The sequence below is a fragment of the Pollicipes pollicipes genome, unplaced genomic scaffold (genome assembly GCF_011947565.3).
Source record: "Pollicipes pollicipes isolate AB1234 unplaced genomic scaffold, Ppol_2.1 Scaffold_6686;HRSCAF=7923_pilon_pilon_pilon, whole genome shotgun sequence".
In the NCBI taxonomy this organism is placed as follows: Eukaryota; Metazoa; Arthropoda; class Thecostraca; order Pollicipedomorpha; family Pollicipedidae; genus Pollicipes; species Pollicipes pollicipes.
In genome coordinates, this window is record NW_023596921.1 from 47,025,750 (window position 1) to 47,168,838 (window position 143,089).

The 143,089-nt window shown below is 51.2% G+C and overlaps 6 protein-coding genes, 1 long non-coding RNA gene and 1 pseudogene across 10 annotated transcripts in view; 2 read left to right on the forward strand and 6 right to left on the reverse strand.

Annotated features, from left to right (window-relative positions):
- Positions 1-3,931: 3,931 nt before the first annotated feature.
- Positions 3,932-5,095, forward strand: LOC119107918 (WAP four-disulfide core domain protein 2). Its single transcript, XM_037231509.1, has one exon. It carries the CDS (start codon positions 4,216-4,218, stop codon positions 4,705-4,707), a length of 492 nt encoding a protein of 163 aa, XP_037087404.1. The 5' UTR covers positions 3,932-4,215; the 3' UTR covers positions 4,708-5,095.
- Positions 5,096-15,399: 10,304 nt separating this feature from the next.
- On the forward strand, positions 15,400-38,011 carry LOC119108659 (synaptotagmin-5). Of its 4 annotated transcripts, none has more exons than XM_037232278.1 (10): positions 15,400-15,678; positions 19,078-19,218; positions 19,588-19,703; positions 20,865-20,990; positions 25,025-25,225; positions 26,612-26,764; positions 27,255-27,375; positions 27,559-27,762; positions 37,067-37,275; positions 37,486-38,011. In XM_037232278.1, exons 1-9 carry the CDS (start codon positions 15,489-15,491, stop codon positions 37,243-37,245), a joined length of 1,431 nt encoding a protein of 476 aa, XP_037088173.1. In that variant the 5' UTR covers positions 15,400-15,488; the 3' UTR covers positions 37,246-37,275; positions 37,486-38,011. The 4 variants fall into 4 exon arrangements, with proteins under 4 accessions (XP_037088173.1, XP_037088172.1, XP_037088171.1 ...); XM_037232277.1 differs by having other exon boundaries at positions 37,067-37,253; positions 37,422-38,011; XM_037232276.1 differs by having other exon boundaries at positions 37,067-38,011.
- Positions 38,012-39,408: 1,397 nt separating this feature from the next.
- LOC119108443 (transient receptor potential channel pyrexia-like) lies at positions 39,409-54,598 on the reverse strand (annotated as a pseudogene).
- Positions 54,599-56,281: 1,683 nt separating this feature from the next.
- On the reverse strand, positions 56,282-59,819 carry LOC119108492 (protein C1orf194). Its single transcript, XM_037232066.1, has 3 exons — positions 59,514-59,819; positions 57,222-57,448; positions 56,282-56,798 (listed from the first exon to the last, which is right to left on the reverse strand). Exons 1-3 carry the CDS (start codon positions 59,517-59,519, stop codon positions 56,609-56,611), a joined length of 423 nt encoding a protein of 140 aa, XP_037087961.1. The 5' UTR covers positions 59,520-59,819; the 3' UTR covers positions 56,282-56,608.
- Positions 59,820-101,552: 41,733 nt separating this feature from the next.
- LOC119108445 (WAS/WASL-interacting protein family member 3) lies at positions 101,553-104,163 on the reverse strand. The gene is made up of 3 exons (XM_037232015.1): positions 103,900-104,163; positions 101,774-102,617; positions 101,553-101,565 (listed from the first exon to the last, which is right to left on the reverse strand). Exons 2-3 carry the CDS (start codon positions 102,469-102,471, stop codon positions 101,553-101,555), a joined length of 711 nt encoding a protein of 236 aa, XP_037087910.1. The 5' UTR covers positions 102,472-102,617; positions 103,900-104,163.
- Positions 104,164-104,232: 69 nt separating this feature from the next.
- Positions 104,233-113,549, reverse strand: LOC119108446 (inactive histone-lysine N-methyltransferase 2E). The gene is made up of 11 exons (XM_037232016.1): positions 113,365-113,549; positions 112,817-113,111; positions 112,667-112,705; positions 111,588-112,243; positions 109,668-109,986; positions 109,197-109,393; positions 108,609-108,846; positions 108,004-108,289; positions 105,493-105,625; positions 104,660-105,297; positions 104,233-104,237 (listed from the first exon to the last, which is right to left on the reverse strand). Exons 1-11 carry the CDS (start codon positions 113,475-113,477, stop codon positions 104,233-104,235), a joined length of 2,919 nt encoding a protein of 972 aa, XP_037087911.1. The 5' UTR covers positions 113,478-113,549.
- Positions 113,550-113,669: 120 nt separating this feature from the next.
- LOC119107159 (uncharacterized) lies at positions 113,670-120,280 on the reverse strand. The gene is made up of 3 exons (XR_005095214.1): positions 120,165-120,280; positions 114,712-114,934; positions 113,670-113,853 (listed from the first exon to the last, which is right to left on the reverse strand). It is a non-coding gene; the product is annotated as an uncharacterized LOC119107159 (long non-coding RNA).
- Positions 120,281-133,625: 13,345 nt separating this feature from the next.
- Positions 133,626-143,089, reverse strand: part of LOC119107558 (rho guanine nucleotide exchange factor osg-1) — a 120,622-nt gene continuing 111,158 nt past the window's right edge. Inside the window, exons 17-24 of the mRNA XM_037231044.1 lie at positions 142,108-142,230; positions 140,882-140,986; positions 139,184-139,452; positions 138,348-138,490; positions 136,900-137,074; positions 135,450-135,620; positions 134,697-134,827; positions 133,626-134,394 (exon numbers count right to left, since the gene is read on the reverse strand). Coding sequence (XP_037086939.1) covers positions 134,272-134,394; positions 134,697-134,827; positions 135,450-135,620; positions 136,900-137,074; positions 138,348-138,490; positions 139,184-139,452; positions 140,882-140,986; positions 142,108-142,230 — 1,240 coding nt within the window. The 3' untranslated portion in view covers positions 133,626-134,271. The remainder of the gene's footprint in view (positions 134,395-134,696; positions 134,828-135,449; positions 135,621-136,899; positions 137,075-138,347; positions 138,491-139,183; positions 139,453-140,881; positions 140,987-142,107; positions 142,231-143,089) is intronic.

Consider the following 143,089-nt stretch of genomic DNA (forward strand, 5'->3'; position numbering starts at 1 on the left):
ATTCGCCACTTAGACGTTTCTGACACATCGGGACAGGTTGTTGGATTTGGGCCCAAGCCGGGATTACCACTTCCTCCAAGTGCGCGCGCGTGTGTGTGTGTGTGGGGGGGGGGGGGGGTCTGTGGTAGGGAGCGTGCGCTGCTCGGCGCGGCTGGCCGGCTGCGGCTGGTGTTCCGCCTCGCCGGCTGTCGCTATCATGCCTTCTTACAAGAGCAAAATTTGTGATGAGGAGCCCATTGATCAGCATACGGGCCACATGATGTTACGCACACGACTCGGCACGTTATGACTCCGGTACACAAGACATCAACACACACGTGTAAGCCACACTGCTGGGATGAAGCTGGTGCCCGGTGTATTGGCGGGATGGCTGGTCCGGTCACACATCATAAACAGCTGTTTCCCCATATATAATTGGGCGCCCTTAACCATGGGATCCCACTTTCACCGTATGGCTGGCGGTAATATTTAAAGGAGGCAAAAACGGAACCAGGTGAATTAAAAAGCTAAACGTCCTGAATTCCATGGTACGCTTGAACTGGCAGGGATCCCACTCAACCGGCCAATTACATATGTAAGGGTCCACTGGATATCAATCCTGAGAGCCCTCTCGTCCTGAACCAATCCACACCGACTTCGTGCATCCGGCGCCCCACCACACTCACTCCAGGCACACACATCAGGCGCCCCACCACACTCACTCCAAGCACACACATCCGCTGGCGCCCCACCACACTCACTCCAAGCACACGCATCCGGCGCCCCACCACACTCACTCCAAGCACACACATCCGGCGCCCCACCACACTCACTCCGAGCACACACATCCGCTAGCGCCCACGCCACCCCACCCACTCTTGACTCGCACATGATTAGCCCTCTCCCCTTTGCAAGGGAAGGGGGCTAACCATGCGCAATTAGCTACGAGGCCCTTCTTGTAAGCGTCGATGGCGAGATCTCTATCGCGCCTGAGTTTGAGTTTTGAGTGAGTTTTGCAATGAGTTTTGTTTGATGTTGAGTTTTGAGTTTTGCAATCCACCACCGCACGGCGCGCTCCTCGGAGGCCTGAGGGTGGACAGCGCGCTTGATTGGGCGATGGAGCCCCTCAGCAGACAGCGAGTCCCCGGCATGACCTGCGTTACACCTTATAGTCCGTACGGCCGGCGCGCTCCGGAGACTCGGCGTGATCGGTCTGTCCGACGACCCGGTCCCTTGTCGCCCCTCCCACCGGTGTCGATGGCGGGATCTCTATCCGTGCCGAACATCCCGTCATCGAGAGCTCATAAGGCCCGGCGTGTACCACGTCGGTAGAGAACGGGCAGTGTCCTAGCCTCTCCCGAGGCGTTGTACACTAACGGATTAATACAGTTATCGCCATGCATGACCTTGCATACCGGACAGTCCGAACTGGTCATTGGTCACACTATGATCTGCGCCTCTAAATGCCGTCATGCCTGAGGTCAAGTGGGAGACAACGAAGCGAGTCGACCGCCCTCTGACCCAAAAATAAATGAAGCCGTGCCTTCGTGTTGCGCCATCCATCGAACGTTTATCTGTGTAAGAGTGAGACTGCCGTCGTCTGGCTCCTGGCTCGTGACTATGGTCGAGTGCTACGTAAATTACGGCAAGACTAAGACAACGTTCGGCTGTTCTCATCAACGGCCTTGGGAATCGTCTGGCTCATCTGTGGCCCGCGGTCATTGACCACTTTAACGCCAAACATCTGACCTTGCCGTGACTTCATTATCGCTTTAGCGCTAATCAATTAAATCGCAGCCCACCTATGTTTACAATTATTCACACGTAGCCACATCATTCACACATCAGCATTTTGCGGGACTTCTTTCTCACGCGTTACATATCGCCTCTCCCCGTGCTTAATTAAAGGACCACAGGGTCGCCTCGTTTCTCGTCCCGAGGCACAGTGCCGGGCCGGGAGGGCCGCATGGTCAGTGCACCCCCTCACGCTCCTCAATTACGCAGGAGGAAAGGGGCTGTCGTGGCTCGCGCCCTTCCGGTGGGAAGGGTCATTCATGATAACTTCGGCCATGTTTTTTGAACCCACCTTGAAATGTAACTCAGAACATAAATTGAGATCTATTTTGAGCTTAGAACAAACATGCTGTCTTGCGGGAGGACTCGTCTTTTGGAGGAATATTACGCAGCTTGCGATGATTTGGCATCGCCAGGTACTTGGACCAAAACAATATATATCATATGACACCCCGAGCGAGCAATGCCTTGAAGTACGCACATACGAATACAAGTGGGCTTCTACTCCTGCTTTTCTACAAATAAATGTAATTGTGGTGAAAGCCTGCCGTTGGCAGACATTGTAGAGTCCAGCAATGGTATTGCGGGGTCATGCTGACCAGGGATGGCGCAGCGAGGAGCACACAGGGCACGAGCATGCTTCTCCTCCACCTAATCTTTTGGATATCTTTTTTGCCAACTAAAAGTATGCAGATACACGTGGGTTACCAATACTCAGATCAAGGAGGCCCCGCTAAATGAGCCAGTGTTAAGGAGACCCCTTTGTGTTGAGGATGTCCCTTTGCTGGCTTGGGAGGCGCGGTCACCGACTGTGAGGCCCCTGTTCTGGTTTAGAAGACACCCTCTATATTTAGCAGCGCCCATCTCTGAAACAGGAGGCCGCTTTCAGGCGCCAGCTGGCTGCAGATCTGGATGACAATGCTTTGCTTGGGGTAGTGAAGCCAGTTGGGTAGATTTGAAGGCCACCTTCGTGATTCGTGCTCATGCCGTTTTGGATTAAGAGGTCCTATGCAATAGAAGGCTCTTTTCTGGAGCAGGAGTCTCTGTTTTAGGTAAGCGAGACCCTTTGTTAGACAATAAACAGGCCCCCATTCAAAACTTTTTGCCTATCAACATTGGTTTATTTGACAAGGATACACGTAACAGCTTGATGAGGGGCACATGCTCTCGGTGCCCTTCCCCCTTGAATAAGACACTGCGCAGGAAGCCCCCAGTAAGGAGGTCTCCCTGTGTACAGGAAGGCCCTGGAAAATCCTGCCCCCCCTCGTCCCCCCCCTAACTCAAAAGTTGCGGCGCCGTCTCTGGTGGCGACTTCGCTTCTTGAATAAGTGAAGAATAATAACTTCTTTAATAATTGAATAAGAATAATAGCTTCATGAATAAATGAAATAAGTGAAGACTTCCCTTCCCCCTTAAATAGGACACTGCGCAGGAAGCCCCCAGTAAGGAGGTCTCCTTGTGTACAGGAAGGCCCTGGAAAATCCTGCCCCCCGTCCCCCCCGTCCCCCCCGTCCCCCCCGTCCCCCCCCCTAACTCAAAGGTCACGGCGCCGTCTCTGGTGGCGACTTCTTCCCTCTCGGAAGCTCGCTACTTTGCTGACATTTCGGAAATGAAGGCCTTCCTGAAAATAAATTGGGCAAATTCTGTCTTCAAATTAAATAAAAAATGAGCTTCGGTTTGTTATAAGGTTAGGGTGCATGGCAAGCTTTCCTTTTGACTTAATCTCTGCGAATAGTAGCCGTTTCGATACGTTGGTAGGGATCTCACAGCGCACGGGAGCTGTCTATGTCAGTTAAAACAGCATATGACGGTGAAACTATTCCCGCACGGGGCCTGATGCGTGGCCGAGCTCGGCCGCAGGCCACCTCAAGACTCGCTGCTTGACCCACCACACTGCAAGCCAGCCAAGACTCTATGGCGGCGTGCGACGCCCGATTCGAACGGACGTAAGGTGCGCTGCATTTGTCGCGGCCACGTCCAGGCACGAACGTCCGGCGCTGGGCGCGAGGACGACAAGGTCGCGACGGTCGAGCCGACACGCCGTGCCACACGCTCATTGTGCAAACAATGCCTCGTGGCTGCCGGGGAGTGGATGGCGGCGTCACGTCCGGCCGCGCTGTTTAAAACGGCCGCCCCCGCCGCGGTGGGAGCAGTGGAGCTCCCTGGCGCGGTCGACACCACAGTCCACCGCCGCACACATGATGCCGACCGTCGGCGGCTGGCGGCACGCTCTGCTGGTCGTGCTGTGCGCGGTGGTCGTTTCGACGGAAGACCAGGTGGCGTCGCCGGCGGCGGAGGCCGGCGCGCGACAGCTGGAGCCGGACGCGGAGGGAGTCGCCGACGGCGGCGACACGGACGCCCGCTTCCTCTTCAAGGTGAACAGGCGTCGCTACAACCGACGCTACCCCGGCAACAACTACAACGGCTACGACTACAACTACAATGGCCACGACTACTCGTACCAGTGCCAAACCTGCGGCTATGGCGCGGTGGACTACACGACCGCTACGCCGCTGCTGCCAGCGCGGCTACTCCAACTGCTGCTTTGAGTCCGGCGGCGGTGAAGTGAAGCCCGGCTCGTGCCCGTACAGCGTGTGGGACGCCATCAGTTCGTCCTACTGTCGATCCGACTGCACCAGCGACACTGACTGTTACGGCACGCAGAAATGCTGCAGCCAGGGCTGCTCGCGCACCTGCCGGTACCCGGACACCGGATCCGGATCGGGTTACGAGAAGCCGGGTTCCTGTCCGTACTACGGGTCAAGAGGCGGCCGCAGCTACCCGTCCTATCCATACTACTCCGGCAGCGGCTCGACCATCGGTGGCAGCTACTGCCGACGCGACTGCTACCAGGACTCCGAGTGTCCCGGCAGCCAGAAATGCTGCGAGATCAACTGCTCATCCACCTGCGTCGCACCCCAGCGCTACTACTGAAGCAAGACGCGGGCTCCCGATGCACACTTCCCCCGGCTTGAACTTTCGCGGCTGCGCAAGGTCGCCCGCAGAGCCCCTGGTCGGGCCGAAACGCCATTACGGGGAATGACGTATTCCGATGTGTTTTGCTGCTCATGCCGCTGCGCACCAGGCGAAACTCTGTGTCTGAGAAGGAATTCGCAGGGGTTGCATCAATTGCGCAAAGTTTCGATTTGGAAGTGTATCACATGACGCCGCAACAAATGAACAGCCAACAGCATCGTGACATGGTTGTATTGTACTTTGTCAATAAATGTCAGAGCTATCAGTTAGGCGGAAAAATGTCCATAATATGCGGCATATTTTATGTTATTTAAACTGGACATCAAATGTGTTACAATAAACTAGCAAAACCATAATGTTGTCATGAGGTTGAAGTTGTTATACTGACGATAATCGGCCTTCACTCTCCGTGGGGATGCTGGTTAAGCGACCGCAGCAGACAATCATTGGCTACATTGACAAAACTCGGCTTTTAAGCTGTGTTCACGGTCACGAGTAGCAGGGTTGGCGACGCTGTTGATCCTTCATTTTTTATTGCTTTCTAGTTGTGCGGGCTGGGGGTTCCCATCACTTTCCGAATGTGAGAGAATGTTCCGCACAGCCTCAAGCGAGACCCCAATTTGTCGAACTCATGTACACGTGTCTTGGCAAAGCTAGTAAGAGTACTCAATCCCACATAAGACGCTAGGCGCATCTGGCACGAATACTTTTGCGCTGTGGGTGTAGCAGACCGCGCACATTACGCATAAATGGTGGAAATAGAAAGCCATCACGCTGTAAATGCCACAGCCGGCGCTCGCCACCCAGGCTGCCCACCGTCGTTTCGACGCTTCTCGGCTAGTGTTCCAAAGGTGTGGGGCATTATCGGTCTCAGCCAGGATCATGGCGACCACATCGGTGGCTGCCCTGCCCCAGTGCTGGGTTGACACCGTGATGCGGAATTTGGTCCTCCGATATATGCTCTGGGAAATAACAAACCCAAATTTCGCAAAGGAAAAAAAATCAAAAACGGTTTCTTTTCATGTACGTCTCTGACATAAGAAACAAGAAGTTTACTGAAGTGAAGCTCCGAAAAGCTCGTTGTACTTTTATGGTAAAAAGGGACACAAACTCCTGATTTACGACAACTGTGACTCTAAGTGCGTCGTCGCCCAGGTAATGCTGATAGGTTTATCTCATGCACGGCATTGTTTGTAACAAAAGTCACTTATCGCATGGTGCTAAATGGGCCGCGGGTCAGACTTATGAATGCCTCACGCAGCAAGGACAAACAACGCTAGCTGGAGATAATCTTTCTGGGCGCATCTCGTACGGGTGAACTGAAATTGGTTTCCTGTTAAAGTTGACAAAGGATGTCAAATGACAATGAAAGGAAAAGTTAAGATCGATCACCTATGGCAATGTCTGTACTTTACGACTGGACCTTCCATCCTGGGCCTGGATCTGGATCTCATTATCAAACCAATGGTCCCAATTCAGCAATGCTACAACCATTTCTTCGCTGCAACCCGATTTTCAAAATTTACGTACGCCATCTGACTCCGCCACTTCAAGTGTATTGATGCTGACTTGGTCATATAACAATGGCCTATTGGTAAAGCAAATTATTCTTGTTAAAATTTTGCAAGACTTTAAACGCGATATTTCTGTTTGTGTTCCATTATAGCCGGACACTGGCAGATTGGTGGGATGCAACTCCACGGGCGATAGAGCCCTCCACGCTGTGGCGTCGCCATGGTGTATGCCGCGGTGTAGTCACCGTATGCTCAAATAAGTTCCCTAAATGGGGGAAGTTTTAGAAAGCCGGAGTAAACCATTGTATATCTGACGTTTCATTCTGATTTTGTCCGTCAAAGGCAGATCCGTGCGCCTTTCCCTCCCGCAACCTGAACATGGTATTGACGCTATGAAGTCAGCAGGCTCACGGAAACATTTGGGCCTAGCGGCATTTTCTGCTACCCATGGTATAATGCAGTCCCAACAGTTTTTGTTTGTTAGAGGACTCGGATTCATTTCCTGTTAAAATTAATTAAATCATTGGGTTCCAAAAATCACTGCCCGTTCATGTTTCAGCCTTTTTGGCGCAGTATCATCGGTCCAGATCACAGGTCCAGTGTTGCAATAAAATGCGGAAAAGTAATACAGGAAAAATTGCTGGAACGAATTTTGAATCAGAGTGCGTGCTGGATATAGCTTATTGGTTGTGTGAAGGCATCGGGACATTCTTGGTTTCCTGACTCCCGCTGTTGGTGCGCTTTGCGGGATGCCGCCACTCATTTTCGATAAGGCGCATCTATGACGTCACCGAGTCATCCTGTGCCCTCTCCCCACCCGAGAGCAATACTTATGTCAAAAGCCCATTGGTCAGTCTGCGAGTCGGAAGATGATCAGCTACGACTGCGACACGCAGGGACTCCAGTGCGCTCGACATCAGCACACAGCGTGAGCCGCAGAGCTGGAATGAAAAGGGTGGCCGGCTAATGGGCGGGATGGTGGGAGCAGTAGCACCATGTACGGCTGTCTCCCCGCTTGTGAACCCCTAAAAGAATAATTATATAGTTCGGGCCCTTGAACCGCCCCTGTGCGTGCCATATACTCGACAGTTACCCAATGCGTGAAAAAGGTGCTTAGGAAGCCAGACTATTTCAGTGATCCGCTCAGATGGCTTTTTCCACCAGCGAAACACCCGAAAGCGGAATCGAACCCCCCCCCCCCCCGCCCGAGTAGGTTAAATCAAAGATAAGCACACGGGCGGGCACCTTCGTTTCGAACGGTTTGTACTGTAAGTTCTTGGCGGGCACTTGCCGCCTGTCGCTACGAATCGATTTTCAGCCACACGTTTTGATTGGCGATCGAGTCGGGTCTCAATGTCGACCTGAAGCCTGTCGGGCAAACATTGTGGGTTTCGACGGAAGCGTGCGGTAAGCCGAGACCAGCGCGCGAGTCAGACCAGCGGCCGCATACTGATGTGACGGGAAAGCCAGCAGGAAGCCAAGGAACCGGTGAGCATGCCTTCCCAGACGCTCTGCGAAGGACGCCCGGGTGTTGTATGGCGAATTTGGTCTCTTTGTCTTGCATTTGACCGGCCATATCTGCTGGTTGAGCCGACTATTGCGATTTGTTGATGGATGTCAACTGGCAGTTTGTCCTACGCCCAAAAGTGGGGTTTATTAAAACAACTGAAACTAATGGAATGCGGCTTTCAGGATGCATGTATGTTTCAAATTAAATGGAGAAATGTAGACTAATGGTTGCATTTCGACATCCCTACACATTGGTCCGTACCAATGTGCACAAATCCCTAAACACTCAGGCGTCTTTCACGCATGAGAAAAAGGGAGTGGTGTGTCATCAAGTTAAGGAAGCTGCTGTACCTTTTTAGTATGTAGAAGGTACCTGGCATGATTGTAGACATTGTAATAAGAATACATGATCAACTGCTTGCCGCTGATCATATTTTAAACACTAAAAACAAGCTACAATGTACGACGAGGTTTCGGTCCCAAACAGTCTACGAATAATAACCTTCATTCCCCTCTCCTATAAACACATTTTCAAATTCACGCAAACACACACTCGTCTTAGCATCGTTTGCCAGTATCGTTCGGAAGGTAACATGTCGTACCAAACGTCTTTCGAAATTATATCACATCGCAAGGTTCCCTGTGCATTGAAACCAGTCCGAATGTTAATTAATAGAATGGCAAAGGCCTGCCACTCGGTCCTAACTACCGGGCGCCACAAAATTATGCCGCGATGGTAACAAAACCGAATGCAGACTCTACCCAACAAAATAAGCCAAGGACCAGGAACAAGTCATGGGCAAGTTTGGGCAAGTCATGTGTTCAGGGTTGGATTCCAATTTCTGGTATGGATTGCTTCATTACTTTGGTCTCGGCGCAATCGCGACTTGTTGAAAGAAGCTCGATTTGAAAGGCATGTGTTTAATTTATAATTTTTGCTGTTGACAAGTCACTGCAAGCCATGCTCACCCTAGAGCCTGTTAAGTCTGCGTACGTGGACGTCTCCATGATGTTAATTCAATCGATACCAAAAGTGGACTTCTGCTCTCGCCTACGTAAAACTCGATTCACTCTCTCGTTTCGCAAAGTCTATGTGTGATTTTTGTACACGAGTTCTGTTAAGAAAATCCCCAGAAAACCACAGCCACGGGTATGGTAGCGTTGACAGGCCAATGGACGGGGCGGTTTTGTGAAGACAACCCATGAAGCTTTGCTTCAGGGTGTGCCGCAGACCATATACTCTTGACAAAGACCTGAGAGGTGCCTTAGCCCTCCTGATTGTTCTGTTTACCCGCCGAACTATCATAACGTAGGCATATGGCAGGTGCATGCGCACCAGCTGGTTCAGCTTGTGGGGGTGTTGTAGAGGCATGTTTGGCAGTACTGGTGGTGTGATTAAGTTCTCTGAATGGCCATTTTTGTTGAATATTCCGTCATGCATCTGAGACTGTGGTGAACGGCCGGCTTGTCTTACGACTGTATGTGTCATCTGTGAATGAAGGACAGCTCTTGCTCATGGACTGCGCTGGGGAACAATGAGAGCCACCATTGGCTTGAAGAAAAGCCCAGAAATGTGCTGTCACGAGGGGTTTTTGAGCGAACTGGACCACCCGAAGGGTGCACAGTGATCAACGTATCAACAAATGAGATACGGTCTGCTCCATACGTCCGTTCCATGGTCATTCATGTGGCAGGAATGGGTGAATTTATCAAATTCAGCACATGTGTTAGCTTGTCTAAGGCATGCGCCCATACTCAAAAACTATCATCAATATACTGAACGTATAAGTTCCTGTTTGGCATCCAACTACCTGCATAATAAGCCTAGCCAAGACCTCCCGGCTGCTTGTCGACATTGCCCAAAACCACAAGAAAAAGATAGCTTACATCTTAACATATCTGATCGCAAACCAACGCCACCTCTCTCAAAAGAGTCTACGGGTGGTGGTGGACCAATTCCTACCATGGGGGGAATAGCACATTTCCAAAGTGACCATAACATGCAGTTGCGCCATTCTCTTTTTGTACCATTTTTGTTCTTCTTCTCTTTTTTCCTTTCCTATTCCCTCCTTGTGACACCACTTCACCCCCGAAGGCCATAGCACTCTTGCCCAAAGCAACGTCCTTCCACGTGTTCTGTACTGCATCTGCATCGGCTCTGCTTCACGCGCTGCCACGCGTGGACGGAAGGGACGCGACGGTGGACGGAAGGTGACCTGACGCCGGCCTGCGCACCGGAACTCTAAAGATCCAAAGCTAAACCCCAAGCTTCTGGAGCTCACCGGTGTACTCAAACGCCTCGAATTTGGCGTTGTGCTCCTAGCTGAGACGTGGCTGCGACCCACCACACCCAGCCGACTTCCGGTGTTCCTCGGATGCTCGATCAGCCGGATTGACCGCCCCGACGGGCGAGGCTGCGGCGGCGTCGCTGTCATGACAAAAAACAGCATCAAGTCGAGTGTACTGCGGTTGCCGGCATCTCAGATCCAGGGCAGTCAGCTGGAGTCGCAGTGGCGATGCTGAAGCTCGAGCTGCCCACAAGAGGACGTCACGGACCTGGAGACCTAGCTGCAGCGCGTGCTGATCGACCAGCCGGGAACCACGATCGTCATCTGTGGTGATCTGAACTGCGATTTGCAGCACCGCCGTAGTGATGTGATCCAGCGAGCCGGTGGATGTGACCGTACCGACTGCCTCCACTGTTTCTCTTTTAAACGTGTGCATTGCTTAAAACCTGCCATGACACCGTACGCAAGCGCAGCTTCCGTCATTTCAGCCCGCATGAGGTCAGAGGTGTACTAGAAAATGTCCCGAAACCTCCAGTGAAGCCTACTGTTATTTTATTCTGCTGCCTGAAACGCAATGCCATCGTTTCTTTTACCATGATCTTCAGCGTGTTGATTGAGGGGTAAGTGTTTTTACTGCCTCGGCCGTAAATGATCAGTGGAACGCATTTTTAATACGCTTTTTACACCTTGGTGACGTGTGTGCCCGCTCAAAAAACCGACCATTCGTAACTCCACTGCCCCTCCCATCTCCGCCGCCACTCGTAGTGTTATGGCCCGCCTGGCGGGGGGCCATATAACCTATACAATTCTTGTAAACAGATCATTTCAATTCAACTGAATACTTCTAATGCCTTACATTGCACAAACACTGAAGCATCTTAGATTTAACTGAATGTTGAGAGCACTTTGAAATGCAAAAACTGAAAACGCGGGTCGATCAACATCCATCAGTCTTCTCTGCCAACATGATAGCGAATTGCCAGATCCATTCCTGTTCAAGTTGCATGCCCTGCTTTTTGTGAATAAGCACGAGAATGTGTTTTGTATTCATTGAAACACATAAAACTGACACTTCATCACGTCAATAAAGCCTATTTGCACGCGCTTTTGGAGGCGGTAGACTTATGCATCGCGGCTGGTTTATTTTTATTTAAAACTGATAATAATCACGTCTGTTGTTTCTTATCTCGCAACATGGCGCATAAAATATGTTGTTTTCGTGGCAGGTTTCATTTTATCTTTTTTCCTCGAAATGGGCCATACTACATTGGAAAGGTGATGTACGGGCTGTACTTTGTCAATCTGTAGAAACAGAAGAGCGTAAACTACTTTGTTGTCCAAAAATGTCTTTGGTTCGCAAAAGTCATGGTATAATGGTCACCATAGCCGTTGTCCGGGAAGGAAAAATTGTAAACCTTTTAGGTGGGCCCAAACTTTGACGACTTCGTAAAAATTGATGCAGCCTCCCGGACTCCACCGCAACTTTTCGTGACGCTGCGATGCGACCGTGTGCGGAGGTGAGGAACTTAGTGTCGTCTTTGGCAGCACCCTGTTCTGGTATTCACACGTGTCCCAGCTCATCCGCTGGTGTGTGCGCGTCCTGGTAGGGCTGTTCCACGCACAGCACTGCCTCTCGGATAGCATCATCAAAACTGTAATGGCGGCGTTGGTGCTCACACGGGTCAGATACTGTCTCACGGCTCATGGCAATGGCACACACACAAACGTTGGTAAAATAAAGAGCATCCTTAAATTTGTCGCCAAAGAGTTTTTTGGCGACGTAAGGTTGACCACGTGTCTGCCGCTAATTTGTCATTAGCGGCAGACACGTGGTCAAGGTAGTTACCCGTCCCAAACAAATACACAAATCTCATGTGTCTGACCGGCGTGAGACACTTTGATGGATGCTGCTTCGACATATGACAGAACTCCGAGTGGTTTTCCTAAATCATAACGGGATGCTTCACGTCGAGCCTGATGTGCTGAGACACTTTTGTGTTAACACGCGCTCGGGTGGGGGTCAAATTGACCCCCCCGAAGGTTTTTCCAAAATGGTTCCCGAACGGCGCGGCGTAGCCGCGCCAAATTTTGCATAGATGTGGACAAGCGAATAAAGAATCGTCTGACATCAAAAATTTAGATGTACCTTGTAAGGTCGCTGACCTATGGCAAGTCAAAGTCAGACCGTGGTTTCAGCGAAGGCAATTTCTAGGGAATCCTTCAATTTGATCCAACAACAGAGTGTTACACGAAGCCATACATTTCTGAGATGCTTTCTTAGGCAACACAACAGTTGAATCAGCAAACTAAATTGACCTGAGGTCAGGCATGAAGGTCACACCAAGGTCAAAACCAACCTGTTTTGTTACTATAGGGCTTGCTGTATGGGATGGTTTCTGGTGCTCATTTCAAATTTACTGATAGCAGGAACCGTATTATGCATCATCCATGTACTTCTTAGAGGTCAGAATAGGTCATTGACCTAAAATGACTCAGGTCAACATTTTGCTTTGGGAACATGCTGCCTAGCGTGATCTTTGTCGCTTGGTCAAATGCAAAACTCAAAGCAATCTTGTATGATTTTGGTCGCCTTGACCTTCAAAAGGTCAATCAAGGTCACTGACCTTAAATGAGCATGTGACCTTTCGCTTTTAAACGGTCATCTAGGTTCTGGGGCACTTTAAAGACCAACCTGTAACTTGACCTTGTTTGACCTTTTTTGACCCGAAGGTCGACCCAGGAACCTGAAACTTTACCTAAGTGAGTTCACGTACAGGTCAACACATCCTGTAAATTTGGTGTCACTAGCTTTCTTAGTTCCCGAGATCTTAGGGGGTCAAATTGACCCCCCCAACCGAGCGAAGGGTATCCAGCCGGCCAGCCGGGCGCGTGTTAAGCCGGACGCACGTGTGCGTCCCACTCGGTAGAATAAGCTCTTACACCTGCCTAGGCAGAGATGGGGCCGTAGGAGCCGTTTCGGGTACCACGCGCCAGGACCGCATAATGCACTGGCAGCCGGCATCACACAGTTGACACGGCAGCGTTTTGCTCACGCGGTGAGGGCGCATCTGTTGGGCGCTAATGCTACTGGCAGCTGGCGAACGAGTGTCTGACTGTGTGCTATCTGTTTAGTGTCTGTATGCTTCCATTTCCTGTACTTTTGACAAGGGACTGTAATAGCCACCCGTACAGTCACCACCGAGACGACTTTCAACTTTCGCAGGCATGTTGAGGCCACTAGTTCCCTGCCTGTCTATGCTGCGCCGCGTGTTTTCTTTTCTTGTCGCCTTATGATGGGCTTCCTGCCGCCTGTCATTACTGACTATGGAACGCTCAATTTATTAAGAAGGCTCGATAGTTCTGGACACGATCTTATCATGCGGTGTATAATTGCTTTTATGGCTGCTTTCGACGCATCCCACCAGTGCCGTGTTTTCCGCGGAGCATTATTCTACCTTTGTGCCATATCCTGTGGTTGGAATGGAATGTCATGCAGGATGTAATAGTGGTTTCTTGGCAAATCAGCCCTAAGTCAGGCACAACCATGGGTTTCGCTGAAGCGTGCGTGACACTTGCCACACGACATCCCAAACTGGTGCCGATACTTTTTTCGATTCTCTCCTCAGTATATCTGTGCCTGTTGCGTGTACGTCGCCGTCTGGTCGAGATCCGAGCCCGGTTATGACCCGTGACTGGCGGTACTGACGCAGTTTGTTAGTTTTGCGTTTTACACATGAAACGAATAAGGACACTGCACGTGTCCCATATGTCATACTGCCCGCACAGGTGTGGTAAATCAGTACAATCGGTTCATGCAACGTTCGGAAATATAGGTCAGCACGACGCCGGCGTGCACGAGGTGATTACATATCAACAATTGCCAGACGTTGTGCTGGCGCCGGCGTTCCATCTCCTGCAGCATTTTTTACGCATTTCGCGCTAGCTCACGTTTGATGTTGGGTGTAAAATGGGATAGTGTCGATCGGCGTTCCAAGACCGGGTGAACTTCCGTGGCACATTCATTCCTTTCATCATAAGTGTTTTTGCAATAGAGAAAATGATAGGGCACGGAAGTGGAAAATGTGACAAGCTCTTGGGTAGATGGACACTATGCCGCATTGATGCACACAGCATGTGCTTCAGTTTATTTTGTTCTTAAGAAAGCATGCGTTTGGCATGCACCACAAACGTGACGAACAGCAAGGGATTAGGGGCTTAAGATAAGTGGCGAGAAATGATGAGGACATTAAAACACCATTTAACGTGACAAGTTGCTAGTCCTTAACCTCGATGTGACCGCGTGGAATCGTAGTCAACAAAGCATGAGAATCACAGCTGCAGACGTAAACACGCTAACCGATATTGCTTGAATGTATTTCTTGAGACGAATTATTTATATTCCTTGAGGCCTTGCTTCCTGTTGAGCCCAGCTGTGGTTCACAAAAACACACAGCTACCCACCTGTCACATCGGGCAGCCCGTTATCAGTACCCACTGACTGCTGGCGCTCCGGGTGGTTAATGTATTTGCAAACATGGGGGTGCTTAAGCATGCAGTGGCCGCTTAATGAGGGCGGAGGGTCTGAAGGACATCAGTCGGCGATGATCGCCCCGTGGGTATGGGTGACAGCGCGGAGCGCCCAGCGCTGGACGGGTGACACCTGAGGTGAGCGATCAAGCTCAGGTTAGCCCTGTAGCCTAACCTGTGGTGGGACATCGAGAGCTTGCGAGAACTGCGATTTTCTAGATACATAGTCTCCGAGGTACTAGGATTGGTCGGGTGTATGTAATAAATGGCACTCGCACGGGGTGACCCGACCAAATGCCGGCTCGTAGTTTGTCGAACGCCTTCTGACGAGTGTTTCTGGGATATTTGTGCTATGATTTCAGCTTCCGATTGTTTCCAAATATGCGAAGGCTGCTTGTGGCATTCAAATGCCCGCCGATCCGAATATTCGGATAAACATTGAATTAAAGGAATCCGAACTCCTAGTTTTATTACGCACTGCACCATTCGACATTGTACAACCAAGCCAGCAAGCCAGCAATCAAGCAGCGGGGGAGAGTTTGCCCTTCAAGATTAATCTTTTAGCCCACATTTAGTAGGAGCAAGGGCTGAGCGCGGGTATGTCGGCTGGTAAGTTATGATACCGTTCCCGGCATTTATCTGCGCTGCTGTGCGCCCGTTCCGTCCTGTACAGTCAGTCGTCGGCGCGGTGGCGCAGCGCGATGCTCGACTGTACACCACAGGTGGTCCGGTCGCAGGGCCACAGCTGGCGGCGGGCGCGGCCGCGGCGACGGTGACGGCTAGCGCGGCGGCCTGCTGCATCCCGGCGTCAGCGGCGCGTCACGTCTGACCCGGGCCGGCCGACCTGACAGAGCCCGGCCGGATCGGAGCTGGCGGGCCGGCATGGGGCTTAGCTGCCGGGATGACCAGTAGCGCTGCGGCCGGCCCCTCGGCGCTGCCCGAGGCGTACCAGAGCGACTTCATCTCGCAGCTGACGGCCGAGGAGAAACTGCTCATCATCGTGGGCAGTGCCGGCGCCGTGCTGCTGCTCGTGTTGCTGGTTGTCTGCCTGGTGGGCGAGGTGTGCCCGCTCCACGGCCTCATCTACAAAGGTCCGTACTAGATACTGCATTCCTGTGGCATCAATCTCCTTAGATCATTTCTTTCTTCTTGCTCATGTACTTTTAGCGTATGGACAGCGCTGAGTTTGTCTTGAAGGGAGTATTCCACCTTTAGCTGGTTTTGAACTGAAATAACCATCTTTGAGGACCACTCGGTGCAGTTCATAGCCTTACCATTCTCAAGGCCTAAACCAATCTAGTTTCTGAACTACACACACGCAAAGGTGTGCAAACTGTTTCGTGCAGGCTATTTCAAGGTCAACCAGACATCCATGACGCTACAATAATGTTATTCAAATTCTGTCATTCCATTAGCCATGCGGCGATCAAGGCCAAGCAAATATCATTGTCGGGTCGTTCATATCTGGCGTTCGTGAGCCTGATTTTCAGATATAACAGCCGCCAACTGGTTTTCAGCCAATGATGTGCAGGGCACGATCACGCAATCAAACAATGATGCATTGAAGAACAAATTTACGAACAGAGAGAGAAAGAGAAAGTTTATCGTCTAGAGCAGTCTTTTCCATGCAAAAATATACTTGTAGGTCTAATTATGCCCATTCCATCGTATCTGATGCTTGCTTTAATATCTTCAAATGTGGACCATTCCCTTTAAAGGGAGCATCTCACCTTTTTTGTACTTTTCATTGTTTGCTGCATCAGACGCCTACAATTTGATCCGTAATACCAGTTTTCTCGAAATCCTTCTGGAAAGGTCAGAATTTTTATTTGAAGTAGCAGCCTATGTAGAAGAAATCTGAGTTGACTTTCTGTTCACAACGACTAAAGTGATACGTGACATTTGCCTTATTTTTCCATCGTGTGTTTTTCATATTGTTTGCAACTCACGAAAGTGCTAAAATACTGTGTAATATGTAGATTTTACGAAAGCTTGGAACACTGTTTATACAAAAACATGCGAACATGAAGCTACTATCTCATGAATTCAACGAAACAATATGGCTTCAATATGGCTTCGATTTCTCCCTCATGGCATTTATGACAGGGTCTCTTTTCGAGGCGTATTTTGGATTTGGGAATACGCACATCATATTACCTATTAGATGCAGAGGCTCAAACTTCAGCCAACATGTTCCTCGGTGATGGGCCCTTGCCCGCTGGGCCAATCACAAACGCTCTTTTATTTGTACTATTGGAGGTGCGTATGGTGTTTGTCATGACGGTGGTTGTCGCGACTGCAGGGAAGAAGTATAGTGCTGTTACAAACCGTTGACAACGTATGTTGGACTAAAAATGCTAAAATCGATATCCTTATCATGTCTTAACGGTGCTGTAGTAGCACTAACCAATGCTATTATGAGACGCGCCTAGCACTGTTTCACTAGCGTATGCTTTTGAAATATGCCCCAAAGGTGACATATTCCCTACAAAGGGAATGCTACACATTGGAAGAAGGTGAAGCAAACATCAGGTGTAATCAAATAAGCTCATTTGTAACTATTGGGATACTTTGAATTTGAAAAGCCCAAAATGATAAACCCCAATATGCCCCAGAAATGGGACATTCCCTATAAAGAGAATACTCCGCATTGAAAGATAATGAAGCGAGTATCAGCTGTGATGAAATAAGCTCAATTGAAACTACTGGGACACTGAAGTGGAAAAGCCTGCTCTAGAAAACAGAATCTGTTTTAATTAAACATGCTTCTCAATACGTCTTTGTTTTATTACGTCATCGTACCGTGCACAACACCAGTTGAAGATCAATTGACGGCCGTGATATCTGGAAGTCATGCTCACGGACCTCAGGTATGAACGACTCGACGATTCTATTTTTCCCAGCCTTGATTGCCGCATGGGTAATGGAGTGACAGGATTTGAATGGTGTTATTAGGGTGTCATGGATGCCTTTGTGACCTTAAAACAATCTTCACGTTTCACGAATAAGTCTGCACATTTTCGCGGGCGTTTACCTCAGAAACTAGACAGGTTTCGGTCTTACGGCCAGGGCTGTGAACTGCACCGAATGATCTGCGAGATTTAAATTTTAGTTCAAAACCCCACGCAAATGTGAAACACTCTCTTTAACCCTCACGGGGGTTCAATGCTGATAGGGGGGGGGGGGGGGTTCAATGCAACCTCCCTCCTAATTTTTTAGAGGATACCTCTCCGGTATATTGTGCAACCGCGCCGAAATTCTCAGCAGCCTATGGGGGCATCCATTGCGCGTGTCGTGATACCACAAACCTGTTCCGAACTCCTCTGGCTTCGGAGTAGCGGTGGTTTTTTAGGAACACTCCACGGCGATGCACGGCCTTAGCGGCTGTCGGGTGGCAGCCGACGATACCGCGCTACGTGCCTGGCGGACCGATATAAATATGCACCGTTGCACTAAGAAATGAACGAGGAACACGATTGGTTTGTGTCGCCTCGAGGCATGACCTCGTATGCATGGTGCTATGAAGCTGAATGTGTGATCTTCTGGAAAATCTTACCTCCGACCTGGCATCGTGGAGTCAGTTAGTGACCTAACAACGTACAAACTAGAACCAATTGTGATATATTTTTTAGACAAATTCACTGATTTTTCGCCAAGCTCTATCTCATTACTTTGGCAACACAAGGGGGTCACACCGACACCCTGTCAATCCGTGTTATAAAAAACGACGAATCAGGGCGAGTGCTTTGAAAAAATTAAGAAAAGCTTATACATGATAGACAATCACCCGAGTGTAGCATTGAGGTGTCCAGCCTCCCTTCCCTTTCCCTGTTACGACTCGGGCACGCTCCATCTAAACCCCTATACTGGCGCGTGCTGTATAGCACGTGACTGTGCGTGCTTTGGCGTGTGCGCATCAGCTGTGCGTGTGCCTTGTTGCCTGCCCGCACGCCACATTTCATACGGTTCATGCTATAGTCTGTCCACACCCGGGGGCATCAGTCTGTTCGTTCTCGACCATAACACAGCTGACTTGAGTTGTACCACGGATTATGGACCCCGAGTTTGATCACTGCCCTGACTGGCTAGGGTTACTTTTATGCCCGGAGGTTTAGGCCATAGGCTAGTATCTCGCCCACTGATCCTCGCCCACCCTGTGCTTCCGATAGAAGCTGTCTTTGACCTCACTTCAGGTCCCAGGTCCATGTCCAGTAGGTCCCCTGACTCCGCTTCAGGTCCCAGGTCCAGGGTCCAGCAGGTCCCCTGACCTCACTTCAGGTCCCAGGTCCATGTCCAGCAGGTCCCCCCTGACCCCACTTCAGGTCCCAGGTCCGGGTCTAACATGTCCTCTGACCCCACTTTAGGCCCAGGTCCAGGTCCAACAGGTCCCCTGACCTCACTTCAGGTCCCAGGTCCATGTCCAGCAGGTCCCAGCAGGCAACCACGCACACTGCCCAGTTCTAAGCAGCACATTGTGTCGCCCATCTCAGTGAGGGTTCGTGCCGCCCCAGATGCCGGTACCCATGGGAACAGGAGCGGTTCGCAACGATCGTCGCAGATTCTGGGCCACGCCAGCAGGAGCCAGTCCCGGGATGATCTGGATACTCCCCGGCCGCTGAAGAAACGCCCAGGTAACGGCGCAGCGCTCTGACACGCGCGGTCTGGGGGTTCGGGCCGATTCTGTTGGAGCTGCGCGTCTTGACGAGGCACTCGGCTTTCTCGCAAATTGTCCTGGAACGCATTCGCTGATACTTTTTTTCTTAAGGTGCCGCGGCGCCACGACAGCTTGATGCATGCCGTTTTTAGCAGTTAAAGGACGTTGGGCACGCATTTGCATTTTGTTGGTGCCAGACTCAAGCCAAATTTAATCGCTCTCGTGTTTCTGGGCTTTTTCTGGAGTGCGTAAGTCCCCCTTTTCGAAACGCCTTACTTGGTGCATCATTGTGTACTCCAGATAAAAGTCTGAGTTAAACCTGCTCGGAGTCGCGGAATGGTTTCAGAGAGGACTGGACTGCTGGATGGCATCAGCCTTTACTCTAGGGGGCGTGACTCGACCTACTCTTCAATGTCCGACAGCGGACGTCATTCTCCCACGTCCACTCGGAGCTCACGAAAGGTTAGTGCCGTTTTGTTTTCGAAGCTTGGGGAAGAGCAAAGCGGATTCTATGGTATTTACATCAGCGGCATAAAAAGATCTAGGATCGAAACCTGCCATGTTCTTATGTTTTGTGGAATTTTGTGGGCAGTTCCAAGCAATACGCTTCCTACCTAGGGCATCAGAGTGCTTGGAGCTCTGTTGATGCCTCCGTTCTGCAAGGTGGGCTAGCGAACTAGTCTGGGTTTATTATTTCAGCCACTGTTAGATCATTGCTGTGGTTTACAAGAAGAAGATGTAGTGATAAATGAAACAATTAAGCTTCAAAGGCATCATGAAATCGTACGTCACATACGCAAACACGCACACGTACATGCACGCGCAAGCATGCACATATTAAACAGATAAAAAGCATTCACTTTTGTTCTCTAGAGTAGTCTTTTCCATTTGTAAGCACACCAAGAGTTATAAGTAAGCTTATTTTATCACATCTGATACTTACTTCAATACCTTCAACCGTAGAACATTCCCATTAACGGCATATACTTACGACAACAACCGGCGGACAATACTAACACAGTCATGTGATGATTGAAGACGCCTCTAAAAATTTCGAAGGCTCATTCATCAATAAATTCACCCAGCGCTGAACAAAACAGTCAAATTCCTGCACAGCTCTTGGCATTATAAGGTTCTTGGTGGTAGCTACTGTTGATGTGATGTGGCTACGCACCTCTGTATCGTTTATTCCATCGCGGATCTTTTTGACGCACATTCCAGAAACTATACTTCATAGACACAGAACATTCGCACTCTCCACATAGAAATAGGTTATAAGGAAACAGATGCCCGACCGTTGTTTTGAAAACTGAAGGCTTATCACTTGTATCAGTTAATTGTCTCCGAAGATGGGGCAAGGCTCAACACGTTAAAGCATGCGATATCGACAAATGTATGAGTGGTTTATTACGAGCAATTTTCACCTTAACGGTACTGAAAAGGCCCGAAACCTTGAGCGCTGCACCAAAAATTTGTTTTAAGCGGAGTCTAGGGTCATTTTCAATCGAACATGCATTAGGAATATTCAAAATCGTTCGCTTTCACCTATCCGATGTTTCACTAATCGGCACTGTAAATTGTATGCACTGACCTGACCTGACCTGTGCTTCTTTTTTGTTTCAGGGCTCCCAGTTGTCGTTGCCTACCGAAGCCATTCTCGGCTCGTCTAAGTTGGGGCAGTTGACTTTCTCCTTGCAATACCAAACGAATGGGGAGAGGCAGATTGGAAAACTCCAAATTAATGTGCAGGTGAGAGGTTGTTGCCATGTAGGCACAATGTTTATTGCCTTCACGTCGAGTCGAGGTCGAAGCGTGTGCAGTCGAGTGACGTTATTACCTAAACTGACCGTCAGCGGTTCACGGTGTCACGGCTGTGATTTCAGATCCACGTTGACAAGACCATGATCCTCGTGTGCTTGTTTTGGTGTAAATGTGGTCAATTGCGTCCAGCCAAGGCTTGAGTGGTGATGATAGTGTGTTGAAAACGCGCTGTAGCTCAGGACAGGCCTGTTGCAAACTCGTGTACTTCAAGTATCTGGAGGTTCGAGTCCCTGATGAGGTTCACAAGTTCGGGGCCTGTCACATAAGCAATATCATCTACCTTCAAAGCAACTGAGCAATGCACTTTACAGCCGAGATATGCATGAAAACAACACGCGATATGCAGCGAATTGTAATGCCCACAGAACATTTTAACAAACGTAAACTACAACTAAGCTACGTGTGCGTGTGACTGAGTTACGGAACTACGTGCACACTAGAGATGCAACTTTTCAGCCGACCAGCCCACAACATCTGACCCGGCAATAGTCCGCAGACTTTTGGCTAGGTTGTGGGGCAGACTTTAAGGGCTCCTGCCGAATACAAAAATAGAGTGAGCGAAATAAGGTATTTATTACAAGCGTTTAAGTTTTCAATCGTTCCAAAATCAGCGTCTTCTGACACAATCAAGACAAGTATGGAAATCATGTTTAGCTTGTTGAAGGCCAGGTCTTAGTGACTGAAAACCTGCGGAATGTGGTGTGCACGGATGACAAAGCAGCGAAACAGTGTGCACAAATTGAACAATTTGATGTAAATATCTCATAAAAATAGACAATAATGACGTTAATTTTGACAGCTTGGCATGATTTTATTAAGAATGTAGTCATGTGGGCCATTTATATAAACGCAGTCATGCTGGCTGTTCAGGACTGCTGACTAACAGGGCTTCTGCTGACAGCACTGTTGGCTGACCGCACTGCTGACTGTTCAGGACTGCTAACTAACAGGGCTGCTGCTGAGAGCATTGCTGGCTGACGGCACTGCTCACCGTTCAAGACTGCTGATTGACAGGAGTGCTGACTGTTCAGGACTGCTGACTGACAAGACTGCTTCTGACAGAAATGCTGGCTGACGGCAGTGCTGACTGTTCAGGTCTGCTGACTAGCACGAGTGCTGACTGTTCAGGACTGCTAGCTGACAAGGCTGCTGCTGACAGCACTGCTGGCTGACGGCACTGCTCACTGTTCAGGAGTGCTGACTGACAGGGCTGCTGCTGACAGCACTGCTGGCTGACATGACTGCTGAATGACAGGAGTGCTGACTGACACACCTGTGGTGTGTGACTTTGCTTTTTATTGCAAATATGTGGATTATCCGGGTGATAATTTCACCTGCCAGGCACTCACTTCAACGCTGTATGCAATGATCTTCAACTAACAGTAAAGCTTTATTTGTTGTGATGCTGGTATGGGGGGACATGCAGTTTGAGTTGCCTGCTGTGTGCGACTTTCTTACGGTGTGGAAGCAGAAATGTGCTAGCTTTCCTGTGTGAGAATTTCAGCTATGAGCCGCTCAATTCTAAGCTTTGATCTTTAATATAACTTATAATGTATTTCGATCTATATATATTATATACCTAGATATATACTACTGTATATGATATATTTAATATATATGCCTAGATAATAACTACAAATATATATTTACATTTATTTTACATTATATATATGTATATATATACTAATAATATATATATATATATATATATATATATACTTCAACTTATATATACTTCAAAGATCATTGAGATCATTTGCGATCAGAAAATCATTGCATACAGCGTTGAAGTGTGCCTGGCAGGTGAAATTATCATGCATATATAAAACTATATACATATAAGCAAATAATCTATAACTAGCAGTTGAGCTCTGTTAGTTGCGTTAGTGGTATCAGGGCATGCTGGTTGTTTGATTTGCCTGTGGTTTGCGACTTTTGATGAATGTGAAAGCAAAAAATATGTGGGTTATCCTGTGTGATTTGCATGACTTTAAGGCTGTGAACCATGAATCAGGGTCTTGTACTTATAAAAGTCAATTACAACCGGCTTACAACGTTCATTGTTTTCAAAAGAACCGATGAGACCTAATTAACAGATCTGTGCTCTGCTTAAGAACCAGATGGAGCTAGAATCTAAGCTTGGGCTTTCTCGAAGGAACTAGTGGGAACCACGATCCACGATCTTGGTCTGTTGAAAGATCCAACAAGAACCAGAAATAGTATTTTGTCTTATCGAAAGAACCACCAGGAACCATGAAACAGGGCATTGCTTTGCCGAAGGAGCCAGTGAGAAGAGGAACCAAAGCTGGGGATCAGGTACGCGTCTGGCTGATAACAGTGTATTCTTGACACGCATTCAAATTCTGTGGGATATACAAGAGTGTGTTATTTGTGCTCGGGGAGTATAATTAGCTGAGAAGACTTTCCACGACTTGCAAAAAACTTTGCTCTTTGCCATTTATAAGCTCTTTTTCAGTGCAAAGCCATGAGTTAATGCAAGCATTTTTACAATACCTAGCCGTTTGTTTACTGAGGTGCGGTACAATAGTCAAGTGGATGGTACACTTTAATGAGGATCTTTTTTCCAAGTTTCACCTTACTCCTTCTCATCTGTAATTGGGAACCGACATCTCAGTGTTCGAAGCAGCTAATTTGATACCAAAGAAATTTCATAGTCCAGGTCTTTTACCACTGCTCTTTAATCAGTAAAACTCGTATTGGGCAAACAGCATTGTACGGGCGATGCCAGTGGTGTTATATGTGTCATACAAGATGTTGCATGTGCTAATATCACTGATGTGTGTGACCATGTGTGACACATTAAATATGTCTAAAATAAAGAACCTGCACAAAAATCTAGATTTCATTAACTCAATTCTTGCGGGTTGAAACTGGGTCAACGTTATTACACGGCGGGCTTTTGAGGGCGAGCTCTCTACCTGGCCGAGGCAACCGGCTGTGGGCTGATATTTTGGAGAAGTTGCGTTTGTAGTACGCCCCCTCTCCCCCTTCCCCTCACAAGCACGGAAGGATGAACGGACGAACGAACGGACGTACACACGCAAGCAAGCACGCCCGCACGCATAGTTTCTTATCGGTTGCTGGTTTTCCAGTCGGCTGCTAGCCAACCTGACACTGGTTGTTATGTGGATAGCGGATTTTGTGATCAGCCGGTAGCTAGTGACTTTTGAGTGGTCCCATTTAAAAAAAATAGGAATGACAAATGTATCTGCTATCTATTTGAACGTACTGAAGTAAAATGAATGCACTCTGACATTTAGAAACAAGCCGATTTCACTAGATTTGTTTAGCCTTTACACTGCCAGACCTTGAACGATTTTCCGAGGTCTTGCCAGACGCGAGCGCAGTAAGGAGTGACGTGCCTGGGTAGCATTACGAACTCGGCCAAATTCTAAGTTTTTTTTTGTAATATGCCGGACTGAAATGATAACGGTCATCAGGCCTTCGTTGTATAAATAATTTTTTTCCGCCGTTTTTAGTGTTTTCCCCAACCTTATTCTTTTCAACGTTTCATCTAGCGACAGTCTGATTGATTTAGAGCCTGAGCGTTCCTCTCTTAATCGTATGTAATAGAGTACATCTTCACAAGTGCTATAGAAAATTAATTTAGCGGCTGCGTGAATTAGCAGTCTTGGCCAAATGGCCAACATAGCAGTAGTCTTGGCCAAATGGCCAATATAGCGGCTGCATGAATCAGCAGCCTCGGTCAAATGGCCAACATAATTCATTCACGCGTTCCATTTCCACTCTTTGGATCCGTGCGCTCACTTTTTTCCAACAAATCTCCAGGCCGCTCACGGGCGTCTGACCGGATCAGCTGTGGCTAAGCCACCAACAATAGAATGCGTTCAATGGCAATTGCATGCGATAACATATAACGCTCTTGCACTAATGGAATTCAACTTCAATAACCAGCCAAATAAAATTGCTCCCATTCCCAGGATGCAAGCGACTTGCCATCACGAGACTACGTGGGCACGTGTGACCCGTTTGTGCGCGTGACGCTTCTGCGAGAGAAGCGGTCTCTGCGCGGTGCCCGCTGCACGGTGGTCTGCGAGTTCCTCACCCGCACCCACCGGCACGCCAAGAATCCCAGCTTCAAGCAGGCGTTTGGGGCGGAGATCGTGAAGACAGAACTGAAGGCAAGATCTCCTTTGGTGTGACCTGGAGGGTGCCCGTTACACGTCGGTCCTCATACACCCTCCGTGACCGTCGGTATTGCTTTTGCCAAACCGTGGCTTTGAACGCACTGGAAAAAGAACGATGTAGGCCTATGAGTTCGATGACGTTGGTGCCGAAGTAGCGATGCGCATTAACATTGTATAATAGGCAACGGCGCAAGTAGTCACAAACATAAAGATTTCTAAATACGGGACTAGTGTTCACTGATGTGAAAATCACCTTAAAGACCACTTGGAATTGGGTCACGTTTTCATAAGAGCCCGTTTACCTTCCCAAATTAATTTTACCATCTCCATGATAGGGGCGGGGAAGTTGTCATATTGAGCTTCACTTTGAAGCGTATGTATCCTCTCGCAGTGCACATGATACATCTGCCATGGCCGATCCACGGACCGTGCACCATATGCATACGCTTCCCTGGTCTGCACGAGCCAGGCCAATCAATCTTATCCAAAACTGCCTTTTCGCGCTGCCTTCCATGAACGAGGAACGATGCTTCTTCCGGTGAGCATATCGAAGGGAATTCGCCACATTTGTGCTGCCGAATCTGGGTTGAATGGAATCTGGACTGAATATAGGCTCTCTACCGTTACATGATGAAAGTTTCCTGACGACAAAGAGGCCGAAATCTGAAGCTTTGTATTTTGTGGTAAGATTTGACTACATCCTAGCGAAATTAAGATAGCCTTGTGTGTCGCCAAAAATATAAAGCAAGATCTCACCTAACTTTGTGTACGCACACAATGATACTAATGTTAATACTAATACTAACACCAATATCAACACACTAAAACTATACGCTACTAATAGTGACTAATAACAACACTACTACTACTACTAGTACTACTACTATTACTACTACTACTAATGCTACTACTACTAAGAACAATGACCATCCTCATCAGCATAATCACCATCAGCATCATCATTATCACGTAACTTAGGCAATTTCTTAGACCCACCATTGCCTTCGGCGCTGTTAGTACCGCCCTTCCTTTAGCGTATTTCACGTTGTGTTAGGTACCGAATGCAACGGCGTGGCATCACCGGATGCTACAATGTTTGACTCACGCCGCGGCGATTGCTTTAGCGCTGAGCCTACCGCGCCCACGCTCGAGAAATGGTTCTCAACTTTTACACACACTCATTTGGGGTTGTGGGAAAACTTTTTCAAAAGCTGTACCTTGCACTTCACAAAAGTTCTCGCCCTGCCCTGTCGTGTATTTAAGGTGATCATAACGTGCTTGCAGTTCGGCACAATGGCGTGCTTAGGCTGACATTGCCCTGCTTTCCTAAGAGCAGGGCCGTCCCTTGAAGCTGATCGCGCCGTGCTCGTCGGTTGGCAGGACTGTGTGCTGAAGCTGACCGTATACGATGAGGACCGCTACGGCAGTCCGACTGAGATCGGCTCTGTGACGCAGCCACTGCGCGCCCTGAAGAAGCTGCTCACCTCAGAGGCCGTCCAGCTCATATCGGAGTCTATAAGGCCCAGCAGCAAGGTTTGGTCCACACACACAGAAACCTGAGAAACGATTAATACTTGTTTTCATCTTTGAACGTGGAGTACTTGAGCAAACTGTAAACGTGAGCGTGCTATCGCCGTCCAATAGATACAGGCCTCTCGTGTTGGTGCTCACTCATATACATCAATGGGATACGCACTTAATTTATTCTTCTTGTACCTCCCAGATACTGTGAGGGCTTCTGATCATGATTAGCCTCCTTTGCATGTACAATTTGTTTATTTTTCTAACATAAACGATGCATGCATATTGTTCTTATCTAGGCTAACAGCTCATCGGGAGTTGTACGTTCTGACTGGCAAGATCATATGTTGATGTGTGCAGCACAAAACCATGGACCGTGGTTTACAATGCGCAATGTCGATTCAAAACATGACAGGCTTCTTGCGATCTCTGCTCCGAGGTGAGATGGCGATCATGAAATGCATCCGAGTATCTTAACACGTGCCACGCCTTCCATTCACAGACGTACGGAGAACTGCTGTTCGGCCTCAGCTACTTGCCCACCGCACAGCGTCTGACACTAACCCTAGCGCGCGCCACGAATCTAGTGACGTCACGTGTCACCGAGGATGACCAGCAGTTCTGTACGTACGCCAGCTCCTCACTACGCACCTTGCCCCGCGCTGATGATGACTGGGCACAGCGGCGCCGGAGAACAGTGTCAGCCTGAGGGCTCTGTCACGCGATGAGTTCAGCCTCAGCAATCTTCCTGGTCCCGAAGTAGCCCACTCGCTGACGGCTCTGAGCTGCGACGTTCCTCCCGGCAGGCCCGTACGTTAGGGCGTTTCTACTGAGCGGGTCGGGTCGCGTCATCAAGAAGAAAAAGACGACGGCACAGCAAGGCAGCGCGGCGCCCATCTTCGACGAGACGGTCGTGTTCGACCTGCCGTTCACCCAGCTGGAGGCGGTGACCCTGCTCGTCTGCCTTTTCCACCGGCCAGCGGACTCAACATTGACCAGCAGCGGCTCAGGTACGCCACCACTCGCCAGGCTGCATCCCGCCAACTTTCATGTGTGACAGAGGAACGCTTCCTGTCGTACGCGTGTGCCTGACCAGTTTAGCAGCGTATTGCACCTCTCTGAGTAGGTGTTTTCCACTAAAATGTACTTTTTCATAGCTGACCTCATGGTTCATGAATGGACAACTAAAATAGCATTATGAGCACAAAGGTATCCTGAGTTATCAATCCTCAACAAACCAGCAGGTGCCGGAACCCGGCATTGACATGGGGGGGGGGAGGGGGGGGGGACAAATCTGCCCCCTGTCCAATATTTGCGATAATTCAAATAAGCCTTCAGATATCCCTGCTAAATGTTTAGTAGCTGTTAACTGATAACTTCTACGTCTTGTGACAAAATAACAATTATGAGATAATGATAGATCAAGCGCGAGTGACGTCGGAGTGACGTCATGATTGCCGATGTCTTAGAAAAGATTGATAAAAAGTGCGCTCAAAATTGTTTCGGCCTGATGCTCAATAAATGAACACATGAACGAGATGCCCTAAATAGGACTATGAAGGATACCCGTACCAAGTTTTAAGCAATTATATGCAACAATGGCCGAGGTATGTCTTGAAATGTATCGCAGTGCATGCTGCCCGTGCGCAGGTGGGCCCGGGGCCCGCGATGGCGGACGGCGGGGCTTCAGGCCTGCCGCCGTGGCGGGGCGTCGCAAGCCTTTTGTCAGCTTTCTCAGGCAGACCGACGACCACGTGACTGGTGGCGGGGCTGGAAGGTATCAAGTTGCGCTGCCAGCAAAACTGAGCCGATGAAAGCAACGCTAAAGTTCGATCCAGCCGCTGATTTACCACCTGGGCTATTCATTCACCGATTGACCTAAGCCTTAGACGGTTTATGAACAAGTAATGGCTCTTGTTCTCGTGTCTGATATCCGCAATTGTGGCTAAGCTCTCCTACTTTGCGTTTAGATGTTTCAAATATGACGGAAACAAACAGATCAAGATCGACATATGGAAGTTTCAGCTCGGAGTTGCACGGCTCGTGCAAACAGGGGTGAAAAAGTTTCTGATTTACTAGATATAATCGGTGACAAAAACTGGCATCTTTGAGAACGAATTGATGACAAGATTGCGGAAAATAAAAACAAATTTCAGCAGACAAGAACATATTACAACAGATTATCCCAGCTCAGCGAAACTCAAAGTTTAGTATTGGCCTGTACTCGCTTACGCTTGCAGCGTGAGCACACGTCGAAACGTTGACGTTTCGCTGTAGGAACAAGTTGAGCCACAAAATGCTGCCAAACATAGAAGCTTTGATTAAAACAGTTTTGGCAGGCGACAGAAACATACCACAAACTACACTATATCAGTGCTGACGTAACAGATCAGTGGTGACACAATGCTTTCCCAGATCTTTCAGATCGTCCCAGATCAGTGCTTTTCACATATTTTCAAGCCAAGATTCACTCCACATACTAAACAGCATAAGATACAAAATACCTATGCTTATTACTAGTCATAAGCACCATGGCTGGCAACAGCGTGTTACGACGAACGTGATCAGTTTGCTACGCAGCGTTTTGAAGCGTCATGCCATTTGAGACAGGTGGGACTGATTGCTCGCCACACGGTAATGCGTTGGGTTCAGTGCAAGGCTGTTGGCTGCTATTGGTTGTGTTCATGTCGTAAGAAGCTGACTGCCAAGAAGGACGTAGCTAATTGTCAGCTTTTAAGACAATCACGTTAAAAAGACTTGTCGATCTAGGATTGCTGTTTGCGGACACCTGAGCTATAGCTTCATAGGTAAACGGAGCTCGTTGGAGGGACACATGTTAAGGATTCATCCGGGGCTTCCTGCTATTGAGAGGAACAGCGGCTTTGAGGTAAGAGGCCGAGCATCGCTGGTGTGGGCCTCTCACACTGCCCTTTGCACCTCAGACTCAGACAGCGTGCTGATCAGTGGACAGGCGTGACATAAAACGCTTTTAGTTGTCATCATATTGCATATAAAGCTAAATGAAGTTGCTAGAGGCATGTTCAAAAATGCCGCTTGCACCTTTTGATGCCAAAATTGTATGGGTTTTGCTCTAAATAATTGGAACATGTTAGGAAGTGTGAGTTCTGCATCGTTAATGATTACACAAAGATCATAACGGTCGCTAAGGCTTTCAGCTGATTGTACGATGACGTCACAAAAGCAGGGGGATATTGTTCCAGGTGCTTATAAAACCATGTTATCGGCAAGTGTAGGGCCACAGGATGCAATTTTGAAAAATGGGTAGGGGTAAGGATGAAAGGGGAAGGGGAAGAGGGTGCAGGAGGAAAACTGGCTGAGCCTGCATCCGAAATGCAATTAAAGCAGTTTTCTCCCTATATTTGACGGGGTTTTTCGCAGCTGGCAGCAGGGGTGTAGTTCTTCAAAACTGTTTTTTGTTTGGGGCTGAAACCCCAAATTATGATAAATTAAAAATAATGGACAGAAATTATAACTAAAATAGGAAACTACACCACTAGTTAGGAGGCATAATCACGCCCCCCCCCCCCCACCAACTGAATAGGAAATTACACGCCTTTAGGCTGGTTATATTGAGTATGCCTTTATCTGATAACTTTGTTAGGTTAGTCTCAACCTTCATTCAGCCTCTGATGGCCAGTAAATGAAACTTTAGTGCAGATGAACTCCCGGAACGAAAATATTTGATGGTTATGCCACATTGCATTTAATTTGTCTTCACTTTTTTGTGGTTTATTACATTTAGAGATGTATTGCAACAGTTTCCGAAAAATTTGACCCGGAGTGGCAACTTATACGGTTCCAAATTTCGTCGGTGACAGAAAAGGCACTCTTTCGCCCCTGCGTGCAAATGATAATGAAATGCGTTGTGGGAGCGGTGAATATTCCAAAGTAACATTTTATGGTTTGACCATGACCTGTGACTATAATACACCGTTAAACTTAAAATTGACGAGTGTTCTGAGATCGCACGCCGCGGTGCTATCGATTGCGACTTGAAGTTTTAAATTTGGACCGGCCGTTCTTGAGATAGGGAGGAGGTCAAATCTGTCCCCCTTCGGCCAGTGGTGTGCTTCTGAGCAGCCCGGTCGATGCCGGGTTAAGCGACGTTGTAAGGCAAACATAGTTTATTTTGATAGTACCCGACGTTTTAAGCTATGCTTATGATCACGACTCGTGATCACATGCTGTGCTGAGAAAAAGTGTAGAACAGTGTTGAAAAAAAGCGTAGGCTCATCATATGTGAGGGTTAGTCTAGGTGAAAACGTGTGATATTTATATGACACATGAAATTAATTTGCCATTTTGATAGTCATATTTCTCACGAGATTATCTATAGCGTAAATAACAACAAAGATCTGCCGGCGGTGCCATGTTTCTAAAGCATATGGTGAAGACATGTTCGTCTTTACAGTTCTGAGACGCTATCGACCTTGTAGGTCTGTGGGTACAATCTCGGTCATCCGGGTCAAACTCGGCGCTGACCAGCGTGACGTGGTGCGCGTGACAATTACAACCGTGCCCCATTCATTACCAGGAGAAACGCGAAGCTCGCATATCCGCCACAAACGGCCAAATTGCGGGTGGAAATTGGGCTTGTATCTTGACAACTGGGGTTACAGCAAAACAAAATCATCACCTGTATACTTGGCAAAGAACGGGCAATCGCACGGGCGAAAGCTGTGGTCCGAATGCGTGCTGTGGCTCACTTGCGCTCGCGTAAAAACACGGATCCGGCGTTTTGAGCAGTCTTTTGGGGCTGATGTCAGGCCACGACAGTTCGTGCAGATAATCACATGAATTCCAACTGCACGATGAAGTTGTGTGCAACCTCTACTGATCACGAATGCAGTCCAGAACTTCCCGACACAGAGCGACTCCAGTTATTTATTAACAGGCTACCAATGTCGCATTTTTTCAAAACCGGTCTGGAGTACAACACGCTCTCACCTGAACTGCGTGAGATGAAGATATAAAATGATACAGGTGTATAGCCCAATTCATGGTGGCCAATATATGCTCAAAATAATGTTTTGTGTTTCGCCATGCTTGGTCACAATAGCCTAAAACGCGAATCGCTGAAAATTCATGAACTACAACGGCCCAAAACGCCTCGCCCGTTTGCCGGCCTCTCGTCGACTTTGCATAACTTGTAATTTGTCTTGTGCATACCAGTCATAGCTTGTACTTTTTATTCGAATTAGCTATATTAGGGGTTTTCGGACTATGCATGCTATTTTTATGCTTTTTATGTGGCCAGTGCACTCTTAATGGTATTAGCGCTCGGTTGCATGTTTTTACTTCTTTTTGTGCTGAAAATACAGGTTTTTATTATTTTCCCATGACTGCGCTATTCCTGGTAGCGTTGTCTTTATCCTAGCATTACTTTATCAACATTCTGTAGAATCGGTATATTTTTTGTTGCACTGCAATCGTAGGCAACTGGAACCATACACGGAAGTGTGTCATTGATAAGATTAAAGATAAGTCCCTGCACGTTTGCATCACCGCACGCCGGCGCAATACGGGCAGCCATGTTGTACCCGACCGGTGATATTGTTCTCATGTTGTTACACCCTTGCCACGAGTTAGTCTCCGTCTCTGTCTGGGGCACCCACACAGATTGTAGTGATATCTCCAATAGCTCCATAGCTCCAATAGAGCTCTTCACGGATTGGATCAATCCGCGGATTTGGGTGGATCTGCAAGGCGGATTGGATCGGACCAGAACATTTGGGCAGCACGCGGATTGGGACCGGACATGATTTCAGAATTTGCCAGGCCGCGCAGATTCGATGAACTGAAGACCAATTAACGTTCAAGGGATGCTATCTGAATTTACAACTCCCATCGCTACATTGCTATGGTAGGAGCATCAATCATACAAAAATGTTGGACAATTATGTTGAGCTGAAATACATTCTAAATTATCGATATTATAATGGTACTAAGTGGAGTATCAACCAGCAAATGATTGCTAACGAAAAGTCAATGGCAGTGTGACTATCATTTTTGTCCGTCCGCCCTGTTCCGATTCATGACAATGTCCTTCCTGCCTCAGTTCATGACCATGTCCGTTCCGATAGCTCAATTGGTTACAGAACCTGCTTTCCTATTCACTCTACCGTGGCGGGGAGAGTTCGAGTCGCTTTAAGCGCTCGCTATTTGCCGTCGCTGACAGGCATGGCCTGCGGTCAGTGGCTGCCGCCGCGATGGTCAGATGACGTCAGAGGCAGGACGGGGACGGACTGTGCCGAACGTTACGGTTAGGTAAAGGGAGTGCTCCACTTTATATGGGAATTTGAACTGAACTAGCCACCTTGAAGACCTTTCTGTGCTGTTCACAATCCCGCTCTTCTTGGGACTTGAGCCTCTCTCGTTTCTGAGCTACATGTCCGCGAAAATGGAGAAAGGTGTACCGGGGAGAGTATCAGTCATCTTGGCATTCAAAACGTCATAATAACGCCACTCAAATCTCACCGCTGCATAAGTCATGCGGCGATCAAGGCCACAACAAAGTGTTGAGGCGTTCATATCTGGCGTTCGTGAGCGCGATTTCCAGGCATAACGGCCGTCAGTTGGCTCAATCAATGTTATGCAAGGTGCGATGAAAGAAAGGTGCGATGCGATGAATGAATCAAACCATGACGCACTGAGGAGCATAGAGAATTGTGACGTAAAATCAGTCTTTTCACTTAAAAACATTCCAATGGATATAAGTGGCCTTATTGCATCACATCTGATGCTGGCGTCAATATCTTAAAAGGTGAAACGTTCCCTTTGAACTTTCGACACCAAATCCTGCCGTTGACCTAGAATTGTGCGATCGGATGGTGGGAGTCAAGGCTCACACAGCAAGCACTCCTTAGCGTGAGCCATAATCCCGGAAGTCATCCATTCAAAACGTTCAGATTAAACCCGTAAAAGTGTATAAAACCTTCCCTTCAACTGCAGGTGGTACGTTGGTCGACCCTTGATGAAATAAAAAACCCTTTAGCATCGGAAAGCAACATAAACATACACAATAATGCATCAAGTCTTAGCCGTCATCTGCTTTACGCCCACATCCTTATGTCTCCCACTCCTCAGCACTAAGACACAGCATTAAAGCATGAAAACTGCATCGTCGATTCACCTATCTATAATCTTATGTGACTCTGGACTGCTTAACATTGGGAGCATATCTCAACACGAGTGTTTTATCCTGGCACGCCCTCGAACCACACCAACGCCGCGCTCTGCCCCCACACCTTCTATGCGAGGATGCAGGGTATAGCCACAATGTATGCGTACATTTTTCCCCAAACGCAGCACAGTCGCTCCGAAGAAATGCAACCAACCAATATCTAATATCCGCCTCATAACAAGCAACCACCAGCACCTTTTCACACTAGATGAAAACCTCCATCCGCTATTCATAAGCCACCGAAGCCCATGTTTGCGCGATGCGTGAAGTGATTCGAGAAACATATTGCTTTCATATAGTAAGAAAAAACTCGAAGATGGTGTTTTAGCCACTCTTTGAGTCAATCTATTACACGGAGTCGATGCTGAACGTTCTGAAATGTTTCTATGCGCGTTACAATATTTCGGCAAGAACCGCAGTGCGGAGTAAGTGGATAGTGGAGCGCTAGTATGTCATCACCCAACATTCACCATGCGATTGAAACAAAAATTATGCAAGGCTATATATTTCCTGGAAATGTCTTCTGGAATCACTGCGATGGACAGCTGAATTCGGACCATACGACAGTGGGCGCAGGTGTGCCATACTAAGAAAATGATCGCGGGAGGGGGAGGAAGATCGCGACAACACTTTTTTGTGCACTGTCATGCGCATCGTGACTCCTTTGTCCTCCAAAAATCCTACATGTAAAAGTGCGGAAATGGGTGGAAGCCATTGAACCATTACTGCGGGGCTATGTCGCCCTGAGCACATTCACACTTCGGCGACCTTAGCGTCATCTGTGAAGCCATCAGTTTCATCAGACTTTAGCGCCATCTGTGAAATCAACCTAACGATTCATTACTGTCACTGACCACAACGATCCATGCTGGTACGAATAGTGCGAGGGAGGAGCACTTTTGTCACCCAAGGCGGCCGCCGCTGCGGGTGTAAGGAATGTAGGTGCTGTTGGGCTTTGACTTCCGGTGCAATACATTCAAATTTGCATAAAGACATTCAGTGGCGCTCGGCGGCCTCAAAATCTGTCACAACATTGCTTCAGCAGCTTCTGGTAACGTTCATTACGGGCTACTGCATACCAAACCTGGTGGTGCCGGCTGAAACGGCTTTTGACATCACATGATCTGCGAGACAACCAGCAAGTTTATGTATTGCGCTCAAGAATGCATGCCCCCCCCCCCCCCCCACACTACAGACAGGAACGCATGTTTGCGCCAGTACAATTGCATGCTGTTGTCCCGGCCCATTATTTCAGTCCCGTACTGCTATGCCCGCCAGCTGGAATGCTCAGTCGCACGCCTGTCTTATTGTATCTGCCGAGCGGAATACCCTCGGCACAAATACGCGACTGCGCAGCTAGTTCATGTTCGGCACCATGCCTGAAACGGGCGGAGTTTTTTGAACTTACGAAATCCAGCAATTTTTGGTTAATCACGTTTAAGGCTGTTGTGACAAAGCATTGCAGAGCAGACTAATATTTTGGATGGATATTGGTCACCATGAATTGGGTGGCACGCCCGCGTCATTTTTGCCTCTCCGTCTCACCATTTAGGCAAAACATGTTTTATTCCAGACTGATTAAAAAGAAACGCGACCTTGGTAGCTTTTCAACGGATTGCTGGCGTCGCTTTGGGTCGGAAAATTCTGGTCTGCATGAGCGATTTGTAAAGGGTACACGCGCCTTCATCGTGCAGTAGGCTTCATGACATAGTCTGCCCGGACATCAAAAGTCAGACATCAACCCTGCGAAACTGTTGCAAACGCCGGATCCATGTTTTTACACGAGCGCAAGCACGCCACAGTACGCCTTGCTGTTGATCCTGCCAAGAGCTGTGTGGGCGCCACTGTCCCAGTCCCTGCCCCCCGTCCCTACGTCCCGCGGCCCTGGGAAAAACGAGAACGTTAACAGAGAGGTGCCTCTGTAAAACACAACACGAAGCGGGAGTGCACTCGCGATTTTCCAATGAAAGCACGGAATGTGATGGAAAAACTCCTTAGGGTGCTTCATTTAGGACACGCACAACAAAACCGAAACGCATTGGTACAGCCTGTCCCTGCAGCCTCTCGGAAATACCAGCAGACATCTGAAAGGCTGCTCAAACGGGAAGGGGAGCAGGGCGGGCGGATGTCAAACCACTCCTTGAATGGACTGTTCTACAGTTGAGGGCATTGAGGCAATCATCAGTTTTAATGAAAACCTCACTAGTAACTATCGGTATGCTAAGTGCAAAAGACCTTTCCAGATCCAGTCGCTGTATCCGTCATGTCTAGTATTTGCCGAAATGCATGTGCTATTTATGGCGACACGCGGTCCATGATCGAGGCCATCCGCCCTTGTATCCTCTTGCTTGCTTTATCCAGCATCATCACGACGTCCCGCTTCTCCAGGGCAGGCTTTAGGCGCCAGTCACGAGCGGGTCGAAGGGACCCTTGGTGAGAGCCCCGCCACAGGTCTTCGTGCCCGGGCTCGGTTCCGGCGGTTGGGTTCCCAGGTGCATGCGGCACGGCTTCCTCCCCCCCCCCCCCCGAATATATTCTCTCTCATCCGTAGGCCGTAATGACCGTGGCGTAGAATGGTTATTACTGGGCGAAATGACTACGACACAAATATCCAAACCGAATAATGGTAACCCAGACGTGCAATTAGCAGCGCAATCCGGCTGCTGCTTATTGCCTACAATCGAAGGTACGCTTGTTGTACATAATCTCAAACACGAATGCACTGCATTGTGTATGAGTGGCCATATTCGAACATGAGCAAAATACGGCCTGTGATGTGGGGTATTCACGTGACGTCTCTAAGAGGTCATGCTCGTCTGGTTGACTTTCAAACAGGCGGCGTGTCAAAGGCTGCACAAGATCGCGTGAATCAAGCTCAGAAATAAGCGGGTGTGAAGTCTTAGAGGGCATGGCCATGAACTGCGAGGATTGTTGATGGAAATGACGTCAGCTCAAAACCACATGCAACTGTGGAACCGTCCCTTTAACATTTACACCGCCTTTTCGCTTGTCAGTTTGCCTAACCTGTCATGGTTGCCTAAGAACCGCTCTCCTAACATCATTCGTCAATGGAGTAGTGTGACGTCACTGGTACCGAGCCGCCGTTTCAGGAGAATACGTGCCGGAGCAGCGCGTGGCCGAGCCGCGGTCGGCGCCATCCAAGAAGGACCTCTGTGTGGGCAAGGTGGCCGTGGGTAGACACGTGCGCGGTGACACGGCCGTCACCCACTGGGTGTCCATGATGCAGAGTCCGCGTCAGACTGTATCTCAGTGGCACTGCCTGAAGTAAGCCACCAAGTGTCCGCTCTGCCCGGCCCAGGAGCGGTCATTCACGGCCAGGTGTCCGCTCTGCCCGGCCCAGGAGCGGTCGGTCACGGCCGGGTGTCCGCTCTGTTCGGCCCAGGAGCGGTCGGTCGCGGCCGGGTGTAAGCTCTGCCCGGCCCAAGAGCGGTCATTCACGGCCGGGTGTCCGCTCTGCCCGGCCCAGGAGCGGTCATTCACGGCCGGGTGTCCGCTCTACCCGGCCCAGGAGCGGTCATTCACGGCCGGGTGTCCGCTCTGCCCGGCCCAAGAGCGGTCATTCATGGCCGGGTGTCTGCTCTGCCCGGCCAAGGAGCGGTTATTCACGGCTGGGTGTGCGCTCTACCCGGCCCAGGAGCGGTCATTCACGGCCGGGTGTCCGCTCTACCCGGCCCAGGAGCGGTCATTCACGGCCGGGTGTACGCTCTGTCCGGCCCAGGAGCGGCCATTCACGGCCGGGTGTACGCTCTGTCCGGCCCAGGAGCGGCCATTCACGGCCGGGTGTAAGCTCTACCCGGCCCAGGAGCGGTCATTCACGGCTGAGTGTACGCTCTACCCGGCCCAGGAGCGGTCGGTCGCGGCCGGGCTGGCCCGTCAGTCGTTTCGCAAATTTGTCCAGTGGGATATCAACCCATTTGCTCTGGCTTGTGTGCCCTCTGAGACCACTTATGCTATTGAGGGGCCGATCTATGCTGAGGCGTTATTTTATGACGTTGGGGGAAAATACAAAATACCTCGCTGTCACAGCTATCATCCTACATGGCTTTAATTACGGTCATATGAACTCACCTCGAAGCAGCCACGACATTCATTTTCTCGTAGTCGGCGTACAGGACAGCAAACCGGTTCTTTGACCGGCTCGGTACAGCTGCGGCCGTGACGCTAAGCTCCGCGTCAGGGGACGGCTCAGCGGACAGTCACAGCGTTACTCGTGACGGAGCACTGGCGTCACGATGAGCGCGTCACACGCAGCACAAGCGCCGGACTCTCGGGGCTCGGACCGTGACACGTCTCTCAGGAGTAAGGCTGAGGCGAAGACAATGGCCTCATGCGGCCGTGACTGGGACCACCGACCCGCAAACGAGCACAGCACGGCCGTGACCTGGACCAGTGACCCGCACCCGGGCACGGTACGGCCGTGACTTGGACCAGTGACCCGCACCCGAGCACGGTACGGCCGTGACTTGGACCAGTGACCCACAACCGAACACAGTACGGCCGTGACCTGGACCAGTGACCCACAGCCGAACACAGTACGGCCATGACTTGGACCAGTGACCCACAACCGAACACAGTACGCTACGTGGCCGGGTCGAGGGTGCATCTGAGTAATACCTCACAACTCTGTGTAATGCCCAGCCACGGTCGAGCTTCAGATAACTCCTTAGTGTTAGATCTATCGTCCATTGGGGCCCATGAGGATGGGTATAATAACTGGTACTACATATATATGTATATATATATATATATATATATATATATATATATATATATATATATATATATATATATATACTCATATTATATGCTAATAACTATGCCAGCACATCGTGCTTTAAGGCGGGAGAAAAATTATCATTCGGATGGGATCACACTAATAGCGCAACGAGCTTCGTGGCGTGTTATGGCCTACTGTGGTATACTGGCATTGTTTTACCCGCTGTACGGAGTTTCAGTAAACTGTGTGCCCGTCGCCGACTGATTCGGATTTTTATAAATGTGACTGTGCACTCCAGAGTTAGCGCGGCGACCGCGACAGCTGAGGTCCAATCAGTGATATAACGCTATCGCGAAATTGCGTGAAATTGTGTGAGTTGGTGTGATTTTACCTAACTAGATATGGGGACTTTTGCCACTCGCTGCAGTATGTACAACGCTTTTTTGGGGTTGCGCCGATCGCGATCATTGAGGTGGTTACAGTGACACATAACAGACTTCCTGGACATTAAAATGGTGCAATATGCCTCATTATCCTTCCTTGTCCTAAGGACTTTTCCTTTCCACAAGCCTTGACTTTCAGTAGTGTTCTTGTGCTGGTACCAAATTGTCAGGGTACTTGGACGTTCCTTGCCTTCCTATCGACCTTCCGTTCAGATAATAAGCCCTACATACCACAGCATCGGGGAGTGTCTCAAAGGAGGGCATGAAAAAGTAATAGGAAAGTACTCTGTATTGATGTCATCGCATAACCAAGAATGCCATCGAGAGCAATAGTAGTCCGTTTAGCAGTTCGATAGACTCCTTAAAGCCATATACAAAGAGAGGATCACGACAGGGGACTGCCAATGTGTACGCACAGGACGCATATACGTGTATGCGAAGGTCACAAGGAGCTCATAGTTCAGTTGCCTGCGAACCCAGACACCGTGGAAGAAAACGCTATAAAAACGAATTTGCTGCCAGCTTTCGGCACGGGGCGCTGACATCGATGGCTGGCCGATAAGGAAAACAAATTCACCTAACCGCTAGCTCGGCAGCTTCAAGGCGAATGACTGTGCGAATCTAGCTGTTCCGCACCCTGAAAAGCAAATGCGAAGAACTGAGTTGAGTGACACGTTGCGGAAACACACAATCATGTGTTCATGGTCCCTTACATGATGGGTGCAAAGCCAGCCTCTGCCTTCTAGGACGGCCCCGCTCCTGACCTCGGATAACTGCTACTATTCAGCCACTGCTCTCTTCCGATGGGACCAAGATGTTCAGCAGTCGATCCAGCTTGGCCTCCAATCTCTCCAGCCGTCCTGAAACGTCATCGGCTGGCGACCGCTTCAGGATCAGCAGAGTCTTGGCGTCATCCATGATCTGTTTGTCCAGATAGAAGCTTCTGTGGCAGGTCTTCGTGTCGAGCAGCCCGTTCCGCTGGTTGGGGTACACCGTCAAGTTTTTGGTGGGCAGAGCGTTGAAGAAGAGCAGAGTGCGATCGCCCAGCCAGTTGCGCAAACCCTTGAGCGGGCTGAGGGCCTCCAGGCAGCGACATGGAGTGCAGTCAGGCACCCATTGCAGCCACTTGAACGGCGGATAGTTGGACAGAAAGTGGAAACGGATCCCCCAGAAGCATCGACTCAATGTAGGAGATGAGCTCGACGCGGCCGACGTAGCCGTAGATCTGCGCCTGGTCACGGATCTCGCCCGTGTCGGCCACGGCCAGACCATTCAGCAGGTTCATCAACACGATCGCAATGAGAAAGAGGAAGGCTACGAACACCAACTGGGCAGCGGGCGTGTGCTGGGCTATGGGCAACGAGCCGTAGTCCATCTCACCAATGGCCATCACCAACGTCTTTATCCAGAGCCGTGGCTGGGTCCGGGAAGGCCTCGTCACCCTGGAACATGATGTACATGCTGAGGGCAAACGCCAAAATCAGAACTAGATACCAAAGGAGAAACTTAACGAACCGAAAGAGCACGGTGGTGAACATGGTGACATATATGGAGAAGAGAGGGAGCCGGCCCATCAGCATGAAGAATTCTGCCCAGGAAAGCAGAATAACCAGCGATGAATACCTGCGGACTAGCAAATCTTCAGCTCCGGAAAACATCAACAATACCGAGAACGTCAGCATGGATATCTCCACATAGTTCTCAAAGCTGAAAATGTACCGTCTTGGGGCCACCAGAAACTGAAATAGCTCACGAATTATGAGCAGGACGACCATGATGGCGGTAATGTAGAAGACGGCTTGGTAGCCTGTGTCGCCCGCGCCGCCTGCGCCGGCCGTCGTCGGGCTTTCGGTCGCCTGGCGCTTCTGCCGCGAGTTCGTACCGTGCTCAGACCGCAAGAAAACCAACGTTGTCATAAAGGCCACAAACAGCGTGTAGAGCGCCAGGTTGATTAGAAACGAGCCTCGGACCTTCTGCCACTTCAGGTCGAGGAAGCTCGAAATGACCGGGTGCTTCAGCAAGTACCGGTGTCGCTTCGACTGCGCCATGTACCAGAGCGACTCGGTCTCGGGGAGCGGCTCAGTTTCGGCCTCGTGGCCGCGGCGGCGGCGCGGCGCAAGGAAGCTGTAGCACAGCTGGATCTGGAACTCGGCGTCCGTCACCGGCTTCTCGTTGCAGTCGACACACTCGTCCAAGTAACGCTGCAGCACGTCCGGTGGCAGGCCCCTGATCGGCGTCTCGCCAAACCGGTTCTTGACGCCTATGTTGGCTCCGAGTCGGAGCAGGGCCTCGATGGCGGCCGCGTCGCCGCACTGCACCGCGTAGTGCAGCGGCGTCGAGCCGAGCTTGTCCTGGCCGTTGATGTCGAGCTGCAGGCGGTCGGGGTCGGCGGCGGCCAGCTTGGCCAGCCGCCGCAGGCAGGCCGCACGGTCGGCCAGCTCGGGCCGGCTGTCGGCCGCGTACTCGGCGCGCACCAGTTTGTGCAACACTGTCTCGCCGCCGGCGTCGGCCGCGTCGCGCGGCGCCGGCTCGTGCAGGATGAGCAGCTCCAGCACGCGCGGGTAGCCGCGCGCCGCCGCGTAGTGCAGCGCCGTCCAGCCGCTCGGGTCGGCCAGGTTGACGTCGGCGCCGTGTCGCAGCAGCGGCGCAACGAACTCATGCAGCCCATTGTCGCAGGCGTACTGCATGCAGGTGCGACCGCCGTGGCTGGCGTCCACCACGCGCCGGTTGCCGGAGTTGGCGCGCAGCACGGCGCAGAAGCCATCCAGGTTGCGCTCCTGCAGCGCCTCAAACAGCACGTTGTGCGCGCTGCGGCCGGTGAGCGCAGTGACGGCCAGCTTCGGGTCGGCGCTGACGCCGCGCGGTTCCAGCAGCTCGCCGGCCGAGCGGCCGTCCACGCTCCAGGCTCGCTCAGCACCGTTACTCAGCAGGTAGCGCGCCACCAGGTCGGCGCCGGACACAGCGGCCAGGTAGAGGGCGCTGCAGCCGGCCCGGTCCGCCGCGTCCACGTCCACGGTCGGCTGCGAGAGCAGGGCGCGCGCAATGGCGGCACCGGCGGCCGCTTCAGCTTCGTCCGCCGGCGCCCGCTCGGCCAGCACGTGTAGCGGCGTGCGGCCTTTGCCGTTCTTGGCGCCTACGTCCGCGCCGTGGTCCAGCAGGACAGTGACCGCCTTCAAGTTGCATTTCTGTGGGCACACCATAGCCACATCATCACATCGCGTGACATCGTGAACATGGTACAGCTACGGCAGACACGTGAACACCACGCATATGGCGGGGCCTCTGACCATTTAACAGCCCCGGTAGCGCGTACCCCTACCTGCTTAGGAGCTTCCAAGGTCCTTCCAATCACCAAAAGGCGCCTCTATTTCTCGTGGGCCTATTTGGCCACCAAGTGCTCGTCTGGCTACCGAGGACTCACCAGCCGCTGAGCCTGTTTGGTCGCCAGAGTCATTTAGTCACAAACAAAACTTAGGATATTCTTAAGTGCTCAGGCCACTTTTGATCGCTTGGGGTCCCGCCTCCATGTAAGTGGGCCGAAAGGCTAGGGCCCCGCACTGGGCATTAAAGTCCGAGTGAAGTCATGATATGGACCCTCCCTGGGAAACGTTAGTGATTCATATCGACGAACACATCATGTTTTTGATAGCTTGAATGGAACTGCGGTGTGCATAGCGGTGATGCTACTTATCACGTGGTAACTTGAGCCTCCACACGTTTTAGACAAGCCCGCCCTCACCACCATTCGCCCAGCATTTGGTCAATCACCTCCATCTCAATATGAGGCCCACGCGGAGTCCAATATAAACCTACTTGCTTTCCAGACAGTGCAGAAACCCAGATCATATATCTATACTGACTTCTGAGCTGCGTTGAAGGGCACCCACCAGGCAACACGTATCACACCAGGCTTGGAAAACGCTTAAGGTATGGCGGAGAGTATGATGATGGCTGGGGTGGAGTTTGAGGCGCACACGGGGTTTTCATAAGGGGACATGACCTCGAAGAGTCACGAACTGAACTTTATCCCCAGTGGTGCCCGCTACCGCAACCGGCTTCAATTCCGTTATGTATTCAACCGCCCTGTTCGCGTGGTCTTGTATTTATTTCTTCGCGGTCGAGGGAACGGTATCCAACCGAAGATCCAGCCCAATCGCGAGGCCCTGGCCAGCCATAAGGGTAGAAGGTTGTAAATGGACAATGTCGTGGTCTGTGGCCGGCGCGTCTGCGTTCCTCGGATTGATGTATAAACGAACATTTCAGTTGTGTTCACGTCATTACGAACTGTGGTGATAAAAGAGGCTGCCGAAGATGCAGTTCAAATCAGAGCCTAATTGCGCTACTGGGCATGGACTTCATCAGTAGGTTGTCATATGGTATAGCGTTACGCTCCTGATGAAATTCTGTCCGCAGAATTCTGTCGGCTATAAAAGCACTTTGGCTTTGGCAAAAACACTACATTTATACTACTGGAGATATCTGGAGAACGTCACATTCGCTCCAACGCGAATATACTTACCGAATTGTCCTAAATTAAGCATAAGACTCCCCATCACGAAATCTGCGAACGCCAACAAGCGACCACTGACCTGTACCGCAAGATGAAGCGGCGCGGTCTTCAGCACTGGGTTCCACAGATTAGGGTCGGCTCTGTGCCGCAGCAGCGCCTCTACGATCTCGACTCGACCTAGTTCCACCGCCGCCTGCAGACACGTGCAGTTTTCCGGGTAGCCGTAGCTGCAAATGGGCGCCGCGCGTCAGTTCAGCATCACGAGGCGGCCTTTGCTGGAGACATATCCCACATGTCACCGCGTGATGTTATGTCACCGCGTGATGTCGTGCTGTCACCGCAGCCGATAAAGGCGATGAAAACAGACTTCCACTGAAGACGAGCTCTGCGTCACCGTGATCCTGTCACGTCGGCAGCGACACTACACGCCACTCACAAATAATTCAGCTCGACGCCGTCGCTGTCCGCCAGCTGCGTGACCGCCTGCAGCTGGCCAGCGCGCACCGCGTTCAGCAGCTGGGCCTGCTGGTCGGCTGGCGGTATGCAGAGCGGTATTTTCTCGGGCGATGAGCTCAGCGCCGACATCGTCGACATCCCGACAACAGATACCTGGGTAGATACCACGGCATCAGCGGCGCTGAGCACAGCCCCAAGAGGTGGACGCAGCAGTACGGGTCAAGACACGGCACACCAGACACAAGGTCACGAGCCAGTCACCGCCCAGTGGAACCGATACGGGCCTGTGGCCCAAGAAAAAAGCCCAGATCTTAAATGTTCTTTTATAACGCTAAGAAAATATGTGAAAGCCTAACTGTCCTTGAAAACATTAGAAAAAGGATGCTAGATCTCAAAGGATCTTTCGATAGAGTTGTCGAAGAGATCTTGGTAGATCCTTTCCCGAACTTGGGATGGATTTAAGACCCATATCTTTCAAGACAATTTCAAAACGGATCCAAGACCCGGAGAGTCCAAATTTCAGGACTCAGAGATTTGACCCATGATCCGCTTCTCGAGTCTTAAGTACAGCAACAGCTCGTTGACCTCGCGCATTTCCCAAAAGTTGGAATGTACGCCAATTGTTGGGCCACACCACTGATGCTTATTAGCATATGATCATATCCAGTCGTCGCCACGATTTTCCACATTGCTGCGTGATCCTGAGTGTGTAGGTATATCTTCAGTAGTTTGTGATGAGGTACTCGGTAGTTTAAATTGGAGTACCTGTGTTTGAAAGCTTAGTAGGTCAATAAGAAATCATCCCAAGCCCAGCACCACGTAGTTGGGCAATACAAAACATAGCATTCTTTTAAGCCTCCTTTGATGTTTCGAGTTTGGACACTGTAAGGCGAGCACTGGGACCCTCTGGCTCAGAGCTTTTGGGATGAACTTGTCCTGTTTGGCCCCGGAGGATGGAGGGAAGCTCTGGATGAAGGCTCACTTGCCCTCCAGATGTGGTCAAGTTCTCTTTGCTTCTTCAATGTCTATTCCAATGACCATTATGACATCTATTGGTACTCTGCCAATATCTAATAGACATTTTCAGAGCACTCGGAAATATATCCTTAAACAGGAGCTGCTTACAACTCCAAAATGCTACATTCGCCGTTTTCACGAAGGCTTAATGCGCTGAAAAATTCATCACATATCTTTTAATGTTTTATGAAGTTGTAGCACATTTAACACTCTGACAAGACGTTGATGTTCAAGCAATTTAATTGGCATTGAAAAGCTTCTCCAAATGCACCTAACTTAGACAAAAGTTTATTCTAAGACGTTGAATATTATCTGCGCCAGCATCGTTTACATCGGTGCTATGTGCAGCACCGATGTAAGCAGTACACCAGGCAAACAATGCAATAGCCGAGCTGTGCTGGAGGCGGCGGTGTCGTCGTTGGACCGAGCTGTACCGGCCCTGGTCAGCTGTACAGATCCTGGCGGTCATGCCATCCGGTCTGAGGGCGCCGGCATCTCACTGACTGACATCTGAGCAGCATAGGAGGCGGCGGTACCAGGCAGCGGTCTCCTGCCACCAGGCGGCGGTCTCCTGTCACCAGGCGGCGGTCTCCTGTCACCAGGCGGCGGTCTCCCGTCGCCAGGCGGCGGTCTCCTGTCACCAGGCGGCGGCGTTCTCGTCGGGTGACCCGGAGGCGCCCCGGCGGCGCGTCCCGTGACCGGGCTGGTGTCGGTCTCGTGTTACCGATCCGTGATGATCTCCTCGTGTGACCGGGCTACGCTGGAGGCAGCGCCGGAGCGGCTGAGCGTCCCGTGACCGGGCTGGTAGGCGGTCTCGTGTTACCGAGCCGTGGTGATCCCTTCTTGTGGCCGGGCTACGCTCGCCGCGGCAAGTCTGATATCTGGCAATACTGACGCGGACTGAAGCAGGCAGGCCGCGGCAACGGTGACTCGCAGAGCGTCCCTCGCGGACGCTTGTGACGGTTGGCGCCTGCCTTTATGCGTTACGGGCGTTCACCATGAATGGGCGCGTTTAAAAAACATTAAACCCGAATCAGGTAGCAGGAGTACCTGCTTCGTCACGCCCGTGGACGCCCGTTGCGGTCGACGCAGTGTTAAAACGTTGTCACCTCTTTAAGACAGCATGAATGTTTAACATTTGAACTGTTTCATTCGTTTTATTTCATTTAAAAGTGATCCTTTAAATGTAAATGAATGTTTCTCCGTTGGTGGTTGATACTCTCAACTCACAGACATGGACATAGCCATCGTTAATACCGGCCTGAGCTGCCTACCACGCAATGTTGATCGTTTCTATATCAACTTAAATGTCATGGTCGGGTTCGCGATATGTCATGACTTGAATAAGGAAGATAACTGGTGACTGTCTTACTGAGCCACTTGTGCTGTTTGGGACACGGTGAACGTTAGCATTCGCCGGTGCACTATTTTTCTCATGCCGAGCCGTCGGCGTTCCTCATGCGCACTCACGGCTGTCAGAGCCTGGCCATGGTCCTGCTGCATTATTCGTGAGCAGATATACCGCACAGAGTATGTGCTGTGGGCTATATGAAACGGGCTGAGATCAATTCGGACACGTGTCTTGTAGATGATACACCCTATTGAGCGTGTCTTGCAAACGACTCATCGATGAGATGCGGCAGTCAGAATATATGTCCTAAGCAGGAGCCGATTATCCACGAGGCGACGTATGCAGGACGGGGTGGGCATGTTTATCCACGGCCTGCTTGAGTGCCGAGAACCCGCACTTCATCATTATCACTGGGCCCTGCGTGACCGACTCGACTGGCTTATGTCACCTGCCGACATGAACTGTATGAAACATGTTCAAAATTACCAGACGCGATCATTCTTGCGGCTAGCAAGCAGATGAACATAAACGTGTTAACCAGCATGTGAATATAACTTCGATGCATAGGCAGGTTAACCGGGTAAGTCCATGATATATATATGCGTTTACGGCGCAACAGGTGTACCTCGACGTGCAAGACACACCAAGTGAGATAAAACATCCAAAAAACGCTGCAGGTCTCACAAAAACCATCGATAAATTTACGAAATGGTCCAAGTCTTGCAACCCCCTTTACACGACTCCAAAAAATCCAGATCTCAGAAAATCCTTCGATAGCACTTCTGCAGCATAATGTCCCGTTTGCTGACCGCGCCTCCAGGGCGGACGCAAGGAAGCTCCCACTCCCGTCGAAAGGATATGCACCGTTTTAAAGCGAATTGCCAATCATATCAGTGATATAGTGTAGCGCAAGATAACCTGCATCATTTACCGCTGGATGAACCTGAAAGTACCACTTTTTGAAAATGTGTACCCTCACGTTTTGGATAATGAAGCCCTTGCAGCGGCCAAAATGCACCTCGCGCCCAGATTTCAAGCCTCCGTGATTGCCAAATAACCCAATTCGTGCCGTCGTATTCTGAAGATCTGGCAGCTTCTTTAAACAATGAAATAACTGTAACTGAAGCTTGACATATTAGGACTCAACCAGCAAGGAATGAGAGCAGTCCCTCAAAACTGCATCCGCAATTTTCCATTGAAAGGAAATTGAGCTCTGCCCTTCCAGCATCATTTACTGACGTCTTATTTTCACGTAGCGTTTGATGATATTCTGAAATCCACACTGTAAGACAAGACGCGAATATTTGTTGGTCTCCTCCCTCACCTCGTCTTTATTCAAATTTTCACGAGTGCAGAAACAATGTTAAATATAAATAATGTTATTTCTGTGGGATGAAAGCATCACATTTACCGCTCATACCGAACATGATCGTAAAAAACGTGAAACAGAGTTGTCATGACACAAGCATGACATGATCGTAAAAACGTAAAACAGAGTGGTCATGAGTGAGCATAGAACAAAATCGTATAAACAGCATAGCTGAGCATAATGAATGAGTCGTCCTCGGAGCCAACCTTTGGTGGAGTTTTATTTTCGCCTCGCACTATCTTTTGTGTATATTTGACGTGGGACATTAAAATGTGCTATATCGTCTTCGTTTCACCTCAATGTGTCGAAGATCGGAACCATCACAAAAGCTGGAGGAAAATACGCATGGCTGTATGTTCTTGAAAACAGACACTTGAACTCATCTTTCACAGTGACCATCAACACAAACGGTGAACGAAAGAGCAACTAGACCAGTACCCACACGGCCTTCGTCCTCTCCAAAGATGTCACCACACGTCTTGTCAACATAAAATACTCCTTCAAACATATTTTAAGAAGTGTCACTTGGCATCAGAACCACAAAGCGCCGTTTACTCGTGCAGAAAGCTCTGTCTGACGTGCTGACGCACCAGGCGCTCCGGATCGGAACGAGACCGCTCAGGTACCGGTATCTTCACTACGGGAAACGGCAGCAGTTAAGGCGCGCATGAAAATAGTTAGTCCAACAGTCATTATTGAACAAGGCCAAGGAGGCGCTCGATCTGGCATATGTCTCCAAATGAAACGTTTTATTCCTTATTATGACCAAGAATCAATCACAAATGAAAAGCAAAAGGCTTTTTGGGAGGCAGCGCATGCCTGAAATAAGAACTTTATGATTACTTTGACACGAGTTGCTGGTGGGAAGTCGTCCAAAATTGCAGAAAATCATTTCAAAAGCTATAGAGCTGGGCTAACACCAGCTAAAATTTACCTACTGTCATCCAGCGGACAATCACATTTCAGAGACATCTTTTGATAGAACCCCGTACTATTTTCAAGCCGCAAGATCGCGAAATGGGACGCTGTGGAAAGATCCCCGATCTCACAAGATCTTCAAAGAGATTTTGATAATCATCCTGGATCCCACACATAAGAGCTGACCCAGGACCCTACAGGAGCCATATATAAGAAAATAACATTCAATGTGTTACCTTAAATAAATCTACCGGATACTAGCACAACCACTGGTATGCCTCCATGATGCGATTACCTTGAGTAAAATGTTGATCACATTCTGCTTGCTGAAGGTTCCTCAAAAGCGCCTAAATGTAACTGGTCAAGAAGATCCAGCTTAGAATTCAGTGTACTTTTGGACCAGTGTAGCACATATTCACTGCCACGTCCTGAGTTACATGATACCGGTGGTTTCACATCAAAAGTAATTAAATAAAAATAAAATTCAAAGTATCTGAACCACAGACGCAACGTTTCAATCTGCCAAACGACTAATTTCTGACCCACAAGAACTCGCAGACTTTTCGCTGGGTTATGGGTCAGACCAGGCGGGCTTTGCGAGTCAAAAGTGTCAGCAGGGAAAGCAATGTACTTGCTATTCCTCACGTTTTAAAATGATTCCAAAAAACACTGTGCAGCAAACAACAAAACAATGGTGAAACAATCATGTTTCCATTTTTTACAGCAAGAGAACCAGTGACAGAAAACCCATGGCAGACATAACCACACACCAGCAAACCAGGTCGCACAAATCGAACAGCTTTAAGCAAACATCTTCCTGAAAAATTTCAGAGTAACGACCAAGTCTTATGTACATTGTAATGAACTGACACCTCCCATGACTGGACACATTCAGTATTTGTCACTCTGTCAGTACAAATTTATTAATTAATGCATGACATTTTAGAAGACATGGCCTGTGGTCTATTAAGATAAGGTAGAAGGGTGAAACATTTGGGCATGTTGGTGGAAGACCAGTGTAATTTCCACCCGCCTCCTCCTTACTTGTAGATGGAAAATCTTACCACAGTGTTTCAGATCTACTTTGGTGCATGACAAATTTCATTGTGCAGGCACTTTGCTGCTCTCTGAGCAACATCACTGGTGCCAGTCAAACGATGTTATGTATTAGTTGGCACGTGCCGTTTTATGCACAATGCAATGCACAGGTGTAGAATTTGGTGGAGTAATAAGGTACATATTGCAGTGAATTAGCACTTGCGAGTTAGTAGCGGGTCAGCATCCAGCTTAGCAGGCTTTTACGGGCTACTGGCTAGGCGGGACGGGCCGTGCTGCTGGCTCATATTTCGGAGAAAATTGCATCTCTTATCTGAAGCACGCAAATTATGCTGTGCCTCACAATATTTTAAACATAATGTACCCGTTTCAACTTATAAATGAGAAGGGGGAGAGGAAAGAAATCCTGATATTCTAAGTGTATGAGGGCGCCATACCACTATGCGCATAGGGCTGTCTATCCACGCTGAGCTCACGTCGCTAACTACAGCCAAAGACGTCACAACCGATTCGCTTAGGTGCTGGACAGGAGGCTTATTTATCACTGAGATGCTGTCATTTTCCAAGCCATGATTTCAGCCGCCTGGGTCCGTATTTCTTATCGTCAAACGTCCTCCAGAATTGGCAACCTATGACGTCACAGGTAGGTGCGTCAACAGTTCCTGCAGCATGGAGCATAGTTGCAGTTTGCATGACGTAAGCACTTGTGATGCCATGGGTACGAACATTTATGCAGTAATTCGTCAATGGGGAACGCGGCTCAGGACTCGCTTTCCCGACCAGAGGATATCGGGTAGGCTTCTGCTGGTAGAGCGTCGACACGGGCAGGGATGGCCAGCAGAGGACAGGACAGGGCGTAGGCGGGGCTGTCCGGGAGCGCAGCGCAGCACCGCGCCGTCCCGCTTGGTTAACACCGATGATATCAGCTCAGATGCAGAACTTGAACAAGGACTCCGAATTTTGATGACGAACAGGAGGCGTCATCAAATTAAGAAATGACATGTTTTGCGGTTGCAAGAGCTTAGTAATCCAATTACGGTACGACAATTTACCTTTCTTCATCTGATTATATAGGACATTTAACCAGCAACAAAACAGGCGTGTTCCAACACAAAAATGTGGTATGCGTTTTTTTCAGCAAAGCAATTCACTATCATTTTACTGGGCGCATTTCCGCCAGTATGTCATTTTCTGATGTTATTACCAACGGCAATTGCCTGAGCGCATAAGTCACTAGGCCTGGGCGCATAGGTCTGCTTAAGAATCGTAATCAGTCCATGAGGTAATCTCAAAGCCCAAGTTTTACCCAGATATGAGAAAATGGCACGTGAAATTGCACCTATGTTGGCTGAGCTAGCGTGGAATGACCCACTCACTGTCAAACGCTTTCCTCTTCTGCGCAGTACGCTATCCTTCCTACCGAAGGTTTGTGGCAGGGCACGTCATCTCAGCGCGCACTCCATTCCAGCCAGTGACGTCACCAGCTCTCGGCCCCATGCGCTGGCAGAAACGATTATAATTGGGAGCTTGGGCACAAGGAAACATCACGGTGACTGGTGACAGGGGTGGGGGTCGGAAACTAGTCGGGACTAGATTTGGCCATCTAAGGTGACGTCAACATGAGGGTGTCCCGGGGCACTTACGTGTTGAAGGTAGCACGACAAACACTTTTAAATCATCACCTTAATGGTCACGGTCAACAAGGTCACGCAGGCACATGTTAAAATAACGACATTCAGATCTTGCCATTTCATTAGCCGTGCAGCGATCACGGCCAACACAAATGCGATTGTCGAGTCATTCATACTTGGCGCTAGTAAGCATGATTTCAAGATACAACAGCGGTCAATTGGATCTCAACCAATGTTGTGAAAGATACGACGTCAACAATGACGTGTTTAAGAGCATATTTACTAAATTGAATTGAATTGAATGAATTGCTGATTGAATTCAACTTATGTTATGCTGGCCATTGAAACAGGCAATGGAGGACCACGGAGTACCTGCCATCACCTGAAAGCCAGGTGAAACACCCACCCCAGAGGCCGAATGACACGGCAACAAGCATTATCAACTCATTACCAAAGCACTGAGCTTGAAGGTCTTAGTGTTTGTCTTGCCCTCTCTAAGGCAAACAAATATAGGCAAGTGCAACGTTTGAGGCACCAAAGATGGGGTTGAATGAGTTACAAACTAATCAGGTCCCCTCCAACATGTGGAAAAATATTGGTTATGCAGCTGATTACGATGAAATGCCAAGATGCATCCATGGTGTGGCCCAAATGACACGTTCTGTGACATTTTAAGTAACGGTACGATCATAAGATAAGTAAGAACATTGTCCAGTGTGTGGCTGGAGGGGGTTATCCCAGACACCACGCACTACTTGAGACATACCTAGCCCCCATTGGTACGGGCGCAGTGTTCTATTCAGTCAGGCGAGGGGGCTGGGTTCCCGACTTCTCTCAACTTCGGCTCCAGCCCCCTCCCCAACGTTCAGACAAAGAGAGCCAAATACAGGAAGAAGCTAGTTTGTTGGCATGTGATGGGAGCGGAGAGCATCACTTCCATTGCTCAGCCCCCCCCCCCCCCCCCAATCACCCCACAACTCATTCCGCGTTCCTGGCCACCGGGCATTGGCGCAGCACCAGCAAGGCTGCAATGGTATTATAGCTGGATACAATACACAGGCTGTGCCAGACTAGAACACAAGAGAGAGGGACAGGGGGCGGCGGGGGAGGGGGGGGGGGGGCACATCAAATCAACTCCTGTCTCAATGGACACCAACACTTTCTTATAGACGTTCCATTACGAATTTGAATGTAACAATCGTACGGGGTCTAAAAATATGGTTTTTCCTTCTTTGGCTACGCAACACGCAATTAAGGAAAAGGATTGCATAAATATCAGACTAGTGGGTACCTGGACGCAAATATTCAACAAGGGCGATGAACAATAAACGGAGTAAAATGCCTATGTTGTCCTGTATGTTGCCAGCAGAGCCAATGTAGTTAAGCAGCTCCAATATTCGGTTAACTGCGTCAGTTGCCACATTTCGTCACATTTTTGACTCTTAAAGATGCTTTTCTACAAGTTTCTCATTTCATATTATGATAATAGACAAATGATGATGTTTTCACAAACTGCCATCAAAGCTTATTATTACTCCAACCACTGACTGCAATTGATATATCAGATCGCCAAACCGGTACCAATTGGAAACCTATTATGCTTCAGTATAAATCCTGCCGCCCAACCTGCTATTACAGAGGCCTTGGTCGTCGCTGCGGCGCAACCAAGCCGGAAATAAACCAAAGTAAGGTACAGATAGTTGAATGGAATGCTAAAGACTGCTCTAGACAACACAACTTCTCTGTTTAGTAAATACACCCTTCAATACGTCATCGCGCCCAGCAAAACATTGGCTGAAAGCCAATTGGCAGGTCGTTGTATCTGGAAATCGTGCTCATGAAGCCAAATATGAACGACTCGACAAGTATACACTTATTGACCTTGGCCGCCCAAAGGCCAACAGAGTGACAGAATTTGAGCGACGTTATTGTGGTGTCATGGACGACTGGGTGACCTTGGAATGGTCTTACCGAAATAGGCTGCACATCTCCCCGGTTGTGTAGCCCAGACACTAAAGAGGATTACACATTCAGAAAGGCGGGGCTGTAAACTGCACCGAATGATCATCAAACTGACCGTTTCAGTTCAAACCCCCTGTAAATGAGGAGCACTCTGTTTAGAGGGGGATGTTTTCCATTTGCATGGGGCTCTGAACTGAAATAGCCATCTTGGAGATCATTCGGTACAGTTCACAGCCCTGTCCTTAAGACCTAAACCTCTGTAGTTCCTGAGCTACACGCCTGCGAAGATGGGTAGAATATTTCATGCAGACTATTTAAAGGCCACATGGGCATCTATGACGCCATAATAACACCATTAAAATCCTGCTATTCCAATGGCCGTGCGGCGATCAAGGCCAAAACTATAATTGTAGAGTCGTTCCTTCTGGCGACGGGAGCAGGATTTCCAGCTATTGCGCCGTCAATTGGCTCTCAATCGATGTTGTGTAAGGTCCGATGACGCAATTACACGGTGACGTATTAAGGAGTATATTTACTGACTGAAGAAATTGTTGTCTACAGCAGCCTTTTTAAGATAAAGGTATCCCAATGGCTGAGTGAACCTTTTTCATCACATGCCATGCTTGCTTCAATGCCCTCAAACGTGTAACATTCCCTGTAATGGTCAAGCTGCGCACATGGGAGACCACAAGTTCCACTGACGCTGTATCCACGGTTCCTGTCAGGATGTGAGGCAGGCTGAGGCGGCACGATACAGTCTCAGCAGCTGAGTGCATCGTAAAGACCCGATGAGGACAACGCCTGAACCAAAATGCCGTGAGCACCAAGCGCGGAGTTATCATGGCGTGGCTTTTTGAACAAGTGATGCACAAAGGACGAATACCATGAAGGCGTTGCTTAACGTAAGGCGATGTTGTGCCGATCAACTGGAAACAGCACATGCCATGCCGCACCTACAAAGCTGCAAGGCGCCGACTCCGTCATGGGCCGATGACAACACTTTCCCGCAACCTGCGTTCAGACCGCCGCTTTTTTAATTACCTAGATGCAGGGTCCATACAGCTGGGCTCAACTTACTAACCTGGGTGTGCGTCCACAGGTGGCGGCTGAGTTTCGCAACCTGCAGTTCACTTCCACCGCTCTGCGCTTCCCGCCCCCGCTCCTGTCGCGAGCCACCGCCCGCCTCCCCACCATCCAGCCGGCGGCCGGTCCAGGCCTACCATGGCGTGACGTCATGCTCTAGTCATTCGTCTGACCTTGGAATGTCAGTGTGGTGGAGAGATGAAATGCACGCTACTGCGGGGAAGAATAAAACTGTATTATGTGACTTTGCCGCTAGATGTCTCTGTATCATAACCGTAGCGGGCTTAAAACGAACCTGTGCGGAGAAGCAGGCAGCCGGGCACGCGGCAGGCCCTCGGGACAACGGGGGTGGTTCACGCAGTAGTACACCCGACTCCTGAAGCGTCGATTCGATCGTCTAAGTTTCTATCAATCCCACCATGAATCGACAAGGCCAGAGAAACCCCTATGTTATACTTTGAGATAATTTTTTCAAAAAATTTGTCTCACGCCATGAATTCAGCTGTGCGATTTTCAGGAAGATCAAAACGGTTGAAGGATACATTTGTGTACGTACCAGATCAAGTTATTCAAGGTCCTACACAGTCTACCCGCGCAGATTCACAGCTGAGTCCCGATGTCGAACTCAGCAGCGCAGTGAAAGTATGGGTGATGGGTCTCCCTCGTGCCATGATTCAGCTAGTCCTGGTGCCACCACTCAGCTTGATCGCAAAGTTGTAAATGAAGTGATGCCTATGCTCAACGTTCGACTTCAACCACAGGTAAGATAAACCGCCGCAGGTGTTAGCAAGCCGTGCTTAATTTGTAACTAGAAATGTGCCCATGAACTTGGTGAACAGCTGTACAGAAGGCATTTTTGCACCATGTCAGGCTATCAGTCATTCGCGCACTTCAAATATCCCATAAGAGAGAGGAAGAGAGAAAGAGAGAAAGAAAGAGAGAGATAGGGAGAGAGAGAGAGGAGGGGGGAGGGAGAGGTAAGTTTGATTCATGGCTGTGATGGATTGCTTCTAGACATGAAACAAATATTTTGCCGAGCATCATCAAGTGGTGTCATCAGCTATTTCTCAACGGAAAATGAACATGATTGTTATTGTTTACGTGCGGTTAGCCATATTGCCGCTACAAGGACGTAAACTCGGACTTTGTTGCCGCGGACAAACTGTATGCCGATCGATTTGGTTTCTTTGGATGTCCTTGTCTGATAAGAATTACAATGCGATAAGGTGTTGATATTTTTGTAATGCTAATCTACGTAGCGCCGTTTAACATCTCCCCCTGGTCAAACATAATCTTGTCCATACCTTACGATCAATTACATAGAGGAATGCCCTCTAAGGCAATGCTGGTGCGCAAAACAGCGCTTGAGGAACAATTAAAAACGTTCGTGTGATTTTCTAATTCAAGTTATTTCTAATGGATTTTATTTATAAGCCCAATCGAAACATTCTGAGCATGGTGCGTGGAAAACACTTTCGAGTTGGCCTGCCATCTAGCGTCAAAAAGAAACCTGATACCCGATACGATCAATTGCTTCTTGGTGGTTTTCCCCGCCATTTTTCCTCATGTCATCATTCATGACGTGCAGGAAGACTTGCAACTCGCAAATTAGACACTCGTCGACTCCGCTGACCGGTGCGGACGGGTTCTCGCCTTGGAAAGCCCTTCGAGCTGTGTTTCCGTCGTCCGATATCGTTAGACTGCCAAGCCTGAGTCCGGCGGGCGCCTCTTGTAACAAAGATCACAACGATTCCAACACGCATACCCTTTATCCGAAAACACGCCTTTGTATGCTTCGGTATATTTTCTCAACCACGAAACTCAATAATTTTTCGACAGCGATGCTGTCGCGTTATATCCGTCCAGTGCACACACGATTTGTCCGACCGATACACTGTTTACCACCTTACGCAATGTGCGTCTGACCCGACTTCATCTGTTATTGTTTTTTTCGTCAATCCGTCTATTTGTGTCAAAATGTCGGTTGCCATCATGGAAGTGATACTGTACCGCGCCGCCCTCGGTCGACGCGTCCGGGTGTCGCCAGGCAGCGGTGGTCCGGTCCGCTGTGGTGCTCGCCGGGCCGCGTCGGTCCCGATGCGCCCGACGTCCCACCGCTCAGGTAGCAAACGTGCCGCCGTTCGGCTTGCGCGAGAACCCAGCGTTGGTGAGCGTAGTGTGAGGGTTCTCGCAGGCGAGCCGCAGAGAGCACGGGTGGATGCGCTGCTGCGTGCACTCCACGCGCAGCGGGTGTCCCAGTAGCGGCGGCTTCGGCGCTATGTACTTGACACGGTGCTTCAGCACCTTGCTGAGGGTACAGATATAGGCGGGTTACACACACCCGAGCGGCAGTGTTGCACGGGCAAGACGATGCATGGTACCAACGGTGATGTAAATTGTTTGTCTGAAAGTAGCATTCTACTATACTAAGGAACACTTCCCAAACTAAGCCTCAGCACTCTCCGGAGTTGGAAGGACCGGAGCGTGCGTGGGCAGCTGGAGCGAAAGGTAGTGCGAAAATAGCGCAGCGAGAAAAACGCTCGCATACCACAACATCCCACAGTTCGAGAGCTAAGCGCAGCTTGCATTCTGACTTCCCACCACCTAACCTACGCGAATTTGGAGCTCTCCAGCATGCCCTTAATATTAAGCATCGGTGAATACAACGTGGTTTTCATTTCCTGACGGCTGGTTGGCAGCTGACATCTTTATTTTTCCCGTTAATCTTTACCTTCTTTCGCCGTCTCCGCAGGTTTCATGGTGAACAAGAATCAAATGCTTTGGCGTGAACGTATTCAGTGCATGGTCGTATATAGCTTCTATTTCAAAGTCCAGCGCATCTCTGGGCGCGCTTGGGTCGGAGTGATACACGGAATGGCGGTGCGAAGACAGCGTGTAGTTCTTGTGCAGGCGTTCCCATGGTGTAGCCGCCGTTACACGATTGGGGTCAGTTCCCTCCTGAGACAGACATCTTCGTTGTCGTAAACATGTGCAGCGTTATTTGAACGCACCATTGCATACGACCACCATGCACTGAATAAACTGCACACACTGGAAATGAGCTATTATCTGAAGATAAAGCAAAGCGAAAAGTCCTTATGAGTGTATCATAAATGCAGCACCGCACGCAGAATGCAGAATGCAGTGTCGGAGTCAATGCAGCATTATCGGTCATGGAAACGTCACAATAATCAACACTGGATGGTGCGTGTCTTGCTGCCTACACAGTAACCACGCTATAACTGTAAGCCATTTACCTACGCTCAGCGTACGAGGCCAATAACCCCATTCATATTTTGGATCGCATGTCCGAACAGGTGGAAGAAACCAATTACTTTAGGGTAGTTGAATTCGTAGTTCCTTGCCTTTCATTTGACAAAAAACAAACAAATAACGCGTCAGGTATTCTGTGTGTGTGTGTAATTGGGGCTTTACGACGCACTCAGCTGCTGAGGCTATATGGCGTCGCCTGCCTCTCACCCTGGCAGGAAGTGCGGGCACCGCGGGGAATAGAACCCCATACCACTGGTTTCCCAGACGCGCAGTGGTTAACGCAGACGCGTTGACCACTACACTACCGGCACCGCCCGTCAGGTATTGGTGAATGCTTTCTGCACCATGACCGCCACCTGTGCTTGTGCAACATTTGAAAGACCATGCAAGGCAAATGTCATTTCATGTAAGTTTATCAAACTTGATGCCTGGACCAAGACTAGATACTCGACTATGCCTTGCATTATGCTCGTCCATGGCTGGAATAACCTGTGCTCTTAAAGTGACAGTTTCACATCTCACGGGCCGGCAATGATCTGCGTGACGCATGGAGGGTGGGAGGATTTTGATAGGGCTTATCCGTAACGTACGAAAACATTGGCTTAACCATGATTTCGCCCAGGCGGGGGACAAATGGTGTCGTGTGCGACCTTTTGGGTCAGGGGTTCTCTTTCTTGTTATAGGAACCCCTTTCCAAATTCAGACCTGCAAACGCTATCTAGGCTCATAAATTTATCAATCACAAATGCTTGAAGGCCCAAGATTCTGTTTCTAAACCACGTGGGCCCTTTTTATGTCTTAGAGGCCTGATTATGTAAATGTACCGAGAAAATGTATCTTCGGACAGCGCAACGTTACACACAGGTGCAATGGCAAGTCAATCCCAGAGGGAAAGTTTGAAAGATTACCAAAAATACGGAACTTCTTTCATAGATGGTCAATTAAGTCGGAGTTGAAAATAGTTTGCAACACCAAAAATGGCTCTAACATATTTTTTAAGAGAAGGAAAGCAGTTGCAAGGCTTAAACATAACTTTTGTCCCCCACTTCTCCTGCACAAACAAAATGCCACTTTTCGCCTTACATTGTGCCTTAATGCTATGAACTGGACCCTGCCATGATGGAAGGATTTCGTCTTTACCTTTCATTGGGCCATGCTAAAGCAAAAATGATCCTGATGATTATGGCAAAAATGAGTCCCCTCGCAGAAAGAGAACTTAACTTTCTACGCACTTAGTGTATAACTCGGCAACGATTTTCGACAGGCCCTGTCTCTTAAGCCGTGCGCATGGCTATCTAAGCAGGTCGTGTCCAGTATGGACTGCAAGGTCTGTTTTTTCCATTTGGTGTTCAAAATCTGGCACCTTCTTTAACTCAAGTTTTTTGCATACTTTTTAAGATATTTCTTCTAGGCGAAGAGAACACCACGTTTCACAGAGTACGTGACCACCGACCTTAATTTTGGTAGTATATATCAGCGTCTGGTAGGAGTCATATTCTTGCACAAATTTGCTTTTACGCTTCAGCATCAAATCGATTACAAAGATTATGAGATGGCTAAGTTTTATTTGTCAGATCTACAAATATTATTCAGACAATGACAGCTGTGTACATACGCATCACGTGCGTGATCGCGAGGCGGCGACACTAACGGTCCGGGTCAGGGTCTGGTCACCTGTCCCCTCAACAGGCTGTCAAAGGCCGGCTAAGATCATGCATGCAATCAAGTTTTTCCAAATTGTTTAACTTACCCACATGGCTTCGAGGATACGTTGTTAATCCTTATCACTGCTCTCGTCGCTCGCACATATGGAGATCTTTCGCCGCCACTGAATGGTTAGATTATATATTCGTCCGTTGGGAGGCAAACCATGTCGACTATTACAGTTGCGCTATTTCTTCGCTGTTTTCAGCTCCACCAATTTTTCAGTGATTATGTGATTCAACGTCTGTAAAATGATGATTCTCCCAGTCCCCAGCCCAGATAAAATACGAGGGCAGTTAGTCTTCCACCCAGTCCCCTGGTAAGGATTGCCCCGTCGAGTCGCGCAAGTCTATCTGAGACGCCTTCGGAGTGTCATCGACAAAACTGACAAGACCGGGTTTCCATGGCGACCGCTAATCGATAACAATACTCCCTTGTTTTCAAATGGCCTAGTTTCCTGCCCGGTGGTATTGTATCGATTACGACTGCCATTCGAGGGCTGAACCTTGGGTTTACATAACCTAAAGCAGAATTTTTAATGATCTATTCCTGGCAGATCTAAGTGCAGCCGTATATCCATATCAGTGGAATGTGTCAAACCCCACTAGCTAACCCTCGCAGGGTTGGAGTTAGTTTCACTCATGTACCAGGCGAGAAGGCATCGGTGGGATCGGTGCCACTGTCATCATTATCTGCACTGTGCATTTCGATTGGACTTAACAGCGTAGCTTTCCAAAGTGTCGTTGCGTCACACCACAATACAAAAGTAAACAACTTAAAGGTAGAGACCACTGCTACGCCTAAACTAATCGCAGCACCTCAACTACACCAAGCCGGCCCAGCAGCCGCTAACCAGTGATGGAAAAGCTTCTGATATACCGGGTATGGTCGGTGACAAAAACGGATATTTTTGCGAGGCAATCGGTAGCACAATTGCGAAAATGACAGCAAATTACAACAGACCAAACCATATTACGACAGACCATCCCAACTAGTCTAAAATGAAAAGCCTGGCATTGATCTGTACTCGCTAACCCTTGCAGCGTGAGCATGTGTAGAGCATTTGTGAAATGTTGACGTTTCGCTGTATGAGCAAGTTGAGCAACAAGATGCGCCTAAACATAGTAGCTTTCATCAGGATAATTTTTAGCAAGTGACAAATATACTACAAATTATACCATAGCAGTGCTGACGTCACAGATCAGTGGTGACACAGTGCTTTTCCGAGACCCATCAGACCAGCGGTTTTCACAATTTTGTTTTCAGCAAATATACTCTCTCCCTACTAAGTAGTATAAAATACCAAATAAGTAAGCTTATCACTAATCGTAAGAGTTGTAGCTGGCCACAGCATCTTGCGATGAACATGATTAGTTTGCGAGACGATCCTTTAAAGCGCTGTGCCAATTCAGGCAGATGGGCTCGAGTGCTCGCCGTCCGATAATGAGCTGGGTTCTGTGCAAGGCTGTGGGCTACTGTTGGTTGTGTTCGTGTCGTAAGAAGCTGATTGGCTTGAAGAAAGTAGCCAATCGTCAGTTTTTAAGTCTGCTGTGAGGATTTTTTAAGGATCCACCACGGAGGTTGTCCCTAGCAATAACATTAAAAAAACCCTGCCGAAAACACCCTAAAACCTAAAAAGTCCTGAAAAAATTGATGGTTATTCCGCATTTTATTTCATTTGCCGTTGTTTTTGTGGTGCATTGTGGTGCATTGGGTCTCCGCCTGCCACTTCGGTTGCCCAGCGCCTGTTCCACACTGGGCGGCACGTGTTGTAAGAGGTGAAACTTTGTACCTCCGTTTGGCAGTCACGCCCACCTACCTCCACCCGCAGTTTTGACCTGGGTTCGGCCCAGTGTAGAGCTGGGTCCCCTCAAGGTGAAGCTCTGCCTGCAGCACTCTATCGCTGCTTTGAAACTTTACCAGCTAAAATTTTGTAAGTGAAAAATCAAAAACCAAGTTTATGCTTGTACGCGTTTCTCAGAGATAAAAAAGCGGCTTGTTGGACTTTCCTTGAAAAAGGTTCGTGTGCTGTTAGGGTCAGATAAAGGACAAACTCCGCATTTCATAAATACGAATTTATGCCAGGCTCATGCCTACTGTGGTAAACTCCTTTTCCGTCCGTTACTGCCCAAGATATGTGCCACCGTCCAATGGTCACATGATACGTACTGCCGCTGCTGAAAATGGTAACAAGCCTAGGATCGTTTGAAGTCTCGACATAGCACTGCAAAAGTATTCGTGGTTCGGCACAATTAACCTTTGATTATTGTGATGGCCAAACTCAGACTACACCATGTTCGGGTCAGACTTCAGGTGGTTGAGGAGTTTGGCAAGTTTGTGGTTTTAGCCCTGAATAGTCCGAACAAAACGATATCCCCTGACTTCGCCGTCGTGCAACGCTTGCAACAACGATTTAAGAATACACCCGCCAGGCTTTCAGATCATGCGCTAGGCCGCCACCGCCGCTGCATTGCCGACATATGACGTCAGGCCTTGAAAAAACCCATCAGGTGGCATTTGGCACGCGCTCAAGATAGTCGCCTAAAAACTAAGACCGTCACCGTGCTCAATGGAAAGACTGGATCGTTATGGGATTTACTCGATGCACTTATCGGATGATGATCTTTGGGAATCCAGCCCAAGCTGAAACAGGGAAAACAGGTCAATAACGTTAACACGCGCTCGGGTGAGGGGTCAAATTGCCCCCGAATGTTATTTCAGAATGATTTTTGAACGACGCGGCGTGGCCAAGCCAAATTTTGCATAGCTGTAGAAAATTGAATGGCAGATCGTTTGATACAACAAATTTTGATGTACATTGTAAGGTCGCTGACCTATGGCAGGTCCAAATCAGGCCATGGTTTCAGCGAAGGCAATTTCTAGGGAATCGTTCAATCTGATGCAACAACGGAGTGTTTCACAAACCCATACATCTCTGAGATGCTTTCTCAGACATCACAAATATTGAATGAGCAACTGACGTTGACCTAAGGTTGGGTATAAAGGTCAGACGAAGGTAAAAACAACCCTGTTTTATTACTCTAGGGCTTGCAGTATGGAATAGATTCTGGTGCCTTTTTGGAATTTATTGATAGCAGGAACCGCATGAGAATCTCTCACTGACTTTTTAGAAGTCAGAATAGGTCATCAGTTTGAGATGACCCAAGTCGACATTTTTAGGAACATACTGCCTGGCGTAGTCTTTGTCGCTTATTCAAATGCAAAACTCAGAGCAGTCTTGTATGATTTTGGTCTCCATGGGCTTCAAAAGGTCAAACAAGGCCACTTAACTTAAATAAGCTTGCGACCTTTTGCTTAGAAACAATTAACTAAGTTCTGGAGGCACTTTGGAGACCAACCTGTAATTTGACCTTGTTTGAACTCATTTGACCTGAAGTTCTTGACCTGGGAACCTCAAACTTTAATTAAAGTGAGTTCACATACAGGCCAACACACCCTGTAAGTTTGGTGTTTCTAGCTCTCTTAGTTCTTGAGATATCAGGGGATCAAATTGACCCCCGCCCGAGCGAAGGGTATCTAGCCGGCCACCCGGGCGCGTGTTAAGTTTGTCGTTATCAACGCCAACATTTAAAGAATTTGTTGTTTTGTGCAATGAGTCATGAGGCAAATGAGTCAGCTGGTAGCGCCTCACTGCCGTCGAAAATATTGCAGAAATTCTATCGACTTATCCTACAAGGATTAAAGACTGCTGGATTGGGCTTAAAACGGATTTAACGCATCCAAATGTGGAACACAAAGACGGTGTTCTTGCTGTCCTGTCCGCCTGATTAGGTCAACACATCATTATCAGATGAGCTGGGCTAGACCATTTAAGGTGGTGGCATCACGACAAACAAAACAAACTCTGCCTAGCAAATGCTCTGAACTTTATCTCCCGCGGAAGCCACAACAAATAAATTGGGAATTGGAAGTCAGCTACACCAGCGCAAATAACTTACGCTTTGCATGACTTATAACGCGACAGGGAGTGTGTTATTTTCAAGCATCCTGGATGCTTCATAACTCGAGACTTGATATCCCATTCCAGTATGGGATGGTCTGAATTGAAATGGCTTCAAATTTATTACTTACACCGAAGGGAAGTGTGCAACTGTAAAAGTGAACTTTTATCCCACCAAATAAAGAACGAGGGGCACTATGTTTGTTTCTCATCCCCCAGTTAACACGCGCTCGGGTGGGGGAGGGTCAAATTGACCCCCCGAAGGTTTTTCCAGAATGGTTTCCGAACGGCGCGGCGTCGCCGCGCCAAATTTTGCATGGCTGTAGACAATTGAATAGCGGATTGTTTGGCATTAAAATTTAAATTTACCTGGTAAGGTCACTGACCTATGGCACATCAAAGTCAGGCCATGGTTTCATCGAAGGCAATTTCTAGGGAATCGTTCAATCTGATGCAACAACGAAGTGTTGGACGAAACCATACATCTCTGAGATGCTTTCTTAGGCAACTCAAATATTGGATAACCAACTTACGTTGACCTAAGGTCAGGTATGAAGGTCAAACCAAGGTCAAAACCAACTTGGTTTATTACTATGAAGCTTGCTATATGGGATGGTTTCTTGTGCTCATTTCGGGTTTATTGATAGCAGGAACCGTCTTATACATCTTCCATAAGCTTCTTAGAGGTCAGAACAGGTCATTGACCTAAAATGACCCAGGTGAACATTTTGTTTTTAGGAACATAACGCCAAGTGTAACCTTTGTCGCTCATTCAACTGCAAAACTTGGAGCAGCCTTGTTTGATTTTGGTCACATGACCTTCAAAAGATCAAACAAGGTCCCTGACCTTATACGAGGTTGTGACTTTTCACCTAAAAATAATTATCTAGGTTCTGAGGGCACTTTGGCGACCAACCTAGAATTTGACCTCGTTTGACTTTATTTGACCCGAAGGTCATGACCAAGGAGCCTCACAATTTGACTTAAGTGAGTTCACGTACAGGTCGAGACACGCTGCAAATTTGGTGTCTCTAGCTTTCTTAGTTCCGAGATCTCAGGAGGGGGAGGGGGGTCAAATTGACCCCCCTACACCCGAGCGAAGAGTATCCAGCCGGCCACCCGGGCGCATGATGTGCACCGGTCCCTAGCGTCGTGACCTACGGTGCTCCGTTTGTGCGACATCAAACGCAGAAGTACCGGTCCGAATTTATGACCCGGACTTGGTCGCGGGTGCATACTTGGAGCAACTGAGCACGCCTCCGTTTACGCGAAGGTTTACTACGCGTAAGAAATAAACATTTGAAAATGTCGGGAAATCTGGCATGTATCTCTGGATTGTTTTTTGGTGGAACGCATGCAGGCTTTTTAACCTGGAATTATTTTGGTAAGGCAAAAGAAATTATCCAAAGGAAATGTCGATCTTAAACTTACGAAAAGTTTTACGTCAACAGTAGAAAATGAAAACAATAAGTGCCCACATGAGCCTTTGAGTCTGGAGCGGTTTTGACTTCGTGGACAGTTTACCTTATGTAATGCAACGCTGATTCGTTTTGTGAACACGGCTGAATCAATGGTAGGCTTGGAACTTCCTAACTGGGCGATGCCTCTTGTGATAGTTGGCAGTTAAGGATCTACAAAACTATTTCAACTTCACTGCTTGTTGATGTCAATCTACCGAATATAATGTCTTGTTTGCTTTCACTGTTTTTCCTCTTCTGTGTAGAAACATATTGATTAATTTTTTATGAAGATTAGAGCAGCACTAGGCGTCGCTCAGGATGTCGAATTGGCCGTGAAAGGTAGTACTAGTAAAAAAATGATTATTTTATTTGATCTCCTTTGCCGGTGCAATTTCTCGCCCAGCTTTGATGGTATCGGTTTCCCTTTATGCTCCTGTTGTGAGGGCCGTCCTGGCCGTAATGGTGCCGGCCTTTGTACGGGCTCTGGAGAAAACAGCGGCTGCCTGTGCTCTGGAGAGGCCGCCCGTTGGCCTGGGTCGAGCTGGTGTACTGCGCTGCCTGCCGCGGCCGGCCGCCGCTCCGGCCCCGGCGGCTCGGGCTGCCGCCGAGGCTCGGGCTCGAGGCTCGGACCGCCGCCGAGGCTCGGGCTCGAGGCTCGCGCTGCCGAGCCAGTACACTCGCCCGATGCGGCTCGGCGGTGGTCCGCGTCGGATCGGGCCGGCTGCTGCGTGGGCGCATTTTCCTTATTATATATATATATATATATATATATATAGGTGTATATATATATAGGTGTATATATATATATATATATATATATACGCACCTAAACAAACACGCAAAGACTGAGCGTCGGCTGCAGGTACTTGATGCTGCGTTTACTTCGAAAGCGGGGTTGACTAGTAAGACTAGGGCTAGCAGGTTTGCACATTGCTCACAATTCGAACAGAAATTTCCTTAAATCGTGATAAAAAGTGTCAACATAATTTGCGCTTGTGCTTGAACATTTATATATATATATATATATATATATATATATATATATATATATATATGATCTTCTTCGCCACTGTAATGAACGTTGGTGTAAGCTGTAGTTACTCTTGAGAACCGAGCAGTTTTCAAATGTGTGCGCTAGCGGCAAGCTAGGACTACGTATTCATCAGTGGCCATGTGGGGTTCCTGCATAATCGTGCGATTTCAGACATGATGTCATGCCGTGAATTTCTACATCTGGGCTCATTAGTATGACCTTTTATATTTTAGTTAGATGTTTGGCAATTAGTGGCGCCGGAAAGCCTTAAGTGACAGACGGTTTTCGGAAAGGGTGGGTTTTACATTTCGGATGCACGTCAAATGGCTGAGGCCCTACTCTGTTTCAACTACAATGCTATACAATCGGGAAGGTTGGGACGAATCCTTTGAGTTGGTAGTTGCCTCTCCAGGTCCCGCTGCTTCGTCTCGCTTGGCGTACGACCTCGCTCGATACTCGATAATCTGGTGCCCCGAGAATAACATCTTTTAAAGCGGGATTACACATTGCTCACAATTCGAACAGAAATTTCCTTTAAGGGTGATAAAAAGTGTCAATATAATCTGAGCTTGTGGTTAGACATTTATGTAGGAAAGCCAGCAGCATCTCAAAAACGCAGCTATCGTCTGCAGTACGCTCGCGGAAATTTGTCAGCGGAAAATCATTTAGGAAACCTAGAACATGACTACGAAATTACGATATCCTCCTGACAAGAATGCTTCGGCAGAGTCTTGTAGATTCTCTTCACCAGCCGTATTGCAAGGATAGCTATGGCCAAGGACGCCATATGTGGGATCAGACCGCTTGCCAGGTATGGCTTATTGCGAAAATCGCGGGTGGCGATTGGCTTTGATTGACATCACCTAAGCACGGTTTGACCGGACGTAAATGGGCGCCCTGCCAACGGGCGCACTGGACGGCAGATGCCAAACTAGACAGGATGGACGGTAGATGCCGAACTAGACAGGATGGACGGTAGATGCCGAACTAGACAGGATGGACGGTAGATGCCGAACTAGACAGGATGGACAGTAGATGCCGAACTAGACGGGATGGACGGTAGATGCCGAACTAGACAGCATGGACGGTAGATGCCGAACTAGACAGCATGGACGGTAGATGGCGAACTAGACAGGATGGACGGTAGATGCCGAACTAGACAGGATGGACGGTAGATGCCAAACTAGACAGAATGGACGGTAGATGCCGAACTAGGCAGGGTACAACGACGAGCTTTCTGTTCGATCTAATGAGACTGTTCCACGCATGCTCCGAACCAGACGCTGTAATGCACTGTTTTCATTTGCCATCTGGGAACAGTCACAAGATAAATATGGCATTCATTCAAACACGCAAAGACTGAGCGTCGGTTGCGGATACTTGATGCTGCGTTACTTCGAACGCCGGTGACTAGTAGGACTTGGCCGGCTTGTGGGCAAGCTTGTAGCTGGGCTGCGGGTGGTAAGAGGGGCGGGCGTAGGCCTGGTCGTAGCGGGCCTCACCCTCGTACGTGACGTCAGCGACGTAGCCGGAGTAGGCATCGGCAACGGCGTAGGTCACCTTTTGGGTACGGCCGTCGGGAAGGACGACGGAGTAAGAGCCCTGGGTGCTATAGCCATCACGGCCCTCCTGGGCGCTGAACTGGGGCTCGTAGTCCCCGTAGCCGTGGACGTCGTAGTTGAAGTCGTACACTGGCCGCTGGTCGTAGCTCTGCTGGTGGGCCGCGGCGTAGCCGGGCTGGCGGTGAGCCGGGGCCGGGGCGTAGCGGGGCTGGGGGTAAGCCGGGCGCCCGTAGCTGGGGGCGTTGTCGGTGGCGGCAACGGCCAGAACAGCGGCGATCAGGAACAGCTGTGAAACGGTGTTGAGATGTGTGAACATGCAACATTACGCTGTAGCTTTACAGATGGCTTCTGTTTAGGAGATTTCCGTTAAGCGCATCGAAACCGTTGGACCTGATCTTCAATCGTGCTTGATGTGCTTATGGTGATTTGATGCGAGTGATACACTATCGTGGTAGTCAGCGAGACAGCGGAGGATGACATTGGTCCCATGTCAGCAACTGCATACAATTACTCGTTACGGTGATCGCCTGTGCAAGGGCACTGTGCAGGGCATATGCATAAGACGTTCGCTGACATTGTCAGCACTTAAAAAGCTACAATGGCACTGCTGACATCCACATCATCCACATCGACATCCACATCCGCGTCGGATATGCTGAACTCGAAGGCATGCCGCGACAGAGTCCGTTACTCCGCCGCTGCCCCGTCAGTAGGCTAGGCGTCGGTGAGCTCCGCTGCTCTCACTTTCATGTTGAGTGTCGGGGAACCCGTGGGATCAACTGATGCCGACCTCGGTTCACCTGGCCCTTTATGCTGCCGCCCGAGCCGTGACCTAGCCAGAGGCCGGCCGGCAGGGTGTGGCCACCGCCGCCGGGGACTTTACTATGTGGGGCGTGACCTAGCCCGCCCCCTCCCCTGTGAACGAGCAGGGGACACAGTTCGGTGTGGGCCGCCGTGATCTGCTCGGTATCTTTGCACAGCGGATGGCTGGCTGAGGGCAGGGCGAGGCCACCTGTGTGGTAATTCGCCATTAGCGGCGTGAACGGGTGTGTGTGTAAAGGTCGCGGGCCGGGGTGGTGATTTGTGGTGGTGGCGCAGACCGGGGCGTGCCGACGCGGCGGTCGGTCGGCTAGGACCGCTGAAGTAAAATCCCATTGTGCGCGGAACACACCGTCCGTCGCAGACTGCCTTCAACGACATGAACATGCCGAGATGTCTTTTTGGGATCATTTCCCGCTCTGTCAGCTCTTCGAAAATGCACGTGTGCGGTGATGATATATGCACGCATGCATGATGTATGCATCCACGCACGCCCGACAGAGCTCGGCTCGGTCGTGTCCGGGTCCGCGAACTGCTGCCGTCCCTCTCGGTGACGGGGCCACCCAGAGCTCGGCTCGGTCGTGTCCGGGTCTGTGGGCTGCTGCCATCCCTCTCGGTGACGGGGCCACCCAGAGCTCGGCTCGGTCGTATCCAGGCCCGCGGGCCGCTGCCGTCCCTCTAGGTGGCAGGGCCAGCCAGAGCTCGGCTCGGTCGTACCCAGGCCCGCGGGCTGCTGCCGTCCCTCTCGGTGACAGGGCCAGCCAGAGCTCGGCTCAATCGTGTCCAGGCCCGCGGACTGCTGCTGTCCCTCTTGGTGACAGGGCCAGTCAGAGCTCGGCTCAGTCGTGTCCAGACCCGCTGCCTGCTGCCGGAGATCGCTGACGCCAGGCTGACGCTCACCTCCCGTCCAGCTGCTCTTGGAAAGGCGCGTAATGTGTTCGCATCACGCTGCCTTAGTCTCTTAGTCCTTGTGCGGCTCCGAGCCTCTGCGTTAAGTAGCTGTCCTTCGGCCTTTTCGTGCGATTATTTACATCAAGTAAGGCTTCGTCCCAGATTGTCAAACGGCTGAGCAGCACTTCGAGGATTACAGGGAGTGGTAAGCACCTCAGTGGAAAGGAGTCTCGTTTATATTTGGCAGCAGTTAAGCGCTCGGGTGGGGGTCAGTTGACCTCCCAAAAGGTTTTCCAAGAATGCTTTCCGAACAACGTGGCGCAGCCGCGCCAAATTTTGCATGGCTGTAGAAAATTACATAGCGAATCGTTTGACATAAACAGATTAGATATACCTTATAAGGTCGCTGACCTATGGAAGGTCAAAGTCAGGCCATGGTTTCGGCGAAGGCAATTTCTAGGGAATCGTTCAATCCGATCAAACAACGGGGTGTTAGACGAAGTCATACATCTCTAAGATACTTTCTTAGGCACAACAAGAATTGAATAAACAAATTACATTGACCTAGGGCCAGGTATGAAGGTCAGACCAAGGTCAAAACCAACCTTTTTTATTACTCTTGTGCTTGCTATATGGACTGGTTTCCGGGACTCATTTTGAATACATTGATAGTAGGAACCGCATTATACGCCCTCCATGGACCTTTTATAGGTCAGCATAGGTCACTGACCTAGAATGACCCAGGTCAGCATTTTGTGTTAGAAACATACTGTCTAGCGCAATCTTTGCCGCTTATCCAAATGCAAAACTCAAGGCAGTCTCACATCATTTTGGTTACCATGACCTTTAAAATATCAAACAAGGTCATTGACCTGAACTGAGGATGTGACATTTTGCTTAGAACAGTTGCCTACGTTCTAGGGGCTCCTTGGAGACCGATCTGGAATTTGACCTCGTTTGACCTTATTTCACCCAAAGGTCATAACCTAGGACCCTCAAACTTTATCCTATAGGAGTTTACGTACAGGTCGACACATCCTGTGAATTTGGTGTCTCTAGTTTTCTTAGTTCCCGAGATCTCAGGGGGTCAAATTGAGCCCCACCCGAGCGAAGGGTATCCAACCGGCCACCCGGGCGCGTGTTAAAGACAATACTGCAATGACCGAGCGCTGCCGAACTGCTGCTACCATAATGTTCAGCTGGTGATTAACGAGCTGAAATAGGCATAGTAGTACAATACAGACAGACTGGGAACTGAAGTGCAATTCGCTACCCGCAATAGGACTTACATTGAGGCGAAACGTTTTCCAAATCGTTGCAACGAGAGGAAAGCTGATAAATGAGAGGGTACTAATAAATGCGTTGCATATGCCGCACCAGACTAAGCACCTCACCTGTTTTTCAGCGGCCTACTCTTTTCCAGTACCTGTATGCTGTTTTTAACAATACCTGTATTACCTGTATTTTTACCTGCATTTTGCTCTGTCTTTTGCACATCTTAGTCTTTTGCGGCTTCGGCAGTTCATGACGACACCACACTAACTGCGTATCTTATGGTTTATTAAGAACGGATTATCATTACCACAGTTCACCACTTTATTTTACTGCGATCAGCACACGTGATTCCACAGTGAAGCCTGCCCGATTTGTTTAAAAGCAAATGACTATGCGCCGTTGGTGCATTTTCCGACAACACTGTTATATTTTCCAAGCTTCAGTTGTAAGCAGTCGTACGTCCGGCGGTACCCTCACCAAACCATTCAATGCACGCCGCTAGTAACGAGCAGCACAGTATCTCACAACATTTGGCCAAGGCCAAAACGAAAAGAGCAAATAAGTACAAGAGCATGTTAAGTACAAATTCATACCAAAAACCCGACCTTCCGTTCAACATTACGACGCATACTGAACAAAGTGAGGGTGATAGACTCCAATGCAAACATTTCATTCATAACGTTTATGGTAACCGTTGCATTCGTCTTGTACCACCCGTCTCTTGCCCACCTTATTAAGAATTAGACCTTCATGCGCTGCCGTCATGACCCCAACTCCCGAAGGCCATGAGGTATGGACAAGCGAACACTTGTGACTGGAACATCATATTTATTACGCCTGCGCAATCCATTATGCGTGCTCACAGAGAAATGCTGAAAACGTCTCACTCACACGTAACACAATTCGGATAATCCATGCTTCTTTCGAAGCGTGCACACATGCCATGTCTAAGTCGCAGGATACAAGGTGCGGCCAGTCGGCGGGACAACACAGGCACCATTCTTGACGACCGCCGGCCGCGCGCGCCCGGCCGAGCCATCTCACAGGTTGTCGAACAGCTCTTGCAGGGGCAGCCGAGGCTCTTCCGTCCCCGACGTAATCACCTGGTCGATGGAGCCGAGAGTCACGTCTGCCCCGTCGACATTGCTCGGCCGTGCTGTGGCCGCCTGCTGCTCGGTCAGGACCACGCCCGTGGCGGCCGCGCTCGAGAAGCTGGTCGTCCATGGTCGGAAGGGCCACGCCTTCAGGTCGTCGGTCGGGATTGGGCGCGACCGCTGCCGGTGGCGCCTTGTGGGGGCCCGGGCGGTGGTGGCCAGCTCCCCGTCGTCCGGAGCGCGTCGGTCCTTAAGGAGGTCGCTGAGGGACATGGTGGAGCGTGGCGGGCTCCTGCCGCGCGCCACCAGCTCCGGCGGCATGTTCGCGATCACCTCCGAGGGCGGCAGGCGCCGGCCCCGCTCGGTGGAGCTAACTCCGGCGTCGGTGGTGGGCTCAGCCCACGCAAACGTAGGCAGGTCCGTGACCCGCTCCGACACGGTCTCCGTGGACGCCGAGGGCTTCTCAGTCTGGGATACACGACCAGCCTCCGGCAGAGGGATGGCTCGGCCAGTGGCAGAGTCCTGCACCACGACCACCACGGGCGCATCGCCGACACTCCGCGCCATTAACGTTGTCGGCCGGAACGTGGCACGGCCGCGCGGCGTGATCGAGCGGCGCCGCCCGAGCAGCGTGCTTGTGCCTGGGGACCCGAATCGAAACCGGTCCCGGCGCGGAGGCTTTGTTGGGATCTCTGTGGTGCTCCGCTGGTCGCGCTCAATCTCGGTCTGGAGAGCATTGTCATCTAGAGGGCTCGACTGTGAATCTTGATGATGGCCTGATGTGTCAGGAAGCAGCAAAGCTTTGTCCGGCCTCCTGACCCGCTCTCGGCCTACAAACAGCGGTCCACGTGGGCGGACTAGGTTACCGGACGGGCCAGAGGCGGCCGTCTCCAGGTAGTCGTCGCTCACCGGGCCCGGGTCGACAAACCGCGGATGCTCAGACTTCGAGCGATCTGAGCTGGGCTCGGTGTATACCGCGTCCTGAGACCCGTCGCCGACTCCGGCATCGAGCCTCGCCCGTGTACGTCCCCGAGGCACCTGGCGCACATCGTCGGCGAATTCCAGCGGCGATGCGGTGGTTTCCTCCGGGCTAGCGGGCCGGCGCAGCCTCGGGCGAAAGCCGCGACGCCGTCCTCTGAGCGGTCGCCGGCGCGCCCCGGGGCGTCTGCGACGCTGCCTCGGCGGTGACCCCACCTCCTGCGCCCCACCCTCCTGATCGCTGCCATTCCCTATGACGTCTGCCATGACACTGGCTGCGGAGGCTGCACTGGGCGTTGACTCGGGAAGGGACTGTGGCTTATGAATGCGTACTTGGTTGCCTTCGCGGTGTCCCCTGCGTGGAAAATTTTGCCCACGGGTCTTCGAGCGGCTGACTGTCCCCTGCTGTCTGTCGAGCTGTTTCGGCTCCTGCTGGCGGCGGCTGTCTTGCTCCGTCGTTTGGAAATCCTGGCCAGGCTCCTGGAGCCCCGCGAAGGGCGGTGCATTCGTGGGCGTCTCGGCGGAGAACGGGCGCAAACGTCGATGACCCCTTCTTCCTGGTCGACGTTGACGTCTTCGGCCAGGGCGACGTCTGCGGAACCCAACAGGCTGCTCCGACGTTGTTGGTTCGGTGGATACTGGCTCACTTCTATAGTCGACCCTATCCTCAGGAGTGTCTTCGGGACTCGTCAGGAACGGCAGCTGCTCGGATGATGTTTCAGGACGCGGATTCCGTTTGGGCTGCCCCACCAAGTCTTGATCTGAGGCATTGGTGGTCGGGGTTTTTCGCTGGATCGCTCTGGGTGGCTGCCGGCTCCGGTGACGGGGGCGGAGCCCACGGGCGAGCTGCGTTCTGTTGCCTCTCGACACCGGTCTCCGCGGGCGCTGCCGTCCGTCCCGTGGCCTTTTGGTAGTCACGTCACTCGAGGAAACATGAGAGTCGGCATCTCCGGCTTCGAGTTCGCCTTTGGTGGTAACATTGCCGCGTCGATCTGGCCGATATCGTCTAAACGGTCTGCGAGTGGGCCGAAGCGTCGGACGAGGTTGCGTAGTGTCCCCACTGGTCGATTCGTCGGCCATTGACCTCGTCTTGACAATACTGCTGAGGCGACCGCCCGGCAGGACCCGCCGGAACGGTACCCCACCCTGCTTCGGGCGACGTTCGGAGCGCGACGACGGCTCGGAAGCCGACGCGCCCCCGTCTGACGGCAGACCCAGCCTGTTCACAGCCGCGTGCGGTGTGCCGCGGCTTGAAGTCGGACCCGCGACCCGTGACTGCTCATCGCCGGGCCATCGGGACAGATGTCGCCGCTGGCCGGGGCTGCCTTGGTGAAGGTGGGAGTCGGGGCTCACAGGCTCGGCTGAGTCGGCTTGACTGTCCACGAAGGCGCGGCTTTCGTCCAGCAGCTGCACCATGGAGGGCGGCAGCGGCGAGAAGATGCGTGGTAGAGGGGCAGTCTTCATTGGGCTGTCTGCACCGCCGTTGGTGAGCGCGTTTTTGAAAGAGTTCTTCGTCGAGTCATGGTCAAACGACTTTGCCGTCGGGCTGTTGGCGGGGGAGAAAGACTCCGGAAAACGAGGCCGCCCTTGTGGTGATTGGAGCACGTCGATTGGACGCGATTCCATCTCGAAACCATTCGAAACTGGAATATTGGGACCGGGTGTTGGCCTAACCTCGCTGTGGCCCGGCTGAAATCCGCCCGCATCTTGCTGGAACCCGTCCACTTCTTGCTGATAGTTAGTGTTGTCCGACCAAAGCCCGCCTTGATCTTCTTGGAATCCTGTCTGATCCTGTTGAAACCTGCTGCCATCTTGGTGAAGGGCAATCTCCTTTTGTCCAAATCTCTCTTGCGTTGGTTGGAAGCGATTGAGATCTACTGGAGACGGAATCCCACGTGTTTGAGATATCCCTGGACCTGGCAGTCTGTGCTGGTTGGGCTGGAACCCATCTCGATCGGGGGAATATCTTCTCTGATTCAGTGGGAGTGAGCCCTGATCGTTTGAGATGTTGTCTAGACCTGGTGGCAACCTGCGCTGATCGGCTGGAAGCCTGTTATGTTCCGTAGTAGCTCGGTCGCGGTCTGTCGGAGGCCTATTATGATCTGCTGGGAACCTAGCCTGTGATGGGAACCCGCTGGGACCTTCTGGGAGGTTGGCCTGATCCGGTGTGAACGTGGTCAACTGGGGCGTCTGTCTGAGCGGAGGTCTGCCTAGCTCAGGTGAAAACTGACCCTGGCCTGGCTGGAAACCGACTCGGTTCAACTGAAATTCACTACGGTCTGGATGGAGCTTGCTGCGATCTATGGGAGACCTTCCTGGCGGAAACGGACCAGTACGTAGTGGGAACCTGCCTGGTCCTGATGCGAGTTGCTTCGGATTCCGCTGGAAACCAGTCTGGTCCGGCTGAAGGCTACTCACGCTTGGCCGAAATGCTCGCGCACCGGGATGAAAACCGTGTTTGGGCGGGAATGCACCTGTGTTCCCCTGTGCTACATTCTCTTCACTGTTCTTGTCCCGATTGAAGCTGTTCGGGTCTTGCTGAAAAGCTTGGTCCGTTTGCTTTTGGGATTTGGTCCGATGTTGAAACGGTTTGTCCCCGTTTTTGTTCAGCTGGTCTACGTCGGTTGGCAACCTATTCTTGTTTACCGGGAGATCGTTAGTCCGCGGTGGGAGGCTGCCTTGATCGTGCGAAAAACCACCCTGGTCCGGCTGAAATCTGGCCTGGTCTGGTGGGCGCCTGCCCTTATCCGGCTGGAACCTGCCTTGGTCTGCCTCGAACCCGCCTTGGTCTGCTTCTAACCTGCGTTGATCTGTCTCGAACCTGCCTTCGCCTGGCTGAGGCCTGCCTCGATCCGGTGAGAGGCTGCCTGTATTCTGGGGAAATCTCCCCTGACGTGGTGCAAGTCTGTCTCGATATGACGGGATCCCGTCGAAATTCGATGGCAATCTCCGCCCGTCGGGAGGGAATCTGGCATGCTGTGGACGAAATCCAACTTGATCCGGTGGGAACGGAGCCTCCTGGAGGAATCTGCTCTGGTCTTGCGGAGGCTCGATCTGGTCCAGTGAAAATCTGCCCCGGGCGCCCTGACCTCGCGTGATTTGATGGAGGCTTGGTCTTGGTTGAAACTGTTGTGGGCCGGGCTGGAACTCGTCCGGATTCGGCCGAAACTGCTGTGGAAATAAAATCTCCAAATTTCCCTGGACAAATTTGCCCTGGTCCGGTTTGAGCCTTTGGTCGCCTCCTGAGCTACCTAGTGGGCTGGGCGGATTCCCACCAGACCGGAAGCTGTCGAGGTTTGGAATGAAATCTGTTTGACCTGGCGGTACTCTGCTGTTGACCGCATTACGCCCAAGCCGCGACAGCGGTTTCCTGTTTCGGTCATTGTTCAAGTCATCTTGGCCGTGTCTTGCCTCGCCATGGATTGGCCAAACTTTACCCGATTTTGACTGAATTTTATCATCCCCCGGTCCCAACCGACTGCTGGCTCCGGTCGCCAAGAGGCCGACCTTGTCGCCCGCTCCGGGCGCGAAACGACTGAGCGTGGCACTCATATCCCGCGTGGGCCCGCCGTTTTTCGACTCCAACTGGTGTGGGCCGCTGTCGTGGCTGCCTCCCGATTCACGCGGCCAATGGAGACCTCCTCTCCCCTGTCGTGCCGGTTCCGGTGGCGTCTTGCCTCGTTGGGAAGGGCTGAAGGGGTCGGAGCCGCCACTGACAACCGGGGGCTGTCCGTTGATGAGGTGTGGCTTGAAAACCGTCTCCGGTGGCAGCAACAGGTCGGTGTTCTCGACGTGATCCGAGCCGTCGGCGGGTATTTGGGTGGTCTCGTGACCGCGGGTGGGACTGATGTTGACTACGCGTGTGGGAGACCGGCCAAACGTTCCAAACCGGTCTATCGAGAAGCCCTGCTCGTCCCGGAGTCCCGGCAAGAGTGAGGAAGAGCTCTGGAACCGGTTTGTGCTGGGATAGTGGAATCGTTGCTGCGGATCATTGGCTATTGCGCCACGAAAACCATGACGAGGATCCGCCAGAGGCAGTTCACCATTCGCATCAGCCCGTACATCCAGGACACCGCCCACACTGTTTGAGTGGGTGAGGGGTAGAGTCCCCTGTATAGGTTGGCCACTGTTAGCACCAAATCTTTTTGGAAGCTCTGCGCCGGGGTTGTCGTTGCTATGGTGACTGAAAGGACCAAAGTTTCCTCCGGCGCCGGAGAAGCCTGCTGCCTGATTGTCGCGCAGGCTGTTTCTCCTCGTGGATAGGCTATCAAACTGCTGCTGCGGCCGCTGTGCATCGAAGAGCCCATAAGGCTGCTCAGTGACAACGAACTGCTGCTCGGGTTGTGCGCCGAATAACTGTTGTTGCGGCTGCTGTGTGTCGAAAAAGTACTGCTGTGGTTGTTGTGTTCTAAAAATTTGCTGTTGCGGTTGTTGCGTGTCAATGAGCTGATGAGGCCGTGTCTCATCAAGCGGCGCGTCTTCACGGGACGAGAGATTCTGGACCTGCAGCTGGCTGCGAGCCGCCAGTGGTCCTTGGCTCGGCTGAATCTGGCGCTTCACTCTCAGTGGCGTCGCGCCCATCATCCTATCCCTGGCTAGTTGGCGCCAGCTCCGATGCCAGCCTCGGCCGGCGTCTGGCCGGGTCGGCATGCTCTTCCCCGGCGATAGCCCCACGTCGGGAGAAGCCCGAAGCCTGCCGCCGTCGATGGGGTCGAGTCCGGACTCTAGGGGGCCGGCTATCAAGCTCTGTGGCGCGATCCAGTCGAGACTGCCCAATCCAGGCAGACTGGTTACCATGCGGTCATCTGGTTTTCCCGGCTTATTGATTGTTTGGCACTTTGAGCGAAGACCATGATGGCATCGCATCGTTTCCTGAAACTGGACAAAACTGCGGTTATGCCACCGTTGATTGCGGGAGGGGGGGGGGGGGGGGGGGGCAAGGCCACTAGGTCTACCGTGGTGTTAACGACACAGGCGGTGATGCCTTGCTTCTTAACGTGGGCTGCTCATAATTATAGGAGACAATGGTGGCCGAACTGGTGGGAGCCTTTGCACCAGTCGCACGGACCATACTTCAGGAAGATCAGTTGAAACTTTAATGACGATGGACAGAATCCCTTTATTCATGGTCAGAATCCCCTTTTTTATTTCTAGGCAGGGAAAAACTTTGAAGCTTTTTCCAAACGTTTTGATAGGCACGGAGACATGTGAAATACGGGATCTTACCGCAAACGAATTACAAACCAAAATGCGACAACTACCACTAAATCACAGGTTCACGACATTTTTGTTCCTGAAAATTGAAGGAATACCTTGTTGAGTGTGGCTCCTTCGATCCCAAGGTGGGTGGACAGGCCGCCATCGATGTCGCAGTGGCGCAACAATTTGCAGATGAAGGCTGACACTATCTTATCCTCCCAATTTCCATCATGGTGGAACCTGAGGAGACATATGGCAATCACGCCAGTTGACTGCGGTTATGTCTCGTACAGCGAGTCGCAAATTCAAGGCTTGGAGACGCCATGCAAGTACCGCGCTAACTGATTCGCTATATTCCCACCTCTCTAAGGCTATGACTATTCTCTGGAGCCCACTGATACATACATACACATATATATATATATATATATATATATATATATATATATATATATATATATATATAAGTGTGCATACATATACATATGTGTGTAAAAGACAGCAGCAGATTTTCCGCGATACATGTACTTGTAAATATGACAGCATTTCTGGTGCTTGCGTGTTTTTTCAAAGGTTTTGTTTCTAAACTCCAGGTTTCGCACCAATTGATAGGCCTCTTAAAAAACATACTATATAAAAGTGTGCCGGTACTGCGTAGCATGTCGACAATTCTCCTAACATCACCAGACACAGGCACAGCCAAACACAACGCCTGGAAAACAGTTACAAGGCACATTTGGTTCGCATCGGTTCCGAACAATGCCTCGAGGGTTGGCATGGAGTTGGATCATTAAAATTTATGATTGCACGCACCCACGAACACTACATGAGTGGCACCTCTGGTAGTGTAGGTTATCACATTACATCGGTGGGACCAGAGAATGGCCTTCACTCAGTGAGAGCGCATCTCTCATATTCATTTGGCTGTTGATGGCAGGATCGTTGTTCGGTTTCGGCTCGCACAACGCTTCAATTACGTTGAGTTTCCTTTGATGTGAACATCTGGCCAGGATAGCGGCATTGTCAACCGTCACTTTTCTCGTGAGCCTAGCGTTGTGGCTCCCGTGAACGTGTTGCCCTGGCGCACCGTCTCGTAGGTGCCATATGATGCGTCGTCACGGGGAAGTTGTGTAACCAATACGTGTCGGGTTGGATCGGCGCAGCGTCGCCGATTGGCCACGAGACTCGTGCACAATCTTGATACTTTCAAGGTCGAGATGTCTTCACCCAACTGGTTTTTCATGATTAAACCAGATATTTGAGGACTCCTTGAGTAAATCGCTAGCTTGACATCATCCCGCGTTTGGGTGGTAACAGTTCTTGATGCGATGTCATGGAGAGCTCTTTCATCCGCGTTGCATGAATTTAATATGATTCCTTTCTAGTCCAGCTGCATCACTTTGCTGCGCTGCACTAAGCACCTTGCTGTACCGATAATACGTCGGCACAGCAAGGGTGTAACGTCCATGCTGCTGATAGTAACGGACTCGACTTGACTCACGTATGTTTCCGCAAACAAGACATCGGGTGGTGACCCCATAGCTAACTCACCGACTTGGGTACTTGGGGAACAGCTTAACCTGATGGCAATGGAAGGATGTGTTATTGGTCTAAATCCCCATTAGTCTTTTGTGGACGTTGCTTGGCAGCCGGGGGGGGGGGGGGGGGAGGGGCGGTGGGGGGGGGGGGGGAATTGCACTGTGGTTGTATTTGTATTGGAGAAAAACCTCTACAGTCTCGTCCATTGATGCATTGGTCAAAGAAGACAACGTATCAAAGGACACGCTAGAATTCCTTCTTTGTCCTTCACTCTTAATACTTCAAGAAATTCGTGGTCGAATTAATTGAGTATGTCTTGGGTAGATATGAGACTAGAAGGGAGTTCGATTGTTCAGCTGTCTCATATAATGTAGTGGGTATATGTGAAATTATAGGAAAAAGGGGTTATTAGCCATACATGTTTTAGGGCTACCATATAAGTATCCTGGAAACTGAAGCCAGTAAATATTCACCAACGAGTTTTGGGAATTTATCTCTCCCGTTTCGAAATCGGCGATAGTGGTGAGCAGGTTCAAATTATTTTTTCCTGTTTTCACGGGGATTCCTAGTGAGTTTTTCACACTTGGAGGTGTTCTGCAGGATAAAATGTACTATATGCAGGCACGCGAGGCGATCCAGCAAGACGAAAACAGGGAAGTTGTCGGCTCGGCACATCCAGTTTGCGCTTTCAATAAATAATTTAATTATAGAAGAAATCCTTTAGCTTCGCACTAGTACAGTCCTTAGTAATCGCATGCATTCAAACCACGGAATGAGCAGATATATGGCTACACAACTTCCTTGTCAGGATGCATCACAACGCACCTTCAATACGGTAAGCCAAAACAACACGTTCACGCAAGCCATAACGCTATGCTCTCGAGCGAACTGATGGTAGGCAATACCATTATTTGATCCAAGTGCTCACGGAAGTGAAAAATCAGAGTACCGGAAGCGGTGTACTAGCGGAAGCCGACTCAAAGATCCTGACATTAACAGACAAAAAAAAAATATGAGTGATTTAATAGGCCTAGCTCCCGACCAGCTTTTGAAATGTTACTCGGAACCGACGTGAAACAAATGTACCTTGCAATTGTTTTCCTTGCATTGTGTGTGACTGCGCCTTTGTCTGCTGATGTTAGTAGAACTAACGAAACGCTGCAAAATGTAGGCATGCTTTTACATAGTTTTCTCAAGATGGCAGACGGTTGGTACGAAATCTGGAGTTGTTATCGAGGAAACACTTAAACACCAGACCAGATATTCTGTCATACTTAACGATATATATATATATATATATATATATATATATATATATATATATATATATATATATACATATACACATATATATCTAAATTATTGATGCGAATGCCTATGTAGAGATATTGAGCACATTTTATTCCCACATCCTGGCAATGGACGACTTTGTTATTAGAAGCTCTTCCCATACCAGCGGTCATGTACTACATCAACCGCTGTCACTGACGAAATACCAGACGACTTACGTGATCAGCGGTAGACCATCCACGCGCCTGTCCAGAGCTGACTCAGCACGCTCCCTTGCGGACTGTGGCGCCGTCTGGCGGCGATTATCGCCCGCCTCGCCAGGTGGCAGCACCGATAGCGGGTCCACTTCTGCTGGTCGTGCTTCGGGGGTAGTCCCTGTTAGCTGTGACAGAGAGGCGTAAACCGATGGAATCAATCCTGCTGCTGCCTCTAATGGAGACCGGAGAGAGGGGTCGCATCAGAGCCCAGGGGTAGCTGTTGCCCCCTGTCCCTTTCCCCTACCCTGACACCCCCGGTTGCACCATAATGCACTTGGTGTTCAACCCAAAATGTAACGATAACGTAATATGTTTGGTGGCAATATCTCATGTCCTTAAAATCCCTTTTTGTGTTACCTTGATGAGTTAGTGGTACTGCATGGACCGTGCATCAGTTTCTGGTTTTGTTGCGGTGCATCTGAGAATTCTTCATATTTCAACCCCAATTCTGACAAAATTTACCTACTTGTTTGGCGGAAGAAGCTCTCTTTGCGCTATTTGATGGTTGCGTCGTACTGATTCCTGTACGTTTCTTTGTCGTCTAGTATAATCACCAAAGTCGTGGACGTTTATGACGGAAATAGCATACCTGTCCAGACTATTAACAAGCAAAACTGCTGTTGTTGTTGTTGCTGTCCCTTGCTGTTGGGCGTCGAATATGAGATGCTAGCGTGTTGACTGCGGGATGTTGCAGTTATAGTAATGGCGGTTTTATTCATGTCGTGTAATTTTTTGCGAGGATGCACCCACGCTAGATAAGGGAAGACAAGCTATCGTTAGGCACTCAGGCGCCTATCGAGATGAATACCAACAAAGAGTGCTGATTGCCCGGGCTGAGTGCGCGTATTGCAATCAGCCGCGGAAGCTGCTCATTATCGTTCCTCACCGCGGTGTGTGGCCATTGTGGGTGTCCCGCAGCTGCCTTATGGTGCCAGCAAGCAAACTTGCAAAGGATGTTTGGCGAAAGAAAGTGCATTTTTTGTGCATTCTGCTTTTGCGATCCATAGGCATTATTGAAATTTCCTGAGATGTTGGCAACCCAAATGAACAGTACCACTGCACCCATAGATAGATGATGATACTGTTAGATGATACCCATAGATGATGCTTTTAGTACCCCAGCACTTAGTGACTTAGTGTTGAGTTGATTTGTAATCCCATGCCCATGGATCATGGACTGAGTCCTAAGATCACACACATTTCAGGATATTTTAGTCGGGACAGTATGGCTGAAGAGCCTGTGGGGTCCGGGAGTCTGGACCCCGGGCCCGGAGAACCTAACATTTAGGGGGTCTGAGGGTGGCCACCTGGTCCGGAAACCCAAGGGTCCTTTGGGGAGGCTCTTCGGCCGTGCAAAGCGAACAAAAGATTACCACACTGAATGGTAAGCAAGAAAAAAGATGCCAAAATTTATGTTTTGACAAAAACGCATCGCCCCCTTTGAACGCTCAGTGGGCCACATTTGGAACACCTCGGTGCCCCTAAGGTCGCTCATTTGGGCTTTTCTGGTCGTCAGGGGCACTGGTGGTTAAAGAACCTTTATAGCTGCTAAAGACGCTCCTGATTCTCAAAGTCCCATCAAGACAATAAGGGGACCTCGTGACCACCCAGGGGCCCTGACCGCTCAGAAGTCGCATTGGCCGCTCTGGGAGCCCTGTGTATCTAAGGCCGGGTCCTTTGGCCACTGAGCGGCCCTTTGGCCGCTGAGCGTCCGTTTGGCCACTGAGCGTCAGTTTTGGCAGGTGGGACGTTGACGGGTGATGTCTCTCCTCTAGGTTTTCAGGGCTTCAGTGGCCGCCCAGGGCTACTCCGGTCACCAATTGGCACCTTTGATTGTCCAGGGGTCGTTCAGACCACGTAAGTGCTCGTCTGGTTACAGTGGCTTACCGGCCGTTTGGTGACCCGTCTGGTCGCCAGATACATTCAGCTGTATCCTCGCAGCCCTCTGGACACTCGAGTTCCAAAAGGACACCAAACGCTCTTCAGGAAGCATGCGCAGGGTGGCAGAGGGGAATCGTGCTTCCCTAGGTCTCCAAGAGCTGATTGTGGGCCGCACTGGAGAGCTCGTAGGTCCCCAAGGGTTGCCCGGGGGTCGTATCAAGGAATCCCGGCGACCCCGCGGGATGGCCTTCCGCGGGCCGGGCCCTAGGATATCAGTCAGCGGATCTCTGACGCTGGTGGCCCTACGCCAGCTCTTAGTCGATTGCGCAATTCCACTGTACCCACGTTGGATAATCATTAAGTCTTTGATAGCCATAGCAGTTCGGTTTTCATTTTCTGACGGCATGAAAGTGATTGATGAAGTGGGGCAAATAAATAGCATTTGATTGTCTTGTAGAGAAAGGTACAAAAGCCAATATCCTTCGTTTTGTAGATTCTTGAAGACCAAAAAGTAAATACAGACGGACAAACATTGTTTGTTTTTTTCAATCTCAGGTCCAAGCCACCCTGCGCATCCATACACCCCCTGGGGATTGATCTGGTCCGAAGTGTTCTACAACGAACGTTTTTCACTCGAGCAGCTGGCACGAATGCGCGTGACGCCGTGGTGGTTGGTGGCTGACCGCTGTACGCCATCGTTCGGTGACCAACCGCCGTCTGCCTACGGGAACGGCTCCCGCGGTCCGGTGCAGCTGTTGCTCGGACAGTTTTTTAGTTTTCAACGATTTCGAGCACCACAATAACCTCAGGCGTCTCGCACGTGCATGCCTGGACTCCAGCAGCTTCCTTTTCAGTAGTATTTTGCTGTTCGGCTGACTGACAGCGCGCAAGATTCTTACTTCATCCTGATTGTTGCAACGCTCTTTTCTTAAGGCAGGCAAGCTGCAGCCATGAACCGAAAGTTCATATTTTTATTTTATCAGCTTTTAGTATAAGTTCACACACTGTGGCGGATACATCATTATTTGATCCAGCAGAAGGACGTGACCCGTTTTGTCTCAACGTGGCTTTAGATGTTTTAGACTTCCAGACGTTTGTCATTTTTACCATCCTTCGGTACAATTTCAAGTGTTGTGACAAGGAAAAGAGGCAATACAACATTTTAAGGGATTTTGGAAACTCCGGAACTCTGGAACGTGAAAACTACTGAAGTAGCTGGCCAAACAGCACTTTGGTTGAGTAGTGGCTGAGTGAAGTGGGTCCCAGTTAAGAGTATGAAGAGGAAGAGCGCCGGCTCTCATCCGGCTGCCGGTGCTGAAATGTCCTGATACTGTGTTCGTAACCATAATTTTCATCAACGTTCACTTTATTTTGAATGGTGTTCTACCAGCGGAGGTACAGGATAAGTGAACCTGCGGCTTCCAGTCAACTGCCGTTGCTGAGATCTGACAGAGCTGTGATCACGTTTGTTTGCTTTTGCTGTGAGGACCGGCAGTACCGAGGCGTTGCCTATTCATTTTCTGTCCATGCAGTTTGTCAGTTTTTTTAATGGCCGCTGAACTGCGGCGCTTAGCTGCTTAACTAACTGGTTAACCGTTTAACTGATGCTCAGTGGCTCAGTGGCTCGGCTGGCCGCTCGGGCGTCCCAGGCATTGGTGTGAGTGCGCACGCGGTACACGCGACAATCGAGACAAACGCTATCATATGGGCAGAAACCAGAGCCAAATAGAACACTCGGACGCCGGAAACGGGCAAACAGTACCCAATGGGCTACTTTGTGTATCATCATGAGGACAAGGACACAGAGGTTCAATGAAATATGAGAACGTGTAACTGACATCGCTAGTGATGACAGCGGTCAAAGTTTACACAGTTAAACACTCTGGAAACACTCTTAAACGCTCTCTGCGCGCAAACAGGACAGCTTGAAAGATGCAAAAATTACGGAACGAAAGATCTTTTGGACTCTGGATGAAAACTACCAATTTACAAATTCAGAGCAGCGCAGGTAGCGTTCTTTTTAACCCTTCGCCCATCCGAGCCCACTCATTTGCGTGGGACACTCACCATAACATTGAAAGGTTTCGTATTAGGGCGTTTCAGCAATTCTCTCGATCATAAGATTTTAGAATCACTTCATAGTCACCAAAAAGTCGTCATTGAAGATCATGGGTCTACATATCCTCCGATATGCAGGGGAATGATGACTATAAGGAAGGTTTTTCACACGAAATCTAAATGATCATTCGTCGCGTGAGTTTTGCGTTTTGCCTGCGCGCAGAGAGGTCGTGTCTAATTGTGTTATCTGTGATCGTTGTCATGCCTAGCGATGTTGGTGAAATATGTTTATATTTCATTATACCTTTGTGCTCTTGTCTTGATGATGACACAATGCATCCAAACGTTGACAATGACTTAAGTGACGTGACTGATGTCCTTGCCGTCAAGGTTTTACTGCTTCTCTCTGAACATAACGGATGGGCACCCAATCCTGTTGGTCCCGGATACCAAAGGGAAAACACATTGCCATTTTACTTCAGTAGTCTTCTACTGGTTTTACTTTTATTTCACAGTTCGTTTTCGTTTGTGTTTACTCGCTGCTTTAGTCCGCGACAGGCCATTGGTTCGCGAAAAGTTCGTTCGCGTTCGTTAATCACGCAAAATTGACGACCACCCAGCCATGCTAAGTACCAACTCCGGAAGTGGTTGTCTCGGTGTGGTGCGTCCACCGTAGCACGGCGTTTCGCTCCACGTGAGTTCAAGAAAACGTGTCGTGCGCGCTGCACACCTTTATTCGGCGATGTAAACGAAACCCAATGCTCGGACGTCAAATAAACAGTCTGCCAGCGAGGACTTCGCTGAAAAGCTCAACTCAAGAAAGTTTCTTTCTAGTCACTATCGCCTTTCTCCCGAATTCGGAAGAAATTCGAAGGCGATAGTGATCACAGCTTGGGGAGATGAGGAGATAAGCAAGTGGAGACTAGAACCAAACGGAGATTTCCATAGCCGAAAATGGGGGATGCCAAGACAAGAAGGCAACCAAGCGATCCCCCTGTGCCCACGCGCTGCGGACGGATTCAACATCCTGATTTGCTAGTTGGTCTTTTTCGTCGACTCCCATGGATTCCTCGACTTGGGGTGGTGCCCATCCGCTGCACGAAAAAGCGATAGACTGAAGAAGGGCTGATGTGGTTGCAGCTCGCATTCCGGTAATGATCGACCTGTTACACACCAGGGTGCGCGGGTTGAGGACGGTGCGAAGCAAGGCGTTGGCTATATAGACAACATCCGACGAGTCAAGTCGTGATCATGACCACGAGTGAACGGGGTTATGCAAAACAACAGTTAAGGATTAAGACAATTAAATACAAAATTATTCCAAATCTGTGTAGACACTGCCATTAGACAGGCATAACTTTATAAATAACTCGAACTCCCGAATCGTTACACTTCATGCGCGGTACTACATTGGGAGCTACACAGAACACAGGCGGCTAAGCCGTAAGCGTACGATAACCCATACCACTTGATTTGATGAGACTTACGGTAACCCATAGCGCCTGATGCGATGGCAACGATACCTTATGAGCTAAAGGCAACCACGGCCCAGGGACTCAAGCTGTCCTTGCTTATATAAAGAAGCGCTAGTTTGCCGCCAACTGTTTTTGGCACGAAGCCGGCGGCCTGCAGTGTAGGCAAATGGCCGAGGCCGTCAATTCACTTGATGGACTACTTCCATAATCGGGCTTCTGCCTGTACACCGCTTATGCCCTAAATAAACAAATAAACAAACACCAGTCTCGGCGTTGACGAAATAGGATGATGAGGTTTGGGTGTAACGCGGATGAGCAGGGCTCTGACAATCTCCCCAACCAAATACCCTTCATGTGCTCAGTGCCAGACTAAGTAACTCCTCAGCATCCGCACGTGTGGCCGGCGCGCCGGCTGGCGGCTGAAAATAGCCGTCATGTGAGGGCGGCGGCGGCGCGGCGCGGCCTGGTGCCAGTTGCTCCTTCCCTTGATCACCTGCTGCAGCCGGCAGTTATTGCACTGGGGTCTCGCATTTGTGCAAGCGTACATATTCCTGGACCCAACCCCAAACCGGTTTGGAACTGCGGGTCGGAAAGCCCTCGCCACCCATTCTGTCGTGTTAAGGTAGAACGGCGTCAGCGACGGCTGATCGGGAACCTTCGTGACGTCGGACCAATCCCAGGCCGTTTCAGCTGGGTGCGCCTTTGCAGACCAATCGGAGTCATTCCGTTTGAGAATTTGGGGATTTTAACAGCTGAAATGCGTTGAAAAGACCGAAATTAACGAATTAACAATATATATATATATATATATATATATATATATATGCACGGAAGCGCCGCACCATATATATATATATATATATATATATATATATATATATATATATATATATATATATATGGTGCGGCGCTTCCGTGCGGCACAATATGGTGCGGCGCTTCCGCGGGTCACCGCTCTTCTGACCAGCGCGGTGTACACTGACGCGACACGTCACTCCCTTCTAACGATCACAAATGGCCTGTGACGCCGCCAGGAGTGCGCGTCACCCAGCTTCGTGGAGTTGGCGCTGCGCCCACGGCCGTTGAGCGCAAAATGGCGTCTAAAAAAGCGAGTCCTTAACCGCAGAGTTGCAGCCAGCAGGAAACCCATTATTTGAGTGACGATGCTGAGTAAAACTGTGGCGATAGGAGGCAGCTGGTGCAAGCGGTGCACAGCCTTCTCACGGTGGGGTGTGGCGATCAGCGGCGTTCTCTACATGGGCACTCGCAGCATGCACGGCTTGCAAATTCATTAATTCACGTTCATGATTCAGGGGAAGTGTAGGCATAACTAGCAGATTGATCAAAAGGTGGGAAGCCAGTCGGCCGACAAACCAAAAACGATTGGGGATGTCTTAACTGCAATTCTGGAATCGAATCAATTCTTCCCAATGCATTGCCATAGATTTAATGTCAAAACCACCTGCTCATAAGGCCGATCTATGTTCCTGCGCCTCTCCAGAAGAAGTCAGTGACCCGGTGGTTATGAACCCATGATGCGAATAAGAAGGGAAGTAAGCCCGAGGAACACAGCCCAGGCGAGGATATTAGATGCCCATCATCCCAGTCAGCGGACAAGCCTCCAGTTCCTGCAGCAGAGTCTCTTGCTACTTGATGAACATGCTCCCGTCTGTCGCAGCAATGCAAGGCTCCCAGACCGCCGTCCAAATCTAACACCTCCGAAATTGTGATAGATGAATAGCAGGTGGCAACACAGCGGCGAAAACTGCAGCAACGTTCGGAGCTTGGCCGTGCCGTAGATTGCAGTACTAGTGACACTGATAACACGGCATCAAAGAATCTGAAAACTGCAGCGACGTTCGGAACTTGGCCGTGCCGTAGATTGCAGTACTAGTGACACTGATAACACGGCATCAAAGAATCTGAAAACTGCAGCGACGTCCGGAGCTTGGCCGTGCCGTAGATTTCAGTACTAGTGACGCCGATAACACGGCATCAAAGAATCTGAAAACGGTAAATTTGTCCGTACGCCGGTTTTTGTCATTGGCTGGGTGTTAGTTGCCCTGTGCATATTTTGGGGAACGAGGATTTTTGGGCCGCTGCCACAGGCCGTTACTTCTAACGCTGTCGCGTTCTCCACCAGTGGCGGCCTGTCCTTTCCCCACGAATGAATATTGCATTTCTGCTGTGGCGCGCATTTGCACATTTAAGACCTTGTATCCGAAGCATGCGAGAAGCCTCCCCGGACGGTTAACGTGGCTGGCGCAGCTCAGCTAACACACGTCAACGATTTCTCCCGCAGCTAACTTGGTGCCTGGCAGATGGTCTTCCCAAAGCACCGTGCCGCACTGACCGTTTCGTTTTAGTCTTGCTATGCACCAGTTCGCCGTCTTGGAGAGGCCATTACTGACCACTGGCATTTTGCGCAGTCCAAAACGTCCAATAACCAGACTCAACGAAGCTTTGGGCGAGCTGGCCAACAAGCACGTAAGACTGCCGCTTATTGAGACGGGGTGAGCGCTGCCGTGCTCAGACGCCTTGGTGTACATTCGGGCACACTTTATTATGCGTTAGTTAAGTTTTCCGCGAATATATTTGATGTGTGATGCGTGCAAACTTCTGCCAGTTTTACGTGCGATGAATAGCCGCCAGAAATCCGCTCTGGTAGTCGCAGTACGGTAGAGTGCCACTTGGCTGTGCTAGATTGGCAGTGCAGTATCGATAACATTTTAACAAAAATGTTCGGCAATGCCTAATGTTGGTGCACTGCCAAAATACGAGTATTAGGCATGTGAGATAACTGACAGTTTTCCAACGTGACTGTTATATTTGACGCGCAATGATGAATAATCATGCTGCGATGAGACTCTTCATGGCATGTAGTCTGAATCTGAATATACTGGAGCGGGTCTTTTCAGAATTTCAGAATTTCAGCGGGTCTCGCTGCGGCCATAGATGCCGGAGAGTTTTCAGCCATGGGCAGTGATTAGTGATACAGTTTGGTCATGATGAATGTCGGCATCGTAGTTGTGACAGTTAATTTTCTGATGATTTTGATTCGGGACAACCTCATAGTTATGTTAGTTGAAATAAAACAACCAACTGACAGGCGGCACAGTATGGTAAGCTGGTTTATCAAATAGCTGCGCTGGTCGCTGAAGATCCGTAAGAAGTTGTTGGCATATGTACGACATTAATTATGATCAAACGCTACGGACCTGTTGATGTGAGGGAGACAAAAACAAGGATCGAGATCGGAGAGATCTCAAGATAAGACAAGGTTTAAATCAGTGGGTTGCCCACGGAACATTTCTCTTTGACAAGGAAGTTTGTGGTCTCTTTGTGGTCCAAGCAAGTCTGCTTGAAGAAGCTATGAAAATTTCTTCCCTTCTCTTGACTTATGCATTGCTTGTCAGGTTTCATTGTGTGCGGCGCACGAACGGCGCAATACGTGCAGCACTAGCTCAGATACCGTTGGCTGTCACTGCCTGCTAACCAGCACCACAGTAACGCTGCACCAGCGATAGACGCGCTCAGCATGAATGGAGGCAGCGGTGAACAGTGAGGTGTTGAAAAGAGCTACTAGTGGATTTTTTGCATTCTAGTGATGGACTTAAAACTGCAGCGACTCTTTCTGGTAGGCGGGGCGCCCTGTGGAGAAGAACACTGCGACTTGCGTTGGCTACTTCAACTGATGGCTTGGATGACATTGAAAAAAAAATAGAAAATAAACGCTGAATAATTCAAATTGTGGCAAACCTTGCCGGTTCTTTACACTGAACAAAAACGCCAGCGACAAGTCATATTGAGTCGTCAGAAAGTGAAGACTTTTTCCATACCGTGCTACTGCTAGACTTGGTCATATTGACTCGCATCCACATTCATGTTCAAATGCACCTCAAACCTCACAACAACAGTCAGGCGCGCTATGCCACTGTATATATATATATATATATATATATATATATATATATATATATATATATATATATAAAGGACCCACGTGGCCACTGCGTAGAAAAATCAGGCCGAGCTTCCCTCAATCAGGCCGAGCAAGCCAAGATTAAGAAGCAGGCCAAACAGGCCAAGCAATCCAAGCAGACCAAGCTCAGACAAACAGCTAACTAAAAGAGAGGAAGAGAAAAAGAGAGAGGGAGAGAGAGAGAGTGCGTGTATGTGTGTGTGTGTGTATGTGTATGTGCATGCGTATGCGTGTGCCTGTGCGTATGCGTGTGCGTGGTGTATGTGTGCGGGCGAAAATGCATGCATGCATGCGTGCGTGCGTACATGCGTGTGCGTCCGTGCATGCGTGTGCGTCCGTGCACACATGCGTGTGCGTGTGCGTGTGAATTTGCGTATGCGTGTGTGTGTGAGTGTTAGCTTTTCTGACACGTGTGTGATGGCCGACCGGGATTTGCGCTTACCTTGCTGTTCAGAACCGTCTGACTTCTGCTGTTGGCGTCTCGCTGTCCTCGGGGCTCGGCAACGGCACAGGGGGCGAGCCCTGCGGAACACACCCGTCTGAATACCGCCAACACTCTCAGAGGACCCGTCGAACAAGGATCACCGATGTCCCACAGCCTGCAGAACAACCAACAAGCTGCAGCGCACGTGAACTACAGGAACGCACGGAGACGCAACCTGCAGTGCCACTTTATGTGCTTTTGGGGGAGTGGCCGGAGCCCTCTCCCACCCCCAATGCTGACGTGAGCCTCCCCTCAATGGTGGCTTGGGCCCCTCTCTATAAAAACGGACAAAAAAGGAATACTGCATCAATAAAATGCAGAAAATTGTTCTGCAATGCTAGAACTGTAGGTATTTGCCTGAGTACATAACTGTAAGCTTCATGTTAATTTCGTGGTTTTGGCAATCTAACTCGCTCAAATGTAAAGTGAGTTTGCAATTTTTGTCACTTTTTACACGCAATAACACCTGGATTGGGAGTGGAAAACGCACAACAATATGCGGTGGCTTTTAAGTAAGAGATAGATGGTGGCATTCACCAGTTTCACGGATTTCTATCTACAAACGCGAGTTTCACATAAAGACAATTTTTTTTCTGTTTGACTTTTCTCCTACTTCTCCACAAAATTGATATATTATTGAAAGGGGCGCTCGCATGATTTTATCATCAGGGGCGGGGGAGGCGCACAACTCACCAACAAAAACAAACTAAGCATGAGCAGACCGACCTTCTATATACCGGATGTTCTTGACACCACGGACGAAAGTATGGGTGGCCAAGATTCTGGGAGAAATCAGCTTTAGGGTGAGGTCAGGTTAACCCTATCGTCTGCGCCCCCCCCCCCCCCCCCGAGTGGAAGAAGTACACCTCTAGACACAGCACTCGGTTTCATAAATGAAGCTCCGCAAGGCAAACAGGCGGGATGTCGTCTAATGGAGACATTTTTCAAAAACGGAAAAAGAGAAATGACATATTCCTAAGAATTGGCACCGCCCATGCCCAGTGCCCATGTCTCACTATAAAACAATATCCGCAGATTACACGTTGTAAGTATAATCACAAATCCTCTCCCATCTCATCTCCATCACCCATCCTCTCGGTTTCGCGAATAGCTTTCGAACCGGAGTAGTTCGTCTCCTAAGTTTGCATTGTCTAACAAGTATTGCATTCCTCCACCACACGCCTTTCAGATACAGCGCCTGAGCGCACCCACTCGTCAACGGGCGACAGGAAGCTGTGGATTCCCGCACACGCCACCCTTGTACAGTCTGTTCGGGGGAACTCCCACGAGCACACGCCCCCCCCCCCCCCGTGCGCCTGCAGGCTACAGCCGCCAATGCGTCGGCCTATCATCGGTGCAACGTGCAACGCAAGCAACGCATGTGCATCAGTGAAATGCATGCAACGGAGTGCCATGTGCCACAGCTCAGAAAGTGGACTGGCCTCATTGTCGCTCACGCACCGCCGGTACCGAACAGGCCGCTGCGTAGGGGTCCGGGCCTGAGTACGGTCGATCGCAGTCGATTGCAACATTTACGGCAGCATTTACGTATAGACACCATGGAGTGGGCGCCTGCGGTCTGATTTCGCCCAGCCAGCTGCTCTCATGTGTTCGTTCCCACTAGGATTCTGGTTAGGCTTAACCTATGCGTCGAAGTAGTGACGTTTATAATTTGTGGATTATGGCTCATATCGTACTGCACAAATGTCGCATGCAGATATTGGCTGAAGGAATAAAATCGCTGACAACTATGTGTCGCGTACACAGGAAGTAATGCTGTGCATAAGTAAAAACTGCGAAGTCTTTGCAGCAGAAGTAATGACCGATGTATGTTTTTGCAGTATAACTTGTGTCGTGCAGTACTCCGTCGCGTATGAGTTTTTGCAGTAGGAGGAATGCCGCGTATAAGTAGTCTGCATAGCTTTTTCAATAGAACTAATGTCGCATATAACTGATGTCAAAGCGCTCCTGTCGATTGGATTTTTTGCCGTTTTATTTTATCGTTGTGCGAAAGGATTGCGACAACGTATTAGTGTTACGGATTGATAATTGCTCGGATTATCCTCTTCTGCTCTGTTACTAAAACGGTAGTTGCCCACGAGTTGTCTCTTGGGCCCCGTTCCCGGTTGTCAAACGTCGTCTACAAGGTGCGTCCAAGAAGTCACGGATAAGTGCGTCACAACAGCTCCTACGTCTTACAGTGCAATCGTTTATGTGCGATGTGGGTGCTTGCGACGTCGTAGCAAGCAGCCTCAGGAACGTGCTCTTCCAATGTATGGACTGGGGCCCTGTATCCTGGTGCATGTGAATGGCTCGCGTGGACTATTGAGTATTCATGTGTGCCGGAAAAATTCGATTGGAAAATCCCACAAGACGTTTCCGCCAAATTCCCCCAGATCAAAAGCTGGTGGCGGTGCGCGTCACACCCCGCGTCGGCAGCCGTGGTCCGCGTGGCGTGGGCGTCGCGCGCGGGCCCCAGGCGTGGCCCCATTTCCTGGTCTGCGTCCCTTGCAGTGCCGGTCCGCTCCCACCGGCTGTCGCGGCGGGGCCCGGTTTTTGCCGAGCGCCGCCGACCCGGCCCAGCTGGTAAAAGTGGAACCCACAGGAGCCGTGCTGTCGAATGGCAACGTGCGGTGCTGCAGAGACTGCAGCCAGCAGCAAATGGCAACCCGCGTGGCTCGGTGGGAGCAGTCGAAATATGCGACGAACACGAAGCGCGCAAAGACTGGGCTCTGATTGATACCAGATACACATTTAATCTGAATGTGGCGGTTCAATGTGGTGTATTCTTGGCGGTTTTTGTGCCCTCGTATGCGTATTCATGAGCCATAACACTCGTAACGAATCGGATTCGTTGTCTTTTCCAGCATAAAGCAACTAGTGGCTGGTTATAGGGAACGGAAGAACTGTTAATGGATTGCATTACCTAGGAAAACCTTCCAAACGAACCTTAAGGAAACGTCCTTGGAAAACTCACTAGAATCTTGGGAAGCTGGTTTTTGGGATGTTTAGATAACTTTGACTTGATTTGATTAGCCAAAAATATAGACACGGTGGTGAAAAAACATGGATAAATATGGATACGGATTTTCCATCCTACAACCAAACGTAGCACTAATTCTCAGCAGTTGACCCGACTTAGCGGCAGCAGGAATCTCATCCATCCTGGTACCCAATGGCATCGATCGGGGGAGACAATAAAAAGCCCGATGGGATCATATTCTGATTATATTTCAGTCTGTTCACAGTGCGTGTCTGGTGTGGAATGGCACATGTACCAATACGTTTGTCGCCTCCATCCTTATCTCTTCGCTGAGACTCCTCTCTGTCTCTGCTCGAGCCATTCTCTTCAGGAGTCTCTTCGCTTCTCTCCTCTTAGCTTACCGGCTCCTTCCTCTCTCTTCTCTTCTCTCTCTTCTCTTCGCCCCTCTAAGGAGATCCGGAGAGTAGAGCGAGTGAGGGCCGCTCTCGACTCTATCTCTCTCCTCTCTCTCTCGCTTCTCTCGAGAGAGAGAGATCTTCTGCGATATATATGGCCGCTGACGCTGCAGCTAAGGAGTTCAAATGTAGAAAAAATAAAGAAAATACTCGAGCCTTACTCGGCGGTTTCAGTTTCATTCAGTCATCTTTCAAACTGGCAGAGGCTGTGGCCTATCGACGAGAAATTTGGTCAAAAGTCTTGGGACTAGGTTGGTTTCCTCTTTGGGCGATAGACGGTAGAGTGCTTGGCTGTGGTAGCGTCTGGCTTTTGTCATAGTCCGAGGATACGCAGCCTCAGCGACATTCCCCTTACCCAGCCTCGAAAAAGAGGAATCAGCGCACGCCCATCTCCAAGGCGGCACGCCCATCTCCACGCCTACCTCTCCAGGGCGGCACGCGCATCTGCACGCCCATCTCTCCAGGGCGGCACGCGCATCTCCATGCCCATATCTCCAGGGCTAGCCCTGAGATGAGAGTGATTCATGAACATCCAATTTCACGCTGTCACGGCAGAACGCCGGAGCACCAAGAAGCCAAGCATAGCCCTTAACACAAGACACCTGCAAACAAATTTGCTTGGAAACACCGGGAAGCCATAAACGTCAGAAACTCCAAGAGAGAGAGTAAAACGTTATCATTACTCGCATCTGGTACTTCTCATAGCCAAATCCACGCAAACTGCGGTCATTGACCCCATGGGCCTCCTGTCAGGCCCCATGAAAGCTTCTGTCGGTTACCCACGCGAAGGTCCCTGTAAGGCCTTCTCGAGGTCGTTCCCTGGTCTTACTAAAACCCTGCGTGTGCGCTTGCCTGCTGTACCATCAGTGTGCATTGCACAATCACTCACCGACTGCAAGGCAGATCAACAGCCGCACCCAGTCCATCCCGCAGACGCCGGCACCTGGCGAAGGACGAGGGCCTAGTAAAATTATTTATTATAACTGTCCACTTACGGCAGCGCACCGCACGCGATGAATCGTCTCAGACTGGTGTGCGAACATAATCTGAAGCCGACAAATGAACTTTGTGTTTTTGGAACGCAAGCGCTGGAAGAAAATTGACTTCAAAATATAAATGCAACAGAACTTCCACCTTCCAAACGGCTATCGAAAGCCACAGTTCCGTGGCCCTCTGCGAATAACTTCCGTGCAATACGACCGCTGTCAATCGATGCCTTACCTGGCGTTCTTTCCGTATCCGGTGCCTGTCAGCGTGGTGGTTCGCGCGCAGCGGGTGTGTCCCTGCACCGTCACCCCGGGCGTCGGAGCGTGACTGTTGGCTAACCTCACCCCGACGGCCGCGCCCGCCCAGCCCGCGCAGCAGAGGTCTTCGTGGGCTCGGTATATCCGCCGGAGCCCATACCGTATCGCTGGAACCGAAAGCAAACATAACCGGGTTGATGAGCAGTTTGGGAACGGGACTTGAGACAGTTTTTAATGTCATTTCAGGCTTTTTTATTACACAAATTTCCAAAGTCTTCTCTAACATGAAATCTGGTCTGAATCCTACTCCCCCTTTCACCCAGCAAAGTTTACTCCGCGTTCAGGGCAATAGCATGCCGTTGGGACGGACTTAAAAGTCGCAAGTAATACATTTTCCAGTAAGACAGAAAAAAATTGACTTTTGCAATATAAACCGAAAAACTACATTTTAGGTGTGCCTAAGTACATTTCCGGTGGGCCAGATTCTGGTTCCTTCTTCTGGCTTTCGTTACTAATTCTCCAGAACGGTCAAGAGAAGATCGCTGAAACGTTTTTACTTTTCTTAATTACACTTGTATGTGTTGCGGAAAGTTTTAGTTACATGGCATTCCAGGCCCGCGGTCAGAACAAGCTCTTAGGGGGTTTGCCAACGAAACAGCAAGCAGGCGGCGCTTGGTGTGTACATGATCCATTTTTGTCAGGCTAGGACAACGTCATTACCCTCTTAACACGCGCTCGGCTGGGGGTCAAATTGATCCCCCCGAAGGTATTTCCAGAATGGTTTCCGAACGGCGCGGCGCAGCCGCGCCAAATTCTGCATAGCTGTAGACAATTGAATAGCAGATCGTTTGGTATCAAAAATCAGATGTGCCTTGTAAGGTCGCTGACCCATGGCAGGTCAAAGCCAGGCCATGGTTTCAGCGAAGGCAATTTCTAGGGAATCCTTCAATCTGATACAACGGCGGAGTGTTAGACGAAGCCATACATCTCTGAAATCCTTTCTTTTACGCAACACAACAGTTGAATGAGCATATTGAATTGACATAAGGTCAGGTATGAAGGTCACACCAAGGTCAAAACCAACCTGTTTTGTTACTCTAGGGCTTCCTGTATGGGATAGTTTCTGGTGCTCATTTCAAATTTATTGATAGCAGGAACCGCATTATACATCATCCACGGACTTCTTAGAGGTCGGAAAAGGTCATTGACCTAAAATGAGCCAGGTCAACATTTTGTTTTAGGAACGTACTGTCTAGCATAATTTCTGTCGCTTTGTCAGACGCAAAACTCATAGCAATCTTGCATTATTTTGGTCACCTTGACCTCCATAAGGTCAAAAAAGGTCACTGGCCTTAAATGAGCATGCCACCTTTTGCTTAGAAACGGTTATCTAGGTTCTGGGGCACCTTGGAGACCAGCCTGGAACTTGATCTTGTTTGACCTTTTTCGGCCCAAAGGTCATGACCTAGGAACCTGAAATTTTGACCGAAGTGAGTTCACGTACAGGTCAACACACCCTGTCAATTTGGTGTCTCTAGCTTTCTTACTTCACGAGATCTCAGGGGGAGGGGTCAAATTGACCCCCGAGCGAAGCGTATCTAGCCGGCCACCCGGGCGCGTGTTAAGCAACACTGGTTTAAACGATTTCCTGAGCGTCTCGAGCAAGCGGAGGTGGCTGGGAAGGAAGGGAAGGTGTAAAGTCGCAGCGAAATGTGCAGTAGCAACATTGTGGTGTATTGTATTGACAAGGCAATACGTTCACACATTTTGCAGTTGCAAATGCACTTATCTCGGTGATATGGATGTGGAGGATGATGCATAGATGGTAAGATAAGGGCAGGGGAGAGGAAGCAAGGAATATCGGATTGGTAAGATACGGTCAAGTTTACGGGGCCGGCTCCGCATTTGCATGGTGTTTGGATTAAAATACCCAGTCTCATCAGCATCCCGTGAAATTCAAAACCACGCCTTTTAGTCCCAAAATCGTTTGGCTTCTGAGCTTGACACAAGTTGACTTGTACAGGCTACGGTGTCACGGCCCACCACAAGTTCAACTCCAATCCCTGGGTAACTCGGAGGCCATTGCCAGCACAGGACCTGCTAGGCCCTGTGGGTCCCTGGCTGGCACGGGGCCTCTCGTTAACTCAGGGCTCCTATCATTGTGAATCGCCCCGGATCTGTGACAGTGAGTCACACAGGCACTCAACATGTTTTTTTTTTCGGTTGACCGTTCTACCACGACGGTCCATGAGCTATCCAGAAGTGCAGGGCGAAGAGTCCGAGTGACCAAAGCGTGAATCTATAATAGAATGCTGTCGTCGTGTGTAATGGTCGCTAACAGGACCTTGTAGGAAGCATTAATCCCAGTTAGATGTTTGGTCGTTTGACTCGAATGTGTCGCCTAGAGATGCATAATGTTGTGATTTATTACTCGCGTTTTTCATGCATGCACTTGCCAGGAGAAATGAACACCGATGTAATTACTTCTCACATCAGATTCGGGAAGGCTGAGCGGTTGAGTGGAGGCGTTTCCTTCTATTTTCATTATATCCTTATTAGAAACATGTCAGTGCAAAATTAATGGTTCACCATTTCTCAGCTTCGTCTAAAAAATACCCGAGCCTATAGCCCCGTGAGGGTTTGTATAATCGCGCTTGCAGTTGCACGGATGGACTTTGCGCATCAGAACACTTCATGCACCCATTTTTATCAACACTAGATATTATTGAGCACATTTTACCAGACAGTTATGGCGGAATGCCGCGAAAACATTTTACAGTCATGCTTAAGAAAGATATAGTTTCAGAAATAACTCATTCTGCAGGTGCTGATCATCAGAAACTAACTTACGAATGAGCATTTTGAGCAGCCAAAACTGACGTATTTTTAATGGCCTCGGGTCATGATAAGGTTACGCAAAGGGTCACCTAGATCACCCGGTCACGAGGTCACAAGGTCAAAATTTCAAAAGAGTGAAAAATCGGAAAATATAAACGATTCCTTACATCATTGGGTGCTGAACGGTATAGGAATTATGTGTTATTCCGATTGCTTAGGCGTGAGCTATCGGTCAACAAAGATGTCCATGTAGTAACCAGCCTTAAAATACCGGAAGCTATAACTCGGTGGTCGTTGCTCCCATCGAACTAAAAGTTTTAGAGCTGGATTCACCTAATCAGATAACCCATTGGATGCAATTTTCATCCAAATCTGCGATATGAATGCGTTACTTTGTCATTTCACCAATCATTTGTCGCGAAATACCCCAGCAGTAGAGGTAGTGTTGTGTTTACGCAAAGCCTACATAAGTTTTTCGCAGTAAACCACATGACGCTTATACATTGCGCAACTATGATCTTGGCCGTGTAGCACTGATGTCGCTCATAAGCCTTTGTAGTGGAAGTAATGCTGTGTATAAACAATGGCTTTTTAAGTCTTTGCGGTAGAGGCAAACATGGGCACAAGCTTTTGAAGCATAGCTTCTGTCATGTAGCACTATTTTTGCGTATAAGCCTTTACAGTAGAAGTAAACTCGAGTATGACGTGAGTGACAAGTACAGTTCTTAAAGCATATGACGAGTACAAGTTCTTAAAGCATAAATTTTCTGGTATACGACCAATGTTGCATATAAGTTGTTTGCGGTAAAAGTGATATCGTTTATAAGTAATGGCTTTGAATGTTTTTTGTGCATTCAAGCTTTTGTAGTATCACACTAATGTTGTATGAATATTGACAGAAGAAGTAATGTCGTAGCACTCCTATTGTTAGGAGTTCTTGTTACATGTTCGTCGAAAGGTTTTTGCTACATGGTATACAATCAGCCAAGCATTCCATGACTCCCAGCTCAAGATCAGCTTGAGGATAGGTACATAAAGGTCCTGCGAAATTTCCGCCCCATTTATCATCTTCGTTAGATGTCGTAGTTGCAAAAGAGGACGGCATGTGGGAACGAGTGTGGGAACGAGGATGTTACCTATGCTGATACCGTATTACTTCTTCCTTCGTCGTAAATAAACGGTTAAATGTAATCGTAATGTGTACATAAAATTAAAATCATACCATTCATAGGAAAATGTTACTGATGAAGAGAAATACATCTACTGATATTTCCTATGCATGACATCATACCAGGCCACGTGTTGACGGCAATAGCAAATATTTCTATAATGCATAATCCTTTTACCAAACTTGACAATGAAGTGGCCGTAATTCGAACGAAAATAGGCGGCGGAGGGTGACTTGGCAGATCGTTTTTGGTATACTCTCCCAGCTTTGAAACCGTCCTCAGGTTAACGCAGCACGAGCTTAACTGGCAAGTGATCAGTTTCCACAGATGCGGCGCGGTTTTCGTGCATCCTGTACTCGCAAGCACCGACTTTGTTGCCTAGTGGGTTTTAAACTCGACGAGTCGTCAAACTGCGCACAAGCCCACCCGAACAGCCTGGCATGTCACAATCCCCGGTGAGGGCATTGGAGCACTACGTGCCATGCTCCCACGCTTTTGACGCGACCTTGGCCAGGCGTTTGCCACTGCAGATAATGCACCTGGGCAGGTTTCACGTGTGATCGTCAATCTGCCGAACCCCGCGATTCCATCGTCCGATAACCTTGCCGATACGCACGTAAGCTCTCGTATCGCTGGCTTGTGCAGTTGGGCCGCCACTGCTGTTCCCGGACTCCTTCCCGTGGCGTGCGCCGTGGGACAACCACTCGACCGCAGCCACAAATAAGGTGCGCTGTGTACGCGCCACACACACACACACACGCGCACGCACGCACGCGCGCACGCACGCACCATCGGTATCAGTTCCATGGAGCTACATCCACGCGCCGTAGACCCCAATCGTGGCGTGGTTGTGGCTGCACGCCCCTTCCGTCGTTTTTGCAACTGACAAAATGCCGCCCTGAATGCCAATCGGGCTCGTTCCTGATTCGATGCTTCTTTTACAGCCACAGTAGGAAAACAGACCAATCCGCCCTAAAGTAACCGGGTCCGCGCCCTACCAAATCCTGTAGCCAGCGATGGCCACGCCCAGCCAACAGACTTTCCAGCTTATTCCAGTTTTATTTTTAACTGTTTCGATACCACTGGTCACGCTAGCCCAGCCCTCTGACGTCAGGAGAGGTCAGCTCCGTTTGCGGGGTGTGTGCTATCACCTCTATTTGTATTTCTACAAGGGAACCCGAGCTACACCGCTCGCCGGTAACACCGGTCACGCGCACAGCTGACCAGCTTGTGGCGGGTAACCATTCCAAACAGGGGAGTTAGTGTTCCCAGTCTGGTGTCGAAGGGTATCAGTGTTCCCAGTCTGATGTCGAACTGTAGTCAGTGTTCCCAGTCTGATGTCGAATAGGTAGTCAGTGTCCCCAGTCTGATGTCGAAGGGTAGTCAGTGTTCCCAGTCTGATGCCGAAGGGTAGTCAGTGTTCCCAGTCCCATGTCGAAGGGTAGTTAGTGTTCCCAGTCTCACGTCGAAGGGTAGCCAGTGTTCCCAGTGGTAGTCAGTGTTCGTAATCTGATCTCGAAACACCAACGCAAAAATCTTGGATTCCACAAGCAAAAGCCTCCGGGGCACGTTTTCACATGTATTTATATCAAATGCACTATCGACGCGTCCGGCCGCTCGAAGCACCAGTTGTAACTCAAGAGAAGGCGCGACACGCGGCATGGGCCCGGACAGGTCCACTCCAAACGTTAAAACCACTTTGTACTTCAGTGTCAGAGAAAATAACACTCTTAACAGGCGGGCGCACCGCCACGCCTGCCTACGCCTTCCACACACGCACGCGCGCTCGGGATGGACAGCGACCCGGAGAGCACGGAAAAGCCGCCCGTCCGCGGCACGCCGCGCTGCGACATCGGCCAATAGGTCATAGCAAAACGACAGTACTTAGCACTACTCTCCGAGGGGCAGAACACAATGAATAACAGAACAAAGGAACAGAAATGCGGTCTGCAAGAGAACAGAATATGGAATTAAGGTTGATCTCACACACCCATGGTATGCATATTTACAAATTCATAATTCAAAATATTTACAATCACACTCACATCACAGACTGCTGCTGTAAGATAATCTCCCACACCCACTTCGTTTTGTACACACCATATAAAAATACTGATAAGCTTTTTTCTCTTGGGAGACTACTGAGCGCGCGGGCCAGTCAGTGGCGCCGTCTGGGGGTCGCAAGGAGCGGCAGCGGGCGGCCGGGCCGGGGGACCAGTTACAGCAGCAGGACACACGCGCGGGCTGCGGTGGCTCGACACGGACGGTCAGTGCGCCGGCGGCGGCGGCCGCACGCAAGCGAACGGCGACGGCGGCGGCCGCACCGGCGCCGACGGTCTGGCCGGCGGCGGCGGCGGCGGTGGCAGCGGCGGCGGCGGCGTGAAGCGCAGCGCCCCCACCGGCACGCGGCCGTTGAGTCGAGCTGCCGCGTGCAAACGCACGGGCGGAAACAGGCCCGGACGGAAGGCGGGGGGCGCGCCCAGCCGCGGCGGCGGCGGCGGACACGTCGGCAGGCCGTTGGGCAGCGCGTGTCGCGATCCGGCCGCGAACGGCGAGCGCGGTTTGTGCGCAGCCACCCCGGACACCTGCAGCCTTGCGGGCGGCGGCACCGGCGCCGGCGGGGGAGGAGGCGGCGGCGGCGGCGAGTCCCGGGAGGAGCACCGCGGCGTCGTCCGCTGGGACAGCGCCGACGCGACCGGCGGCGGCACCGGAGCCGGACTGGGACCAGCCGGCCTGCGGTGCCCCGGTATCGGATGAGATGGCGCTGGCAGTGGCGGAGGCGGAGGAAGCGGCGGTGGCGGTGGCGGCGGAGGTGGAGGTGGCGACCCCTCCCGGCTGGCGGCGTAGCACGAGTCGGTCGGCGAAATCTCCCGAGGCCTCCTCCTCGGCGGCGACTTGCACCTAGTAAAGGTGGGCGGCAGGGACGACAGCAGCGGCAGCGGCAGCGGCGGTGGCGGCGGCGGCGGAGGAGGCGGAGAGGCTGGCAACGGCAGCACCGGTCGCGGCTGCTCGTCCACCTTCAGACCGAACTCACGACGCAGGCGCTCCGTGAGATTCTCGCGCTGCTGCTCCAGCATGGTCGGCGCCGCGTTCCAGCGCACGTTGGACAGCTTGGGCGCCAGTGGGCCCGACGACGGCGACGACGGTGACGAAGCTGGCGACGGTGGGGACGGCGGTGACGCCTGGGGCTTCGATGGACTTCTCTCCGACGCCGAGCTGGCATCTACACGCAGGGGACGCGTTGTTAAGAAAACCACCCAAGACAATCCGGTATTCTTATGAAGAGCATACAAATCCAGAACGTCCAGTGAACGCCGCTTACGCAGTGCCCTCGTGCGAGGAAACAAACGCCAAGCTCGAAATACCCAATCCTTCAGATATCTTGCAGTTGATACCAAACTAAACATACCCAATCCTTCAGATGACATTTTGTAGTTGATACAACACCAGTTTTGTTAACTAAATCTTACAACATTTGTAGATGGATAACACAGCATGCGGAACAAACGATGCGAATATAAGTTCTTTGTGAAATTGGTCCCAGGCTGTTAAAACAATCAGTCATGTAACAAGCCTATGACAGACAATACTGCACGGCCATATCCCTCCGCATCATCCGTTAGTGGTTACGAAACCGGTCGCAGCGTTAACAAATCCCATATAAAATAGACGAATACAAATGTCACCACGAAGCGACCACCCAAAAAAGTTCGCATTACGTTAGAAAGCAAACAGTAAAAACTAAACCCGAAGTACAGCGCAAATTCATCCCACTAAGTGGAAGAGTACTTAACACTCAACCCTATTCAGAGTTTTTCGTGACGCGGCCTGATGCGGGGGGGGGGGGGGGAATCGATGTGACCCCCGTCGTTTCCAAACTAAGAAAGGGTGCGATAGCGCAACATACCAGAGGTATCCTCAAAACCCTTAATGGGGGGGGGGGGGGAGGGGTGACATCCAACACCGCGTCAAGGAGAGGGCAAGGTTTCATTGTTGGTTGATGACAAAACTAACAGGCGCGGAGCCAACAAAGGCCAAGCAGAACAGTGGGACCGAATACTCATAACCATGCTGATTACTGTAATGAAGGGATAACGCGAAGTTCAGCACGCAAATTACCCTCTCCTGTTCAATATTTAGCACGACTGTTGACGGAATATTGCCATCAGTCGAGTAAGTGAAACAATTTTAGGATGAAATATTTCCCCACTGCAAAGCGAAATAAAAAAAAAAACAATTGTCTTCTGTATGGCCTTGCACCCATAATGGCCAGAGGTGACACTACCTATGCGTGGATTGTCTCAACCCCAGTCACCTGCAGCACGACATACCAGCACACAAACAGTACATCGAGATATGAAGCAGCTCAGCTCAACTCTTAAGCGTGGAGGAGCCATCAGGAGTCCACCAAATTAGCAGCAGCAGACCGCCATCGCGCCAGTGACACGAGTACCCCTTCGCTCCATCGCCCCACCAGACGCCGTCCCCACCGGACGTCTACTCACCGGAGTCGACGCCGACGTCGGCGTTCTCGTCGGCATCGGCGTCGGCCGGCGACGTCGGCCGCGGACTGGGCTCAGCCGACGCCAGGTCCAGCGCCGGCAGCGCCGGCGGCGTCGGCCCGTCCTCGGTCGGCCGTGACGGCCCGGCCCGATCACCGACGGCTGCCGCCGGCGTCGGCCCGTCCTTCTTGCGGCGCCGGTAGTCCTGCAGGCTCAGCCGCCGCTTGACGACAGCAGGCGGCCGCGCCGGCCCCGGCTTGGTGGCGGGGCCGGCAGCGGCCGCCGGCTCCGGCTTCTCCGACGAGCCGATGCCCGCTGACCGCGGCGCACCGCAGTCTATCCTGGCGGGCGACGCCGCCGACGGAACGCCAGCACCCGGCCCGACCGGACACAGCTCCGGCTTAGCTGGAGACGACATCGAATCGACAGCGACGCTGGGCTGCTGCACCACGCGCGGGCCCAGTTTGGCGGGCGACGCGCACGGGGCGGCAACATTCGGCGGCGGCAGCGAGAGGGGCTCCAGCTTACCTGCGCGACATCAGTGCACTGACGCCAGCGTCCGGCGGTGGCGCACACAGATCCAGTCCAGCGGCGGAGGCCTGTGTACCAGGCGCCAGCGGATCAGGCCCCGCTTTCGCTGAAAAGTGTGACGGCAGTAGCGCGCGAGGGTCCAGTTTAGCGGGCGACGTCCCCGAACTGAAACAAACATACGGCAGTGGGGGGCTTGGATTCACTTTACCAGGGGATGCAACTGAACCCGTACCACCACTCTCTGGCACCAGCCACAGCTGTTCCGTCTTGGTGGGCGATGCAAGCGTTACGATACTCGGATTGGGCCACTGGGCGGCGAGGTCCTCCTTAACCAGCGGCGCTGGCGCGGTAGCGGCCGGGCGGCGCGGGCTTCTCGAGCCGGGCTGCGCCTCGGTCTGATCCGCTCCGGGGGGCGGGTCCAGCAGCGGCACGCCGGCCTCCGCCTTGATGGGCGAACCGGTCGCCCGCTCACTGTCCAGCGACGCCGCCATCTTCACCGCCGCACGAGCCGCCTCCCAGTCCACCTTCGTCGGCAGCGTGTTCAGGCCCAACTTCAGCGGCGACGGCCGGACATCCAGTTTCAGTGGGGGGCGACGGACATCCAGGTTCATTGCAGACACCTGGCTCTCCATTTTCAGGGGCGAACGCAGCGGTACCGGCTCCATCTTCAGTGGCGAGTGCGGCGGCATCGGCTCCATCTTCAGTGGCGAGCGCGGCGGCATCGGCTCCATCTTCAGTAGTGAGCGCGGCGGCATCGGCTCCATCTTCAATGGCGAGTGCGGCGGCATCGACTCCACCCTCGGCGGTGAGTGCGGCGGCATCGGCGTCGCCACAATGACCTCAGTCTTCAGCGGCGACTCTCGCTGCTCGCTGGTGATTGGCGACGGCTCACCCTCCCAGCGGCACGGCGAGCCGACGGCGGCCGGCGCCGCGCCGCCCGTCCGTCCTGGCGGCACGCCGGCAGCCAGCGTCCACTCGCTTGGAGTGGGTGCCGACGCCGGCGGCGGGGTGCCGCCGTCGTCCGGCAGCGGGCCGGCGCGACCGTCGGCGGGCGCCGCCGCCAGCGGGGACTGGCGCAGAGCCGGCGGCTCGCAGCCCGACTCCGGCGGCGGCGTCCACGTCAGCTCGCTGGAGACCGAGCTGCGCGCCAGACGGCGCTTCTTGAGCGGCGTGAAGTAGTCAGTCGCGCCCGGCGACTCTGAGGAGCACACGAGCAATCTGTGTTAGATGGCGCAACAGCTTCGTCCGCACAGTCGACAGTCGATGACTAGCCGAGTATAGACGCGATAAAAGACACAGGTCTGCAAGCTGTTGTTACTGTGCGCACTTTTTGCCCTTAAAAAAACATTGAAGCCGCCCTCCACACGCCATCTAAACCATCGACGAGTATCACTGACCGCACGACAGTGACATGTATAGCAGGTCGGCTGCCCTCCACATGTCATCTAAACCATCGACGAGTGTCACTGACCGCACAACAGCGACATGTGTAGCAGGTCGGCTGCCCTCCACATGTCATCTAAACCATCGACGAGTTTCACTGGCCGTACAACAGTGACATATTTAGCAGGTCGTCAGTGAGACCGCGGCCGCTACACACGGGTCCGGACTTTGTACTCGACTCAGACTCAAAGACAGAAACGCAGACTGTACTCAACTCCGAGTCACGGACAGAATAGGACATATCGGCGTTCTTTTCTTAGGTGTAATTTAATCTGCTTTAATGACAGGCTACATGTTCATGAAATTGAAATTCATGAATCAAAACCAAAAAATGGAGTTCATGAAAACCACTGGCTGGCATGATTTCAACAGGAGGCAGTTTTTTTCTTGCCCAAAATATGATTAAAGCATTGTTCTAACATCCCACCGAAGCCAGATATAGTACATTGAGTACATTTGCTGTCACTTATTAAAAGATGCCAGTTATGGGCGGGTTCTTTACAACCGGTATCAGCAGCTGAGGAACTGAAGCCTGGGCTCAAGAACATAATTCGAAACAGGAGTCTGAATAACAGGCACAACTTTTTTTCCCACCCTGCCACCAGTTATAAACATAGAAGCAAAAATTTCCAACCTTTTAAATGGATGGACCGCCGGGAGCAGAACTCACGCCAAGCAGTGCTCGTTGTGTGAGCCATGACCCCTACCATCCGATCGCACAATTCCAGGTCAGCGGCAAAATTTGGCGGCAAATATTTTAACGCGGCATAATACTCGGCGCGGTCCGTCCTGCCCTCTGACGCCACTTGACCTCCAGCACGGCCGCCGCCGCCGGCCGCAGGCCGCACCTGTCAAGCCCAAATAGCGAGCACCTGGACTCGAACCCACCCTGCCACGGGTGGGTGGATCGGAAGAAAGGAACTCTAACGAAGTGAGCTGTCGGGACGCACAATCCAATCTGACCCGGCAAGAACCCGTGACTTTCGCCCGGGGTGGTGGGCCAGACACGGATGGCTTTTGTGGGTTGACAATTTTCGAAATGCAGACCGGTAGATCAACGAGCAAGTTATTTTTCCCGCACATAATTCCTAGAAAATTTCAAAAATAAAGTGCACTGCCAAACACAACACCATTATGGCAAATTCATATCCTATTTTTTTTCGCAAAAAGCCCCAGCAGGCATGGATAGTGGCAAGAGTGGGAAGCTGTCGTGCGGTAATTTATTTGTATTTGTATTATCATGTCATATTGTTGCATGATAAATCTACCCACGGGGAGCAAACACCATACAAGGGTCAGAATTTCGGCCTTAAGGGCGCTGTCGCGTAACCAATGTCTTCACTTTCTTGGAACGGTATATAACTTGCGCCCTTGTACAGGGTTAAACGCGTAACAAATGCCTCCACTTTCCTAGAACTGTATATAACTTGTGGTTGTGTACAGGGTTGTACGCGTACCAAATGTCTCCAATCCCCCAGAACTGTATATAACTTATGCTCGTGTACAGGGTTATACAATGAGGCGACGTCCCCGATTTGAACATCCAGCAGTCTGTTACTCTTTGTCAGTGCAATGTCATCAGCTGATGCAGGCAATCATAGCAGACCTACCCTATTGTTAACACAAGAACAAGGGTGAACTGGGTGGTACATTTTGACGGGAAGACGTCTTAATTAACGCCTTTTTCCTTCTCATTCATACTTGGAAACTGGTACCACCATTCAAGGTGTAGTTTAGTACTTTACAACTTGCATAGTCCGAGTGCCATATCGCTGCTCTCCAAGCAGCATCACTGGCATGAAGTAATATTGTGCATTAGACGCCCTGACGCGTTGTTCCATGCACGTCTCCTGTATAGGTCTAAAATTAAGAAAAATGCAAAATGAAAACTGTACAAACTTCATATCCGCCAGTTAGCGCCGAGTCGGCATGGTGGCACAGCCGGTTTGTGCGGGCCAGACCCTACCAGGCTCGGGTGGGCCAGACTACATGCGGACATTTTGGACACAATCGCATCCCTAGTCTCTCTGCGTCGCGTCTTTAGAACAGGCGTGGATCTCCGCTGATCTGTGCGCCGCGGAGCCGGCGTGTGCCATCAGCGTCAGCCGGGTCAGGTCCCGGCGGCGCAGTCACCTGGCCGGCTGACGGGGCTGGCGCAGTTGCCGTTCAGCTGCTCGGGCTCGCCCTCCTCGCTGATGGCCTGGCGCAGCCACCGCTTCTTGGCCGAGCCGCCCAGCTGAGCGGCCGGCGGACTGGCGGCGGCCGGCGCCGGGCCCACGCTCAGGCTGGCGCGCCGCTGCACGGGCGGCGAGCGTGCGCCGCGCGTGTACATGGACGGCAGCTCGCACGGGTCGCCGCCGTCCGACACGTGCCGCACTACCGTCACCACCGTCTCGTTCAGCCACTCGGTCATCAGCATCTGGCGGAAGCGGCCGGACACAGGTCAGGGTCAGTATATGGCGGGGACTTACTGCGTGGAAAGCATGCCAGTCAAATACCAAGCCCCAAACACGAGGCAACGAGCTAAAACACGCCATAGTCCCAGACATGTACGAGACAAAAGCACGCCGTCAAGCAATTCTGTTGCGTTCGGATTCACACCGTGACCGGCTGTGGTGACATCCCCGCTGGCGTATGCCATCCTGACCAGCCCCGCGCCCTCCTGTCAGCCAGCTCAGTCGACCCTCGTCCGTACCGAACAAACACCCGGGCCCGGCCAACGCCCTGCACACAGGTACCTTTTTCGTCTTTGGGAAGCGGAAGCCGTGCGCGTTGAGCCCGGAGACGGGTGCGCTGAGCGGCGCCGAGAGCGGCGGCCCGGCCATGGAGCAGGGCGCCGAGGCGGGCGGCGGAGGCGGCGGCGGCGGCGGCAGTGGCGGCGGCGCCTCGTCGCCGGAGAGCGCCTCCGAGCCGGCCGAGTCGGCGGCCGACTGGCGCCGCGGCGACGACAGCAGGCGAGCGCGGCTGCCTTTGCGGCTGGAACGGCCGGCCGAGTCAGCACAGAGCGCGGTTGGCGGCTGCCGCACTGCCGTCACAGGCGGGCCGGGTGGCGCCGCATGCCACCACCGGCCCTGGCGCCGACACACACGCCACGGGCAGCACACAGGCACCATACGCCACCATCCAACAGCCCATGTCACCGGCACTACTGAAGACTACAACATGGTGTCCTGGTGAGCCCGGCATGCAAACGCTATGATGTTCGGTAGCAGCACATGTCCGAACCCGCTCCATCTAAAAGGCATCGACTGGCATGATGTACGCTCAAGTCGCGCCACTATTTCCGTTCTTCGTTCCCACCACTGCTGTCGGGCCGTCCCACTCACCCCCTCTTGCGGGCGTTCCTGTCGGCGGCGCTGGCCAGCTCCTCGGCAGAGTTGTTCCGTGACGAGTCATCGCGCGACTGTTTGCTGGCTTTGCGGGGCGAGTCACCGGTGGCGGCCGCCTGCTGCTGCCTCTGCTGCTTCTTCTCCATGCGCTCGAACGCCTTCATGATGGCCTCGATCTTGCGCTCTTCGCGCGTCTGACAGGCACGGGCCGGTGTTGGAGCGCACACACACCCGACCACACACGTCCAACGCCCGGGCCAGTGCCGACTCCAGCGCACCAACCCCAGCGCCACCAGCTGACGGCAGCACAACTGACCGACACAGCCAAGAGCAGATCCTCCATCAAGCGAACGGCTCTCTACATTCGCTACTGCCACCAGCGGGAGGCCATCCGGTGCCCACATGTGCCAGATAACCCCAACACCGCCCTGAGGTCAACCCCGTCAGCCTCGTAACGGCGCCACTCACCAGTTTCTTGGGCTCGTCCTTGGTGGCGGGCGAGCCGGCGGCGGCGGGCGCCGTCTCTCCCGGCGACATGGACATCGGCCGCGGCTCGGCCGCCTTGGCCGGCGAGCGGTGCGGGGACTTCTTGCGCGGCGTGGGCTGCTGCGAAACCGGTGGTGGCGGCGGCGGCGGCGGCGGTGAGGGCGGCGGCAGCGGCGCCGGCGGCGCGTCGCGGCCCTCCTCGCTCGACTCGTCTCCGGAGGGCGCGGAAGGCGACGGCGTGGGCGGCCGGGCGGAGCTGCGCCGTCGCCGCCGCCGGGCCGGGCCAGTCGTCTTGCCGTTGCTGCGAACACGGCAGCGTCGGCCGGCTCAGTGCCAGAGCGCCACAGCAGAGGCGGCGCGCAGCGCGACAGCGGAGACCATCACAACAGCACGGCGCTGAAGGGGAAAGCACACTCCGAAAGGCTTTGCGGTTACACCGCGGGCCAGTGGCGGCGTTTGTGAGCTGAGAACAAGTTCTGCACAATCACGTGATTACCAAAATGGAGAACCCTGGCTTCGAAGCAGAAAATGAAAATGGCTTACCACTACCCTGGACTTCCAGCCAGTGGCAATACTAAGTGACGGAGAACCCCACCACACGAGACGACGATCCATCAATTAGTATGGCAATGGATCCAATGCTCGCATCCTGAGATACACCATCTGGTGACACATGATATTGGGATAAGCGCAAAGGGAAACCCGCTGCCAATCAACATCCACTTCACTTCAGTTTTAAGCCGCCGTCCAGCCGAAGAACACATTACACCAGCCGCTGTCCCAAGTTTAAGGTTGCAGAGACTCGCGGCCTAAGGCAGAGAACATCACTCTTGTTTCGTAACTTCGGGCACGCGCTTACTTCGATTGGCTGCTAAGGCCACCATTCATGGGCCCGTGATTGGAAATCTGCAGCACTTTCTGTTTTCACCATTTCAGTACATTATATATACATATATATATATATATATATATATATATATATATATATATATACATACATATAACCACTGTTTGTATTGCCTGCCGTACAGAATACTCCACCCAGTCTCGTGTGCAAGCCAAACGATCCTCGTGAGAACTTCCTCCCACCTGCTCCAGCCTTTACATCGGTCAAGTAGAATATTTGGCTTTGGTCCCAGTATAGCGGAAATATCATTGGAGGGCTCCAACAACTTGACCTTAACCCTGACAGGAGAAGGAGGGAGCACCTTGTGTGATCAATCCTCACGGTTTTGTTTGCAAACATCTGTGGGGGGGGGGGGGGGACTGGTTTAGCCTCTGGGGACTGGGGAGAGGTGAGTGAATGTTGTTTAACACCACAATGTCTCTAGTTTCCGAGCAGACATTTTTCCACAACGCTGCACGATACGTTTTCTGCAGGTGTGAGTGCCAGGGCAAAGCTGTCCACATGATTTGCCGTGTTTGATGACTAATATCCAAGCACTACCCGACTTCGGTCGCAAAATTAAACTATACTGCACAGCGGACCCCGACTGGCAAAACAGCTGCACCCCACCACTGAGTCGTAAAAACAACAGGGATGCGTCCCGGCTTCGTGAATGTCCCGAGCCACAACACAACCGCAACCGTCTGCATCCGCCAACACACGCCTATTCCACATTCTTGCTAAGCCCGCAGTGCGCGGATCGAACGCCACATTCGCGGTTATCAGATGGCAGGCGCCCTAACCAACAAATAGCTATCAAGACGGACAATCTGCTTTGAGATGCCTGCTGTGATCTGTGCCCCAAATATGGAACATCTGAAACAAAATTTGACAGCTTCCAGTTGCCTTCAGTGTCCAGGATTTACTTCCTACACATGAACTCAGCACGATTAAATTCCGATGCCGACCGCTGAACCAGGCCCCGACCACTGGCAGCGGCGCGGGCCAACTCTCACCTGATAGTGCCGTTGGTGGGCTGGCAGGCGGCCACCGGGCAGCCGTCGGTGCGGCCGCACGCACACACCAGCTGCCGGCTGCCCGGCTGGTCGTGCGCGATCGTGATCTCGGAGCCGCGCGACACCGCGCTCACGGCCACCACGTGCAGGTGCAGCGCGCCCCGGTCCACCACGTGCCGGATCTGCGCGTTCGGCCGGCAAGACCGGCGCACGAAGCGCGCCACGTTGCCGTACTGGCGCGCGTCGATGCAGACGTGCAGCGCGTCACGCGGGAACCGGTAGTGGAGCACGTGCGGCTGGTAGCGCTTGCTCTGTAGCGGAAACTGCTGCCGGTACTCGGCATGCAGCAGGCAGCGGCCTCGGAACTCCACCAGCGTGGTGTTGGCCAGCAAGGGCAGGGCGGCCACCAGGCCCCGCTCGTCGGGGCCCACCGTGGCGACGGCGCAGCGCTGGGGCCCGGCCGGCGGCGGCGGCACGGCGCCCGTCCGCATCGAGGCCAGCCGGACACGCAGTTCGGCCGAGTAGTGGTTGGTGACGGCGTCCTCGTACTCGTCGATCCAGCAGCGCAGCTTGCGGGCCGGCTGCTCGAGCGACCAGCCCTCGGCGCCGGCGTCGCTGACCGGGCGAGTGCGCCCACTGCTCCTCGGTAGGCGCCGCTGCCGCACAACGTCCGACACGGATATCAGCCGAGATAGTCGCATTGCACGGACAGCCAATGGCCCGGCGTGCATTGGAGAATAAACAGGGCATTCACAACAAACGTCACCGCAAAAAAAAATATTACAGTTCCTGCACAAGTGTTACTCATTACACATTTGTTGCCAGCAGTCCGTAGCAGCTTCTTTGCTCACTCAGGCTTGCACTGCAACCAAAACCAAAACTGAGTGCTTACACCGGCGTCCATATTTCGTGGTACTGGGCATCAACATCGCAGCGCTCTACAATTCAGCCAACCTGTCCTCACAACTTGCAGCTGATTTGCTGATTGGCTCCCAGTTCTGCCCTTTACCTTAACAAGTGAATGGGTGTTCCCTCAGCACCGATTACCCTGCCAGTAAGCTCCCAGTGGTAGACCTCACCTTCTTGACGGAGAGCCTGCTGCGCTCGGCCGGCTGCTGCTGCGGCTGGCCCGTCCGCTCGGGCTGCGCCTGCGGCTGCGGCTGCTGCAGAGGCGACGGCTGCGCCCGCGGCGGCCGGCGCCTCGCGGCCTTCTGGCCGGCGGCCGGCGCCAAGCGCGACTGTCTCCGTTTGACGGGTCGGCGGACGCGGGGTCCGCCGGCCGGGCGGCCGGCCGCCGTCGGCTCCCCGCCAGAGTCCGGCGAGTCGTCCGAGTCGGTCAGCAGTTTCTGGCGGCGGCGCAGCTGGAGCGAGCGGGCGCGCCGCCGGTCCAGCCGGCGCGGCTGACACTGCTCGCACAGGTACTCGTCCGGGATGGAGGTGCGGTCCAGGCCCACGCAGTCCACGTGCTGCCACACCGAGCAGCGGTCGCAGCAAATCATGTAGCCGTCGTCATGTTCAAAGTCGCTGCCGGCCGGAAACGGAAGTCAACCAGCCCGCGTCGTCTCGACAAATACCAGTGATCACAACCTCCCAGACTGCGACAGACATTCACATGCTGAACGATCTTGACCCATGCTCGACTGCCAGCACAGTCAACACCGCGCCATGACCACTATTCCCCGACACCACATACCAAGTCACTTCCCATCTCACAACGCCTGATCGTCGACGAGCAGCAGCAACTGTCACAGCGTGACTGAGGCGCTGCCCTACTCACCAGATGCAGCGCGTGACTGAGTCGTCCACCGTCTCTGACTCGGGAGCCGTTTCCGTCTCCTCGCCGTCGTCCGGCTCGGCCCCGGCCGCCGGTACCGCTGACACTAGGCCCATGTCGTCCACGGTGCCGGCGGCCACGAACGACGCCACCAGCGCGGCAGGCGGCGGCAGCGACGGCGGCGGTGGCGTCGATAGCGGCGGCGGCGGCGATGCCGGCGGCGACGGTGGCGGCGGCGGCGACAGCGCTGGCGCAGGCGGCGGGGGCGCCGACAGCGGAGCAGCGGCGGCCGCCGCCGGCACGGCCGAGGCCACGACGCCCGTGGGCATGGGCGGAGGCTGCAGAGGCGGCGGCGGTGGCGGTGGAGGCTCCAGCGGCTCGGGCGAGCGGGGCGGCGGCGCGCCGTAGTTGTGGTCCTGCAGCACGTGTTGGTAGGGGGCGGGGAAGCCGGCCGCCTGCGCCGCACGCTCCCGCCCCGAGCTGGACACAGACCTGTCGCGCACGTACCTCCGTCACGGCACAAAGTCGTGCGCAGTGACAGCTGAACAATCAAACCATTCACACGGAGATAAACACAATGCACTTTTCATCTAGCCGGCAGTGGGAATGCCACGCCACTACGCCTTAACAAGAGAAACGCCAGTCTCAGTGGCTGATGCTGGCTGGCCGTTTCCCAGTAGCTAACGGCTGTGGCTTGCGGCCAACGCCAGCCCCAACTCGATCCCGCTTTGCATGACTCAGCCACTGCTCCCCGACGAAGGTCCCCAGTCGTCACTTTCACCCCAGTGACACACTACGCAAACATCATATCTTGATTCCCCTTCAGGCGGCGGGGCCACCCACAGTACATACTTGGGCTGATGGAAAATCAGCCTTCACACTCGTCCACACCCAATGGTGGGTTTGCAACCAAAAACTGAGCTACTCTCAACCAGATGGTGCACAATACCGATACCCCCCGTTTCACCTGTTCGCTATCATAGGCGATGCTACTAGTTTAAGCCAGCTGATCAGACACTTTTACGAGACATGCATTGACCGAACAAGCAAACAACACATCAGATCTCCGCCAAGACGTGCATCAGGTTCCTGTCGTCCCACCGCTCACATCCGTCCACGGCGTCCAAACACCCGTCCCAATCCGCATTCATCTGCGGCACGCACACACCCGTCCGATTCTGCATCCACCCGCGGCGCCCTCACACCTGTCCGATTCGAGTCAGGCTAGCGATGGCTCGCCTCCGCGCCAGCCGGGCCAGCGAGCCTCTGTGACAGGCGCAGCCACACCTTCAGCCACGCCAGGCATTCCCCGACGGGTCAGCCAGCGGGCGCGTAAGCCGTGCCACTCACCTGACGCTGGCGTACGCGTGCATCTGCTGTGTGTGATGGAGGAGCGAGGGACGCGGCTCGGCGGCCTGCCGCCGGCGCCGCCGCCAGCCGCGCCCGACCATCCGCTCCAGTACTCCATAGTCCAGCGCTCATATCACTTCTGCGGTAGTGCACGGTCGTCCGACTCGAGCAGGCTGCACGTGCGGTGGGACCGGAACATCGCAGCCAGCTTCGGCACGGACATCTGCCGGCCAGGGGAGCAGCGCTCGTTAGAAGCCGCCACCGACCAAACGTCGAGACGCCGTCTGACGGCGGCTCATTCGCTCGCGTGTTCGTGCACGCGGGCCGGACGAGCCCGGCCGCCGCGGGCAGCATCACCCGCGCGGCCGGCCCGGCCTGGCCGGTCGGCGGCGGCGCGTGACAGTGCCGGCGCCCGCCGGTCGGTGGCGGGTAGCGGTGTGACATCGGCGGACCCACACCGCCCGCGCGGGGTGCCGGCACAGCCGAGCCGCCGACGCTACCGCGCTCGCGCGCCCGCCTGCGCACCACAGTGAATCAGTTATTGTGTTCATTTCGCATAGCCCTGGATCATGTACGGACAGCCCAGTTACCACCAACAGCGCACGCTTGTCCGCGGACAAAAGGCCGTGCATCTCCCTTGAGTCAAAACAGCCCTTCACTGGTGAACCCGGGCACTGCACATGTTGAGTTTTCCTTATACCTCAGAACACGCTGTCACACCAAAGACAGCCCGTGGCCGAACCATATGTCTGCCGCATGCCACCAAATAGCCACCAAAACCCACTTGCTCGGTTCATTACTGTGCAGTCCACGGTCCTCATACACCATCCATCACTCCTAGTCCATCGCATTAACTTTCATGTGCAGGCCAATCCATCCCCCACCCCCCTCCGTTGCTCCCACATGTCAAAACTGGCGGTGGGCATACCCAACCCCAAAGCGGACCGCCCACACCAGAGCGCTTTGTTTACGTGTCCTCCCCCTCAGTGAGGCTACAACCACATTGGACTCGTCCAACTCGGTTCGTGCGGCCGGGTCCGTACCATTCTACACGAAAACAGAGCGCATAGTGATGACACAACAGCGAACCTATTTCCACTCTAGTGGTGACACGAGTCTAGTATCACACCATCATACGCCGACCGGCAGCACCGCACCGCGCGCGATACATATGAAACATATGGAATCAGAAAACATAACAGATGAAATAAGGTGTTGTGATTGCACAAAAAACTATTCAACTTAACTAAAAAAACTACAACTAAATTATCTATTTGGCCAATGCTAAATTGGAACACTGCCAAATTGGAACTGGTCCATGCTTTTCATTATGGGTAAAAAATGAACCAGATGCAACCTTATAACATGTTCATTATATTCCCCTCAGAAGTCTTTCAGACTTACAAAGGTATCTTTTCCAAACTCAACTTGGAAAACATGGGCATTGACCCCCAATTTAGTCCACAATCTGCCTGCCACAAACACAATTACCTGTCAACAATCAACAGTAAACTTTCCACATGCAGATCCTCATATTAGCTTGGTGTTCCTGAACTCTGAGCCAAGGTAAGTACTGATTCAGATGTGCAAATAACTGTGTGCTTGTTATGCTGGTCAAGTGGAGCTAAGAGTAAGAACAGCTTGTTTCACATAGTGGAATGGAAGGTGGTCAGCAGTTAAGCATGACAAGACCTGCTCTCAGAATATACCAACCAACATCCATCTTCACATCCAGTTCTGCCCAACCATGCCAGCTCCTTCCCATCCTGTCAGTACTGCACAGTTCTGTTTAGTTTGATCAGGTCCTATCTGGCCCACCCATGTGTAATATGACTGAAAACATGTAAATGATCAACTGGCTAGCATGTAATAATCTCTGCATAGCAAAGATTACTGCCATTCAGTAGTGAAAAGCAAGCTAAGTTTTGCATGCTTCGGTGCTAATAATTCTGCCAGCTCACTTTGTCCCACCTGGCCTGTAATCAGTGAATGGTAACTGTGAGCTCCACCCCTGCTTCCAAGATTATGTTACAAGGATGAATGGGGATGATTTATACAGCCTGACTCATGTAAACTACCATCTTCCAAATAACTTCTTTGCACCTTCCTAATAATTTTTGCCAGCCAGTCCCCATTCTGACCATAGCTCATCAATGCTCAATGCATCAAACACCAATAATATTTATATGCCATTTAAGTTCCTACTCCACTTTGCCCAATAAACTTATATGTTCTGCAGCACTTGAGTTCCTGCCAGTTTTTGCAATCAGTACCTATGGCCAGCAAGTTTCAATTTGCAAAACCTGGCTATGGCAGACTGTTTCAGTCAGCTGTTGAAACTGCTATTAAAGATACATCAACATTGAATTAATGCTCTTCTGTAATGAATAATCAAAGCAGCACAAATAATTTAGCATGAAATTAAACATGCACTTAACTTTCATGCATTAAAATCATATCACATAAATTTCAATTTGAAACTAAGCATGCCTCTCCACAACCCACCACATCATGAATATATTAGGTTGTCATATAGGGAGACAAGGCAACAGCTATGAGGCATGAACAGTGTGAACCAATCAGGAACAGATGGCAGCACAGAGGCTCATTATCATTCTTGCAATATCCTGTGTCTAGCATAGTATTAGTGTTGTGCACTCAGACATGGGATGAAACAAGGGCTGTAGCTTGAAATCAAAAGCCAAGTTACATGCTCTTGTGTCTACCTTTCTTCAACCTTTAGTCACTGGGGTGCAAGGGGTGTGCATGTTGATCATGTTCTCACCTTGACCAAAATCAGCCAATCAGCATAGAACCTGGCTGTGGTCAACCCAGAATCCAGACACCTCAGCCTTGGAAAATTGGCTGGGTGGGTCTGAGGTCAGGGCTGGGAGAGACAGGGGAAACACACAGTCAATAAACTGTGCACACAGAAGCAGCATGAGAGCCTCAATTCTGGTAGTACAAAATGATATCCCCTACTCCACCCCATTCTGGATGAATTTTGGAATGCTGCTGGAACACTAGAGATCATGAGGATATATCTCCTTGCATCAGTTCAGGAAAGATATACCAAGAAGGCTACAGGATCAGAAGACCTCATACTTAAATAGAGATGAGTTTAGACTCCATGGAAAGAGCTTTGGCCTCCTTTTGGACCATAACTGGAGCCCACATTATTTAAGTAGAAAGTACCCACTACCTGTGCTTGTCAAAAATATGTTGGACACTGAAAGTGGGGCATCCTGACCTTGGCCTTCAGACTTATAAACATGACAAGCATTCCAAATACAATGTGTGATGTCTGAATAACAGATCAGAAACTGTCTCACGCCCACCACTGAATGCTTTGTTCTTTTGTGTATTTTGCAGCTATCTTGTGCATTCCGGGATTGCCGCAACAAGAAAAGTTTGTGTCATATGCTTGATAAATCCACTCTAGTTTTTTATTAAGATGTGCTCTGTTGCACTAGCATGCTTGGCTTGGAGAAAATCAGGTAAGATAACTTTGCCATATTTTTTTACAAATTACCATTTACCATTTTTCTCATTGCTGTCATTGTGGTTATAGATTGTATATTTATGCTATATGACACTGAATCATATCATCACTCACCAAAGGCATACAATTCACATCAAAACTCTGCAGCCTTCTGCTTTGAAAAGTTCATTACTAGTTAAGTTAGTTTACTAGTTAGTTACTACTTATTACTTCTGACATAAAAGCAATAGTGTTAACTGAGCACAAAACTACCCTATGCCAGCTTGCTCATTTCTCTAAAGATTGCACATAACTTGGCTTGAAACAGGAGCATCTAGCCAGGAGCAGTTTTCAAAACAAGTAGAAGCAGGCACTACACAGTGACAATGACACAACCTAACCCCAAAGTATACTAACAAACATATTTTTCCCAAGATCTGGGCAACCTTCTATCACTTTGGTGCTGGAGCCAAACTTGGGAGTGCTTAAGCCCACATAAAACATACAACAAAACAAATTTTGAGAGCAAGAGTCCCCGACTGAATCAGAAACTACAACCCAGCACATGGTCCATAATCATTCACTATAATGGAAAAAAATGTCAGGCAATATGCTAACCAAGTAGTCTGCAAAAGGGGTGCAGACCAGTTGACAAGCCACTCAAGCAGGTCAAGTCATACCCCAAATGGTGCAACCAGCCTCCCTGCTCAGCGTGAGGGAAAATGACTATGGAGAAGACAGGTGAAAGATTTACCTGTCGATCTACCTTGCAGCTTCCCACTATGCATGCCTGTCATGTCCAAGGAGGGTCCAATTCACACCAAAATGACTCCACTACTTCATCTAGTCACTACAATACCAAATTTACAATATGCTCCAAATGTATCAATAATCTATATACAATGAATGACCTGTCCACAGCATCAGGGTCTCCACTCCAGGCCTAAATGGTATACAGCTGTTCAAAACTGGTTAGGCTGCTCAACACATGAAAATGCACCTGCTTGCAAACATTTTGTGCACAAAAACAAATATAGTTCACAGATTTCAGCACGTGAGTTGCATGCACAATGGCACATAGGACCAAACAATATAACTACAAATAGTAGTTAACAATAATATCAATTAAGGACCTTATCAAATATTGAAGACAAGTGTGGCACATTTAAACTTTTGGCTGACTTTGCATTTAACTCACCCCACCATACACATTACCACTGGCTTCCCACAACACAGCACTCTCAAATTGTGCCCAATTTCTGTGAGAACTCAGCACCACCCACAAAATGTACAATATATGCTGAAAACAATGTGAGGTCCCCCCCCATTAAGGAATTGCTGGCCAGACACCAGTAAAACCTCTCCTAAATGAGGTTAAGCTTATGTCTCACCATGCCCCAGGACAGTCTCACCAAAAATTTGGCACACCTTGAAAACTTGCTGTCAGCACACAAAAACTTGAAGCACTTTGGTGCTGGCATGCCAATCTGCCATGTGCGCAATAAATAACCTGCTGTCCGTAAATACCAACATCCTCCCCACCCACTTTTGCAGCTCATACATATAAGACATGCCCATTCCATTGACCATGTCAAAATTACAGAACATAACTACTAAAATCAAATGCCAGGCAAACTTCCTCCAATCCTAGCACAGTGCCCTCTCAAATTCCATTGTGTACCAACTCTGTACTTACCTACAAAACAAACATGACACTAGTTAGCTGTTATTTTCCTTTCCTACCTTTCAGTCATGAACACGCTGACGACTGGGAGTACCATGCACGCCGATGACTCAGAGATGCAACACAGAAATATCGCTGCCCTACCGACATCATCTTATAATATCCATGGGTAAAACGGAGTTGCCTTACAACTTCTTGTTTCACATTAGCCCGCGTCCAGCCTCCAAACAAGTTACCAGACACGACAAGTAATACCCAGAATGCTTAACCTCGCAGGAGTGCTCTTACCTGTAACAACTTATTTAACCTGACAATATTAGTTACCACCACTCCACGACCTCTCCCACACGGGTGCCATTTTCGCACGGGACGCATTCGCAAGCTACCCCGCTCTCCTTGGATCAGTCCACTTTGGAACAGGGATGGTCATTGCTATGGATCGTGCGGCCACTACGAAACAGTCACGTGATACAATCTATTGAACACGATAGTGTCACGTGACACAGACGAGGCTCTATGCGGTTTGGTGTGCCTGGTTCCAATGCCTTCTACATGGCGATGGCATTGCTGCGTAAATATTCGTAGACGAGGTCGAGTCTGTTGTGGCCAAAGTGACGCAAACATGCAGTGATGGGTTGGGGATCGCGTTCGAGGTGTAGAGGATCCGAAGCTTGTCAGTTGGTTCAGCGGTACATCTTTTGATATTTGGGAGGCTATGAGGGATACGAATAGGGGCGTGGTGGATGGTCTCAACGAGAGATGTCGTGGTTTGCGGACTGGCTTAGTGACGTCCTCAGAAAAATATGAACAAAATGGCTGTCAGGCTCGTCCGCTGCCCAGCTTCGAATGACTTTCGTTGCCGATCGGCACAGGTGCAGACATTTGGTTTTCTTGTGTGTTGGGATTCTAGCCCCTGACTTTGAAAAGAAAGAAGGTCATGTATGAATAGAAATATACTTTTTGGCGAAGTATTGGGGGGAGGGGGGATTTGCCTTTACACTCTCAAGTACCTGTCTGCCAAAGGATCCATTTTCTGTGCCAAGAGTATGTGACATCATTGGGCTTAACCTTGTGTCGATGCAAGCCGAACCACAGACAGATAGAATTGTGGCAAAGTTTCATATCACTTTTGTCTGGATTTTTTTAACATGTTTGCCCAAAATTACCTTTGGATTAGTACCTTGTTTTAATTTATTACCTTCAGAACATTATCATTCCTTAAAAGAAAAGTTTTCTTTGAGCTGAAAATGATGATAACTGTGCATCAAACTTTTATTGCTCAGACTTACGTTGCATATGCACTGAATGCTGCAACAATGCCCATGACTTAGGACATGCTTGGTATAACATGTGTTTCAAGCCATATCACTGTTGGTTATGACATTTGTTGAAGGCATTGTCAGTTAGCCTGGCATGTGCATTGAGTAAAATGGTAGGAATTGTGAATCCTTTAAAGGTTTGTGACCTAAAATGATCATTTACAGGGTTTTGCAATGAACAGAAAGGAGTAACCCAACATCTCTACTGGTAGCCTTGTTTTGGTGCACCACAGCTATGTAAAATTGAAAATGTGATATATATCAGTTTCATGTGTTTTCAGTAAGCTTGTTCCTGTGTTTGGCTTGATTTCTGGCTGTCAGCATTCCTTTAATGCATGTAGGTAGCATGGAAAGCAATGTAAAAAATTGCTTAAGTGGAAGGCATATGCCAATAGTGTCACTTGGACACCCCTCATGGGAGTGCCTAAATCCAGAAGTTATATGTTGTATGGTGGCATGTAGATGTTGTGCATTTTGCAATATTCACATAATGTTGTGGTACACAAAAGGATCCTAAACACAAGATCAACACCCAAAGTGGTTCTCCTTGATAAGCAATGAACCATGGTACTGTGGTCCTGGAGGGGATCATAGGTTTGTCCCTTGAGCAGAAAGATACTCCTGAATCCTGAGGCAAGTCACCTCTAAAAGTGTCCCACTTCAAAAGGGCTCAGTTCTGGGAGCCAAGGTGAGTTAAAGGGGAAAAGTAAAAAAGACAAGGTCAGATGATAAAAATCAATTGATGAAGTCAAGTGGGATAAAAGTCAAGTCTAGATTGGCAAAAAGGCAAAACATCACAATAATGAAAGGTCATTTGGTAAAAAGTCAAGAGGGTTAAAGTCAAATACAACTTCAAATGAGCAAAAATCCTAAATGGATAGAAAATAAAGGGACACAAGTAGGATGGGCTATCAGTCAAAACCTGTCATCATGTCATGCTATTATCGCCGACCCACCTGATCATCACCAGGAGCAAAGGCTTTCAGAGGGTCTCCCACAACACTAAAGACCTTTTGCCATCACCTGTTCTCGGTTGGCTGGGTGTAGTCGATGAAGCCCTCCCCCCTCCGCTGAGTCACTGGGAACCAGCCACTTGGCGACCTGGTGACTGCGCGGACTATTGGGTTCGGTAGGGCTCTCCGTACGATGCGAAGTGCCATGACTGGCGATCATTTTTCATGATGCGTTGATTCCGATAAGAGCCGTGTGTATCTGCTGAACGTACTTCCCGAAGGGTGTCACGACTCTAGTGCTTCGGCAAAAACTGGTACCGACAAAAGTGCCCCGACATCAGTTTTGAATTTCAAAAACTTTCCTAGTAGTAGAGTACAAATTTTCTACAGTGGTGTACAAAATTATCCCAAGTGCTGCGGGTCATTACAGCTGTATTTAAGTTATCTTTGGCACTCAACAAAAGCGCCACTTTTCATATACAGCAATTCATGTAAAAGCACTTTAAATGAAAGGAAACTTCAGCATTAAGCATGGCACGCTGAAACAGCACAGTCTCGTATCCTGTACTATGAAACACGTGCAAATTTATTGGTTTACAACTTATGTGTATACATGTGTATACATGCTCTAAAACGGAGAGCAGTTACGCTTCGGGCTTAAACACTCCAAAATTGAGGGTGGCTACACACCGGGCTTATATACCCTCCGAAATGGAGGGTGGGTACGATACGCACAGCCAGACAAGAACGGTACACAAAAAAAAATGCAAATGAACATGTCACAAGCGGCCACCTATTCATGCTCCACCACGATCTCGCTACTTATGCCCCACCGCGGTCACGCTACTCACGCTCCACCAGGTAACTGCTTTTAAAAACAGTTAAACATTCATGCCCTCCACCTTCCCACTCCCGGTCAGCACACGAGGCCCTGCACGTCCCACCCGAACAATAGAGACAAGCAGCACTCTTAATCGGGTTACCGAGCCAGCGCAAGTACAATGCCTGACAGACCCGTGCAGGCCGGCCAAAAGGGACCAGAGCCAGTCACTCCGCTGGCTCCGGCAGATAATGCAAGGTATTAATGGATTTTGATGCGCTTTAACCGATATCATTGCGAAATAGGATAATTTATGTCGCAATTAATTGATGTTTTTATCCGAATAAACCCTTTTCCTTAATTTGCCAGGCCAAAGTTAGGGGTTCATGTTACTCTGGTGTCCTGGCGTTTTTGCCGGAGTGAGATGGCTGTTTCCGAACATCTTTTTGGCTATTTATAGCAGCGTTTTTCGGCTTAAAGGGAATTTTTGTAAAGCCTGAAGTACCACACATGACTGTTATGCATGAGTACAGATAAATCCTTCATAACCGTGATGTCTATCTCTATGCAGCTTCCCTCCCGGTGTTTATAAATCTGTTCGAGACATGAGCGCGAGCAAAATATTTATGCTCTTGGCAAATCAGTCTCGAGGAGGTGAATCATTAAAATAAATTGGAGAGTTTTGCTATGTTCAACCTCCAACCTAGTATGGGAGGCGAGCGCAGGCCGCTGAATAGTTGAGACGTTTCCGACGCTGAATTGCGGGTGATTCTTTTATCTGCATTGCCATGACAAAGTGGTGGCGCGTGGGTAGGCGACCGTCTGCGGTCGATGGTTGGGCGTGCGGTTTTCTATGAATGTTCGTTGCATTCTTGGCAATTAATGCGGTTCGTCTTCAATGGCAGGTTAAGTCATGTTTAAGTTTGAGTTGGTCTGCGTAGGGCGTAGGAAGTGAGAGCTTTGCTAATCTACAGACCAGTGCGATTCTGGTACCCGTTTATTGTTTACCGGTATTGTTCAAAGGCAACTCCATTCAACATTCACACGCTTTATTTTTCACATTTCCATACATGGTTTATCATATACCTAGGTGGCAACGCAGGCTGCCAGCTTTTGGGCATCTTACTTTGCTGGGTGCAAGATTTGTGCTCTTGCAGTTATCAATACATGGCTCGTGATGGAAGCAGCAAGCCTCAAGCTTTTGCACCTTCTGGTTTTGTTTTGTCCTGACAAAAGAAGGTAAAATGAGTTTTTCCAAAAGCTGTTCTTGTTGCATCATGACGGAGTACACAATATTTCATTTTGCCTGGTCACAATCCTGTAGTACACAATTTCCTGGCATACATTATACCAGGAAACGTCAAGTTCTTCAACACTGTCCGATATCGGTTGTACGCAGCATTACTTCTACTGCAAAATGTGTACAGACTTAACTTATATGCGAGTTTACCTCTGCTGCAAAACTTGTGCTCGACATCAGTGCTGCGCAACAAAATTTATGCTCTATAAACTTAAACACGTCCTCACTTATACAGTCTTCACTGATGCGCGGCATTGCTTCTGTTGCAAAAACCCACGCACGACATGAATACTGCACAACAAAACATGTCTTGCAAAAGCATACACTTCATTCGTTCTGCTTATTTTTACTAATGCCATGATCCTGCTTTGCAGAAGAATTCATGACGTTTATGAGCAATGGCTGTATAAGGTCTTGTGGTAGAAGTAATGATGAGCATAACTTTTTGAAGTATAAGTTGTGTCGTGTAACACTTATGCCACGTGTATTTGCAGTAGAAGTAAAGTCGCATATGAGTGATTACTTTATTGTTGCAGTAGAGGTAATAATGGGCATACATTTGCGAAGAGTACATTTTGTCGTGTAGAGTTTATGTCGTGCATGATTTTTTGCAGTAGAAGTATTGTTGCGCATGAGTTACGACTTGAGGGTGTTATTTTGAAGAATTTCAAAAAATGTTCTGAACAGTAAGTTTTTATGTCGCGTATAAGGTTTTGCGGTAGAAGTAATGTGTAGAAGCTATGCATGTAAATTGTGAGGTATAGAAGGAATGATGAGCGTAAGTTTTTCAGTATAGGTTTAGTCGCGAAGCAGTAATGTCTTGCTAAAGTATTGCCTGTACAAATTATGCCGTAGCATTCTTGTCGGCGAGAGTTTTTGTTGTAGTACTGACATGGAACCTCCCCTAAGTTGGCGAAAATGGAGCTCGAATTTTTCGCGGGGATTGCGGCGTCCGGGCATGGAAATGAAACCCCGCTTTTCGTGTTACGGAGGGCAATGGAAACGTAGTACGATGACTAGATGTGCCGAGGTGGTTTATTATTATCGGTTGTGTAAAATTGTTAGTAGTAGATCAAGGTCATGATTGTACCTTCTCACGTTGTTGCGTTACCATTTGCGGGCCGGCGGCCTTTTTAGTAGACTCTAGCCGTACGAGTATGTATTAGACTCTGGGGAGGAAGTCGGGAAAAGCAGCAGAGCGTCGTTGAACATACTTCGGTTTGTTGTTACGTGGTTACTGAACAGCGGGGTGTTTGACAGCTATGGGAAAAAGAAAGAGTCGAAATCGGTCGCGCTTTTTCGTGGGCTCTGCGTAAGTAGTCTGTAAGTAATGGTGAGTGATTTATTGAAAAGCCAGTCGTTCTCTAACTAGCGAACTGCTGTCGACGTGCTGTAAAACTCCAAGTAGCGAACTGCTATCTTTGACGTACTTAGTTCGTTGTTCACTACACCAGCCTTGTTATGGAGAGAGACGAGCTCGTTGGCTGCCGGCTCTCACCCGTCTGCCCTGTATCACAACCTATATCAATTATTTAATATAAAAAACTTAGCGTGGGTGTTCTTGGCACACGCCGCGTGAAAGGTGTGGAGTGCCCCGACTTTAGCGGAGGCGGCCTGTCGCAGAGGACTGCCCCAGGATTTCCCAGGACCCGCCTAGTCCCGATAATTTGACGTTTTGCCTGGCCCACTTGTTCCAGTTTACTCGTATCCTCTGGACTTGTACTCCTTTGGCTTGTTCTTTCATTTTGACTTATGCCTTGTTAACTCGCGCTCATCTGCGGTTGAGACCTTTCGACGTTCGTTCAGTTGGCTTACTTCGTTTGATATATTAAGTTTAGACTTAGCTTTTTGAGTTTTGATCCTTTTAACGTTTAGTCTATCCTTGCACCAAGGCATTTAACTGCTATTCCTTCTGACCTTTTGCCTTTTTGACTTGTATTCCTGTAGACTTTTGCCGTTTGACTTTTATCCTTTCGGACTTTTGCCAGTTTGTCTATTATCCCTCTTGACTTTTTGCCTATTTGACCTTTTGCATGCCATTTTTATCTTTTTGACCTTTGGACAATCGACTTGTTGTCTTGTTAGCTTACTGCTGTTTGGTGCTCATCCATTTGACTTTTCACGTTGGACTTTGTGTCGTTTGACGTATTGACTTTTGACTTTTGTCTAGTCATCGCCAGGACTCTGCAGGCCTATTTAGGATGAGGTTTATGGAAAGGAAAATGGCGTGGTTATCGTTGGGTTGCTTGCCTTACTTGGGTTTGGAGTGACTCCAAGGGGCCCCTGTCAATTCTATCGGAAAGGTCTCTCGACGGAAAGGGTTGCTCAAGCAGAAGTCTCGACCGGGGAGGGAACGGGGGGGGGGGGGGGGAGGGGCAATGGGCGCGCTCGGACTACGCACAAGCTTGACTGTCCGAGGATTGCAAAACAGTCCCCTCGATATTCATGCATTCGGTGCTTCCCCGCACCTGCTTCAAGCAAAGCCGTTGGCTGGTGTCCACGTCACCCCACTCCCTTTCATCTGCCACACGCAGACAGGTTGGCCTGCGCTGGGCGCTGGCGGCTTACAGTCTCCCCGGGTGACGCGTCCCGGAATCCCGGCGTGACCGTCGTGTCCGACGACTCATTACCTGGTCACCCCTCCTATAAGCGTCGGTGGTGGGAGCGATTTTCGTACCGTACATCCCGCCACCGTCGGTTAGGCCTGGCGCTCACCACGTCTCAACGACGCGGTGTGCCCCACGGACGGCTGTGGCCCGATCTTTCCTGGGACGTCGTTCACCAATGGGTAGGTCCAGGTGCCGCAGTGCGTGGCTGTGCATCCCCGGCGGTCCAAACTCCCTGGCCATAGCATGACATACGCCTGTCCGTGCCGTCACGTTTGAGGTCAAGCAAGGGACAAAACAAAAACGAGTCGACCGCCCCCTAGCCCGAAAAATCAACGATATTGTGCTTGCGAGCCGCGCTACCGTTCAAGCAACATGTGCGTACGAACAGGACTTGACTCGTCTGGGCCCTAAATCGCAACGACAGCAGAGCCGTGCTGTCCGGGAGTGTTTCGCTCTATCTGCTGTCGCGGCCCACGCGGTCCCACATGCCTCAGCCGCCGCGTTACAGACGCGGCGCTCCGACCCAAAGAATTCGGTCAAGCGGTCACTGGACATTAACACGGTGCCCCGAAGCTATAAACTCACCGGCCGTGTGCACAGCGGCCAGGCAGTTGGCGAGCCGGGCCGCCCGACGCCGACGTTGTGCACCACAACACAACACTCCATCACCATGGTCACAAGCCACAACTTGAGCGAAACAACAACGCACTGGCGGAGCATTAGAGCGCTAATAAAGCGCAAATCTTGCACGTGCCGTACCACATCGAACATTGCACCTTGTGTCCTAGTGTCAGTGTGGGGGCCGTACGTTGGCCCGGTTTCTGAGGCTGTATCTGGGAGTTATGAGTCCGCCGGAATGGTTAGGGTTACGCTGGGGCAAGCGGTGTCCTCGAGTCCCTCGCCGGAGAGCCGTCACCCAGAATAGGATCCGGCGCGGTCCTCAGCACAGGAGTGGGCAGCACCACCGTGGGCAATGCCGGCGTCGGCTCGGAATCCCGGACCGGTGCCACATCGCCGACCTGGGTTGTCCGGAAGGGCAGGGCTGGGGCGAGTGAGTGAAGCGCCGTACGGGATCAGCGCTGTTAGCGCCTCCGGACGTGATCGGTACGTTTGACGATGCTTCTGCCGCCGCGAGTTCGGCTGTGGATTGTACACCATTCGTAGGATAAGACCTGGTACCCAGCTGCACTCTGCCACACTGGGCAGACGGTCGGCGGCCAATGCGTGTACCCTGCCGGCCGCCGACAGATTCCGTTCACGAGAACCCTTATCACGGTATGTGTTCTGAACGTCCTGCCGCCCACGAACGTGCTGACCTTTATCAGCGATCACGGTATCTTTATGGGCACGAGGCCGTCTTGTGAAAAACACTTCTGCTGGCGAACAAAGTACGATGCTATGAGGTGTTGGTCGGTACAGAAACAGGAACCGTAACCTCTGTTCCAAGGGATCCCACACTCTGCTTACACAGACCGTTTTGAAGGTCTGCGCTGTGTTTCCCGCCAAACCGTTTGGATTTGTGACAGGCACGGTATAGGAAGACGGCGGGTGTCAGTCCCCTTACAAAATGTCCCGGACTCTCGACACAAAACCGTGCGCTTTGTCAGTGGCAATAACCCTAGGGGCTCTCCAGGTGGCAAATGACACACGAAGTCTCCAGTGGTGACCTTGGAATCATATATATATATATATATATATATATATATATATATATATATATATATATATATACACTTCAGTAAGTGTCGACCAGAATGAGAAACATCGAAGCCTTCGCCGCACGATAGTCGAGATGAACACGCTCCCAGGGTCGTGTCGGCCAATGCCATGGGTGCGGTAGTGCTCCTGGAGGCCTTCTTGAGCTGCGGGCATCTGTGCACGACCGGGCGACATCACGATGCCATCCTCTAGTTGGCACCAGGGGTAGGTTCGAGACAACATGTTCGCGCGGCAGTCTTCTGGACGCGCCTCGCGTAAGAACTGTGTCATACCGGCTCGGCTCTGCGGCAGACTTGACACGTGATCCCCACAGAACGCAGCCCTTGTGAACACTGAGTTCCACCGCCCGACATTGAAATGATTGGTAATCAAAGCCCAAATCAACTGCAGACTTCCACCCACCGGAAGCTGCATAATAGAGGCGAGCAGATCTGGAGATGCCCGGTTCACCTTCGCTTCACATCAGCGTGGCGCAGCTAGTGCGGATGCTTCAATACGCGACGGGCCGGTGGACACAATGTACTAAGGGGCAACCAGACCATCGAAAAAGTCGTGCAGATAACGAAAAAGCTGGTTACGGAGGTTGCATGTGATTAGTGAGCCAATCCCATAGAAATTGGAGGTGAAGATAGATAACGTGCTTTGGATATCTATGCGACAAACCATCAAAATACAATGACAATGATGTGGTGGCCCGCATACGAGACTTATTGGCAATAGGGCGGCAAGAGTATCGCGCTGTCTTCAGACCCATTATGAACCAACTGGTGTTGGCAGATGTATGTGGCCGGCGAGTCGATTGGGTTGAGTTTAACGGCGGATATGATAATGAACGCGGTGACTTCGGGCGGCAAGCCATTTCAGTGCACTTCAATCTTATACGACCTCGTACCCCGTGGTTGTGTTGCCGCTAACGGCAGCCGCATAGCTACCGTGCCTCAGCCTAATATCCACGTACGGCAGTGTCCGGCCCTTGCCTGTATGCGCAGCCGCCTTGCTCGGCCCGCGCTTTTCTGTATGCCGCCATCCTCGGTCTGGATCTGTCTGCGGACCTGCCATCCTCGGTCTGGATCTGTCTGCGGGCCGGCCATCCTCGGTCTGGATCTGTCTGCGGACCTGCCATCCTCGGTCTGGATCTGTCTGCGGGCCGGCCATCCTCGGTCTGGATCTGTCTGCGGACCTGCCATCCTCGGTCTGGGTCTGCCTGCGGGCCGGCCATCCTCGGTCTGGATCTGCCTGCGGGCCGGCCGTCCTCGGTCTGTATCTGTCTGCGGGCCTGCCGTGCTCGGTCTGCATCTGTCTGCGGACCGGCCGTGCTCGGTCCTTACACGCCCACATTCCGGCGTGCTTGGTCTGTGCCTGTCTGCGGGCCGGCCGTTCTCGGTCCTTACACCCCTACATTCCGGCGTGCTCGGTCTGTACCTGTCTGCGGACCGGCCGTGCTCGGTCCTTACCTGTCTGCGGGGCATGTCGTGGTCTGCCCGTACCTGTGTGCGGGGCCTGACAGTGTCCGGCCCCTATACCTGGGTGTATAGTCACCCTGAGCGTTGAGCCATACATGTTGCGTTCTTGAAACGTGCGTATGCTTTGCTATGTTTAACGTTAACGTAGCATGTGGGTAGAATTGCAGATAGCCAAGCCGCGACACCATATGTAGCTGTGACAATGTCTTTTTGCCGGAACAACGTTAATTGTACAGCTGATGAATCTCTGTGCGGTTTGTGCGAGTGGCGGTGCGCTCCAATAATTCCATTTACTCCACCCCTGGACAAAGTTTGATTGGCCACACCCACTCAAAAACAGCGATGATGAGGGCTCCCAGACTGCCATGTGTACGAAGTCTCGGGCAGCACCCGTGTGAACCTGGTTCATGGCTGGATGTGTCATAGCGTCGGTCGCCACTTGTTCAGTCTTCTGCGGCAACATATGTGCCTCGTGACAAAAGATGGCCTTTCCTTGTTTAACGCGCGTTCGGGGGGTCAATTTGACCCTCGAAAGTTGTTTCCGAATAGTTTCCGAACGACGCGGCAATAGCGGGATGTTTGGTATCAAAAAGTCATATATACTTTGTGAGGTCGTTTACCTATGGTAGGTCAAAGTCAAACCATGGATTCAGCGAGGTCAGTTTCTATGGAATCGTTCACTCTGATGCAACAGCGAGGTGTTACAGACAGCCGTACATCTCTGAGATACTTTCTTAGGCAACAAAACAGTTAAATGAACAAATTCCGTTGACCTAGGGTCAGGTATAAAGGTCAGACCAAGGTCAAGACCAACCTGTTTTTTTTTCTCTGAAGCTTGCTGTATGGGGTAGTTTCTGGTGCTCATTTCGAACTTATTGATCACAGGAACCACGTTATATATCTTCCATGGATTTTATATGGGTCAGAATAGGTCAATAATCTAAAATGATCCAGGTCAACATTTTATTTTCAGGAACATACCGCCTAGCGTGATCTTTGTCGCTCATTCGAATGCAAAACAAAGCAGCCTCGTATGATTTTGGTTACCATGATCTCTGAGAGGTCAAACGAGCTCACTGACCTTAAATAAGTATGTGACCTTTTTCTTGAGCAGTTATCTAGGTTCTGGGGGCATTTTTGAGACCAACCCGGAATTTGACCTCGTTTGACCTTATTTGACACGAAGGCCTAAGAAGACAAGAAGACAAGAAGACCTAAGAACCTCAAGCTTTGACCTATGTGAGTTCACGTACAGTTCAGCGCCCCTGTTAATTTGGTGCATCTAACTCTCTTGGTTCCTAAGATCTCAGGGGTCAAACTGACCCCCACCCGAGCGAAGGGTATCGAACTGGCCGCCCGGGCGCGTCTTAAAACAGCTCCTCGAAACACGGCTTCTAAACCTCGCAAAAATACGGTCAGCGGCATGCGTGGGATGAAAGCCGGCCTTCGTAAAGGCGCACGGGCAACGCAAGTTGTGTAACGCTTCACCTTAAGTGTTGACGTTCTTCTTCTCACAATCCTTCAAAAAGAGAGGTCACTTGTATTCAGAACTCAGCAGCAGTCGGGCTTGCTCGCGCTGTGATGCACCAGTACCGAGTCGCGGCCCTGGTCGTGGCCAGGCCTGGTCTGCCGGTACGCAGTATGCGTCAGATTTATACGCCAAGGCGCGTTACCGGACGCCCTCTGCACTCGCGCGCGCTGGCTCGAGAACGCTCCAGCGCGTCTCACGGTGACGTTGCAGCATCGAGTGCGCGAGCTACAATCGTCACGTGAACAATAGTCGTAATTGTAACAACAGACTGTACGGGCCGTCAGTATACATAAGGCGCGGAACATCATGACCAAAACATAAGACGGAAACGTATACATAAGACCAAAACCCTTGACTCACTACCTACGTCCCATTGTTGCATGAGCCATTAGTGCCGTCGGTTTAGCCCGCGTCACTTCTGTCAACACACGGCCAGCAGACTGCACGCAGTCTGGCTGCTGGTGTAGTTTCAAACTTGGAAGCCAACCCAGGTTTTGACAGGACGACTGTCTTGTGGTAGGCCTCGTGAGAGTAAGAAGGGCTCTCCAAATTTCGGCACTCGTCCGGCGTAAATGGCAGTACCTGGCCGTCTCCCTGAGGCTTCCTGGTCTCATGTCGTTTCGGATCCGCTGATCATCATGGGGTTATTTTCTACGTAATTTCGATATTAGGAACCTCATAGGCACAATCTGAGCACGAGCGGCCCTGAAAGGGGCCCGTGGCCAGAACGGCTGGAACGGCTTGCCTCTCCATCCCTGAGGACCACATGTCTCTCTAAAGCAAAATCCTTTCGTAGGAAAGGATCCCTCCAGGCCCTCCTCATGTGCTCCCAATGTTCTATCCCTTGCTTTCGTCAAGCCGTGACGGCTCTCTTAGACCTGACAGGGGTCGGGGTATACACCCGCATGCATTATTACCTTGGACCTGACGGGGTCGGGGTATGCGCCCGCATGCATCATTACCTTAGACCTGACGAGGTTGGGTATACGCCCGCGTGCATAATTACCTTGGACCTGACGGGGACGGGGTATGCGCCGCATGCATAATTGTCTGGCCAATAAGTTACATGCGCCATTGCACCGCCACAGTCAAGCCATCCTGAGATCATTTTTTATCACGGAAAGTAATGCACGTGACGCGCCATTTATCAGGAAACGTTTCAAAATTGCCCAACTTTGTCAGTATCTTTTACAGCAGTGTAAGACAAACTATCGAATTTGGAATTTACCGCCATTAGGGTGTCATGGATTCTACAGGCGTCGGGTGGTATGGATGCTCGCAGTCATTCATCCCTATTGAATAAACCATAAAACCTAGTGGTTCAAATCGTAAGCACCTCATTTGAGAACGCACTTGTAGTTTACCTTCAACCCCTAGGGTTGCGTACTCCTCTCACGTTTCGCGCGCAACATTAGACTTCCCCCTCCCATCCCCTCCCGTCCAGAGTCTGCGCGCGCAGCATTGGCTTCTGCCCGAAATTTTCTTTTGTGGTCAGCCTCTCGCAAATGTTACAGGAAGCTGTACCACTGCATATTACAATTTGACCATTAGATTCACAATCAGTATGCTAACGTTTTATCGGTGAAGTACATAAATTATCTTGACATTAACAACGTCGTACAAAAGCAATGTCGGAGGATCTAAAACAGGCAGAAGGCGAAAGGCTATTTTGTAGCGGGACGACGATATTGTTCCATGCCCATCATATTTAGAGAAATAAAGGTAAGAAAGGGCTTACGATGATCACGACACCGCTGGCGTTCAAGCAGGTGTGACGTCATATTGTTTGCGTACTGTCGCGGTTGCTGCCAGTTTAGCGTGTCGCGGGTAGATGGCGCCGAAACCGCCCACGTAATCACGCGCCATTTTCCCGCCAATTACCGGTTGTACACGTCCCCATGAAGAGGTTAGGAAGCAATACACTTGGCCACCAACACCGACAAGTTTAATAAAGAAGTTACAAAACCCTTCGCACCCTTTGTTACAAAAACGCGTCAGCCCACCGTTCCACGATATATTGAAAAGTCTACGATAAGTGCACATGCGAATGAAAACACATAAACCTGACGCGTGTCAGTGTCCTCAAAACATCGCTGCTGATACGGGCGGATAACCGAGGGTTAACTGGTATGGCCATCACGTACGTGCATGCCACGAATACTAACGTGTCAATGGTAAACTGCAATGAGCTCGCTAGCTTTCGTCGGACAGGACGGCTTTGTCGATCGAGGGAACTGTCTGGCGGAAAGACGTCAAACCAAGTGTGCATTAGTGTTTCGGCCGTTGGCGACAAGAAAGGCATGGCGTGTGAACTGCAATGATTAAAACACTGCAGTGTGTGTTTATCTTATACAAAAACCTGACCCGCCGTGAGCGCCTAGTGTGCCTATCGCGTGGACCAAGGAGCAGCAGCATTACCGATCTCCCGCTGTCCGCGCAACACAATTACGTTTCATTCAGAGCTGGTTAGGCGATGATACTAGCCAACGGATCACGTGACAGGCATGCCATGGCTTCACCAACATTGCGCGTTTAACAAGAGTTCTGCATTTCCGCGTTGTCTGCGGTCGTTGCGACCACTGTAAAGCGTTCTGGGGTCAGACCGGCTGACCTTTCACCACACATCTTGCCCCAGGCGGTGGGGCTGGCACGCGTCTGACAACATTCGCCAGCTGGCGCGCTCACACCCGCCACAGCAGCAGGTGATTGGTGGAGTCGTCTCGACCAGAGAGCTCCGAGCCGGATGACCGGAAGTCCTCGTATCCGTCGCCGCCGGAGATGACCAGCACCTTTCCGGCAGCAGCCTGGAGACGCAGCAGCTTGTCACTCGCAGCATCGGGACACGCTCAAGTTTGGGGGGGGGGGCGACAAAGCTACAATGTCATCGGCCAAGTTTCATGGGCTAGTTTTCTTTTTTCAGGGACAACTACTTGACATTATGTTGCTTCTCAAACAGATCGCTTGTCTTAAAAGTACTCTCACTGCATTCCCCACCGCGTTCCTGAGAATATGAAGCACTAAATCGCTTAGGTTTGGTTTGGTTAGGCTGGGGGCGTGCGCAATATGCGGCTGGGTCCGTGGCCGCTCCAGGCGCGGACCGGCTCACCTTGTGCGGCAGCTTGTCCTTGGCCTTGAGAGCGCTCCGGGCGTGTCGGTAGCGGGCTGGTGCCGCCACCTCCACCACGGACTCGACCGATGCCAGGAAACGCACGTGGCCCGTGTGGCCGTGCGAGATCCCTGCAGGCGCCACCATACGCTGAGACATGACGATTGGATACCCGCCACTAAACAAACCCCCATAAAACGGCCGTTCTGCTGGTCTGGACGGTGCCCTACGCTGGGGAGCTCAGGAAACAGGCCAGAAGTGTAAGGGGTAGCGAGTGTCAGTGACTGCGCCTGCGTGAGGTTGTCGGCACGAGCCTTCAGTGCAGCTCACTGCAGGCCTTCCTCTGGCAAACACGATCACCCCGGCGGGCACTGTCGGCGGCCGGCGTTTGCCACCGCGGCACACATGGACAGTGCGACCGAATGCTTCGAGCCGATCAGTTCGATCTCAACGCCTGCTGGAATCGATGCGAAAAGGGGCGTTGCAAACGTAAAAGATGAGTTACAAATAATGAGCTTGCATCCCAGCGTGGTTTCGCTTGGAGAGAGAGGCCGAAATAGTTCCGTAGCATACAGCTCACCGAATACCTGTTTGAGGGTTTTGATCCAGGGCCAATCCTACCTACTCCTAGCGTCCTGCTCACGCCACGACCTGGCCAATTCCTCACTTCAAGCTTCAAGCTACTGTAACTGTTCAGTTAACCAGTGACAGCACCGGTCCTGTCCAAACGGGCTCGGCCGGGCGGCAGCTGACCGGCGATGCTCAGCGTGTTGGTGAGCCAGCTGGTGGAGGCCGTCAGCGGCGGCAGCGGCAGGTTCAGGATCACGCCCGCCGACGTGCCGATCCACAGCAGCTCCTTGCACACCATGAGTGCCGTGACGCGCAGACACGCCGTCTTGTGCTGCCGGATGATGTCGTCACAGCCTGCGGGCGAGCGGTCGGGGTCAGCAGCGGTGAGCCGGCCGCCGGCCGTCACACGCTCGCTGGCGGCCGGGGCGGGCCACATTCCGGTGTCGCAGCACGGGACGGAGCCGGACACGCGGCTCCGGACTGGCGCGCCGGGTGAATCGACGACGCGGCGTTCGCTGCAAGGTCGGTCCAGGCTCTACTTTCATTTTGATCATCCAGATGGCGCTCCTGCATGCGCTCCGAACGCAAGCATTCTGTTGTAAAGAACAACGAAATGATGGCGTCGGCCGACAGATAGCGCCCTGTCAACAGCCTGACACCGGCCCTGATGAGGCCACCCGGGATGGGGCCCTGATGGCAGCCTGACACCGGCCCTGGCGAGGTCGCCCGGGATGGCGCCCTGTTGGCAGCCTGACACCGGCCCTGGCGAGGTCACCCGGGATGGTGCCCTGTTGGCAGCCTGACACCGGCCCTGACGAGGTCACCCGGGATGGCGCCCTGTTGGCAGCCTGACACCGGCCCTGGCGAGGTCGCCCGGGATGGCGCCCTGTAGGCAGCCTGACACCGGCCCTGGCGAGGTCGCCCGGGATGACGCCCTGTCGGCAGCCTGACACCGGCCCTGACGAGGTCACCCGGGATGGTGCCCTGTTGGCAGCCTGACACCGGCCCTGGCGAGGTCACCCGGGATGGTGCCCTGTTGGCAGCCTGACACCGGCCCTGGCGAGGTCACCCGGGATGGTGCCCTGTCGGCAGCCTGACACCGGCCCTGGCGAGGTCACCCGGATGGTGCCCTGTTGGCAGCCTGACACCGGCCCTGGCGAGGTCACCCGGGATGGTGCCCTGTTGGCAGCCTGACACCGGCCCTGGCGAGGTCACCCGGGATGGTGCCCTGTTGGCAGCCTGACACCGGCCCTGGCGAGGTCACCCGGGATGGTGCCCTGTTGGCAGCCTGACACCGGCCCTGGCGAGGTCACCCGGGATGGTGCCCTGTTGGCAGCCTGACACCGGCCCTGGCGAGGTCACCCGGGATGGCGCCCTGTTGGCAGCCTGACACCGGCCCTGGCGAGGTCACCCGGGATGGTGCCCTGTTGGCAGCCTGACACCGGCCCTGACGAGGTCACCCGGGATGGTGCCCTGTCGGCAGCCTGACACCGGCCCTGGCGAGGTCGCCCGGGATGGCGCCCTGTTGGCAGCCTGACACCGGCCCTGACGAGGTCACCCGGGATGGTGCCCTGTTGGCAGCCTGACACCGGCCCTGACGAGGCCGCCCGGTCCCGCCGGGGTGCGTGCTCACCTGACAGCATGCGGGTGACGGCCGCAGTGACGTCCACCTCGCAGATCATCTCGAACGTCATGGTGTGGAACAGCCGCACCGTGCCCAGGTTGTGGAAGCTAAGCCACACACCCAGGCCGGACGGCACCAGAGACTGGATGGTCGCCTGGCTGTCGCTGTTCACCACCACCGTTTTCTGGAGTTCAAGGGCAGCGTAAGCGGGGCACATACATCCGGTCAGCGTAACATCGGCACATACATCCGGTCACAGCACGTCACGCGTGAAAAAGGAATAATTCATTGCACGCTGGCGTTGTGAGCTTGGGGCAAGTAGCCGAAGGGTCCCATACAGAACGCGCACAGAGGCATATGTCCCCTCCCTGGCCACAGGTCCTGAGGGGCCCTAAGAGCCCTTTGGGCTGGCGATCAAGGACCAGAAGGGCTGACCGAAAGTCGCATTAGAGGATCCTGGCTTACAGGGCCTGGTCCTCAAATGTCGCTTGAAACATAATCCCAAACAGTGATTGTCATCACTGAGCTGGCATCCGTCAAATAATGACTGCAGAGATGCCTCTTTGTGGACGAGGACGAGCATTTCGTCGAAACCACCTCAGAGCAGTACCATACGCTACCACCACTACCTGACACCTTTCTGTGCAGCCCTGGTGCGACTCCACGGAATCGATCGGGATTAGGGGTGGCTTCAATAGGAAGGGGTAACTGGCACCGCACACGGCACGGACTTCAGTGGGTTGATTTGATAACTATCTCCCCGAATGAAAATGAAGACTGCCGTGCCGTATCTCCTCACTCGCCCAACCTGTCACCTCTGCAGACCTCATATGGTGGTGTTACTTCACCAACCACGTCCACGTGGATGTGGTTTAAGGTTCCCTGGACAAGTCAGTAAACCTTTAAAAGCTTTAGGTTACCTTCAGACTTTATATGGGGTGCATCACAGTGGACAATCGACCGGACCACTGACTACCTGCTAAATGTTCAGCTGTTACGCATCCTGGACCACTGTGGCGACATCTGAAGCGTGTTCTGTACCCACATTAATTGACAGAGGCGGAATATCTGACTACCAGTGTCCCCGCTTGTGTTTTCCATTGAATTGACAGCTTTCCCCAGAATGTGAAGCGTGGCGGTGTTTGGCGGTGGATCGAGCATATGCGGAGCGTTGTGGTGGTTGGTGGCGGATTGGGCATATGTGGAATGTTGCGGTGGTTGGTGGCGGATTGAGCATATGTGGAACGTTGTGGTGGTTGGTGGTGGAAGGAGCATATGTGGAGTGTGGCGGTGGTTGGCGGTGGATTGAGCATATGTGGAACGTTGTGGGGGTTGGTGGTGGAATGAGCGCATGTGAATTGTGGCAGTGGTTAATGGTGGATTGAGCATATGTGAAGTGTGGCAGTGGCTGGTGGTGGATTGAGCATATGTGAGGCGTGGCGTTGGCTTCCACTGACCTCTATGACATTCGTGGCCGGGTCGATGATACGTATCCGGTTCTGCGAGCAGGCCCACAGCCTTCCTGCCACCACCACCAGCCGGTTGACTGGACTTGAGGACACCTGGATCACTTCCGGGCACTGCATGTCCCAGTTACTTCCTGGTGGACAAACACATCATTTTAAATGAGACAGGTGCAGGAATATATAAACATAAGAAACATAGACGCACAAGATAACATTTGAATGTTCATATGCCCGAAGTTGACATTATATCGATATACGGACAGCACTGCGTGTAGTCCGCCACTAGCAACGATTCGTTACACATTGGTGGTCCAGTTCTCAACCTTTGATAGGACCAGACCCGATTCTTTCCCTTCAATGCACGGCAAAACCAGAAAACGGCGATATTTTCACCGTCTTAGGGGCCATGAGCACGTTACTCTCCCCCTCGAATCTGCCAGTGTCGTATAGACTAATACATGCTTGCCATCAAATCCCCGGTGCCATGAACGTAATGGTTGAGCGGTTAGCGCCTTCCGCTCCCACGGGGGCGCACTGGGCTCAAACCCCGCTGGCAACATGACCCCTGAGCGTTAAATAGCCTCTGCAGTCGCTGACACTCCATAAGAGGATGCGGGACGACGCGCGTTGCATTCCTTTAAAAGGTCGCTTGTGCCCGTCTGCATCATCTGAGGAAAGCGCGATCCTGCTTTGCAAGGCACAAATGGCCTCTGCGACATCCTGCGAAACGCCCTGGCGATTCTTACCTAAAGCGCGGCTCTGAGCGAAGCTCCACGGAGCTTCTCACCTGCGAGGCGGGGGTGGGCGGACCTCCAGGCGCTTCTCACCTTCGGTGCGTCTATAGGCAGACACAGTGCCGTTGGCGAGCGCCACGAAGACGCGGCCGTCCAGATGGACGATGGCGTGCGCTGCCGAGCCCAGCTGCACCTTTACTTTGGTCTTCTTAATGCGCACGTAGTCGGCACAGTTGTAGACGTACACGCAGCCGTCCTCGGTGCCGAGCCACATGGTGGGCTGGTCCTGGAGGCGGGCCTCATCAGCAGCCGACCGACCCTCGTCCGGCCGGGAGTCGTCCGAGTCGGACGAGTCGGTCGAGCTGCAGCACAGAGGCAGGGACGCCGTCACGGTCGGCACGGAGGCGGGGACGCCGTCACGGTCGGCACGGAGGCGGGGACGCCGTCACGGTCGGCACGGAGGCGAGGATGTCGTCACGGTCGGCACGGAGGCGGGGATGCCGTCACGGTCGGCACGGAGGCAGGGACGCCATCACAGTCGGCACAGAGACAGGGACGCCGTCACGGTCGGCACGGAGGCGGGGATGCCGTCACGGTCGACACGGAGGCAGGGATTCCGTCACGGTCAGCACGGAGGCGGGGACGCCATCACGGTCGGCACGGAGGCGGGGATGCCGTCACGGTCGGCACGGAGGCGGGGATTCCGTCACGGTCGGCACGGAGGCGGGGACGCCGTCACGGTCGGCACGGAGGCGGGGATGTCGTCACGGTCGGCACGGAGGCGGGGATGTCGTCACGGTCGGCACGGAGGCAGGGACGCCGTCACGGTCGGCACGGAGGCGGGGATGCCGTCACGGTCGGCACGGAGGCGGGGATGCCGTCACGGTCGGCACGGAGGCGGGGATGCCGTCACGGTCGGCACGGAGGCGGGGATGTCGTCACGGTCGGCACGGAGGCGGGGATGCCGTCACGGTCGGCACGGAGGCAGGGACGCCATCACAGTCGGCACAGAGACAGGGACGCCGTCACGGTCGGCACGGAGGCGGGGATGCCGTCACGGTCGACACGGAGGCAGGGATGCCGTCACGGTCGGCACGGAGGCGGGGACGCCGTCACGGTCGGTATGCGCTAAGTGAGAGGGTGCGTGTTGCGTTGTTAAGGTGGAGGAAAACGCCATCGCTTGTGCATACCGCCATAATTGTGAGGAGAAGAAGCGTGCTTTGTTGTGCTCTGCCACGAATTTTCTCATAGTGCGTCATCTCTCTTTTTATTTCAATGGTTTTGTGAGTTCCTTAATGTGCTGGCTTCGTGTGAAAAACGCTGTTCTGGTTTGCAAGCGGCCTCTGCATCGTCGCCCTCAGCGCACGCGGCCGAAAACTGCTCCAACTAAACGCTGTGTTTTCCTGCTAGTAATCAGCTCACATGGGCCTCGCTTCGTCAGATTGACACAAACTGCGCAAGGGAATTACATAACAACTTTGGGGCGCTAAGCACTTCAGAAAAAGGGCATTGGCAAAAGGTATACCTTATGTTATAAGTACCTAGTACCTGGTAGTTATAAGTACCTAGATATAGTATCTGTCGGGGCGAAAATTGCGGGTAAGTTTTCCGCCAGCCCACTGTACGAACACCAAAGTCGTGGGCTGAGCGTCGGATCCTTCACAGCGACTACATAGTGAACGTCGCCGGGGAATGCACCGCTACGCCAGATCGAAGCTCACTTCTGGACTGGGCTGGATGTCAGTGTGTAAGATTGCCCCCCCCCCCCCCCCCCACTGGAGCCAGCCGCACCTGTCCAGGTCGATATTGGTGCCAGCCTTCTCTTCCAGGCTCGCAGTCTGGGCGGAGGCATCAGGGACCGGCGACACCCCAGCGCGCGCCTCCGATTCGCTCTGCCTGTGGGGACGAGAGCGTCTCGGTTAGCTCGCCTCTGATTCTCTCTGCCTGTGGGGACGAGAGCGTTTTGTTTATCTCGCCTCTGATTCTCTCTGCCTGTGGGGACGAGAGCGTCTCGGTTAGGTCGCCTCTGATTCTCTCTGCCTGTCGGGACGGGAGCGTCTTGGTTAGTTCGCCTCTGATTCTCTCTGCCTGTGGGGACGGGAGCGTCTCGGTTAGCTCGCCTCTGATTCTCTCTGCCTGTCGGGACGAGAGCGTCTCGGTTAGGTCGCCTCTGATTCTCTCTGCCTGTGGGGACGAGAGCGTCTCGGTTAGGTCGCCTCTGATTCTCTCTGCCTGTCGGGACGAGAGCGTCTCGGTTAGCTCGCCTCTGATTCTCTCTGCCTGTGGGGACGAGAGCGTCTCGGTTAGGTCGCCTCTGATTCTCTCTGCCTGTCGGGACGAGAGCGTCTCGGTTAGCTCGCCTCTGATTCTCTCTGCCTGTCGGGACGAGAGCGTCTCGGTTAGGTCGCCTCTGATTCTCTCTGCCTGTCGGGACGAGAGCGTCTCGGTTAGTTCGCCTCTGATTCTCTCCGCCTGTGGGGACGGGAGCGTCTCGGTTAGCTCGCCTCTGATTCTCTCTATCCGTCGGGACGAGAGCGTTTTGTTTATCTCGCCTCTGATTCTCTCTGCCTGTGGGGACGGAGGGCGTCTCGTTTAGCTCGACTTCGATCCTACCTGTGGGGACAGGCAGCAAGCTCAATCCGCTGTGCCTGCGGCGGAGCACCTCGGTCAGGTCGCACTTAACTAGTGCGGATTTCAATACGCCCGGTCTGAGGCAGGGGCGTGAGTCCGTTCATGTCAGCCTATCTCTGCCATTGTATTTGCAAAGCCCCCTTGCAAGAGGAAAAACATCGTAGGCTGGCAGTTCATGGTATTACGGTCGATCGTAGAACAGTATCCACAGCATATATAAATATTCATCTGCAAGAAATGATCTAACGAGCAGCTTTAAAAGCAATGCGAGACTAGACATCAGGCCAGCTGCATGGTGATGATAATGCTGGGCTCTGGTAACTAGCCTCCATGCCATCCATGACCGCGTGTCATGTCAGGACATTCCTGATGCCTGCAGCGCTCACCTGGCCTGCGCACTGGGCACGGGCGCTATGCAGAGGATGCGTGAGTTGCACACGCCGTTGCAGGAGGTAACGGTGGGCTCAGGTCGCAGGCTCAGTACGCAGATCTGGCCGACGTAGCCGTCACTGTAGCACGGAGCGTCCGGTCAGAGGAGGCCGGCCCCAGCGGCCGTAACGTCGGCTCAGCGGCGCCGCCGTCTGTCTGACCTGCCTCTCACCACGGTGAGAAGCAGCGACGCGCCGTGACTACGCGCCATTTACCAGGGGAGAAGTGTCACGTGACACATGGTGGGCGCGCAAATCAGCCGCGACGCCTCGCGCAAGGCACATCACGCCTGTGAACCAGCGACGTACCGCTGCAGTCAGCCAAAGCTGCTCCATCCCCAGCCCCCCCACACACACACGCGGCCGAGCTCCCCAACCTGGCAGCGAGTCACCCCGACTAAAACGGCATGCTCATGTCATTCCATGGCATAGAAGCAGCAAACAAAACTGCACGGGAAATTTGTGTTTTGTGTATTGATTGTTTGCCAGTTACAGACTGCCTTCAGCTGTAGCTCACAAAAACCCGCAAGCATAAAATGTGGACACATAAGGATACATAATCTAAAATATATACCATAAAAAAATACAACATTTAATAGTTGTCACTGGTACCCGCGCATAGCTGGCAGTGTAAGCTGATTTGCGTATTGTGGGACAGTATCCACAACAGATATCAAGATCACTGAGCATGGTGGTCCTGCGGTGCTATCGGTGTGGTGGTCCTGCGTGGCGGTCCTGCGTGGCGGTCATACGTGCAAGGAAAAACGCCCAATGAGCTGCGCAAGCCGGCCGGTGACCCAAATCTGGTGGTAAAATGGCGCTGAGGGGACCGGTCGTGTGACCGAACCCCGTCCGAGTCATCTTCCCAACATATTTGTCCAAACTGTGCTTATGACGCGTTATGATGTATTATCAGCAAGTTTTGATGCATCACCACCAT

Excerpts from the sequence above, each read along its gene's own strand:
- LOC119107918 (XM_037231509.1), top strand. The coding sequence starts at position 4,216 with ATGGCCACGACTACTCGTACCAGTGCCAAACCTGCGGCTATGGCGCGG.
- LOC119108446 (XM_037232016.1), bottom strand. The coding sequence starts at position 113,477 with ATGGGCCTAGTGTCAGCGGTACCGGCGGCCGGGGCCGAGCCGGACGAC. Across the intron at positions 112,706-112,816 it reads AACGGAGACAGTCGCGCTTG|CAGCAGCCGGCCGAGCGCAG; the intron begins GCGCCGGCCGCC and ends GGCCAGCCGCAG. Across the intron at positions 105,298-105,492 it reads CCGGCTCTGCGCCAGTCCCC|CGAGCAGCGAGAGTCGCCGC; the intron begins GCTGGCGGCGGC and ends GCCAATCACCAG.
- LOC119108445 (XM_037232015.1), bottom strand. The coding sequence starts at position 102,471 with ATGCTGGAGCAGCAGCGCGAGAATCTCACGGAGCGCCTGCGTCGTGAG.
- LOC119108659 (XM_037232276.1), top strand. The coding sequence starts at position 15,489 with ATGACCAGTAGCGCTGCGGCCGGCCCCTCGGCGCTGCCCGAGGCGTAC. Across the intron at positions 20,991-25,024 it reads AACTCCAAATTAATGTGCAG|GATGCAAGCGACTTGCCATC; the intron begins GTGAGAGGTTGT and ends TCCCATTCCCAG. Across the intron at positions 26,765-27,254 it reads CTATAAGGCCCAGCAGCAAG|ACGTACGGAGAACTGCTGTT; the intron begins GTTTGGTCCACA and ends TTCCATTCACAG.
- LOC119108492 (XM_037232066.1), bottom strand. Across the intron at positions 56,799-57,221 it reads TGCGGAGACGGCGAAAGAAG|CAAGGTGCTGAAGCACCGTG; the intron begins GTAAAGATTAAC and ends CTGTACCCTCAG.